The 123018-nt window shown below is 34.2% G+C and overlaps 18 protein-coding genes, 1 long non-coding RNA gene and 1 pseudogene across 35 annotated transcripts in view; 7 read left to right on the top strand and 13 right to left on the bottom strand.

The window, feature by feature from the left end:
- Window positions 1–3806: 3806 nt before the first annotated feature.
- On the bottom strand, window positions 3807–8577 carry LOC140975716 (ribulose bisphosphate carboxylase/oxygenase activase, chloroplastic). Of its 3 annotated transcripts, XM_073439590.1 has the most exons (11): window positions 8194–8576; window positions 7788–7883; window positions 7539–7601; window positions 7090–7203; window positions 6930–6991; window positions 6682–6736; window positions 6307–6508; window positions 5919–6025; window positions 5259–5314; window positions 4626–4718; window positions 3807–4049 (listed from the first exon to the last, which is right to left on the bottom strand). In XM_073439590.1, exons 1-11 carry the CDS (start codon window positions 8519–8521, stop codon window positions 3939–3941), a joined length of 1287 nt encoding a protein of 428 aa, XP_073295691.1. In that variant the 5' UTR covers window positions 8522–8576; the 3' UTR covers window positions 3807–3938. The 3 variants fall into 3 exon arrangements, 2 of the variants coding, with proteins under 2 accessions (XP_073295691.1, XP_073295692.1); XR_012175025.1 differs by lacking the exon at window positions 3807–4049 and having other exon boundaries at window positions 4626–5051; window positions 5167–5314; window positions 8194–8577; XM_073439591.1 differs by lacking the exons at window positions 3807–4049; window positions 4626–4718; window positions 5259–5314 and adding an exon at window positions 5393–5688 and having other exon boundaries at window positions 8194–8577.
- A 1394-nt stretch (window positions 8578–9971) lies between these two features.
- Window positions 9972–10346, bottom strand: LOC140975025 (E3 ubiquitin-protein ligase RSL1-like). Its single transcript, XM_073438513.1, has one exon. It carries the CDS (start codon window positions 10344–10346, stop codon window positions 9972–9974), a length of 375 nt encoding a protein of 124 aa, XP_073294614.1.
- An 806-nt stretch (window positions 10347–11152) lies between these two features.
- On the bottom strand, window positions 11153–12890 carry LOC140974810 (uncharacterized). The gene is made up of 2 exons (XR_012174874.1): window positions 11823–12890; window positions 11153–11741 (listed from the first exon to the last, which is right to left on the bottom strand). It is a non-coding gene; the product is annotated as an uncharacterized lncRNA (long non-coding RNA).
- Window positions 12891–14265: 1375 nt separating this feature from the next.
- On the bottom strand, window positions 14266–18173 carry LOC140975715 (uncharacterized). Of its 4 annotated transcripts, none has more exons than XM_073439587.1 (6): window positions 18033–18173; window positions 17581–17677; window positions 17128–17287; window positions 15535–16060; window positions 15155–15345; window positions 14266–14853 (listed from the first exon to the last, which is right to left on the bottom strand). In XM_073439587.1, the coding sequence occupies exons 2-6, from the start codon at window positions 17675–17677 to the stop codon at window positions 14742–14744; spliced, it is 1086 nt and encodes a 361-aa protein (XP_073295688.1). In that variant the 5' UTR covers window positions 18033–18173; the 3' UTR covers window positions 14266–14741. The 4 variants fall into 4 exon arrangements, with proteins under 4 accessions (XP_073295688.1, XP_073295686.1, XP_073295687.1 ...); XM_073439585.1 differs by having other exon boundaries at window positions 17581–17691; window positions 18033–18146; XM_073439586.1 differs by having other exon boundaries at window positions 17581–17682; window positions 18033–18145.
- Window positions 18174–22034: 3861 nt separating this feature from the next.
- Window positions 22035–26077, bottom strand: LOC140975714 (4-coumarate--CoA ligase 1-like). The gene is made up of 5 exons (XM_073439584.1): window positions 24961–26077; window positions 23963–24161; window positions 22886–23099; window positions 22626–22728; window positions 22035–22329 (listed from the first exon to the last, which is right to left on the bottom strand). The coding sequence occupies exons 1-5, from the start codon at window positions 25954–25956 to the stop codon at window positions 22207–22209; spliced, it is 1635 nt and encodes a 544-aa protein (XP_073295685.1). The 5' UTR covers window positions 25957–26077; the 3' UTR covers window positions 22035–22206.
- Window positions 26078–28112: 2035 nt separating this feature from the next.
- LOC140975713 (U2 small nuclear ribonucleoprotein A'-like) lies at window positions 28113–31036 on the top strand. 3 transcript variants are annotated; one of them, XM_073439581.1, is made up of 8 exons: window positions 28113–28327; window positions 28425–28465; window positions 28655–28784; window positions 28874–29079; window positions 29374–29547; window positions 30004–30054; window positions 30157–30327; window positions 30755–31036. In XM_073439581.1, the coding sequence occupies exons 1-8, from the start codon at window positions 28246–28248 to the stop codon at window positions 30842–30844; spliced, it is 945 nt and encodes a 314-aa protein (XP_073295682.1). In that variant the 5' UTR covers window positions 28113–28245; the 3' UTR covers window positions 30845–31036. The 3 variants fall into 3 exon arrangements, with proteins under 3 accessions (XP_073295682.1, XP_073295683.1, XP_073295684.1); XM_073439582.1 differs by having other exon boundaries at window positions 30637–31036; XM_073439583.1 differs by having other exon boundaries at window positions 28127–28349.
- Window positions 31037–34830: 3794 nt separating this feature from the next.
- On the bottom strand, window positions 34831–41754 carry LOC140975712 (uncharacterized). Of its 2 annotated transcripts, XM_073439579.1 has the most exons (9): window positions 41614–41754; window positions 37463–37885; window positions 36426–36506; window positions 36030–36089; window positions 35820–35863; window positions 35695–35737; window positions 35532–35603; window positions 35333–35434; window positions 34831–35204 (listed from the first exon to the last, which is right to left on the bottom strand). In XM_073439579.1, exons 2-9 carry the CDS (start codon window positions 37826–37828, stop codon window positions 35085–35087), a joined length of 888 nt encoding a protein of 295 aa, XP_073295680.1. In that variant the 5' UTR covers window positions 37829–37885; window positions 41614–41754; the 3' UTR covers window positions 34831–35084. The 2 variants fall into 2 exon arrangements, with proteins under 2 accessions (XP_073295680.1, XP_073295681.1); XM_073439580.1 differs by lacking the exon at window positions 35333–35434.
- An 8560-nt stretch (window positions 41755–50314) lies between these two features.
- Window positions 50315–55543, top strand: LOC140975711 (respiratory burst oxidase homolog protein C-like). Its single transcript, XM_073439577.1, has 12 exons — window positions 50315–51093; window positions 51247–51409; window positions 51486–51534; window positions 51703–51816; window positions 51929–52351; window positions 52519–52902; window positions 53010–53105; window positions 53201–53316; window positions 53437–53539; window positions 54228–54301; window positions 54550–55121; window positions 55206–55543. The coding sequence occupies exons 1-12, from the start codon at window positions 50544–50546 to the stop codon at window positions 55313–55315; spliced, it is 2754 nt and encodes a 917-aa protein (XP_073295678.1). The 5' UTR covers window positions 50315–50543; the 3' UTR covers window positions 55316–55543.
- A 580-nt stretch (window positions 55544–56123) lies between these two features.
- Window positions 56124–63300, bottom strand: LOC140974809 (uncharacterized; annotated as a pseudogene).
- Window positions 63301–64820: 1520 nt separating this feature from the next.
- Window positions 64821–69384, top strand: LOC140975709 (uncharacterized). Of its 4 annotated transcripts, none has more exons than XM_073439573.1 (13): window positions 64821–64967; window positions 66107–66180; window positions 66280–66388; window positions 66498–66722; window positions 66810–66892; window positions 66980–67080; window positions 67485–67608; window positions 67680–67834; window positions 67999–68135; window positions 68222–68392; window positions 68486–68710; window positions 68791–69024; window positions 69133–69384. In XM_073439573.1, the coding sequence occupies exons 1-13, from the start codon at window positions 64827–64829 to the stop codon at window positions 69268–69270; spliced, it is 1917 nt and encodes a 638-aa protein (XP_073295674.1). In that variant the 5' UTR covers window positions 64821–64826; the 3' UTR covers window positions 69271–69384. The 4 variants fall into 4 exon arrangements, with proteins under 4 accessions (XP_073295674.1, XP_073295675.1, XP_073295676.1 ...); XM_073439574.1 differs by having other exon boundaries at window positions 64827–64967; window positions 66110–66180; XM_073439575.1 differs by lacking the exon at window positions 66107–66180 and having other exon boundaries at window positions 64827–64967; window positions 66275–66388; window positions 69133–69383.
- Window positions 69385–70443: 1059 nt separating this feature from the next.
- LOC140975708 (ribonuclease TUDOR 1-like) lies at window positions 70444–78315 on the top strand. Its single transcript, XM_073439572.1, has 17 exons — window positions 70444–70698; window positions 71693–71847; window positions 72324–72404; window positions 72516–72632; window positions 72714–72818; window positions 72957–73163; window positions 73272–73487; window positions 73562–73669; window positions 74682–74852; window positions 74941–75138; window positions 75208–75552; window positions 75675–75905; window positions 75983–76168; window positions 76238–76315; window positions 76398–76592; window positions 77184–77561; window positions 77851–78315. The coding sequence occupies exons 2-17, from the start codon at window positions 71707–71709 to the stop codon at window positions 78037–78039; spliced, it is 2946 nt and encodes a 981-aa protein (XP_073295673.1). The 5' UTR covers window positions 70444–70698; window positions 71693–71706; the 3' UTR covers window positions 78040–78315.
- Window positions 78316–80493: 2178 nt separating this feature from the next.
- Window positions 80494–83801, bottom strand: LOC140975707 (calnexin homolog). The gene is made up of 6 exons (XM_073439571.1): window positions 83544–83801; window positions 83386–83455; window positions 81364–82484; window positions 81190–81261; window positions 80995–81108; window positions 80494–80894 (listed from the first exon to the last, which is right to left on the bottom strand). The coding sequence occupies exons 1-6, from the start codon at window positions 83637–83639 to the stop codon at window positions 80751–80753; spliced, it is 1617 nt and encodes a 538-aa protein (XP_073295672.1). The 5' UTR covers window positions 83640–83801; the 3' UTR covers window positions 80494–80750.
- Window positions 83802–84774: 973 nt separating this feature from the next.
- Window positions 84775–86406, bottom strand: LOC140974808 (uncharacterized). The gene is made up of 4 exons (XM_073438299.1): window positions 86252–86406; window positions 86034–86167; window positions 85669–85953; window positions 84775–84927 (listed from the first exon to the last, which is right to left on the bottom strand). Exons 1-4 carry the CDS (start codon window positions 86267–86269, stop codon window positions 84909–84911), a joined length of 456 nt encoding a protein of 151 aa, XP_073294400.1. The 5' UTR covers window positions 86270–86406; the 3' UTR covers window positions 84775–84908.
- An 813-nt stretch (window positions 86407–87219) lies between these two features.
- Window positions 87220–91152, bottom strand: LOC140975706 (calcium-dependent mitochondrial ATP-magnesium/phosphate carrier protein 2-like). Its single transcript, XM_073439570.1, has 4 exons — window positions 90428–91152; window positions 87897–88670; window positions 87702–87792; window positions 87220–87570 (listed from the first exon to the last, which is right to left on the bottom strand). Exons 1-4 carry the CDS (start codon window positions 90894–90896, stop codon window positions 87378–87380), a joined length of 1527 nt encoding a protein of 508 aa, XP_073295671.1. The 5' UTR covers window positions 90897–91152; the 3' UTR covers window positions 87220–87377.
- Window positions 91153–96313: 5161 nt separating this feature from the next.
- On the top strand, window positions 96314–99133 carry LOC140975705 (uncharacterized). The gene is made up of 4 exons (XM_073439569.1): window positions 96314–96544; window positions 97602–97860; window positions 98076–98264; window positions 98508–99133. The coding sequence occupies exons 1-4, from the start codon at window positions 96444–96446 to the stop codon at window positions 98901–98903; spliced, it is 945 nt and encodes a 314-aa protein (XP_073295670.1). The 5' UTR covers window positions 96314–96443; the 3' UTR covers window positions 98904–99133.
- Window positions 99134–100134: 1001 nt separating this feature from the next.
- On the top strand, window positions 100135–101670 carry LOC140975704 (succinate dehydrogenase assembly factor 2, mitochondrial-like). 2 transcript variants are annotated; one of them, XM_073439567.1, is made up of 4 exons: window positions 100135–100213; window positions 100896–100964; window positions 101035–101151; window positions 101261–101670. In XM_073439567.1, the coding sequence occupies exons 1-4, from the start codon at window positions 100169–100171 to the stop codon at window positions 101555–101557; spliced, it is 528 nt and encodes a 175-aa protein (XP_073295668.1). In that variant the 5' UTR covers window positions 100135–100168; the 3' UTR covers window positions 101558–101670. The 2 variants fall into 2 exon arrangements, with proteins under 2 accessions (XP_073295668.1, XP_073295669.1); XM_073439568.1 differs by having other exon boundaries at window positions 101035–101271.
- A 166-nt stretch (window positions 101671–101836) lies between these two features.
- Window positions 101837–107225, bottom strand: LOC140975703 (glycine--tRNA ligase, mitochondrial 1-like). Its single transcript, XM_073439565.1, has 9 exons — window positions 106989–107225; window positions 105768–106150; window positions 105530–105647; window positions 105132–105326; window positions 104813–105037; window positions 104647–104706; window positions 104282–104362; window positions 103173–103578; window positions 101837–102239 (listed from the first exon to the last, which is right to left on the bottom strand). Exons 1-9 carry the CDS (start codon window positions 107166–107168, stop codon window positions 102022–102024), a joined length of 1866 nt encoding a protein of 621 aa, XP_073295666.1. The 5' UTR covers window positions 107169–107225; the 3' UTR covers window positions 101837–102021.
- A 1407-nt stretch (window positions 107226–108632) lies between these two features.
- Window positions 108633–112026, top strand: LOC140975701 (mitochondrial import inner membrane translocase subunit PAM16 like 1-like). 4 transcript variants are annotated; one of them, XM_073439560.1, is made up of 5 exons: window positions 108633–108778; window positions 109907–109985; window positions 110839–110926; window positions 111598–111722; window positions 111832–112026. In XM_073439560.1, the coding sequence occupies exons 2-5, from the start codon at window positions 109983–109985 to the stop codon at window positions 111940–111942; spliced, it is 327 nt and encodes a 108-aa protein (XP_073295661.1). In that variant the 5' UTR covers window positions 108633–108778; window positions 109907–109982; the 3' UTR covers window positions 111943–112026. The 4 variants fall into 4 exon arrangements, with proteins under 4 accessions (XP_073295661.1, XP_073295663.1, XP_073295665.1 ...); XM_073439562.1 differs by having other exon boundaries at window positions 108639–108778; window positions 109913–109985; XM_073439564.1 differs by lacking the exon at window positions 108633–108778 and adding an exon at window positions 108961–108984 and having other exon boundaries at window positions 109913–109985.
- A 3155-nt stretch (window positions 112027–115181) lies between these two features.
- On the bottom strand, window positions 115182–117031 carry LOC140975024 (ethylene-responsive transcription factor ERF114-like). Its single transcript, XM_073438512.1, has 3 exons — window positions 116995–117031; window positions 116372–116740; window positions 115182–115831 (listed from the first exon to the last, which is right to left on the bottom strand). Exons 1-3 carry the CDS (start codon window positions 117029–117031, stop codon window positions 115308–115310), a joined length of 930 nt encoding a protein of 309 aa, XP_073294613.1. The 3' UTR covers window positions 115182–115307.
- A 3706-nt stretch (window positions 117032–120737) lies between these two features.
- The window catches only part of LOC140975700 (transcription initiation factor TFIID subunit 5-like), a 7092-nt gene continuing 4811 nt past the window's right edge, over window positions 120738–123018 (bottom strand). Inside the window, exons 13-19 of one of the 2 annotated variants that reach the window (XM_073439558.1) lie at window positions 122594–122758; window positions 122444–122520; window positions 122019–122135; window positions 121494–121759; window positions 121287–121382; window positions 121131–121206; window positions 120738–121045 (exon numbers count right to left, since the gene is read on the bottom strand). In XM_073439558.1, coding sequence (XP_073295659.1) covers window positions 120992–121045; window positions 121131–121206; window positions 121287–121382; window positions 121494–121759; window positions 122019–122135; window positions 122444–122520; window positions 122594–122758 — 851 coding nt within the window. In that variant the 3' untranslated portion in view covers window positions 120738–120991. The remainder of the gene's footprint in view (window positions 121046–121130; window positions 121207–121286; window positions 121383–121493; window positions 121760–122018; window positions 122136–122443; window positions 122521–122593; window positions 122759–123018) is intronic. The other variant, XM_073439559.1, reaches the window with a different exon arrangement.

Below are 123018 nucleotides of genomic sequence, written 5' to 3'. Positions count from 1 at the left end.
AAGCTATTTTTCACATTTCAAAATAACAAAATTGTTATTTAATATTACTCACTTAATAAATTAACTAAGTTATGTTTACCAATTCATTGTGCATTATTATTATGATTGCAATTTAATGAAGCATAGGTGAGGACATATAGTGGTCACCCTAATAATTAATATTTGTGTTTAAATTATTATTAGTAATTAAAACTACTTTGTGTTCGATGAAATTATTTGATTAGTGAGAATAAATTTGATTTAGAAAAATGATTTCTAGAATGTAAAATAACAACTATATCATATTTGTTAGGTGCAATAATTGTTTATGTAAGGTATAACAATCGAAATGTGACGTTTGAATTGTTTTACGATTTTAAAATATTTTAGTTAATGTTGCATCGTTACCCTGGTTAGAACCTTTGGTAAAGCGGCGAATGCATGATCCTACAATTTGTATATATAAGAGTCAAAGTCATGAGATCAATTCTCATATATTGCAATTAGTGTAATTATTGATATTGTTGAAGTGCAATAATTGTCTTTGTTGGATACATCGATCGAATCATGATGATTGAGCTACTATACAGTTTAAAATATTTGAGTTGATGTGTAATATCTATTCTAAAAAAAGAAAAAGTTAAACAAAATTCGCAAGGAGTTATAGTTAGCAAAAACACAATTGATATTTAACTTACTAACAAGTTTAGGGGTTTTATTTTAACATCATTGTGATAATTTAGTTAATTAAGAGAATTTTATTTGACAGTCACCATATGCACTCCATTTAAATACATTGTGATTTTGATTTTAGAAAAATTTACTATTCTCTTAATTTTATTTTTATTGTTTTCCATTGTGAATGATATTTGGATGAAAATTATTTTTGTTAATTTGAGAGAGCTGTCATTATGTTATAATCATGCAAATTGAAAAATGTTATATAAATAAGTGAATATATTTGATTTATCATTATGATGTATTTTTATTTATTGTGTTTTGATATATTTAGATCAATAAATAATCATAAACAAGATGTTATTTAAACGATTTTAAAAATTATTTAAATCTTCTTAGTATATTTTTCATTATTAATCACCCACACCCACGTGCGATGCACGTGATCATTCATAGTTAGAACAAAATGTTGGACGAACCAAGGATACGAATGCTTTATACAATATATGAGGCGTCCAAAAAATGAAGTAAGGTTCCGATAGAAAAAGGTGTGGTTTTTTATATATAGGCAAAAACTTGTGTGAGACGGTCTCACGTCGTATTTTGTGAGACATATCTCTTATTTGAGTCATCCATGAAAAATTATTACTTTTTATTGTGAATATCAGTAGGTTTGACTCGTCTCAAAAATAAAGATTGGTGAGATCGTCTCAATCTATTCTATAAAGTGGCAAAAGCATGGATCGAGTGTTATGTGTATTACATTATTTTCCAGTCGGTGAGGATTGAAAATTGGAAGAATAAAGTCAAATATTTCTACTTAGATAACATTTAATTTATATAGTCAAAATAAAATATTGACCATATTTTACCTCTTTCTTCCACTTGTTTGTTTTCTAAAAAAACAAATGAATTAGTCGGCAATAAAAGGAAAAAAATGATATCATGTTGTCCATGTTTGATTTTTTAACCTTATTTTTTTTCTTTCTTTTATTCAAAATCCAGATTTGATCATCTTATAATGCAACATGAGTTAATTTCATGTGACAGTCTCACATTTCAATATCCGTGAGACTGATCGATATAGTTAACATTTGGAATGAAAAAAAATACTTTTGACATAAAAAAAAATAATTTTTCATGAGTTGGATATTGGATGATATCCTTCTCATAAAATAAATCCATAGATGATCTTATAATAGTTTTTTTTAATGTGTTATACTCAAAATAATGCTTTTATTGTGTACTTATACAATTTTTTTTCAATTTTATTTAGTTTTATTTTGTTCCATTTTGGAACAAAATTTTCATATATTAATGCATCTTTATATTTAAATTTTTTTTAAGAAAGAAGTCATTGTGAGAATATTTTGGGAAATAATTAATTTTATGCAATAGATTTGGTTTTAGTCTATAGTCGGTGTTGTGTGTCGGCAGGCCCAAAGAGAAGGAAGAAATCAGGGTTAGTGTCGTCTTTCCACCACATTAATATGAATGAAAAATATATTTATCTCATTTTTTTGTGAGAAAATAATGTTTATCTATTTTAACAACTATATTAATCAAAAAAAGGATTAATATAATCGTCTTAATTGCTACCTAACATGTTTATTAATTGTGGTTGGCCATTATAATTATAATTATGTGTTTAATTAATATAATGTCTTCATTCATATGTTTGATTACAACAAGTTACCAGACAACTTGATCCACCGGCTATGGATAATATATATTACATCTAATTAACATTAATAAATCACAAGAAAGACATGTTCTTATCAGAGGATTCGATTTTGAGTATGAATGAAAAAACGACAAATACTAAAAGGTTAAAAAAATTTCAAATCAGTTGATTGATCAATTCAGAAATCATTCGAAGAATTGGTTGAATTTGGATTAAAGAGTTAAAATTCAATTATATCATGTCAGACAAAAAAATTTAACTATATTTATATAATAATAAAAAATTCCATTTGCCATATTAACGATTGTTCAAGACTATCTTATCATAATTCATAAGTAGCAACAATTGTGTAACTTTTAAGTGTACATCGACTTCAAAGTTTCTCGAGTTCGAGTTCAAGTTCAATTTTAATAGAAACACCTTTCCATTTTTTTAAAAAAAATTTGTGTGTATGTTATGATCAGGTTAGAGTTTAGAGAATGTGAATAAACGCTTTTAAATAAAATTTTCTAAAATTTGAATCGTTCTTAAGAGATATTCGTGAACGACTTGTTTTGTTGGACTACTGAAAAATAGCTACGTGCAGAAATGGTTCGCTTGACTAGTGATAAACTATATAAAGTGGTTTGATAGTTTAACAAGAAACGTCTTGAAATGTGATTTGTAATAATGTAAAGTGAGTAGTTAAATAATACAAGAATTCTTCTGAATATTCGGAGATAACACTCTCACGTCACTTCTTCTTCCACTTAGGAAGGTTCCACTAAAGACTTGGTTTTAAAACGTCCTGTAACAACTGACTTCAGCTAGGATTTATCACTGGCTAAACTGAAATTCTTAGTAATCACTTTACAATCTGGATGTTCAAGAACCCTCGGTTCACCAGAAAAACAATACAAAAACCCAACGGTCAGTCTTGATGGCTTGCGGTGTTGATGTAGCATATTATGATCTTAATGATATGGCAAACACTGATAAAAGTGTACTAAGCAAGCAACTTGAGAGTGCTCGAAATTCTTAGAGAATATGTAGGGTCGAGAAAAATTGGTTGAACCAGTTGTTTTAGGCAATTTTGTCTTTGTTTCTTTTCTTTGAAAGCTGCATATTATAGTTGAAAAACTCCAACAGTCGGATTTATTTTTCAATGATTATCTATACTATCACTCAACAGAATGGTCATATCGCTTTCAGTCATCGTACGTATCAGTAAATGCTTATTTAATGTTCTTTGTGCTTTTGCAACTTTAAGCTCTTGTTTTTCATAAAGCTGAGACACCATGTTCGAAATTGTTGACTTTCTATCATTCGAGAATTGATAGGATACTGTATAAGCATTCTAAATAGGGCGGACTTTGAATGGCTTGACTTTTAGTATCATTTTGAAATAACACATTTCTGACTAGTGGCAATGCCATTGGATTTTCAACGATTTGAACACATGTACTGTCGGTCAGTTTGATGTGCATTTATCAGGTACAAATGAATGAGAATTCAATTCGATTATATCCTTGTGATCTTTCGTTTTCGTGAAGGTTCGAAAATATACAACGAAGTATTCGAATCGGTTGCAGTAGAAATGTGGTTTCATCAAACATGTTTACTGATCATCCATGTTCTTCATGTATTCCTTTGAAAGCTTGTTTCCCAATATTAGCTTTTGTTCCCTTACAAGATCGTTCCCTGACTCGAGTAAAGCCTCGACAGTTTGCTGCACAAGAGATAACAAGTAACAAATGGAATTAGGACACTAATGGGTTGCAGAACAAAACAAGAGATACCCAAAACTTAGCAGACAAATAACATATGCTTGGGGTGACAACATTTTTTACAGTTGTGATTCTGAATTTTCTAAAACATTTCTTGCTAGTAAAAAAAAAGGTCTTTTGCTTTCCCCTGTCTACTCAGGACTAACAGCAGAATTTGAAAGCTTCCATCTATTTTCTTGATGAGAAGGTTCGAACAATAGACGCGAAACATGCTACTGCATATGGTAACAAGCCTCCACTTCTTTTCCAAATTCCTTCTAGACACTTGAATCTCATTTAACTTTTGCCAGTTTTTGTTCTACAAAAGGAACCGTTAGACCTGTCTCAGTTTAGCTTAATAATGTGCACAAGGCCTTCATTTGAGTTTTCAGTCTTTATCTGTTAATTCCAAAAGTTTTGCATCTCACTAAAAAATGTATATGGGTTTCGCCTTACACGAAGTTCATGTCCATATCTATGTAAAAACAAATCAAACAAGCAGATTATCATTGTAATAATCAGATTCAGAGTTAAGTTACCTTTGGAGCAGTGAATACTGGAAGTTCTCCTTCCTTTTTCTGCCTGAGCAGTCTCTTACCAAGATTTCCTGAACCTCCAGCCTCGTTTACCCACTGCGAAAATAGGAGGAAAAATAAACAAGACGCGAAGTTAACAGACATACAAGCAGGATGCTATTGTTTCAATTAGATGAATGTGGAATTATGCATGAACAAGACGCGAAGGACAAATTTACGGCATTTACATGTTTAAAGTTTAAATATGGAAGATACTCTTTTATGTGTTTCTATATTTTCAGTATGCATGGATAACAAGGCTCATAAAGAACAGGTGATTGGGAAATATCAGTGTAGAAATCTAAAATGGCAGCAAATAATTATTTTGTTCAAGTAAATATGTAACCCATGACGACAGGCGAATGCACAGAATATTGCTACCTTAATCAACTGTGTCACGTTATGTTTTCGATGACAAATTGCATTTGACGTATTTCCTTAAAATTTTCAGCCTTGTTGTTGAAGGTAAAATATTGGTTTTATAATCGAAACTCGTAAAACTCACCAGGAAAATCTGTTAAGTTAGGTAAATGGGAAGAAAAGTAAAAGAATTGACACACACACAAGTCCAAGGAGCTATCTGAGATCTATCGATACCTCTAGGATTGAGCGGTCATATGTTCTTGACCGTAAAGCACCATAAAAGTCCAATGCTGCACATAAGAATAAACAGAAAATGAGATAGAAAGGCGAAACTTCATGCCCATATATGCTTTGGTTTAAGTTCTTCTTTATTTTTCTCTCCTTTCAAGTTTATTTTTGTAATCATTTAGTTTCAAACAACAACGCAGTATAACACAGGTAGAGACGTAGAGTTCTATGCCTGTCCTTGTAAGTCAGGATCATTGTTTAGATCTTTTTCTTATGGTCAATCTGAGTTCCAAATATATAGAATCCAAACATACAATCAAACTATCTGAATAAGGGTAAGTTGCGATTTTCTGAACATGTTATTGGCTCCACAAAACTCACCACCAAAATCTATGTCATAGCTACAACGATCAGCATTGAGTTCATGTCAGAGTAACTGCATATGCAACCATAACAATTTAATATGAAAAAATGTCATCCTGAATTTCAAAAACACTTCATGCACATTTTAAAACAACCACATAGGGTTGATATGCTTTCGAGATGCGGATACATAAGCGGCAGTTCATGTCAAATCAATCTTACAAAATTATGGTAAAAACTAAAAACAGTAGAAAACAAGAAGCTCTTCTCTTCAACAACATATGAATACAACCATGGAGGTACCTTGATTCGGAAATTCTTCCACTATGCTGATAACCTCATCCCTTGTTATACCATCTTTCTGATACATTCTGTAAACGATATTCACAATATCTTCTTGTGTGGGCTGCCTGAATCGGAGAATGTGAGTTTTAGAGTTGACATCAAGTAAAATTGCTCTGGATTGGTCATGTCATAACAAGTACAAATTGGATGTTTTTTGCAAGATGCAACATGTGGGAAGAAAGAAATCTCTTTTCTTGATTGCAATCCAGCAAATATTATGCGTACAAAAATCATTAAAATCAGCATCTACGTACATAATAAATGGTCTCTAATCATCAGATGTGTCATCGGTAAGAATAAATTGTTAAATTCAGGCACAAACAAAATCATTAATATAAGATGGTACCAGTAGAACTTATCCATCCTTCCATCACGAATCAACGGAGCATAAATAGTTGTAAGGTCATTTCCAGTAACAATAATTGGAATCCTCTGTGTAATATCCGACTCTCTCCACTCTTGCCCTATACTTACTCTTGTAGGATTATCTGATATATTCATGAGAGTCCCAACTACAATTTGGTTATTGACGGTAGCTTGAGTGTTACCTAGGCGAGGAAACGATAAAATAACATTCAGGAACATAATTTAATGAATTTTCATGATTCATTTACAGCAGAGTGTGATATATATGAAGTAATATTGTAAGAGGTAATCAAAAGAGCTGAGCTCGAAAGCCTTCACAGCCTTTACAGGTTTCAAGTTTAAAACAACTTCTTACCAAATCTTCCAAGTCCGGCATCAATATCATTGATCAGTAAACAGCTCATTTTTCCCTGTACCATTCAAACTAAACTGGACTCACTTTCATATGACTGTAAGCATAAGCAACAAAGAGAAAGATATAATTTAAAAAAGGGAACCGGGTGGTTGGTTACTATAAAATGCCCAGAAGTCCGAAAACTTAGTTATATTAGATGTTGAGTAAGCTAGAAATTGGAAACAGTACTAAAGATCAAAGTATCTAACTTGGTTCTGAACCACTTTAGAAGCAGTTCTGTACCGTTCACGTATCAATCTTCCAGGTTCTCCTATAGAAAGACACAAGAAAGCCAAAATAAGCATCAAATATCAAAACATAGAAAGCAAGCAAGTTCAACTAATAAATCATTGTCAAATGACAGCTTACCTGCTCTTTCTGATTCTAATTCTCCAGCTGACATAATAACGGGCTCAATCCCCATCGCCCGAAAAATAAGTTCGGTTTGAAAAGTTTTACCTTGCCCTTTCCCTCCCCATACGCCTGCAAAACAGTAAGTGAACAACATTATTGTCAGATAATTACGCTTATATTTCTGCAGAAACTAATTAGTCATCCAGCTGAGAGTTAGCAATGGTGGGACAAACAATAAATTACCAAGGGGGCTGGTAGTGATCAAAGCTTAGATAATCTTTAAATCAAATGAACCCACAGAGAAATTGTGTTAAATTCCACTCAACAGCAAGAAAATGACAGTCTAGAGAAATGAATAGAACAATATCCAGCATTGTGCAAATTACTCTGATAGATCCGACTTAGTTGGTTATATACTTATATCAGATTTTCCGTAACTAATTGGGGTATGAATAAATTATTACCCAAAATTAGTGGAACTTTGGCATTGATAAGATGAGAAATGTAGTTCTTCACAATGTGGCATACTGCAATTGCAATAATATCATTAGCAACAACATTTCCTTTGAAATGAAGTCAGTATCTTTGTGTAGATTGAAAACCCTTACCAACTTTATCCTGTCAAAAATATCAAACAAGAAAATAAAAATCAGACAACCAAAATCCATGTCTATGACAGAATAACAGAGAAGAACAAAATCAGCCATCAACACAAAACCGTACCAAGAATACCGGCGCGATGTAGTAGTCCCCTTGAAGGTACTCAAAGGACCTTGTCACCTTTTGCCGGTAATCAAACACAATATCCGCTGGAGGATAAACACACAAATCAAATTCCGACACAACTTTGAAAAACTTTCATACATAAACTTTGTTCCTTAATAAATTCTACGAAAAATATATAATTACATTTGATGTCATTTCTTTGACTCTTATGGCTGGAGTCAAAAAGGGTGGACTTAGAGAAGCAAGCATGGCCACGAGGCGAAGACAGAACAATTACAAAACTTTTTAGTACCCTTTTCATAATTTCTTGTGAGCTAAAAAACTTCTATGAATCCATTCAATTCTAAACTAGACACAGTAATCAACATCTTGAAATAAACATGTAGCCATTACAGTCTTTTCCGAGGAAATTGCCGGTAAATAGATCATCAATAACGCCAACTCTAGCTCCAACTGCAATATTCATGTTATCGGCCTCTGCACCAAGCCTGAACAAGTAATCTTTGCCATCAGAATCCTTAGCTTCCCACGAAGACTGTTCAGATAGTTTGCTTTTGAGCTTGTTAGCTGCATTTGAATCTATACTTTCATTTCCATCACCTTGGCTGCAGCATATCGTGAAGGGATTCGAGTGGCTTCTGCTGGAGAATTGGAAATCAAAGGGACTGCTGAAGCAGCGGGATTTGGGGAGGGAAGGAGGAATTCGGAAGCAGATAGCCATAGAATTCACATACCAATGATCTCGTTATGTGGTGATCATGTATTTGGCGCCACATGTAATATCGAGGAAGACTATAATATTGTTTATTATTTTTTAAAATATATTAATCATAATTCAGAAATGTAACATGTCTATAATAAATTATTTTGTTTATATTTTATTATCAAATATGCCACATTCAATTGAACGGCTTAGAACTTATATGGTCAAATTTCATTCTTTATCCGTTATTTTTGGTTTTTTTATTATATATATAATTTTAGTTTTTCTTCGTCTGATTTTTTAAATGTTGATGTTATCAATAATTTAAAGAAGATTACAGCATGATATATTGCAGTAATGAACCATGCATATAAAATCTAGAAATCCATATTATACCAACAAAAAAAAAAACAGTGAGAAAATTCTTAGAGGGTTGTCATCAGCAACAAACATGATTCGGAGTCCATGTTCCTCCACATGCATACCAAAATTGAAATCCACACCTGTTTCAGAAATTAAAGATTAGTGAAATAAACCTGGTATCACCCGGTGAGATCTGGGTACGAGATCCGGGTCAGTCAGAGGGTACTCGGGTCATCTTTAGTACATGTTTTGGATAGTCAGGAAGTCAAGGGAAGGAGCCAAGCTTGCAGCTAGAACTCGGGTAGTATATTTAGTAGACAGTGTACCACATTACACTCATCTACCCGAACATCGGGGTATAGGTGTCATCTCATGGTTCACATGTATGGGGTACCATAACTTAATCATCATTAGGAGGTTTTCAGCGCGCCTTATAACGGTGATGTGACTAGGCTGAAGTAAGTATGGATTGTCAATAACGATAAGCAGAGCATGGGCGACCATCTTACTATGAGTAGATGCTCGGCACTGAAAACAAAGTCATCCTTGACTTCTCTCCTATAAATACAAGGTTTACTTGATATTAATGCATTCATATATATATTCATGTGCAAAAAAAAAAAAAACATAAATTCTCTTACTATAAATCACTTGATTGACTTGAGCATCGGAGTAGTTACGCCGAAAAACCTTTCGGCACCCCAATAACGATCTATGTTATCTTAAGTGTGCAAATATATCATAACTCAGGTAAACTCCGTCCAAAATCCAATATATCCTAGCAGAAAGCAGTCCGACCCGGTGTAATTGCCCACCACTCTCAAATCCAATTCGCCATGTCATCATCAAAACCTACAAGTCCATCCCTTTAATCATAGGATGTATATGTCTTCCGGCCTCCTTCTCACAAGTTTATTGAGTTTGTGAATGCGCACGATATATGTACATGTCTACATTCTATCACTCAAATTACACGTCGACATGATTCGATATCTCATATCAAACACTATAAATATATAATTTAGGAAAATTTAAAATAAATGGTTGTTCTACGTACCTGCATGTTGACATGCAGGCATCCCTCACTATTCTCCACAAAGATCCTTCACCTAGGGCACCTCTGCCATTTTATCTCCTTAGCAAGCTGATGCACAATCAAATCCTCCACACGTCTTTCATTCTGGTCAATCCACTCACATCCAACTCCAGAATGCCATGGCACATTACAATGCACAACACAACAATCTCCTGCAGGAAAGGCATACCGCCCCCTTATCATTTCTCCACCATCATTTACCATCAAAGATGAGCAATCTTTATACGGACAGTAGAATTTCTGAGAAGCATCGAGCATAGACTCGCAGATGGCATCATCCCACATTGAAATCAGATACATGGGCACAATTTGCCTGCATGCGTCGATTTCAAGAATCTCTCCGCAGTCTAAGCCAACCGGGCACTTTAGTACGGTGTAGAACATTTGATCGTTTCTCTCTTCTTTCGGTGCATATTTCGCAGAACGATTTGGAAGATTGTCCAGCTTCTTTTGATTTTTTTGGTGGTAAATCTATTGGGGTGTTGTTGGAGGTGATGAATGAGGCCATTTCAGTTATCCACTCCAGTGGTGTTCAGTTATATAGATTTTGATTGATTGTGGGATTTCTCAAGTATTCCTCGTACACTTCATTTTTGTTTATTTCCCACGAGTGTCTCTTTGTCTCCATATCGATTTGGATTCTTCACAAATTCATCTTTTTAGTTTCCATGTTGATTATATATTGTTTGATAAATTTAAAATGTTAATTGTCTCACGTCGGTTAGATAACATATCTGGGAGTTACATGTATAAGCTTGAACAATCTCCCTTGAGCTCAGGCCCACAGTTATGTGTTGGATTACCCATAATTGCGTCACTCGTTCTGCCAACAGATAGACCACTTAAACTTCACGCTCCATATGTTCATCGATTAAATAAAATCTCTGAAAATTGCATATGCAGACGGTACAATCCTCTCATAAGCTAGTTGTTGAAGTTGTTATATGTTCAAATCTCAATAAAATCTTCTGCTTTATTTATTGTTAAATTTCATGCTGCAAAAAAATACATGACATATTAGTGTTTAATTTTCCATGTGTGCTAGTCAATCTTTACATGATTAAAGAGTTTTTGTCATATTTAAAAAATTTACAAAAAAAATTTGTTATAGAAAGATATACATAACAAAACTAATACACGATTTAACCATACAAGGATATCAACAAAACTTTGGCTTCTCTTAGAACACCAAGAAAGAAAGGGGAGAGAATGTCATTATGTCCCGCCAAACGCATACAACTGTATCTACACAAACAATCCAACTGTATCGCCTCAAAACTATTTCTTTTTTTCTGAAGAAAAAATTCATAGCATTAACTCATAATGATTTGCATTACAATATATCTAAGCCAACTAGGAATGTTAGTAGAAATCCAATCTACATCAGCCACTCTATTCGCCGATCGTCCCATGTAATGAAGAGAAAAGAAGATGCCCGAATCCATAAGAGTTTGCATCTCCAGTGCAAGCGTGCCACTCGGTCCCAGGTATGCAGTAGGATCCAAGATTGCCAGCTTGAGTAGAGTTTGACAAGAAACAAATACCTGTGATTCCAAGGCGTAGACAAAATTCCATATCATAACGTATGACATGTAATTCTGCTACTTTTACAGATCCGGGATTTCTAATGTTGTAAGCCGACCTCCCCTAGCTCGGCCCTGAGAATCTCTAACCACCACCCCAACGTTGAACTTCTTTTTGTGCTCATCAAACCCTGCATCCACATCCAGTCTAAACTGGTTCAGTAATGGTGGCTTTCCAGCCGGTCTCCAACGGTCCCTGTACATCACTTGTAACTGAACATACCGCACTAGAAAGTTGATACACACCCAACAGTGTCACTGCCCAATCCAATTTTACCTCCGTGATGTGCCCCGAAGTATCATGAAGTCTCTTGCACGTTTCAGACCTCCAAGAAATAATTAGGAAACAATGCCTTTACGTCCCGCCAAATGCATTAGTTATACAACCATCGTAGTTAAACAAACAAGTAACATCCAACTGTGCTGCCTCAGCAGTTCTCTTGATTGACAAAGAAATAACATAACTGAAACACGATTTTAGCCATAACAAGATATCAATAGAACTTTTCGTTTACAACTCCAAGAAAGAATTGGGGAAGAAAGCCCATAGTGTCCCCCCAATGGCATTATACAAACATTGTAGCTTTACAAACAATCCAACTGTGCCGCCTCATATACTCTCTTGATTAACAAAGAAACATACAGAACCAAAACGCGATTTTTACAACCATATAAAGAAAGCACGGCACGGAAAGTCTTATCACAGATTCACAACATCCCACGTGCTTCATTCCCATTTGGAGTCACAACACAACAATAAACCCATCATACCATCTCCGTGAAGCACAACAATATATCCATTCCCAAGCCAGCATGGTATTGATAAATAAGAAACACAAAAAGGAAGAAGCTGAGAATACATATGCAGGGCAAAAAGTTCCTCCCTTCTGAAAAGTCTATTCTATATTAGTTGCCCCAACTAAATTTGTACACCCATCCCAACAAATATGGATAACAAGGGGAAAATACAGCCATAAACAACCAGAAAAACACAAGGCAGAAACCCAAGAAATCACTATCTTGGCAGAAGCAAGTACAAGAAGCTGAATGAAAAGGACATCAAAAAAGGATCTTTTGATATTCAATTCGTGCAAAATCAGAGCTAGATCAAAACCATGATTCATTTTACATAAGGTGATCTAATAATACAATTGATCAAGCAATAATTCCTCTTTATACCTCAAATACTATTACTGATAGGCAAACCCTATCAAAAAATCTGGATCACGCTTGGCACGCTCCTGGAACTTCTTGAACCATCGGTCCATGATGTCCATAGGTACCACCAGCTTCGACCCATCTACCCCACAAAACGACTACATGAAATTGAACAGATTCTCCCCAACTTTCAGGGTGTTTTTCAAAAATAATTTAATTTTAAAAATTTTTTTTCAAAAAGCGTCCGTGCTTACGAACACGGACGCTGGTCCACGTAAACGACGGAATGTTTTAGCGACGTAAAAACCGTCGCTAATTAGCGACGGCTTATTAAACCGTCGCTAAAATTGACTCTGCGACGGTTATATACCGTCGCAAATTTTAGCGACAGTTTAAAACCGTCGCTGTAATGGAATCAGCGACGGTTCATAACCTGTCGCTAATTAGCGACGGTTTTTGAACCGTTGTTAATCTTGAACTTTCAACGGACATGCAATATACGCTGCAGAAAGAGAATTTGCGCGCTGCGAAAAGCCATTTTTGTTGTAGTGAAGATAGAGAAAAAAAAACAGATAATAAGTTCATCAAATCTCTACTATTCAACTTAGTTTTTCAGTGATTCAGGGATGACTGACTTTGGTTTGTTTGGTCAGCAGGATTTTAAGACTCCGTCTTGGTCGAACATACACAGTTTTACAAATTTGCTTAATGTTGGTCCCGCAGCATCTTGTACATGACATTCGACCACAGAATGATGTTGAAGAAAATTAACAACATTCAATTGAGATATTCCAGTCTTGATTAATTTCTTGTTTGTTTTTTTCTCTGTCTTCACTACAACAACAATGACTTTTCGCAGCGTATATTGCACGCTGCAAAGTTGCAAGCCGTTGAAAGTTCAAGATTAAACGCGGCGTACATGTGCACGCTGTTGATACAATTATGGGTAGCGTGGGAAGAGGTAGGTATTTCGAATTAGCGACGGTTCAACGGTTTTTGAACCGTCGCAGTCGCTGATTCAAATATAGCGACGGTTAAAAAAACCGTCGCAAATTAGCGACGGTGTTTATATATAATCCGTCGCTAAAACATTTCGTCGCTCAAATGACCCGGGCCCGTTTTAACGAAGGGCGTACGCTTCACGTAGTTTTAAAAATGTTTTTTTTTTACGTTTTTTTTTAAAAAAAATTTTAAAATTAAATTATTTTTGAAAAAAACCCCAACTTTCAATGTATATGCGAGACAAATGTTTAGATATTCTTTTTCCCTAAAGTTTTATTTTGTTTTCAAATTTGACCATTTGTAGATGTAATGTAATGGATGATTGGTAGAAATATTTATATATTGTTATATTTTCTAAAAATAAATGCAAATGTTAATATATTTACTTAGCTCTAATCAAGGCTCGGGGGTTTATTACTCGTGGAAAATCGAGCTACTTTTTTACACAAATTGTCAAATTTAACTATCTAACCTAATTTTTGATAAGATTACATAAAATGCATCAAATCGAACCTGATGCAATACATGAGTTTGCTCTTTTTTGGTTATCGGAGTCATCCTAAAATCAATAAACGCGTGCCTTCAATTTTAAGGGATATTAAAGCATTCTCCGATTTAAATGAAAAAAATAGTGCAAAGGGACATGATATAAAGACACCTGCAAAACGTCAACATAAAAAAAACTTTGATTTCATTGCAGATGTCACGACCGTCTTTTTTAGAGTACTCAATAGCCTCAAACTGGAGGGGGGGTTTTCCCTCCTTCCCCGAACAAGTGACGAAATTCGGCTTTACATATCCTCGGCCTCGAACAATTACTAAGCTAGCTGGGGGTATTTTTTTCAGCAGTACTGAGTTTGTACTTTGTAGACGGAAGCTATGGTTAACACCATAAGAGTCGGAGTGGATCACATGTTATGATTTCAATCCTTGTAGTCTATCAATGCTAGCAAGGACTGAACCAGTTTTACTAAACATCATGATCAAGAGCCACCGCAAAACTCAGGTTTGTTTAAAACACTCTTATCACGTGAAATCAAGATCTTCTCCACATGCCTAATATACCATTTGCAAAAGATTTCAGATTTTGCCACAATGATGAATTGCTTTCCGGTTCTGCAGCTGGAGCTGGTACTTTGTGCGACTCCCTGTAGCAGAAATAAACATAAATGCTTTAGTGGACGATATACAAGACATGGAAACCAACATCAACGAATTCTCCACGAATCCATACAACATAAGCCAGTAATATTGAGTTGATTCCGCACTCCCACAAACAGAGAGATCATCACAGCGCACATACAATAGATCACAAAACATGCTCATGTGAACTTCAGGGCACGGGTCTGACAGATATTCCAATAAAATTGTTGGCAGTTCGAAATGAAATAGCAGTTCTTTAATTCTTTAAAGAGATCATATCATACAGTCGAGGCAAAAATATATTACCATTCTTGTATCTCTAGTGTTCTAGATTTTTGCTTCTTATCATCGGGATTCAGCTTATCGTATTTCCGAAAATCTTCAGAAGCCATCTCTTTCAAGTTAGTCTCCATACTCTCGAGATCACGATGCAAACTATCTTCACATTCATCCATCAGGTGGTGAGATTGAGTTTCGCTATCTTTTGATTTATCACTCTAGCAAAATAAGAACCAAAAATCAAAAACCACCACAAACAGCTTCATTGCATATCTTGAAGAAAAAAAGTTGATAAGCCTATGATCTATTCAAGATCGGAGTCGTATTTGAGTTTAAACTTGCACAAGAATCAGACTTGGATCTCTGAGCAGCACATTTAATTAACAGAACGACTAGAGTTTGTTTACCTCTACTGAAATTAAAGATTGTGACCCTTCTTCCGATCCAATGTTCAGGGAACTGGGTTCCTCAGTCGGCAGATTCAAGATTGATTCATCCACAGTTGCATAATTGCTTGAGAATTCTTCGGCTTCAGATAACGACTTCTCCTTGTCCACTTCCTTATCCATAAGAACTATATTTCTCTTAACATCATAAAAAATTGTAGAATCTGATTCTGTTTGGCTGCCTGATGTATCCACGTCCATAGTTAACAATTCGTTTTCCTTATCTAGTTTTGCTGCTGATGGGGTGTCAAAACTATCTGCTTCCAATCTAGAGTCACGGCCTGGAATCAGTACATCTAAGGAAGGTTTAACAGTGTTGATGAATTCTTCGGGTTTCCTTGCTCGAGAGACCTCTTGCAAGCCAATGGTTAAAGATGAAGTATATTCCAGCTCCTGAAGGATATGTCTTACAACGTAGTAGCAACCGCCAACATTTTTTTTCGCATTAGATGCAGTTGGGAACTTCCCCGCGTTCATTGTTCTGTACCTGTTGATCAGACCAACATAATTCAAATTCTCAAACTTTCACAAAGAAGTATAACTAGTGAATTTTACTACAATATTATGCATCGACAAAATATATTCACAAACAATTAATAATAATGTAAATCAAAATCTCATTAATAACTACTTCATGTACATAAAACAAAACTCAAATCATCTTACTCGCCAAACCCAATTTGTCTTCTCTGTGGTTGATGTAAAGGCTGAAGCACCAAAATTCATGTAAATTACATTATTTGTGAATTTAGGGAATTAAACACAGGTTTAAGGAGTTAATTGCAGCAATTGAGTTTTTTTAACATTGACAAATATGGGGATGGGGCTTAGGGTTTTAGTCAATCATAAACATTGGGGTTTTTTTTATCACTGGAAGGCCTGAAGCGCGCCTCACTATGCTTTAGATGTGGCTTGCACCCCATGAAAAGCGAGCGCATAGGCAGATCTTTCAAGAGAAATGTGCCCATGCCACATTCTCCTACGAGCAGGGGCTGCACCCACACCTAAGCAAGCCAGGAGCATGCCTTTGCCTACTTGCAACAATTAAACCTAAGTTTATCTGGTCTATCACACTAGCATACACCCAGGATCAGCCTTAATACGCATCAGTAACCCATTTGGTTGTGGTACAATGGTAACCCATCATTAAAGGCCATGCGTCAAATTTTCACTCACTTGTATCATATCATATTATCATGATACATGTAAAGAAAACAAAATAGAAATTTAATATTTAAAAACTGCGTGGAAGAAATAATCAAGTAGTTTGAGACTAATAAAAGTACACAGCCAGATCTACAAAAAAATGGAACTAACTATCCTAGAAATTAAGCTAAAAATGGAAAGAATCACCTAGAAAAGGATTAATTCAAAAAGGAAAACAAATCATAGGAGGCAAAATCAGTTAAATCACTTCTGAATGGCAAATATTCTAACAATTTTAAACCTAGAGTACACAAGCATAAAAAGTGTGAGGACCAAACCATAGAAATAACGTGGAATGTAATAATTAATATCAAAACATAAATCAGGGAAAACATAGAAATCACATACTTGTCCACATATTTTTCCACCATTGATTTGCGAACATCCTTTGAGATCCTTTTACTAGCCTTTTTGGTTTTTGATGCATCAGAAGGCACTGAAGGAGTCATTGATTTTCCCCGACACTGTACAATTGACTCGGGCCAAACATCAGACATCTCAAATGAAACTGTTATACACGACAGATATCAGCATTTTTACAAAGTTGAGAACCAACTACTTTCTAAGTTAAAGAAAGAATTTACATGCCATCTCCAAGTTAAAGAAATGAAGAGCAAAAGTAGATTGTAGTCCACAATCACAACTATCTGTAGCTTAAACAGTGTCCGAGTTTATACTTCCCATTCGAGCTCAAAAATAATGATAATATATGACAGAATATGTAGAACATATTTTCATTTCATAAAATTGAAAATCAAATCCAAATATATCAAACATCCACAATCACAGAAGAAAATACACCTTTGTCAAGCCAAGTATTTGACGTCTTGATCATCCCATGCCGTCCAAACTGGCAAGAGAACTTGGCAGGTACAACACCGCTCCGACTGAGCCTCATCTAGCCTCCAATGACTACACAATCATTAACATTATAATTTTAATAATATACCCGTTAACAAGCAAACCCTCCAGAATCATTTTGAATAAATTAAAGGGCATTGATTAAAACGATTAGGATTCCACAAAAATTTCTCCCTCAATAATTCCACCAAGCTCAAAATAATATGAATAAACAACAAGAAAACAAGTGAATCAACACCTGGCAGAAGAATCAAAGCTATCGAACAAAACCCCACCCCCACCCACCCCCCAACAAAATAACCAATCAAATAACACATCTGATCAATAAGCTGAAACGACGGTAAAAATGTAGAACATAGGAATTCGTAGTGCGTAATCTAGAGAAAACTTACCGAGACGCTGGGCGTAGAAAAAATTTAACAGGCGAGGGTTTTGCAGCTAGCCAGTAGTTGTTTTATGAGAGGAATGAAGAAACAAGGGAGAGAGTTCGGGGTTTCGAATAAATTACAGAATATAATAAAAGTAAGTTAATATTTATATGTTATTTATTTTTGAGAAATTGATTATTCTATCTTATTTTAAAGTCATAATTTTAAAAATGACGTTCTTTACTAAATATTTTACATTATTTCTCATATAATTGAAATATCTTATATTGCTATTTTTTATTCTAAATTATTTGTTTCAATTTTTTACTCCTATTTATCAGAAAAAATAAATAAATAAAGAGACAGATTCATGTCAATTGTCATGTATTTCATCCCCCTTCTCTGCTATTACTCTACATTTCTGCTCATTATTTCAAGTAAGTTACTTTACAATCATTTTTCAATCTATATTCTCAATTTTTATGCACTTTTAAACTTGCGTCATTCAATATTTGATAACTAATTGAAATCTAATATTAAGAATATTTAACTAAACATAGGATGTTCCATCGGAGACGGTTCGAGTCCATCATAACCTTGTGACATTCCATCAATTCCTAATAATTAGATCCTAGAACTTGGATTCATGTGATAAATTTGTATAGTTTCTAAGAACTCAGCAAAAGAATTATTTCAACAATCAGCAAAATATATATACACATTTTAATACATACTTCACACATATTTCAAAGAATTCACACATATCAAATTCAAAAAATTCACAAATATTTCAATTGCAATAAATAGCAAATTATCCACTTATTTCAACTTAAAAATATTCTTAATTTAAAAAACTTAAAATTATGGAAAAATAATGAAAAAAATCAAGTCAATTTTTTTAAAAAAAATTAAAATCAAAATTAGAAAATTTTATTGAAGTCAATATATTCAACAATTTGACAGAAACAAAACTGTTTTCCAATATAAACAAAAAATTAATCATTATTTGTATATAAAAATTAGGTGGACAAAAAAATGAAATTCATACATGTTTGAAGAACTAGGATGGATGTGCTTCAAAACTCCTAATGCATGTAATTGATGAGATAAGAAAAGAGATTGAGAGAGCAATTGATTGTGAGTAGGGTTTAAATGATATTTTTGTAATTTGATATAATAAAAAGATTATTTTGATAAATTAACTTAATTGAAGGCTAAAATTGATTATAGTAATTTGGTGGAGACTATTTAAGAAAATATCTCTATATATAAAGCTTTGTACACTTGTTTTTTTTTTTAAGTGAGATTATGTTTTTTATAAAATACATACTTACGTGTTTCGAAAATTCGATCGACTTGACATATTTCTTCAATTCGATAGATGATTGCTTCGCTTTGTTTCGTTTTGATATGATCATGTAATGCCGTATGTGAAAGTCCAAGATGAAGAAGGCTCTAGAGAGTCCGTTTACGTGAAAAGACCGCCAGGGAGCTTGTTTACGGGATAAGTCCCCATAGATAGCCCGTTTATGGGAGAAGGGCCCAGGATGAACCATCGTTTCGATTTTCTTTGATAAGTTTTGTTGTGGCCCCTAAACGGCGGGATTATAACCGTTTCATAGTCACGCCTCTTAGAGTATTAAAAACTAGATACTGATCAGTTGATCATGAAAAAGAATATGAATTCAGTTCCATTTTATTGTCATTTGTTCTGTTCTGTTTGATTTGTATTCGACATGCTTATCCTTTTAATCGTATCATATACATGTATATGTATTTTTTTTATTTATTATGATCGATCGACCTCCACTCGCTAAGTATTTCCTCAAACACTCACCATTTACTCTACCTCTTTATATAAGAACGGGAATTAGTTATAAAAAGAGAAACATACTATGTTTTGGTGCTAGTTTTCGAATTTAATAATTTATTTTGGTTATGTTATTTTGATTTCAAATAAGTAAGACTCTTCCTCGATTATATTTTGTTTCTTTGAGAATTTTCGTTTTAATAATGAGTTATTTATGAAATAAACTGGTTTTGATTTATATTATACTACGAGACTTGTTGTTTTATGATTCTGTTATTGTTAAACAACTTCGGATATCGACAATTCGGTCTCGGGACGTGACAACAATGAAAAGAAAGCTTCATAATGTCATTGTAGCATCAGCATTGGAGTGAGATATATGTGTATATATACTCATGATATATACACACACACACGACATAATACAATTACATCATGGTTCTTTTTTTACATTTTTTATACAATTATTATGTTTCCTTTTATACACTTTTTCAGTTAGGTGGAGAAACTTGTAAGATCAAATCGTGCAAGGAGAATGTAAAATGACTAGTTGTTTCCTCTAATATAGAAATTTCTACATAATTATTTGAAATTAAATATTTTTTCACTTATCCATGCTCTCCTATTTTTTAAAAAACATATATTAAAATTTAATTATTTAATGCACACAATGTATGTATGCTTGTGTGTATATATATTATCCATGCGATACTCACAATATTACATGCCAACATGCATCAATATCAATCCACTTTGAATTCGACTTTTTTGGCATGAAGCAAATAAAGCCTGCTCACCCTCTAAAAAAAAAGTGACTGGGGCCATGTTTTTGGAAGGATTTTTAAATTTTTGTATTGAAAATTAAAAAGTGCTAAATGTGAAGATTTTTAAAGATTTATATTGAAAATAAAAAAGTAAAGGGTTCATTATATTCATTGTTAATGTTACTAAAAAAAATACTGTTTTTAAAACTAGTTGTTCTAAAAACACATTAACAATATATGTAAAGAACATGTATGTTCGTGTAATGCAATTGTCAGATTTGCACGTTAAAGTGGGTCGAATCACAAATTTATTAGTCTCAAATATCCTAATGGTTGGAATGAAGTCTAGAACTTGAAGGATGAAAGCGAGAGTCGAGAAGTGAAAGAGAAGACGATGATGGTGGAAGAGAATAGCTAAAGGAGAGCTCGCCCGAGGTGGGTTAGTCCTAGCTTCAGCCTCGCCTCAAAGGAGAGGTCCGTAGCTTCAACCTTGCCTTAAGGGTGAGGTCACACACTGGATTGCTCTAAGAGGGTGAGCCCCGGGTGAGAAACGCGTGAGCTGCACGTGCGTGGTCCCCTACACTTCTTCTTATAAATACTGAGTTGCTCATTTGATCACTTGTAACTAATTACTTTCATTTCGAGGAGTGCTCAAACTCCTCTCTTTACTTATTCGTTCACGTCTTTAACATGAGAGTCGGAAGGGCTAAGTCAGGACACCATCATTGTCCCCTCTAACACTCTCTGCTTGATTTCAGATTTACCCTCGACTTGAAGCTTTGGGCTCAAGTTAGATTCAGATATCAGATACGTGTTGGGATATCAGAGAAATAAACGAAGTAACATCGCAGCAGAGCATCATAAGTAATATCAACAATGAATAAGATGAACACGTCCACTCTAAACCTCTCAAGAAGATCACTTCTTTATTAATAACAAAGAGGACAAGAGAATTAAGAATACAAAGTATTTCACTCAGAACACCATGATTTTAACACTGAATTTCTCTCCACTAATCCTATTTCTTCCAAGAATAAACACTCCTTAAGAAATCTCACACTGAATCTTTGTCTCACTTCTACACTTATGATTGTAGATGTGATGATTTTGTGTTTTTGGAATGAAGATGAACGAGTATTTATATGTGAAGTTTATGGAAGAAAACAAAAATTAAAACATCATTGCTTACATAATCAAACCAACCATTTTTTACTAACTCAAACCATGTGTTAATTGTGTCATTGAATTCCAAAATGGTGTGTTTTGAATTCAAATTTGACTCGTTTTGAATTCAATCTTGGCTTGATTACTTAACAATACGGGCTCTCAAATAATCTATTGAGTATCCACCAATATTATTATTTTTTGGATGCATCCATTATAAAGGGCACATATAATTAATTCGACTATTCAAGTAAATTATTTTAAGTCTAAATTTTCACATACTACGAGTGTAACAATACTTGTTTCATTCCCATTCTGGTACGTACATTACAAATTTACAGACATATGTTCTTGATTTCTAAAGAGGAGCATGAAATATTAATATTAATCAACAAATATGGCATTGTTTTTTGCATAATCAAAATCACTTTAAATCTTGATTTGATGGCCTTAATGATATTTAATAATTTGGTAATCCAGCAGCTAATCTTGCTCTTAGTTCCTTTCTCAATATCTTCCCAGATGGAGATACGGGAATCGAGTCTATGAAAAATACCCGGTTCAATCTCTTGTAAAACACCACCTGCCCAAAATAATCCAGGAAAAAACATATTTTGAGTTATCATGTAATTAAAATAAGAGTAAATACGGTTTGAAAGATCTATATCCGTGAGACAGATCGAGTCAGTCCGTATGTAGAGTTTTTTGGATAAAGATAATAATTTTTATGGTTCGAGTCAGGTCTGGTAAGATACTTGTTTCACAAAATTGACAAGTGAGACGACCTCATAGGATTTTATGTGTTAAAAATAAATACGATATTTTAAAATTTGCTAATTTTATTTTCAAAAATATTGGAAATTGACTTTATTTAATTACCTGATCGGAGATATATTTCTTGATTTTATCCTCGGTGACGGTGGATCCACTTGATCGGACAACAAATGCAACCGGAACTTCACCGGCTTCCTCATCTTGCATGCTGCAATATTATTCCCCAAAAAAAAATTATTAATAATAATAAAAACTTTATATTTGTATTTTTTAGGCACGAAAATAACTAATTCGACCTCTCGATTATTACATTTTTTTTATGACGATAGAAATTTAAAAAAAAAAACAAGTTGTAATTAGCTTACGAGACAACAGCGGCGGCAGAGACGGAGGGATGGTTGAAGAGAAGGGCTTCTAACTCCGCCGGAGCCACTTGGAACCCTTTGTATTTGATCAGCTCCTTCAATCGATCAACTATGAATATTTCGTCATTGTTGTCGATGAACCCTATATCCCCGGTGTGTAGCCAACCTTCTTTGTCTATTGTATTTTCAGTTGCCATCGGATCATTCAAATAGCCTGAAAATTAAATATACATAAAAGATCATATTTTAAATCCCATTAAATATGTTTATTTTAATTTAATCTTTTCTTTAATTAGTGTCATAATTAATGGCATAATTAATAATATAAGAAATAACTAATCGACGAATGATGGATCCTTGTTTGTGGAAGCTGGTCACCAACTCCATTTTTCTTCAAATAACATGATAAAATTACATTTTTGGAGAGGTAGGTCTTCTATATTTTTATTTTTATTTTTTTATCAGAGTAGGTGTTTTTTAATTAAGTACAAAAGTAATTGGAGGGAATGAGATACAATTTGCCTCCAAGTTTTGGCATTTTATGATGGGCAAAAACTTGTGTGAGACGGTATTTTGTGAGACAGATATCTTATTTAGGTCATCCATGAAAGGGTATTACTTTTTATGTTAAGAGTATTACTTTTTATTATTAATATCGGTAGAATTGATCCGTCTCACAGATAAAGATTCGTGAGACCGTCTCACAAAAGACCTACTCTTTATGATGTAGAAATATGAGAACATGCAAGATAGATAGGTGAAAATAGTCTTAAGCTATGTAAATAATATTTTCAATTTTCAAAATTATTGTATTCCGTCTGAGTTTGGATTTTCCGGCCAAAATCAAAATTGGACGAAAATATAAAAAAAAATAAACATAATATATTAAGAATGGAATTTGACTATATAAAAGACTAAAATCGCTGAGATAATGCATGTACTAAAAAAGAAATTTTCTCTTTGTTTAATAATATTTTATAAAATTCATGGTATATAAAATTAATATTCTTTCATCCGTCAATANTTTGTTATGTTGTTGCCAAATATGATATATAATAATTAAAAACTTATATGTACCTTTCATGATTTGATCTCCGCGGATGCAAATTTCTCCGGGCTGGTTACGCCCCAACGATGCACGAGTTTCCGTGTCGACAATTTTCATCTCGGCGTTTATAACCACAGTCCCGCACGCACCCGATTTGATGTCGAATGGCTGCTTCGCGAATGCTAGGCACATCGACAGCACCGGCCCGGCTTCCGTCATTCCATAACCCTGCTTTTTAACATTGGCTTTTCAATCCACTGTATATCTCTCCACTTTAATTTTTTTTCATTACTTTTTATATTTAAATTAAGAACATGAACCACGACATGTAATCAATCAATCTCACGTCTAAGTTCTAAGTTTGAAACAAAATCTCGAGTTCGAAACTAATTGCACCGAACTTTTCTCGACTAAAAAAATGTTAAGCTACTATCATATTACAAGAAGAATTTGTTTGATTTACAATCAAAGTCAACTAATGTAACGTGATATTCGGAATTTTTTTTAAGGATGAAATCAGATCTCAGCTCAGACATCGATTTAATATATTACATTGGGCGTATTAATGAATTATTTTCCCCAAGTTACATTTGAAAATGATAAAAACAAATATATTCTTTTAATTTAATCATTAATGCAAGCATATGGAAGTTCGTAATTGGACGATATGTTGACATTAATTACCTGCATTAACTTAATATTTAATGACTTTTTAGCTAACGAAATAATTCATTATTAAAATAATCTAAAAGTGAAAAATTATAATTTTAGTTATTTCAGTTGTTTGTTTTGGGTTTTAGTCGTGTAATTTATTAATGTTTGGTTTTCATCCATTGACTTGGATTTTTTTGTTATTTTGTCTCATGAAATTACTAAATTTATCGAATATTACTTATTTGGTGCGAAAGAAAACTATAATCTCGCCATGAAAATATCGTTTTCCAAAGTCAAATATTTTTTGGGTGTATATATTAAATGTTTTAACATAAAAAAAGCTTAAATAATAAAAAAGAAAATAAATAATTACCTGGCCAACTATTGCGTTAGGAAACTTGGCCCTGGCAGCATCTTCCAGCTCCTTCCCCAGTGGTGCCGCCCCAGACATCACCATTCTCACGGATGAAAGGTCGTATTTGTCCACGACCGGGCTCTTGGCGATAGCCAGAACAATAGGCGGAACGAAGGGCCCAATCGTCACTTTATATTTCTGTATCAGCTCCAAAACTGAGATTATATCAAACTTCTGCATGATCAGGATCGCCGCCCCGACCCGCAACCCGCAAAGCAGAACCGAATTCAACGAGTATATGTGAAACATGGGCAGGACACACAGCATCACGTCTTCGCTGTGAATGTACAGGTTAGGATTTTCGCCATCAACCTGCTGCGCCACACTGGTGACCAGCCCCTTGTGCGTGAGCATCACGCCCTTGGGCAGCCCCGTCGTCCCAGAGGAATACGGCAGCGCCACCACGTCATCCGGGTGGATCTTCACCGGCGGAATCTCCTTTTCATCCACCGACGTCAGCTCGGAGAAGCTGAGGCACCACTCAGCCGGTGGTGCGTCGATGCACATCACCTTCACGCCACTATCCAATGCGTAGCCCTCGACTTTCCCGACGTGACAAGCTTGTGTTATGATGATCTTGGCTTTGGACGCCTTGGCTTGCTTCACAACCTCGGCAGGGGTAAAGTAGGGATTCGCCATGGTCGTTATGGCGCCGATGTGTGAAGAAGCTAGGAATGCAAACACGTATTCAGTCGAGTTAGGGAGAAGGAGCATGATGGTGTCACCCTGTTTGATCCCAAGTTTACTCAGACCGCTCCCGACCTTTCTCGACATCAACTCGACTTCCTCGTACGTGTACACTTCCCCTGTCGGACCATTTATGAGACATGGCCTCGTGCTATGTTTGGATATATTTTCAAAACAATACGAATGCAAGGGAAGGTGTTTCGGGATGTAGATATCAGAGAGCTTCGATCGGAATATTATGTCTTCTTTCTTTGATATTGGATCCATTTCCAATGTGTGGTGCAAGAAAGATGATGAAAAAATTATGGGTATCAATTGTTTTTCTGTAGTACTAGAATACCCTAAAAATGAATGTTGAGTGTGCAAGCAGAATAAATATGGACAAGTTTTGGTGAGGGTTGGTGAAGGGTAGAAAGTTTACTTGATTAAGGGTTTTGTGTAATTAAGAGAAAGATCATTAGAGATTTTTAATGAGAAATTATGGAATTTTTTATTTATGATTAATGGATGATTGAAAAACGTTAAATGCATTGAATTGTCATTTTTGTTCTAAAAAATTACATGTGGGATATCTACTCACTTAGTTGTTCATTGATTATAGACAATGACTTGGGAACAATTAACATTTGTGAAATATAGATTTTAAATTTGTTCTTGTTGATTTGAAAAATATAAAAGAACTTTTATAAAAAGATTTTAAAATATGTATATATATATATATATATCCCTAGCTCATTGGTCTCACATGATTAAAGAATGTGTGGTGGGGTTGGTAGGAAAATTTTGGAGGTAGGTGATATAGAGATGTTTTCAATAGCTGAATTTAAAAAAAAAAACAAAAAAACGCCACGTTGCATTTACTTCACGAAGACCACGGCAGAAGAATTCGTGAAACGACGACGTTTATGCGAGACGCGACGTTACGATGATGTCGAGCTTACGTCAGCCTACAACGAATTCATAACGTGGCCAACGAAAGGATTTTTTTTTAATAAAGACCAATGAATGATTTGGTAAGATTGTAAAAATAAATCACCAAAATTAAATATATTTTTTTTGCATCTTTTAAATTTTTAGTTTTTAAAAACAAATGTTTTCCAATTTTCCAGAAATATAATTTAAATTAAACTATTCTCCAATAAAAAAAATCGACACTCATAATACGACCATAATTCCGAATGAGACCATAACTTGTAATTCATCTGACATCACAATCCTAAAATTAAAATGAGATATCGAGTTCTAGAACTATAAAAATTATTGTAAATGATAGCCCATGTAATCATAAAACTTTTCAATTTTAAAGTATTTTACTAACAACTGAAAACTACTCTAAGCATCACATAATTAAGATTTAATCATCTATTAGTTCAAAATTCAACATCATATTGATAGATCATAAAGAATTTTTTTTTATAGTTGAAATGTAGTTTTGAACATTTGAATCAATTACCTATATTTTATCCTATTGATGGTATATATCAAATTAAATACCATAAAATAAAGACTTGAATTTTGATAAATTTTCAAATATTTAAACATGAGTAGGTCTTTTGTGAGATGGTCTCACGAATCTTTATCTGTGAGACGGGTCAACCCTACTGATATTCACAATAAAAAGTAATACTTTTTCGTGGATGACCCAAATAAGAGATTTGTTTCACAAAATACGACCCGTGAGACCGTCTCACACAAATTCTTAACTATAAACAATTACATAATCAATAAGTTTGACAATATATCATAGAAATATTACATTGCAATAGATATGGAGAGAGATATTATATTCTTTAACCAAACCAATTGACGGACATCAACCTGTATTCCTTTCCTTCCCTTACCGGAGGAACACCTTCTTGTCCTTAGGGGTAAAAAATTCCGGTCCAGTCCTCCCAAATCCACCACAAAGCATCGCCTTTTCTGGCCACCGCTTCCGACTCCTTATTCTTCATTTCCTCTCCGTTTAAATTAAGTTTGGCTTTATGACTTTCGATATCTGGTGAACCAGTTTTCTACGATAAGTTTTTCTCAATAATATTCCATAAATTCATGCTTGCTCAAAAGTAAAATTCAGAAGAATTTATTCACTATTTTCTTTGTATATTTAAATGGCTATTGTATAAATTGCGTTGAATTCGGTATATCAATTGTTTAATCGCTAAATGATCGATAAACATTTTTATTTTATTTTAATTTTTAGAAAAGTAAAAAATTAAAAATAAACTTACATGAAATACATGGCCTGCAGATGCCATTTCCATTTGTATTTCTTCCTACGGGAAATATATGGTGACCCATGAGTGTATATATTTGGGCTGAGTTTATTTGGATCGGACAGTATCAAAATTTTAGCCCATGTCGAAGAATAAAGGCCCATTTGTGGCCGAGCCCATTCAAAAGTGCAAGGAATGTGCTAGCTCACACGAGAAACCTCTCGCCATCGAGGTTTCTGAAGCTTCTACGGGGCTCTTCGCCTTTCAAAACAACACAGCAGAAATCTAAACTCGAAAAGAGAGGGCGAGAATTAGGTGAGAAGAAGCTGGAAGGAGGTGAGAAATGGTGAGGCTAACGGCGGATTTGATATGGAAAAGCCCCCACTTTTTCAATGCCATTCGCGAGCGAGAATTAGATCTCCGAGGTGTTTCACACTCTCTGGAAATGTGTATGATTTTTTTATAAACTTGATGTATGGCTTACTCTTGCAGTTTATGTGATTCGTGTCTTGTTTTCGACAGGAAATAAAATGGCTGTTATTGAAAACATTGGTGCCACAGAGGTTAATTTTTCGTCTTACTATAGCTTTCTTTGCACAACCCTTTTGCTTTAAGCTGAATGTTCAGTTTTTTTGGTACCAAAAATTTCTTCTTTCTTTTGAAAGTTTTGATGTTTTTTTTGGTGTTTTTAGTTGTTTTGAAAATTTACTGAAGTTTGTTTTGTTATTTTTTGGGTTAATTAAAAACTGCAGGACCAATTTGACACCATTGATTTATCTGACAACGAGATTGTTAAGCTCGAGAATTTTCCCTTTTTAAGTCGTCTCGGTACTTTGTTGTTGAACAATAATAGAATCACTCGAATCAATCCCAATCTTGGAGGTGAGTTTTAAACTGAATAAGACTCAAATTTCCTGCGGAAAAATGTATCTCGTGTTTATTAACTATTTGTTGTGCCTAAAAATTTGCAGAGTTTTTACCCAAATTGCACACCTTGGTGCTGACTAACAATAGGTTAACTAACCTGGTTGAAATAGACCCACTTGTATCGCTCCCAAAGCTGCAGTTCCTTAGTCTGCTCGACAATAGTATTACGAAGAAACCAAATTATCGATTGTATGTTATCCACAAGTTGAAGTCTCTACGGGTGTTGGATTTCAGGAAAGTCAAAGAAAAGGTCAGATTTTGTATTTTCAGAGCCTTCTTTATTCTGTTTGGAGTGGTTATTAAATCTTGATCAGCAGTAGTGTGAAGAACATTTCCTATCTGAATATCTGATAAACCTCTTTTCTGAATGCCAGTTATCTACTTTCTTCTTTATGATATGTTTTTGCTTGTCAGTTACATTGTTCACTACTTCTTCAAAAGCTGCGTATATATATTCATAATATTTTACTTCATGTCAGATAACTATGAAGCAATGCCTTTCCAGTGTTGTTCTTTGCTAAAGTTTGTCTCTGCAATATTACAGGAGCGAGTTGAAGCCAATAAATTATTTGCGTCCAAAGAAGCTGAAGAAGCGGCCAAAATGGAATCGGCAAAGACAGTTGTACCTGGTGAGATTCCAAGCACCCAAGATGTTGCAAAAGAGGACCAAACTCATAAACCAGTTGCTCCTACTCCGGAACAAATTTTGGCTATTAAGGTACATTTTTCTTCTACTGTGTTCGTTTTATCCTTCTCATTTTAGGATCGATGTGAAAAGCATTATGGTGGTTCTGTGTTAATGGGAACAAAAGTGCCAATAAGAAGGTGAGATATGTTGCTATTACTATTTCCTTCAATATTTCAAATATTCTTGATGGGAAAATTGACTATTGAGGAGAGAAGGAGAAGATTCAGTTTCTGTGTGTAAAAGAAAGGGAAGACTAGGAATATGAATTTGATATCATAAGATAGAAGTAACATTCTGTCTTGGAGTTTGGTTTCTTGAGGGAAAAGGAGAAATTTTTTGAGCATTCTTCTGTTTTCCTCTCTCTTAGCCTATCATACTCCCGCTTTTCTTATTAAGTTATTCCTGGCAATAGTACATAATCTCTGGTATAGCTTTAATGCTGTGCGCCTCCAGCTGCCTTTTTAATTTTCTGATATATCAATGCAGGCTGCCATTGTGAATTCTCAAACTCTTGAGGAGGTGGCAAGGCTTGAACAGGTGTGGTAAAAATTTATGTATTGGAAAACGGTTTTCTTATTCTGCTGGACGCCAGTGGGTCCATGATTTCATTTTCTCAATGATTTTGTGATGATTCTTCAGGCGCTAAAGTCAGGCCAACTTCCAGCTGATTTGAATTTCAGTGAGAGTGAAAGTTTGCCTAAAAATGAAAGCGCCCAAGATAATATGATTACTGTTGGAAAAGAAGCAAGTGATGAGCCCAAAGACACTGAATTCGAGCAGAAAGAGGACGGGCCTGCTGAAATGGAAGAGGTAATATGAATAGCTGAATGTTGTTGTTTATTGTTTTCTATATTCCTTTCTGTATTTAGCCTGTGGTCTTGTGGCTGTTTTAGCATGACTATTATTGCGAGGAAATCGAATTTATTCTTCGACTAAAAAAGGCATTCTCGTCCGAGACTCTCTGATGGTGGATATTAAATTAAATTTTATATATCGTCAAGATGATCTAATCTTCAAATTCATTATCTTGAAATCGAATTTATATGATTTGTCTTGCTGAATTTTCCATCATCTGCACGTGGCTCTTTAACATCTTTTTATCCTTGGCCATCTTACCAGGAATGAACTCTTACTCATGGCAGTGTACAATGCATATCGTTGTCCATCATGAATTGAGACCGGAATGGTGTTATAATAGGTACTTTTTGCTTCTGAAATTTGTCTTTGTAGTGTGTAGACTTATCGGAGAGAGTTTAAAGACACGATATGCGAAGTCCGTCGTCCGTCGCCCGGTCGGAATGATGCCTTGTGCTCTATCTCACAATGATATTTCAGGAAAAACCTCGTGTATTGGTGATAGTTACAAATGGATTTCCCATGTCAAATCTTGTTGAAATTGCTGAGAGTTTTAGTTGCTCATGGGACTGTATTCCCAATCTTTCTCATCTATGCGGGGGGTTTGACAGTATCGATGGGATGTTTCTGGTTTTGCCCATTAATGAAAACGTTATTCAATAGAGTAATGTTATAATTGTCCCCATTCAACCATGCCAACCAAATGTTTGGTGCAAGCTACACCGAAATATAATAAATTATTATTATTTATTTTTGACCAAGTATTATTATTCTTATTATCATGTACAACGTGAGGTGGGGCCATATTATTATTCACATATTTGTTATATATACTTGGAGAAGTATTCTCGTGTTTTGATATAATTTCTGAATTCAAAATAAAAATATATGATAGACCGATTAGATGATCAACATGAACGTAAGGGAAGATCGATTGAACGTGTTCTGCTAAAACATAGGGAGATCAATTGAACGTGTGTTAAAATATAACGTGAGTATTATTAAATGTTTATAATATATTCAATCTATCTCAATTTTATAGGTTCTATTTCCTTTTCTAATTTTCCCAAATATATAGTTTAGTTTTTGAGTAGGTTTTTTGTGAGACGGTCTTACGAATCTTTATCCGATATTCACAATAAAAAGTAATATTCTTAGCATAAAAAAATATTTTTTCATGGATAACCCAAATAAGAGATTCGTTTTACAAAATACGACCCGTGAGATCATCTCACACAAAATATTTACTTGCATTTTTTCCTTGTATTTTTGCTAATATACCACCCTACTGACGAAATCTTAGAAGAAGTGTATGTATTAAATAAGAATAAAATAATAAGTGTTAGTATACTTTGCTTTTGCATTGATTTTCTTTTATGTGTAAAAAATAAGTAAACTTATCTTATATATTTGATACATAATATGGAGTATATTTTGAAATTTAAATCGATATAATGATGTTAATCAACGGTGACCGTAAATTATAACATCTTGCAAGCTATTATTATTATTTAGTGTTTCATGTAAGCACGTTACCGGTTCAGATTAAACCGGTTCCGAATTTCCGGGGATGAAATCGAACCAATCATGTATGATACTGTATTGGATCGGTTCTATATTTATCCGATTGAGAAAGTAATCAATCCTAAACCAAAATCGAATTAAGCTTGATCGAAATCGGATTGGACCGGATTAAATCAAATTGGAATAAACTTCGTTCAACTCCGTGTGTTTTCTTGGGTTATAGTGGTCAACATAAGTGATATAAATGTTTACCTCAATCTGTTTGAATTTTTTACTCTCGGCATATCATTTTCAATGAGTCATGTTTTTCTTTTTGCTCGAACTAGTGAAAATTCAGCTGCGTTGAGACAACCTCATAGTTGTTTTGCTAGTCATGCTTCAAACTCTCTCTCGTTTGAAACTCAAGAATGTCCAGATTCAAACAATTGTATTTCTGATTCCATATCTCCAGAGTATGACTATCTATCTCCTCAACCTAATCATCCTTCTATTATGTCCATTGATAGTCCCTCGTCGTCTACTCTAGCTGATCAATGCACCTCTCCATCTCACACATCCATATCAGAACCACCTCATATTTAACATAACACTCATCCAATGGTTACCAGATCCAAACATGAAATCTACAAGCCTAAAGTATGGCTTGCTAATCTTGATGACTTTGAACCTCATAGTTCACTCAAGCCTTGACTTGTGATGTTTGAAAACAAGCTATGAAACAAGAGTTTGATGATCTTATCAATGATCAAACTTGTTCTTTAGCTCTTGCTCCTTTGGTTGGTAAAGTTGTTGGTTGTAGTTGGGTGTATAAGATAAAGCGACTCGCTGGTGGTTCAATTGCACGACGTAAGGCATGCCTTGTTGCCAAAGTTTATCTTCAAACTTTTGGATTAGACTTTATAGAAACATTCAATTCCATGGTAAAACCAGTAACTATTCGATTAATTCTTGCTTTGGCTATTACTCGCGGCTAGAAGATTCAACAGCTCGATGTCAACGACGCCATTTTGAATGGTGATTTGAATGAAATAATGTACATGGATCAACCATCTGGTTTTGAAGTGCTTTCTTCCAGTGACAACCTTGTGTAGCTCTCCTGCTAAACATTTTTCGTTTCTGAAAATCACTCATTATTTTTGTATATATTTTTGGTTTATGTAGACGATATCTTTATTAAAGGAAGTGACTCATTTCAGATCCAGCAACTTGTTGACAATCTCAGTCAAGTCTTTTCTCTGAAGAATCTTGGTGAGCTTCATTATTTTCTCGGTGTCGAAGAAAACCCAACTTTGGATGGTGGTTTACTACTCACTCAGCAAAAATATCTTAGGGATCTCCTTGATCGTGCAATGATGGGTAATGGTAAACCATTGCCCACACCTATGATCACTACTGATTATCTCTTTGCACACAAGGATGACACCTTTTCTGACTATTCTCTATATCGAAGCATTGCTGGGGTGTTGCAGTACCTTACTATCACAAGACCTGAAATTTCATTCTGTCAACAAAGTTTGTCAATTTATGCATGCTCCTAAAGATACTCACTAGAAAGTCGTCGAGGGAAATTTTTGATACCTGCAAGGAACATATGATCATGGCTTACATCTTCACAAGTATACTTCTTTTTGATCTCATAGGATTCTTCTATGGAGAATTACTCCACCGATCCCGATGATAGAAAATCAACTCTTGGTTTTTCCATTTTCTTGGAAAGTGTTAGGTTAGTTGGAGCTCCAAGCGTGCGATTCCCGCAAAAAACAAAGGATTATTCTCTCTTTGGGGTGGGCCTTTCGTACTCCAATCCTTACTAGGAGAATTATTCAGCGCACTAGAATCTAGTGGTTCATGAAAAGAAACAGCGTACCATCTCTCGACGCAGCATTGGAGCTAAATATCGTAGCTTATCCAGTGTTGCTGCTGAAATTGCATGGATTCAGTTCCTTTACATGAGCTTAAACTACTCTTATCAAGAGCTCCAGTCATTTGATGTGACAACCTTAGTAAAGTTTTTATGAGTGCCAATCCAGTTCTTCATTCTCGCACTAATCACATTGAGCTGGACAAATACTTTGTTCGTGATAAAGTGCTTGCTGGTTCATTATCTATTTTTGACATACCAGCTCTTGATCAAGTTGCTGACATATTTACAAAACCACTCTCATTTGCCTCATTTGACAGAATGTTCCAAGCTAAATGTATAGTCTTCCACCACACATAGCTTGAGTGGGAATGATAAAGTAGTATGATGACAATAATAGTGCTCATTGTACCATTTTGAATTTAGCTTACTGCATACAATTCCTAATTTTAGAGCTTTCTAGAAAATGGACAGAATAGACTCTCTAGACTCTCTGATCGGTCCAATTATTCTATCTATTGTACAATAGCTTTGATTGTATTTTCTTCATTAATTTAGTGAAAGCAACGTTATACAGTCTTCCCAAGAATACTTGTTATTCATATTTTCTGTCTATGCCGATAAGATGATTAAAGAGCATCAGCCTTTCATTCAAGAATCAGTGTCTAAAATACACACAAGCGCACCCAAAGAAGAAAAAGAGCCATAAATTGAAAATATTGTGGGCTGCATTTGTTGTTTGAATGTTTTTTGTGAGACTATATAATGGATCTATATTTATGAGACGGATCAATCCAAATCATACCTGAAATGAAAAGTAATATTTTTTAAATCAAAAGTAATTTTTTAAACGAATCAGATCAGATACAAAGTCTGTTTTATTGATTGTGTATATTAGTCATCATCACTGAGAAAGGTCCTTAAGATTCTACATTTTCAAATCATAGAACGATGATTGAAAATCTTCTTGCAGAACACATTATCAAAAGTTAAACCAGATGGTAAAATTAAACTACATTTTCAACTTTACAATTTGCATGCTCTACCAATAGAGAGAAGTTAAATACATATCATTGAATCAGACACGATAGAATTCGAACTATGTGATATCGATTAGAAACCCAATCGTAGTGGAGTATTAAATATTTCATATATCAATGCTAACCTTATAATGCTATAAATACGCATTCAATTTACAGTAAGATGAATCAAAATCACAATCTTGATACTCCTTTCGATTGACCTGAGTGTGCAAACTACATACAAAATTAATTAAATCGACCAGCTAAAACTGTGTTTGAAAATCACATTTGATTTCAAGATTATCTTATATTGCAGCCTCCAGCCATTTCGGTAATCTGAGCGACGTCTTCATCCCGAGTCTCGTAAAAAAAACAGCGTACAAAAGGTGCAGCAAAAACACAAAGGATCCACAGTTGAGCAGAAGCTGTCAAGAAATGAAGAACAAGTGCACAGAAAATGATTAAAGAGCATCAGTCTTTCATACGAGAATCAGTGTCTAATATACACACAAGAACGTACATAGAAGAAAAAGAAGCCATAAATTAATCGTACCAGGACCCCGAATATGAAATAAATCAAATTCATTGATGGGACTGAAATAATGCCCATGGAAGAGAAAATGTACGTAAAAAGGGCGTGGACGTTTATGGTAATCTACAAGCAAAGAGAGTGCTTTTTAAGTTTAGAAGTTCGATCTTCGAATATTTATATGAAGTAAAAGTAGTACCAAGAAAGCATCTCAATGAGTTACCAGTGCGAGTATGTTTTCTCTGATTAAATACGAGGCAATTAAAACATTAACCAGGGCTCCCACAGCTCGAACCTGCACAACAAAATTACTTGTAGGTTTTCCAGTGACAAATGGATATAAACATATTCTGGGATAAGAAAAGGATTTCTTGGATGAATGATACCATCGAGCACAAGACTACCGAGGTACCCCAACTGGCCTTCAACCTGCAAGGATTAGGCGAAAAATATGTTGTCGTCAAGAAAAGAGAAGGGCCTAGGTTACAAAAGAGATTCTACTGAAATCTACCTCCAAATTGTGCCCATTGTGAAACCAAGAAAGCCATGCAATAACTAGCCAAACACAACTTAAATCAGAAATAATCAAATGACACAAAACTATCAAGGGATACTAGTGTCAAGATTTTAAACCTTGAAAGAAGCCAAAGGCACGATCAGACGGTATAAGAACACAGTAGAAAAAAGAAATCTTGTTTCTAATAAAAGCAAAAAGACTCACCAAATAGGTAATAGCTTTCACCGGACCAGATAATACAAACAATAATACGGCTGTTGCCACCTAAAAAGATCGAAATGCAATATGAGAATTATGGTATTGACATAAACACCAATAAAAAAGGGAAAATAGTGTGTAGTCGTGCTATCAGACACATCAACAATGTCTGTCACAATGTCAGGAATTTTCGGTGGCACCGCTGGCACGTCATCATTTTCCGCAGCCACATCAGCACTCCGATAAAAAGATAACTAAAATCGGAAAAAACTAGTAGACTAAGACTGTAAATTGATTGATACAAGGACCAAAATGAAGAACATGCAAGCTACAAGACCAAAAAAGTAATTTTCCCAATAAAAATTATTATAATATAACATCGACACAAGAGTAGTGGCATACCATAGTTTTCCTGCCAGCAGCAACACCCCATCTCATAGTGGACAATACAATTGGCAAAGCAAAGAAACATCCAAAGTATCTCTGTAGAAAACCAAATTTCAGACCCATATGTGAACTAAAATATGATATTTAATAATAGATCATCCAGCTGATTATTGTCTGAAGAAAAAAAGTTAAGCGACATGCAATATTCGAAAATTTAACCAATAGATACCCAACCAAGAAAATGAGGATGGTTTGATCAATTTACAGAGATTTAGAATGAATCAAATTAAGAACCTACTAATTGCATATAGATCTATGAAACAACATGATCATCTGGTCGCCTCTTCTTACACATTTGTCCAGTATAGCTATTCAAGAGCTACATCATAAAAAGAAAATTTTGGAAACACTTGGCCTCGGACTTCCACCTATAACATCTATTAAAAGATGATTGATATTAATTTCAGGAAGCGGATTCCATAGATTTCTGTAGTTTGTTTGGACGCCAAATGCAGATGAGATGTATATTTAGAGTCCGTGTTTGTGATTTTAGATCTTCGCATTATATCCAATGTTTTTCTGAATATTAGGAACCTTACCAATTACATAGTAATATCTACGAGTTGGTAGACAATATCTGGCTCAGAAATCTGGCAACATTGCAAACTCAACGAATTGTGTCTACTAAATTAAGTTCACCTCTAATAATAAACCACCAAGTAAACAAAACATAAGACCTATGCAATTCTTTCACAAATTAAGCCAAAATCCATGAAGAATAAAGTAGATTTCAATCTCAATCAGCTTTGCTTCGCAAATACGTAAAGATCAAACTGAAAACTACAAATAAACAAATTTCGTGTGACGGAAAACAATAACATCTTCTTTATTCAACCAACATACATCTAAATTTCATATTTGAAATTTTCAAAATTTGAATATTTTCTATTCAGACAAATATCTTATATTAACATTCAATCATTCAAATAAATGCATGCACTAAAGCGAAGCAAGAATTCGAAAAATTAGCAGAAAAACATAGTGTATTGTACCTCAATAGCAAGAGAGTTGCTCAAAAGAAAGGCCAATCCTGAAATAGCAGCAAACATTGCACACTCCACCAATCGTAAAGTCTTCTGGTAAACCTCCCCATCTTCCGCCAAGTATTCATCGAATTCTTCCACTTCTTCTCCGTTCTTATCAATCGAAAATGAGTTTACATCATTCACATACCTGGAACCTCCTGAGAAAAAGTCATAGGGTGCCCCAAAGGATACCAACTGTTTCAATTTTGGTTCACGAGTGGGGAAAAAGAGGTGTCGCACATCTGGGGCGAGCTTAATGAGTTGGTGGCAATGGCGGAAACAATGAAAATGGTCGTGATGACGGAATTGCAGGTTGAGTTTGAGGAGATTCATCGATTTATGACGAAAATGATTCTTGAATTAAAATCGCTCCAAAGCTAGAATATTACCCTAAAGTCACGTTTTTCATCATCAGCATAATGTTATTTTTTTAGGGAAACCATTAGCATTATATTTGCTAATGAGTTATGTATGAAATATAATTTATTGATTGTTTCTTTCGAAAGAATAGAATGAAAATGTGGAAAATAAATCAAGAATCACTTGTTTTCAAAGGTTTCAATACTTGTTTAAGAAAATATTACAATTTTCAATTTAAATCGCTAACAATGATATCAAATGGTACATAATTATTATCAAAGAATACATAATTCATAAAATGTAAAAATAAGTTAATGTGCCCAAGAACTAACTTAGAAATTTATTCTAAGTAATCTTTCGAACACCTTGATTGTAGTCAACATATCTCGAACATTCTTTTAACCCAAATATTTGTACATTCGACTATGTACAAGGAAGACAAGAACAGAAGTTACACACATTACACTCTGCAACTTATGTAAGAAAATACTACGAAATCATTCAACCAGATTCACGATATAGATATTTAGTATGCATCAAACTAAGAACATAGAGATTAAGTACGCATTAAACTAAGAACCTACTACTTGCACATAGAGCTATGAAACAACATGATTATCTCGTTCCCTCTTCTTACAAATATGTTAATATAGTTTTTCAAAAGCTATAGTATGAAAAGCAAAATTTAAAAAAGGCTCGACCTCGGACTTTCACCTAAACCGCTATTAAAAGATGATTAAGATACTGATTTCAGGAAGCTGATTCCATGAATTTCCGTATTTCGTTTGGACGCCAAATGCAGTTGAGATGTGTATTTACAGTTTGTGATTTTAGACCTTTGCATGATGTCCTCCAACGTTTTTCACAATATCAACAACCTTACAATTCACATAGTAATATAACTTCGAACCAATGCTTAATCCCCGAGTTGGTAGACAATATCTGGCTCAAAAATCTGACAACATTGTAAACTTCAACAAAGATTTGTGATTTGCATTTCATAAGATTCGGAAATGGTTAAACTGAATAAAGAAACAAATCAAAGTCCAATGTGAATCATTCATTCTTAGTGTCATTCTTAATTTGATGGATTCTAAATCTCTATACTGTAATTTTTTTGAATGGTTGCATAGTATTTGCTTGCACATGCCGTGCAATGCGAAATGTGTGTAACTTATTTACTTCTCTTACTTGCACAAAGTTGAACGTCCGAATATCTGGGTTAAAAAAATATCAAGCTATGTTTACTGCACTCAAATTGTTCGAGAGATTGCTTGGAATAAATTTCTAAGTTTCTACTACTTGGGCACATTAACATATTTTTTCATTTTCTGAATTATGTAATTTTTTTAGAATAATTATGTATCGTTTGATATCATTATATACCGATTTAAATTGAAATATTTTCTTAAAACAAGAATTGAAACCTCTTAAATAAGTGATTCTTGATTTTCCCCCACACTTGTGCGCATTTTCATTCTATTTTTTCAAAATAAAATAATCAATTTATCTTTTATACATAACTCAGTAGCAAACATTATGCTAACGAGGCTTCATTTCCGCCATAAATCGATAAATCTCCTCAAACTTAACATGCAACTCTGTCATCATGACCATTTCACTGTTTCCGTACCAAAATTGAAAGACTTAGAATCCTTCAGACATCCCATGACTCTTTCTTTAGATATTCCAGCGGAGTAAATTTTCATGATGTGAACCCATTTTTGATTGATAAGAACGGAGAAGAAGAGGAAGAATTCGAATAATACTTACCAGAAGACACTAAGATTGGTTGAGTGTGCAATGTTCGCTGCTGTTTCAAGACTGATCTTTCTTTTGAATAACTCTCTTGCTATTGAGGTACTATACACTGTGTTTATTTGTTTTTCTGGTTATTTTTTGAATTCATGGTTGGCTTTTAGAGCATGGGCTTATTTGTGATGCTCGCTGTGAAAAAGTGAATCGTAATCTAAGATTTATTGTTTGAATAAAAAATATTCAAATTCTGAAAATCCCAAGTACGAAATTGAGATGTATTTGGGTTAAATAAAGAAGAGGTTATTGTTTTCCATCGCAAGGAATTTGTTTAGTTTGTAGTTATCAGTTGGATTTTCACTTATTTGTATTATATTGATATTGATTCTCAAGTAGTTGTTTGCTTCAAATGAAGTACGAAAATCCACGAATCCGCTTCCTGAAATTAGTATCTTAATCATCTTTTCATATCGGTTATCAGTGTAAGTTTGAGGCATAGTGTTTTTCAAAATTTGCTTTTTCATGATGTTGCTTTTGAAAAGCTATAGTAGACAAATTGGTAAGAAGAAGCAACGAGATAATCATATTGTTTCATAATTCTATATGCAGGTATAGGTTCTTAGTTTGATGCATTCTAAACATAGTTGTTAAAGGAGCATTAAAGCACAAAGAGGTCAAGGAGCCTAAGACGCAAGACGAGGCGCGTGCCTTTTCATAGCAAGGCGCGCTAATAATTTTTTAGAAAAAATATAGTTATTTACTATTATTATATGACAAAACACTATTATTGAAATAATTAAACTAAGCGAAACTATATTATATCACAAAATTATATTTATCTACTACTTTTATTTTATAACAAAGTATATATTTTTGTATAGAGCAACGGAATATTTCGTTATTGGCAGATTTCTGCCTTACTTTTATTTTCTTTCTTACAATAGAAAGTGTGGAGATTTTCTCCACTAATTTTCCAGTCAATCAATTTAGATTTTAGTTCAAGGCTGATTAACAATTTAGATCCTAGTTTATAACTGCTATCTATTCATATATGTAATTTTCGAATATTTTATGAAATAAAACTTCAATTAATTTTTTTTTAAAGGTGAGCCAGATGCAGAGGGGTCGCCTGGTGGGGCCTCTCGCATTTAACAAAACAACTATGATTCTACATCCTCATTTTCTTGGTTGGGCCTCTATTGGTTAAATTTGTGTCATGCACATCGTTTAACTTAGTTTCTTCTGATAGTAATAAACTCTATGATCTATTATTAAGTGTTGTATTTTAGTTCACATATGACTCATTAAACAAGTCTGTGGCTATAGATTCACCAACAAAACAGCTTTGTTGAAACTAATAAATTCATATAAGATTGAAACTGGCTGCAAATCATCAAAAAGTTCATAGCAATGGAAGTTATTGGTCTTCCACAAATCTAGATGTCATAAAACATATATAAACATAAATTAAGAAATATAAAATGCAAAGAATAATTTTCTAGATCTGAAAATCTTGAAAATCTATAATTTCATCAAAAATATTTGTCCATCTATTATTAAAAAAAAAGGAAAAAAATCAACAAACCAACTTAAATTCATATACTTTCACAATTAAATCTAAAAGAACAATAAGTAATAACCAATAAAAACATATTTGATTAACATACATTTTCACATGCAAATTTACAAGAACAATAGCCAAGATTATCCATACGATAAACACCATTTCCAAGAACAGAATACATAACCAAAAATCCACATATTCATGTATCAACTGGAAAACAAAATCCAAAAAATAAAATTCACAAAACCAAAAACAGAGAGAAATTCGTACTTAAATCAAAATTATGATTTCGTTCTATAAACTATCACTAAAAAAAAAACACAATTCGCCTCAAATAGATATTGCTGCAAACAAACAAAAAACAACAAAAAGGAAATAATATTTTCTGTATACGATTCCGTAAGATTATATCACCATTCAATAATTCAAATATACTCACAGAGAAAAGAAATTGCTTTCGGCAGCCAGAGAACACAATGAAACCCTAGAAAAAGTTGCTATCGATTTTCCATTTTTGATGTTTTTGTTTCCACGAGCTAAAGGATGCAACGGATATATATTTGTCTTTTATTGGCTGTAATATTACAGCCTGGACAAGTGAATATTCGCTTTAATTTTCTCAAAAACTCTTGTGATATCATTTTATGATCCAATTTTTGTGAGACGATCGGAAATTTGTTCTGACTCAACAAATTCAGTAATTTTTATATAGAAAATCTAGGTATTATATTAAACACAAAAACTCTTGTGAGACGACCTCACAGATCAATTTTGTGAGTCGAATCTCTTATTTGTGTCATTCATGAAAAAATATTACTTTTTATTGTGAATATCGGTAAGATTGACCGGTCTCACAGATAAAAATTCGTGAGACCGTCTCACATGAGACTTACTCTGTATTAAAAGTAGAAAGTTTGGAAATAATTTGTGTAATATATTTTTAAAAATTATTAGAAAGATTATTTAAGCAAAATAAATTTGGTTATTTTAAAAAAATTTGTGTTTTATAATAATTTTTTAGATTAAGAGAAATATAATTGTCTAATTTGGATAAGATTGAAATAATATTTCAATTTAACTAGTAGGTTTCTTAATACAATTTTTTTTAACATAAATGTGTATTAAAATTATAAAGATGAATACTTTTATCTACTATTGTTTTTTAGTTCAAATAATTTTGTCTAGTTAAAAATAGCATTATCGTCTCAATTATATATGTTAATTTTTTTTCGTTTGTCTCAAATATATATATACATGTATCTCTATTTAGCGAATATATAGGCATGTATCCATAATTTGTAAATCAAAGTATAGATTATTTTTTGACTTATTCGACTATACAGTAATCATAATTTATACCTTATTGTATATCAAATGTGATATTTCATTCTTCTTCTTATTTTTTGTCCCATATCTTTTTAGTATTTTATTGTAAAAAAAAAAATGTAAGGTGTTAATTTTAAGAGAAAATTGAAATTTTGGTTATTTATGTTTGTCAATCTACGATTTGATCTTCAATATTATCGAATTAGTTTTAGTTCGTTATCTTTGCTTTTTTCGGTAACCTGAACGACGTCGTCATCTCGAGTCTCGTAAAAAAAAGAACGTGCAATATGTGCAATAAAAGGTAACTATATTCCCAGTCAGTCTCTGTGGGTGGATCGAAAAATAGATTTGACACTATCGATGGGCTGTTTCTGGTTTAGCCCATTAATGAAAAAGCCCAGCCCAACTCATATATTTGCCAAAATAAATAAATACCACAAAAACTAATGCACGTGTGTAACGTTGACAACTCCAACCTAATTCAAAATCATCTGCTCCCTCCTTCAACTACCAAATCAACCCTGCCAACCAAATGTTTAGTGTAAATATACTAAATTATTATTACTTTTTTTTAAAATGAAAACCGACGTCGTTATCTTTCGAATGCATATTGAGTAAATCTTGGACGTAACGTAACATTCTGTAAATCACGTTAAACGAGTAAATTATACTAGATCATATTTAAACAACAGACTAGTCAAAAAAACATACTGATAAAATAAATCGAACTCGTGGGTTTTTACTAGTATTATTATCTATACTAATTATTATTAAGTTTGAACTACTTAGAGTAACTAAATTTTTGATGTCATGTTAAAATTTCAATTTAAGTTATTGTAGTTAAGTCGATAGAATTTATTCTCTAAGCATTAAGTTGCAAGTTCTATTCTTATTATAATTATATTTTGATTCTTACTTAAATATAAACCAAATAAATTATAAAAAAACATTGTACAAGTACGCAACGTGTGCGTCGGTACACTAATTATTATTACTAGTGCACCGACGCACGCGTTGCGTTCTTGTATAATATTTTTTATAATTCATTTGATGTATATATAAATGAGGATCAAAATATAATTATAAGAAATAGTGAGTGACTACACTGTAATTTTGATATATAAATTAAAAAATAAAAGAATAAAAAAATGATCTGATTCTATAACCTAAACCCATAAAAACAATGATTCTATCCACTGAACTACATATAACTTGCATTAAAATTTTAACATTTTATTCATATATATAATTATTAAAACAGACCATGACACCAAAGTTAGTTTCTCTGAGTGTCTCAACTTTAATAGAATAGTATAGATGTAGAGACGGCAAAGTCTATGGGGCCGTATTATTATCACATATTATTACTATATCTTAAAATAAACATTTGAAAAACCCATTACTTAACATTTTTGGAATGTGAAAACTAAATGTGGAAGCTTAATCATTGGGATTACGTAATTAATTATGCTAATCAAGATCGGTGCGCCATTAGCGAACCCCAAACATTGTGCCTTACTTTTCCAGTACGCGTACCGCCCCGGATTCAACGGGGTTGACCAGTAAAACCCATTTATTTAAGAAAATGTATGCAAATTAAATAGTCAAACTCGATGGTATATAGTGTAAATACATTTATTTTATCTCTGAATTTGTCATACTTCGAGAATTGGAACACAAATTAATCGTCAATCTTGACCTTTGATTGGATGCAATTTTCTGAGTATATATCGGTTTGTTCGACCCTTCTCATATGGGTAGTGCCCCAAAATCATTGAGGAGTTCACACTTGTCAAATTTTGACACGTGTGAACTCTTCATTGTATGGAGTTGACAAGTGCCAACTTCTCAATGGTTTGGGACACCACCCATGTGGGTAGGGTCGAACAAACCATATATACATCTACCTACAATTAATACAGACTTGATCATCGGAGTCATCTCATCCTTTTTCTTTGATATACAATTATTTTTTTGATGGTTTTGTTACTTTCCATTCAAGAATTCGGTTTGTGATAATTGGCCATGTATTTTAATGAGTCTGAATTATTTTGGTCGCATCAGACATGTTTCATTTTTCGATTGTTTCGAATATATAGTGAAAATTTGAAGTTTAATAGCATTTTTACTAGTTTTTTTTAATATATATATACTCATATTAACTACATCTTTGAAAGTGTGTAACATTTTTTTTTAAAGAATTAGATAAAGAGAAAAAAAGAAGTTTATTAACTACGTTTTGGAAAATATGTAACCATTTTAACGTACTTTTAGGATGTCCGAAATTTATCTTCAATTACTTCTTATAGTTTATTTTAAAATATTATGTTGTTTCGAAACATCTATTTATAAAAGCATTATAATTTTATGTTTAAGTAACTTAAACTAATTTTGTTTGTCTAAATAGTAAGTTCAGTTAATACAAATAATTTATTACTTACTTTATATTAATAATATATATTATAGTAAATTCGTAGTGTACATAAATAAACTTTAGCATTGATAATATTATAAATAAAATTTAAATATTCTTTAAATTTGTATTACTATTTAACCAATTTAATTTGTGTAAAGCAATTAAAAATAATTTAAGCATTATATACCACAAATGTTGGTCCTAAACACATTTGGCTTATTATTGTAGGCCACTTGTTGTACAATTCAATAAGAACGAACAACTTTATGAATTTCACCTAAATGTTTTTTGGATTATCTAAATTTTTTTTATTTAATTACAGATTTTTTTTGCCTATAATTTTTGGCCTATAGAATCAATTTAAATTTTAAATTTTAAATTTTAAAAAGACAATCTCGCCTCTAGCTGTTTCGACTCGATTTTTACGTGTCCTAAGAGTAAAATTTTGGAAAGGAAGGCAAGTTGTTTTTGGCCTGTTGTTTGTAATAGACTATATTCTATATTTTATGTTATCAAATATCATATTATCAACGTTAATAAATCGTTCGGTGCGAAAGATAGGATTCAATATTAATGCAGTATTCCACATTTTTGACTCAATTTTATAGTTATTAGAGTTAAAAAATAATTATGTGGTTCTTGTTTTTCAATATATTATCTTATTAGTTGTCATGTCATAATTCAAATTAAATATGCTGTGTCATGGAAGTCATATATCTCACTTTGGATATAAATTCTTGTGACTTTTTTTTGACGTTACTCAAAATGCATCATATCAACGGAGATATCTTCTAACTTTTATTAACACATGATCTTTCTTTTGATCTTCTAATGTGAGAGTTTGGTTGCATTTTCATAACAATCTTCTCTCAAACTAAGTTCCACTATTATTTTCATGGTCCGAGCTTCCCTTCTCTCTTCACCGCGTTGGGACGCATGTCTTACATGAAATTCCGGGAGCACCACCCACCTCGAGAGCTTATCAATGATGTTTACCGAAAGCCTTCACCTCTTTCATTTAAGTATTTGAGGGTTCCACTCACGTGACTCGATCTAGAGCATGAATCTGGTATCACTTGTTGTGCCATAAGAACAATTGTGGAACTTCGTTTGAGAGTAAGATGAGAATAAAACCAAAATCTCACATTAAAAAATCAAAATAAAAATAATGAGTTACTATAAGTTGGAATATATATCTATTGCTATAAGACCTTTTGGGTAAAGTAAAAAAGCAAAGACAAGATGGTTTATATCCAAAACGAACAATATAATACGATTGTGAAGACATATAACTTCCATATCACAACAAAATTAACTCCGGAAACATTTTAAAAAAAATGACAGCAGAATACAAAAAATACAAAGAACACAAGGATTTCATTTGATTCGGCTTCTGACCCATTTCAAGTAGTGGACAAAACAATTCCACAATAAGTCAAGACCAAACTTTGTTTTTTTTTTCCATTTTCCCATTTAATTTTCATAAAATATTGAAATATGATGATATATATATATATATATATATATATATCTATCTATCTATTAAGTGAATTATAAGATAATATCTATTTATTTATTTAGTGGTGATGGAACGAGAAGGCAAGTGACAAGAAACTCCCTCAATTGGACGAGGTCTTTTTCAATGTTATTTTTATAGAAATCTTTATTTTTCAAAACGGATTCAAAATCACATAACCGTGTTTGGGGATTGACCATTGATTTGTGGCAGCCAGTAGGTGAGAAAACTCGATGCTCCAAATTTATAAAAGTGCAGTCCGATAGATTAAATTTCGAGTTCGAGATTAAATTATAACAAATTTGAACAATTGGAACTATTTATGAAATGTTGATAAACATAATGCAAACTTGATTTGCTAACAACTTATAAAATTATAAAATATAATTTAAATATTTCATAATGTTATAAAAACTTTTAATTTTTACAAATGAGAATTGACATTCTCATTTTATAATTTTAAAAAATATTGTTGGTGAGATAGACCTGTAACAGCACAAATTTTGTACCTACCACTGAAAAATACATTTGAAAATAGCCGACGGGCCCTACTTAGATGTCAAATATGGAAATCGAAATTCATAATATTGAAAAGTAAATAATTATTAACATTATTTCTTTAACAACTCTTGATTGATACTTTGATTAACGGATATCACAAAAATTTGTGTGAGACAGTCTCATGGTTCGTATTTTGTGAAACAGATCTTTTTTTTTTGTCATCCATGAAAAAGTATTATTTTTTATGCTAAGAGTATTACTTTTTATTGTGAATATCGGTAGAGTTGACCCGTCTTACAGATAAAGATTCGTGAGACCGTCTCACAAGAAACCTACTCTAACTATATTTCCGACACCAAATTATCAATATATATTTTCTAGATAAAAATAATTATTATCCATATAATTGATGAAAAGGATGCATGTCAAATAATGAAAATGAACAATGTTCAAAATCAGGGAGAAAACAAATTTTTCAGTCAACTTTCGGCAACAAACTGATGCAATTTTAATTGGACAGCGACAAAATCTAAAATAATTAACACAAAACAATTATACCTTCCATAATTAAGCTCTGTTTGGTACGTGTGATGGGATAAGTAAATGATTAGTAATAAAGTGATTAAAAAATGAGAGATATGGATTAATAATATGGTGGGATAAATAACATGGTGTTTGGTATGATTTTAAAATGATTGATTAATTTTGTAAATTTTATTACAATGACCAAAATGCCCCAAGTGTTAGTTAAATATATATTCTTAAAATAATGGGATAAATAATTAAATATTTATAATTATAATTTACATTTATTAAAATTAATTTAAATATATTTATTTAAAATAAATTTTTAAATATGCATTTACTTTAATAATTAAAATAGCAATAATATTTTGGANATTAAAAAAATAAAAATATATTAAATTAATTTATAAAAAAATATAATAAAATTTAAATATTATATTAATTATTAAATTTTCACTAATTTTAATTTTCATATTATATTGAAGAAAACAATTCAAGGGTATTATGGTCAATATACAATCTTATCATTATCACTATTCAAAAATTATACATTATCACACCTTTGAGGAGGGATATTTAATCACACAAATAACATAAATTATGAGGGCTTTCAATCATAATCAAGGGCCTCCATGTTAAATTAAAAATGAACCAAACATGAGATAAAGAGTGATTATTTAATAATCATTCCCTTATCATGGCTACCAAACATAGCTTTAAAGTTTTGTTGGTCTCAATATTTTTTTAAAAAAAATATTTTTTATATATACATGCATTTGCATCGCAAAAATGTTGAATAATTTACATTTCACAAAAACTTATATGAGACAGTTTTACATATCAATTTTGTGAGTCAAATATTCTATTTATGTCACTCATGTAAAAATATTATTTTTTAGAGTATGTCTCTTGTGAGACGGTCTCACGAATCTTTATCTATGAGACGGGCCAACCCTATCGATATTTATAATAAAAAGTAATATTCTTAGCATAAAAAGTAATACTTTTCATAGATGACCCAAATAAGATATCCGTCTCACAAAATACGACCCGTGAGACCGTCTCACACAAGTTTTTGTCTATTTTTATGTCAAAATATTAATTTTTATTGTAAATATGAGCATGACGTTAACTCGTGAATAAAGAGATCTGAGACCGTCTCATATGTGACTGACTCTTAACATGTTCATTTATCGGGAAATTGGGGATCAGTCCCCAGCCGTCTTTTTTTTTAGTGTTCAGTCCCTAGGTACTTTTTTAGTACCACATTTCCACATGAAGTGTACCACATTTCCACATGAAGTGTACAACAATTTGTATGACATAGTACCACAATTTTGTGGGTAGGGAGAACACCCAAAGAAATATTTTGATCGGGGATTTTTCACCAACTTCCCCTTCATTTATTGCAAACACTCGATTTTTTTTTTAATATTTTAACTGTTTATTCAACAATTTACGCACCATCATACATTCTGAAAGATTATTTATTTTTTAAAGTCCAAAAGATTGACTTTATATTGATGTAAATAACAAAAACAACACTCATAGCTAGCACCCACAAGTTTTTTATTTTTTGAACAAAAACAAAAATGCATCAGCACCCACTTAGATCTGCCTGCCACTCTATTTTCTTGAAGACAGAAACTTGTGTGAGACGATCTCACGAGTCGTATTTTGTGAGACATATCTCTTATTTGAGTCATCCATGAAAAATTATTACTTTTTATGCTAAGAGTATTACTTTTTATTGTGAATATCGGTTGGGTTGACCCGTCTCACAGATAAAGATTCATAAGGCTGTCTCACAAGATACATATTCATGAATTTGGGATTAACTCACCATTCCAAATCCATCAACAATTTAACAAACGTAAATTCTTGCATATGATGTGACGACGTGACATCAAAAAATAATACTGTATATCCAAAAAAATGATGGCATGATGATATATATTGTTGTCGTATCTAATATCATATCAGCATTCCGATGAAAAATAACACGATAAAAATGAAATACTTATAAGTTAAATGACCAAAAATAAAATTTCTTATTTTTGCATTTTATAATGGTCCCGAGTTATGGTAAAGGAGTGCTATCCTTTTTCCTACTAATTATATTTAGGCAAGTAAATTTGATTAATTTAAGGTTTTTGAGAATTGTCAAACAATAGGCCATGTGATGCAGCGACACATATGGCAAAGAAAAGCACAAAAATATTAATCAATAGAAGTTGGTGTGTCTATCATATTGATAGAATTTATTCTCAGTTTTTATTTTATTTTATATGATCGATCAATCATCTCATTTAAAAACAAAAAATGTGATGCTTGTTACTTAGTCAATGGTTACTGAATATTTAGTCAATGGTCAGGAGTTCGATTCTCTTTACCAACACCTTCTCGAACGAGTTTATCACACATGATTTTATGGTTTGTCTGACTAACATAGTTTGCAAGTGTTAGTCCAAGAGTTTACCAAATACATAATGAAAGGTAACGATCATAAAAAAAACCAAAATTACAAAATAACATGAATATTGCAACTTTCTCAAAAATTATGAAAAACCGAAGGAGATTTCTTAAGAGGACCCATTAAAATATATCAAAATAACATGAATATTGCAACTTTCTCAAAAATTATTAAAAACCGAAGGAGATTTCTTAAGAGGACCCATTAAAATATATCAAAATAACATGAATATTGCAACTTTCTCAAAAAATATGAAAAACCGAAGGAGATTTCTTAAGAGGACCCATTAAAATATATCAAAATAACATGAATATTGTGTGTGTGTCTATATATATATATATATATGTTGCGGCACTAATGATATTATAAAAGTCCTTAAATAACTCATTCTCTTCCCACACACAGACACACATCTCCGTTTCTCCTTTTCAAAGAAAAGAAGTTCGAGACTTGGTAAGAACGGAGAAAAAAGAAAAAAAAAAGGCCAAGAAAATTAGTCTCTCAAAATCTCCATTTATATTTGTTCAAATCCGTTGCTTCTCTTCAAGTATACACCATATACCAGGCATTACATACAGATCATTTTACTACTTTTTGTGATATAAGTTTCATATGCAGCCGGAAAACAATCACCACGACATGGATGTAGCAACCGGAGATCGGACAGCGTACAGCGGACCGCTGAACAAGCGGGGTGGCAGAAAAAGTGCTCGTTTCAACCTCCCGGAAACTTCCACAACCGCCTCTGCGTCCACCATGGAGGACTACGTGGAGATCACTCTCGACGTCCGGGAGGACTCGGTGGCCGTGCACAGCGTGAAGACGGCTGGAGGGGTCGACGTGGAGGATCCTGAATTGGCTCTACTGGCAAAAGGACTGGAGAAGAGGTCTTCTATTGGATCATCAGTTGTGAGAAATGCTTCGTCAAAATTCAGGCAGGTTTCGCAGGAGCTTAAGCGCTTGGCCTCGCTTACACGACGACCACATCCGGTGGGGAGATTCGACCGGACGAAATCCGCCGCCGCGCATGCTCTCAAGGGGCTGAAGTTTATTAGCAAGACAGATGGTGGCGCCGCCTGGGCTGGGGTGGAGAAGCGGTTTGATGAGCTTACGGATAAGACAAACGGGTTGCTGCCCCGTTCACTTTTTTGTGAATGCATTGGTAAGAAGAAAATCAAGAAAAAGACACCAATTTTCTCAGCAACCAAATTCCAAAAGCTAAATCTTTGCATGATAATTTTATGCAGCTTCGTGTTTCTTGTTTACACATCCATTCATTTTATCAAGAAACTTATGGGGTCTATATTATGTGTAGGCATGAACAAAGAGTCTAAGGAATTCGCCGGCGAACTTTTTGACGCGCTTGGTCGGAGGAGGAATATCTCCGGCAACTCCATTAATAAGGGACAACTAAGAGAGTTTTGGGACCAAATTTCTGATCAAAGTTTCGATTCTCGGCTTCAAACTTTCTTTGACATGTAAGGATATCAGAAGATAGTAATTTATTAATCTTCATTCCGAAAATATAAATGAATGACATTGATTTCAACGCAGGGTTGATAAAGATGCTGATGGAAGGATCACAGAAGAGGAAGTGAGAGAGGTATGGGGCTTTATTTTTTTTATAGAATTTTGTACTATAAATATAATTTTCTATTGTTTTTCAACGTATGTGTTTAACATTGACTTTCTGAGCTTAACATTTTCTATTATTTGTGATCGATGATAGCATGTATGCATTGAAAAAATTATAATTTTCTTGCTCTTGCAGATTATTACCTTGAGTGCTTCTGCAAATAAGCTGTCAAATATTCAGAAGCAAGCTGATGAATATGCAAGACTAATCATGGAGGAACTAGACCCCAATGAGCTCGGATATATCATGGTAATACGAATATGACACAATTCACGGATTCAATTGCATAAAACAAGCATAATTATATCCGATGAAGGAAAATAACAATATATCTATATCTATATATATACTCATCAAACAGATAGAAAACTTGGAGATGCTGTTACTACAAGGTCCTAGCCAATCGGTGCGGGCAGCTGATAGCCGGAACTTGAGCAAAATGCTCAGTGAAAAGCTTAAGCCAACTCAAGACTATCTTGTAAAGAGATGGTACCGAGATTTTAAGTACTTTTTACTAGATAATTGGCAAAGAGTTTGGGTGATGGCAATATGGATTGGAATCATGGCTGGTCTTTTTGCTTACAAGTATGTGCAATACAAAAATAAAGCGGCGTTCGGAGTAATGGGCCACTGTGTGTGCTTTGCCAAAGGGGCAGCCGAGACTCTAAAGCTAAACATGGCGCTGATTTTGCTTCCTGTGTGCCGAAACACCATCACCTGGCTTAGGAACAAAACTAAACTAGGCAAGGCTGTTCCATTCGATGATAATCTCAACTTTCACAAAGTAAGTTGGATATCTATGGTTTTGGTCACACTTAATTGCTGCATTTGCTATTCTACTTAATCATAACGAGTCATGTGGAATCATTGCTACCTAAATGAAATAGAAGATTTGTGAATTTCACATAAATTTTACAGCTTTGGCCTAAGTTAAGATTGTTTAAACTGCAGCTAATTGCCATAGCAATTGCATTGGGAACTGGGATACATGTCATTAGCCATTTAGCATGTGATTTCCCTCGTCTTCTGCACGCAACGCCAGAAGAGTACGAGCCCATGGAGCAATTCTTTGGCGAACAACCAACGAGCTACTGGTTTTTTGTTAAGGGGTGGGAAGGAGTGACCGGAATCATAATGGTGGTTCTAATGGCGATAGCCTTCACATTAGCATCACCTTGGTTCAGAAGGAACAAAATTCATTTACCAAAACCTTTGGACAAACTCACAGGATTCAATGCATTTTGGTATTCACATCACCTGTTCGTTATCGTGTATAGCCTCCTCCTTGTTCATAGTATCAAGCTTTATTTGACACACAAATGGTACATGAAAACGGTAAGTACCAAGTACGTACCCTTATCTTCCCATAAGAATTAATTAGTGACTCGTATTTTGTTTATTTTGGATGATGATCTACAACATAATATGGGATGCACATGCAGACATGGATGTATCTGGCAGTTCCTATCGTACTTTATGCCGGAGAAAGGTTGATTCGAGCATTCAGGTCAAGTATCAAGGCTGTTAAGATCCTAAAGGTGAATAAACAGAAAGGGTCATTTAAATCTCTAGTATTTTTCGGTATATTCCAAGTTTTCTTTGGTATTTATGGGCACTATTTGGCCAAATGAAGGTGGCTGTCTACCCAGGAAATGTGCTAACACTTCACATGTCAAAGCCACAAGGATTCAAATACAAAAGTGGACAATACATTTTTGTGAACTGTGCAGCAGTCTCTCCATTTGAATGGTACTTACATTCAAAATAATACCACTCTATACATTGTATTACCAATTATCTTTACATTGCTAATGTATGATCAAAGCTTGGAAATTGAGATAACGAATGTTAGTGCTCCACTTTCTACAGGCACCCATTCTCCATTACTTCAGCTCCTAGAGATGATCATGTGAGTGTCCACATTAGGACTCTTGGTGATTGGACAAGGCAACTTAAAGTCGTTTTCTCTGAGGTAAATTTCCTTCACAAAAATCATATGAAATACTAATGGGGAACACTTGGCTCAATTTTTCAAAGTGAACCTGCACCCAAAATCATAAACTAATCATTCCAAACTATTATATAGACAAAGTTTGTATTTCTAGAAAATTTATACATGAGAAGAAATTTAAATGATCGACCGATTACGCCCACTTGCACTTGCACTTGCACTAGCACTACTCCCATTCCTATGAACAGATACTTTCACGTGGTATCTCCTTTTATCAAAAGGCATAGGTCCTCCACGCGATTAGAGTGGCACTCCTAGTGAACCATGTACATCCACCCAGAAAGCCACTTTGATTTGTATGGCTGCAGGTTTTTTCTTTTTAAAGAAAATGTTGATATCCCCACTTTCATTTAATAATAATCACAATGGAATGTAATATCAATTATTGACAACAGAAATGGGTGTGTTTGCTATTTTAACTTTCTTGGATAATGTAGTATCCCGAGAAACTACTCATATTTTATAATGGAAACTTGTCCTTTTTACGTATGTGTGGTAAAATCTACCATACTTGGGTGTCATTCCTGTTCAAACACTGTAGAATTAACCCTGAGAGATGACAGAATTTCTGTTGTTTGCATCTACATAGGATTTCAGTCCTTCAAATGTTTGTTGCTAATGGTCTGAGCATTATTTGATCTTTTGTTAGGTTTGCCAGCCACCACCAACGGGGAAAAGTGGGCTCCTTAGGGCTGACTTCTTGCAAGGAGAGAATAATCCCAAGTGAGTCACTTACAATTTAATAATTGTACCAAGGCAACACCATTCAATAATAACAAAAAAACAGTATCAAGAATCTGACGAGTAAATACCACAATGTTTGGAAATATATATTGCATGGTGACATTCGACAAAAATGGAACAATGAAATGTGCATTCTGTCTAATGCTGTGTAAATTTCTCATGAACTTACTCATTACACAATCACTATGACGCTGACAATATTCCAAAATTTTGTGATTATGACACAGTTTTCCCAAAGTTCTAATTGATGGTCCATATGGAGCACCAACACAGGACTACAAGAACTATGATGTGGTGCTGCTTGTGGGGCTTGGAATCGGTGCAACACCGATGATCAGTGTCGTCAAAGACATAGTGAATAATATGAAAGCAATGGAGGAGGAAGAGAATTCTTTGGAGGAGGGAAACAGAGGCGGCAACAACACGCCTCCGAATGCTAGCCCTTTGACGAATAAACGAAAGTCGGGACCTGGGAGCGGGAGACACAACTTTAAGACAAGGAGAGCTTATTTCTACTGGGTTACTAGAGAACAAGGTTCCTTTGATTGGTTTAAAGGCGTGATGAATGAAGCAGCTGAAACAGACCATAAGGGAGTAATAGAAATGCACAACTATTGTACTAGTGTGTATGAAGAGGGTGATGCTCGTTCTGCTCTAATCACCATGCTTCAATCACTCAATCATGCCAAGAATGGAGTGGATGTCGTGTCAGGAACTCGGGTTAAGTCCCACTTCGCCAAGCCTAATTGGCGCACCGTCTACAAACGCATCGCCCTTAATCATCCCAATTCAAGAGTTGGTGAGTTTCTTTATGTTAGTTTTTCATACCTAGGAGGCTGCAATTGTTGATGTATTCAATATTAATCCTTATCACATTTTACAGGAGTATTTTACTGCGGGGCACCACCACCAGTGAAGGAGCTAAGACAGTTGGCCTCTGATTTTTCACACAAGACTACCACCAAATTCGAATTCCACAAAGAAAACTTTTGACCTGGTTTGTACATAAATTATTGCCAGATCAAATTCAAAACGCGTTAGGATGGACTACCACTAACGTTGGAGGAGGAAAGTTGATGATTAAAGCTTTTATCTATCTTTAAAAATTTCCCTTTTTTCCTTTCAGAAGTACATAGTTACAGGTGATTTCTTTCCAAGTTGTGACCTCATAAAGAACTATCTTTTGATCAGCTAAGATTTTAGTGGGGGCCTATTTGATTAGTTTTATTTATTAGTGGTGCTACAAATGATAATAGTGATGTATTGGGGGTGGAAATGGCGAACAGTTGCCCAAAACACCAACCCCATTTAGATATTGATCCCGATAAATGTATATGTACTCTTTACGTTTTTTTCCCATAAAAGTAAGAGCTTTTCGCACGTTACTTGATTTGTTCAAATCTCAGCTACTTTGAACTTGGAAAATTGCTTTGAGTTTCGTTAATGCCACCTAAAATCTTTGGTCGGACTCTGACTATATAATATCAACGCTTTAATCAGGCAGCCTTCAACTAAGGGACTCCAGGTAATACAAGATTGAAATGGGATATGTCGACTAAATAAAAGATTGGACAATAGTGGTTGACTTAGGTAAAACATCAATAACTTCTGATCTATAGTTGGGCGGCTTTCAACTAATTATTATTACAGATGCAACACAGACAGAGTTGTGAAATGGAAAATGTCTGCTCAAGAAAAGATTGAACACTGTGTTTGATTCCAATACGAGTATTATAAAAAAAAATAGTTATTTTATTACTCTTTTCAGATAAGATATCCAATGAAAAGTTTTACGTTAAATATATATGTCACCATCTGCAACAATGCATCAGTTTTTATAATTGCATCCCACGTCATAAGTTTCTTTCTTCTCCTTTTCTCTTCACTATTCCAAGCTCCCGTGATTTCATCTGTAGTTTAGTGTGTTTGGATGGATCGTCCAAGATAGAAACGAGAAGGAAAATGGAAGGACCACAACTTACACATCTTGTTAGGGGAACATAAGGGGAAGGGAAGAAATAATCGAAATTAAAGGACAAAAGCCATTCCCTATATCATACAATTTCCTTCTTGTGCACTCCTGCTCATCCAATAAAATGTTTTGAAAATTCAGACGAATGTATTTCCTTCGCGTTGCTTCAATGTTTTACTCGAACCAGTGCTCGTAGTGTACGTACTACATTTAATCATCTCTATCAAACTCATTGATGACCAAAACAATATAAGATGTTACTAGTTAGTATTATAGAGTTTTGCGAAGTATATCTGTTGTGCATGTCATACCTCGTATTATTGACAAACGACATAGAATGCATGTACAAGCTTTACTGGCAATGAAACCTGTGAGCAAGAGTTGAGTCGAAATTTATTGTAGAAGAGGGAAACCAACCTCGTTATCTCTGGGGATTACATAGAGGCTAGAGCTATGCATGAGATTGTTCTTTAGCTATCTTATCCTTTTTCTTCCTCTGGAAATTGGGTCTTATCAGTTGACCAGCTACTGGACTTGGGACTGCAGCAGTATTAGAGGGTTCGAAAGGTATAAGTGGCCCTTTTGCTGGCGGAAACACATAAGCAATAGTATTGCTTGAGGTAGTAGATGGAACTGCTTTTCTCTTAATCTCCCTGGGGATTTCCAGTCTCAAGGATGCTTGAAGTTTTTTCATCTAATTTCTTGCTATTTTGTAATGAAGTATCCAGTTGATCTCTCTCTGAGTTGGATGAACAAGGGAAGGAATCTGAGTCAGGGAGTTCTTCGACAACAATTTGTTGCCATCGATCCCCTGTTAAGCATGCCGTGGTATTTTCTTGTGGGTTCAAGTTTGCCTCCAAACTCTCTTCGCTTTCAGGGCGTTTTACCCTGCCGTGTTAATGAGATCTTCAATATATTTCACATGGTTCTTGCATACAAAACTTTAAAATGAGTAACACAAAGAAGGAGTTCAGGAAATGATCCTGCTGATTTTATTTCAATAAACACAGCCAAAAGAGAAGAGCCTAGGCTCAAGGAACTTAAATATTTTGTTCATTATTCCAAGCATTGTACATGTCAAAGCGCAAGCCATGCAACTGAATATCAGATTCTGTCAGGACTACAATGGGTCATTTTGGGAGTAAGGACCTTTATTTTTTTTAATGGTAAAAGTCTTTTTTTATTAACAACAGTGCATATTTAGAATTCAAATCTTTTACATTAGGAACACAAACGATGCGTAAAATACTCAAAATTAGTTCTGTATCGTTCAAATGATCCCAAATTAAATAAAACAAATAATAATACATTCAATATAAAGTGTTAGAATTTATATTAATAAATATCTAACCAAAAATATTTTTAAAATGAAATTTAAAAAGAATAATTGTGGAGTCACTTTATTAATTAAAATAAAAAATATAACACATCCCAAATAAAACAGTAGTACTAAAAAATTTCAAAATAGAACTGTAACAGAAAAATTATATGTGAAGAACATCACAATAAGAGTGAAGAAAATGATTTACCTAAGTAGTAGGCTGTGTTTTACAAGCAAGTTCATTTCTTGATGGAAGCCTCTCTCATGCTGGACAGGGTCGTACTCATTTATTTCTATCTGGGAATGGTAATTCACCTTTCATTATCAGCCCAAGATGATAAAACATGATTACTTTCAGGAAAAAATGAGGTCAAATGAGCATGTCACTGCAATGATTCACATGTTTGAACAGATGGCCATATTAATATGTCAACAGAATGCAAGTAAATATAAACATGCATATGCTATCAACACTAAGAACATAACTTTGGATGTCTTATTTAATTCTAAATTACAAAAACACGCCCGTCTTTATGTGTATATATGAAAAAATTAATAGTTGTGGTTTCCCTTTCATTCATCAATTACAAGTATATAGCTGTGCAATAGATATCAGATAATGAAAACGAGTGACAAAAAAACTATTGTGACAATCCATATCTAACCTTGAGCAGAGACTCTTGAACGGCGTTTTTAATCTCTTTATATCCATCACAGTAAACGAGAAGGCTGGTATCAGGGATGGGCAGAAATTCTTCTGAGGCTAAAAGCCGCTGCATGTTAAGGGGACAAGAGAAAGGAAGTCGATCATGCAAACTTTCTTAAAACAATTAAAAGTTAAGTACTCTGTGTTTATAGTTACTCTGTGTTTATCTAGGCTTTATTGAAGGAACATTGAAGAGAGCAAATTATTTGAAATTGATTTTCCTTTCTAATCCTATGAGACTTACGTTGAAACCTTTGGATGTATTCAGGTATCGTGAAGAAATAGAAAAAATAAATGCATAAATCAATTATCAACTCAAACAAATAAATTCAAATAAGTTCTTCCGTCTTCTTTTACTAAAACAAGTACTTCGTCAAAGATCTAAATGTCGATTTAAGTTCAGAAATAATGATATTATTCCAAAACAGAGTCAGACATGAAGAAAATGGAATCGAATATACATACTATTTGATGACATAAGCAATTTTTTTCTTATCCTATGAACCGTCCCCTCTGTCATTATCTCTAGTGTGTAGTTAGTCAATTCTTGATCGGGGGAGTTTCGCAAGATTTAGTATGAAAATAAATCATGAATGCAGACCAAAACTATTTTAAAAAAGGTTAAAAAGAAAAAATATCAAGACCGTGAAAGATTGAAAATGTAAGAGTATCAAAGAGCACTTTCTGGAAACAGATTTATGTGAGAAGGTTAGAGAGTAGAAATAATAAAATAGATGAAGAAAAAGGAGAATGGCAAATTAAATATCACAAAATCAAAGAAGGGTTTAAAGAGCAATTACCCTAAGAACCATCAACCCTTTCTCCGAAGGTAAAAGAATATAATAACATTTGAATGAGGTCTCCATTAAAGTTTCCAGATTACAATTAGAAGAGCAAACCAAGCCCTGATCAAGGGAAGCTAGAACACCGCAGACTGCTTGAAAGACTGCAAAAAATGAGCCAAAAGTGAAAGAAATCAACCCCAAACTCATAAAGAATACTGTAAATCTATTGATCTGCACCTTGATTGTTGAGCTTTGACCTATCCATATCATCCGTATTACGAAAGGTTGATGGAGCAACAACATAGGTAGTGCCAATTATTACCCCTATCAGGAACAGATAGATTGACGGTTTAGCATGTGTTGCAAGTGAACCATTTATTATTTGTGGATGAACCAATAAATATTTCTTTCAGATTAATGATAATTTACTGGGTCTTGAAGGTTCTAGAGAGAGCATAAAAAGGAAATGTTAAATTCTGGTGTTTAGTTTGCCCCAGTTCATGATTTTACATCTTGAACAAGCATAGCAGATATAATTTAACCATCCATCTGGATAATACGTAGCCCTTCATAACCAGCAAATAGATGGAGACAGATTGAAAACAAAGTTTGATATATCACATGCAAAATGAAATTTCTTTCAAGGGTGTTTTGAAATATACAAGAATGAGAACTGCTATTTGTCTCTAACATTAGCCGATGGAAGTCTTTCTATTTGCTTGTGAAAAATGCAATTAAACACAGATAATTAACTGCAGAACTTGCAAATAGAGATTGAATCAAATTTCAAGAAATAAGTTGGACACAACTTTTATTGGAGGACCACCTGGTTGGAAGGCTAAAATTACTGGAAATGAGGCATCAAGTTCATATTGTCTCAATCAAGCCTCAAGGATAGAAACTCAACCCGTTCTTAAAGAAAGCACAAGCGGAAGAGTTTCAACATAGAGTATATAAGATTTATGCTTGTTTCTCATCCTTGATGTTTGTGAAAACCATCACAAGTTTCAATAACATATATTCCAATAAAAAGATGCCTTATTCAAAGTATTACCTTCACGTAGAGAACGTAAATCTGTTCTCTGAATGACATTGAAGTTGATGGGTGAAGATACTTTTTGGAGTTTCTCGTTGCTATAGAAAGAAGGCATGTAGAGGGTCGTTTCTCCAATCTCAACAGAATTCTCCCATATATCTAAAGTTTCAAGATTATCGTTGGTTATTGGACAACGAGAAGACATCTGAGATAGTTTTAACTTTGAGGGGCCTATTGGAATGCCGTGACACCTGCAAGTCTATGTGAATAAAAGCTAAATGCAAGCATAATGGATGTCATATTAATGCAAAAAACAGAGCCAATGTAAACAAGGGAACATATCCAAGTTAAGATAACCACTATTAATTCAAAGAGCTCTGGAATCTTTTGATTTATAGAGCACGGAAAAAAAAGCAATCATTTACCTGTCTTCTTGAGACTCTTTGCTCAAACTATCACAAAGCTAAGAACAATATAACCTCTTTATTCTGATACGGAATATCCTTTGTAGCATTCAATGAGACGTAAGTAGTGGAATTTCTTCATACAGACATACTGCTAACAAGGCTAGCACAGTTATGACTATGACTACGTGTAGAACTTCCAAAAGGAAATTCACGTTAAAAAATTGATATCTGCATTTATATTTTCTTTTTCAATTTAAATCACATGATCATGAAATAAACTCTGGATTTAAAAGTTCATGATAACAATGTAAACATTTCGTCACAGTGAATAAAATATGAAGATACCTTGCAAAAAATGAATCCATCAATTATTGGGTGGAAAAATGTGAACAGATTGCAGGAGAACTGGTTCAGAGAGCCTAAAAAATTGATCTTGAAGACGAAACGAGCCTGTAGTTGTTCTTCCTTCTCAACTTTTAATTCTTGAAACCATCTTTTTGCAAGACCAGACAGTACATAGAGATCTGCAAATACATTTTTTATGAGCAAAAACACCGGACACATGTTTACGACTTCAGCGGAAACTTTGTGATGGACATATGATTATAGTCTCCGAACAGTTATCCTTAGTTTCTTGCATGCGACCGGAACTAGGTCCTTGTAAATTCAAATACGGTGTTTCACGGTGGTGTACATATTAATAAAAAATCCAAGACATCTTTGATTCTGACCAAGTTATGGAAGTTAAACAATAAGCCTACAAGATGCCTGCCATTAGCTCTCTCTTTTTCCATAATTATGTGGAAAAGACACATTAATGTGATTTTAAATATATTTGTGAGTTGTATTGTGCTAACATGTAATTAGCAGAATAGGGATCCAAATGAAGGTATTGCTGCCTGACAAAAATTCAGACTTGACGAAAAAAGAGATGAGAAATGGTATCTGTATAACATGGTATGTGTATTATCCACAATCACATGATATGCTGGAGAAACTTTATATCGTTAAACTAGTGAAAGTAAGATCTAGATGACATTGAGAATACGAGTTATATCATGTAATAGCAATGTATTAACCTGGAATACATGTCGAAAATTTGCAGTTCCTAAGGTCGCCAATCTCATTTACAACGTGGTTGATATTCACAGTGACATCACCAAAGAGGCTTGTTTTTCGCTCAAAGAAAACAAACTCAAGGGACACATTTTGATCCGTCGTATCCTGTTAAAATGTCTACCAACTAATGAATATAATATGGTTATTAAGAAAGACAGTAAATTGAAAACAAAAGACAGTAAATTAAAAACAATTGTGGAATCTCTGACCAGTATGGCATCTCGTGTCCCATTGTCCAGGGTTTTTATGAAACAAGAACTTATAATTATTACTTTTCTTTTAATAGCTCTCTCAGAAGATTGCCATGAGTTTAAGACTACTTCATCTAGAACCACTTCTAGCTTTAGTTCTGCGATAAAATCATCACAATTAGCAATCATTCCAACTGGGAATAAGGGTAGCTAATTTAAGCATGCATGATTATACTTTGTACTTATCATGAGAGACCTACAGGGAGTTGCAATAATAAGTACCTTCGCAGAATAGAGATTCAAAATCATTAAATTCAGCAGTGAAATTGTCAGTGGGCAAAGTATTCAAAGCATGGTGAAAGTCATGCAGATCGAAGTCTCCTTGTGGACTATAAGCAACCCTCATCTGTCACAATAGTAGTTCCACCTCCTTAGACTTGTGTAAATAAGGCAGGTTACTTTTGTGTGCGAGATCTCAAAATCATTCATCCTCATTGCAGGGGAAAATAATCAGACAAACAAAATAGTCATAGAAGATGTTAAACTTGTTAGCTCTAAAGCCACACTGATATGAACACAACGAGATCCCGTGGAGAAAAAAAGCAATAAAATGCCAATCCAAACAAAAAACCTTAGGTTGCGTTTGGATTGGTGGGAGGAATCCAAGTCAAAGAAATCTATGGATTGGAATGAATAAGTTGACAATTTGAATTTGAAATTTCAAATCTTTCATTCTAATTTTGAATCAAATGGATATAATAGATTTGAAACGTGGAAATCCACTTGAATCTATCAATTCAAACGCAACCTTAATAAAAGTTAAGGTTATGTTCTCCAACAATATCGCCAGACACAAGCAATAACTTCACTAAAGCATAGAAAAACACGCTACTAGCTTAAAGTTGAATTCATACAGTCAATCCATGCATACCCTAAACTACTATAATCGGCTTCAATTTAGCCGGATATAGCATCAAAGATAATTAATATACTAGCTCTGATAAACTAAATCGCGCATAAGAGAAAAATTTCGAGTAGAATACCTCATCGCAACACCAGTTCACATCCGTGAAGATATAGTAAAGTCCAATGCGATCTAGCAGGGGCTTCGACTCAGTGGTACGGGAGCTCTCATTGCAGTTTGACGATGAAAGTGCGCAGTAATTCCCCAGCATCATCAATGACTAGCAAAGCAGCCAGAAATTGAAAAAAATCGAATTCAACAAGTATCCGATCCACAAACTAATTTCTCAGATGTCGAGATTCAGGGAACGCGATCAAAAAATCAACCGATTTAACTAACTTCTTCGATTATTTCATTCCATCTTGGCGCAAGTATACCTGCTTCAAATCTTGCAGATGTGGAGGTGGTATGGTCCGAAGATCCAGAACAAAGCATAGCAGAACCATTTTTCAGCTGCCTTCGCTTCGCCGGAGAAATGGTGAATGGTTGCTTAAGTCCTCAGGTTTATATACGTATGTGCCTACAGTTTGGCGCGAACTAGAGCTTTGTATAAAATTGGAATCCACACCTTACCATTAAAAAAATCAATTTTTAAGTTTAATTTTTTATATATTGGTATTACAAATTTACCTTAATCACTATAACTTATCATTTTCCTCGTAGATTTTATTACGAGACGAGTTGATTTGATCTATATTTGTACTGGAAAAAATATTTTTGATATAAAAATAATATTTTTAATGAATTGGTCGGATCAAAGACGAATCTCATAAAATTGACACGTGAGACGGTCTCACATGAGTTTTTATGATTAAATAATTATGTACACATAATTTATTTTGGTAAATCCTTTATTTAGGGGTGGGTGAGGATGACAATTTAGAAAGAATTCACATCATAATTTATCAATTAAATCTATAGTAGAGAGATTTGAAAACATAAAATACAACAATAAATACTCTCTTGATATCAACAACTGAAAATTCTTAAACTAATGTAATCCTAAATATACATCAAGTTTTTTAGGCGCTCATTCTGTCTTGTTTAATTTTGTCTTGTTTTAGCTATTTCATATAGTAAATAGTATTATCTATATAGATTCTACAAACAAAATAATAGGATTGGCATTCTAGATAATTCATAAAAAAAAAAACGTGTTGTTTAGCGACGGACAAAACGGTCGCAAATGAGATTAACAACAATTTTAATTTCATATCTAAAATAGTCGTAATTGACTAATTACAACAGATTTACAAAATCATTGTTATATTAGCGACGACTTACATAAAATCGTTGCTGATATAGTGACATATTTATTGTATATTCCTCAGCAAATAATGACGGGATTCATTAAAAAAAATCGTGTACAACGTATCGTCGTAGCGTGTGATGGCCCGATGTAATGCTGTGAAATTTAAATTATTACATTTTGGGAACATTGCTGTCCACGTATATCTCCAGGGTGTGACAGAAATCAAGTGGACAAAAATCAAATTTTGTGTGTGTATATATAATAGACATATATGATAAAAAATTGCATAAAATTTTAGAAAAATAGATCATAAAAATATCGATTTTTTCCCGAGTTTTTTTTTATAAGATTAGATGAAATCGATCAAGAAAATAATTTTATTGACAATAATGCAGCTAATTTGTAATTTGAATTTTTGTAGAAACAACATCAGATTTGAAAAAGTATGTAGTAAAATAAATTTCAAAATGAAATTTGGATGAAAAGGAAAAAGATCATTGTTATAATTCAAAAAAAAAAAAAAGACATTGAATTAAAAATGTCTGGATTCGAAATGAACTGGTTGGATTTTGTAATTTAAAGTTGTTTGTCCAAAATGTACATGTATTTCATGAAATTTTGCAAAGTTTACTTTTTTCTGCCCAGAAAGAAAATAAAGGGGAAAAAAAGGAATTTCCATGCTTACTGAGCTGAATTGAGCTGATAATTACTGAATCAAAAGCTTCGAAGCGGCCACTCCCAGATTGCCAACATGTTTCCCGCAGCGAAGCCGCTCCTTTGGACACGTCGTTTCGTGTGCTCCATCATCGTACTAATGGCGGTTTTGGTCGTCTTTCTAAACGGTGCCGCGTCTTCTTCGGCCAAGTCACCATCTTCGCCGCCCCCGCCCGATGTAATCTCTTTTCCGTAACTTGTGATTTCTGTAATTTTTGGGAAACCCATTTTGATTTTAGATTTTAATCTTTTATATATTCAAGTCTTTTTAGACAAGCTAGAAGAGTTGAGCTTGTGTTCTAGGAGAAGTAGTCGTGATCTTGCTTGAAAAAGAGGAAAGGCTTGATCTTGGGTAAATGTTTTGAACTGTCGATGCTCATCCGAATCTGTTTTGAACTCCATTAAATGCTGAAACCATATCTCATCGGGCTTAGCAATTAAAAAGCCTTCTAATAATTGGAACTACCTACACTACGTCGGAATGGAAGAACATAAACCAAAGAAATCAATAAAAAGCTAGTAACCTTAAACCAATTAGCTATAATAATTAAGAGGCAGGAGCATTTGTTGCTGCTCCTTTATCAAGTGCAGACTTTGATTGCCAAGATGTCCTGAACTAGAACGGGAAATAGCATTTTTCAGAGACTCGAATTGTGAAGGCATTTGAATGGGGTTTACATGGTGATAGTTCAGTTCCTTATTGATTAACTTCTCGTCAGTTCTTGAATTGAGAATGTAGTGTCACGACCTTTGATAACATCAGAGGCTTGTACTTGTGTCATTAAGACCATAGAGTATTTCTCAATGAGATCTTCGTGATCTGTAGTTTTCCCAAAGCTGCAAGTCCGGCTCGAGTTTTAAAAAAACCGTGTACTGTCGGAAATTGTATGGTGCCTTTTGTTGCTTGTTTTCTTAGTTGCTTTATCTGCTTGATGTACCACGTTACTTGATAGCGTAAGTAATAGCAGAACATGCTAAGTATAAAAATGACTGAGATAGAAACACATTAAAATCTGAACCCTAATCTAGGTAAACTACGCAAGTAGAAAGCTACATCAATGGTATTAACTTCATGAGCAATGGAAAACTGAAGCCAAAGTGAAAACCAAGTAACAGTAAACAATTTCCTGTACATAATTACTTGAAAGCATGATGTGAGTTCAACTCTCTTGGAGTGCTATGGATTTGATATCTGTGAAAATGCATTGTTTTATAAACATTTGTAAGTTTTTTAACTGCTTTACTGCTGATAGAAAGGAAATCCATTATTGCTCTTGGTTTCTTTAAACTGAAATTCCGGGTATTATGGATGTAAAGCAGGTTAATATGTATAAAATTTTATGGAAATTGATGTTTGCGAGAATCTGGGGTCATTCCGAAATTGTCTCAAGGTGATTGATGCATGTTTAAATGATAGAATAAATTGTTTTTCGCCATTTCCATTCCTTTATTCTCTTTCTTGGCAAATTTATTGTATATGATCAGGACAGACGGAAAATGAATTCCAAGAACTCTAGTGCTTGCTTGGGGAAGATTGACCACAACTCACTAGCTGCTGGGTTCAGATTATTGGATGCAGACTTTTTCAGTGATGCTAAGGTACCTTGGCAAATTAAAGACTCGCCACTATTTATTTTCAGGAACTCACGGGATTGAAATGTGGGATGTGAACTGAGATAGTCGCCATTGACATATGTACTCCCTGCAGATGCTAGAGATCGAAAAGGGTGCCATGGAGTTAAATATTCCAATTATCAGATCCAATCGGAAATTAGTTGCTTCAGCTAACGGGGGATTAGAAAATCCATCTTATTTGGTTTTCAATTCAGGATGGCATCACAATCAGGCACTGCTTACCTCTCTACGATTCAATTATCCTTCTCTGTCTGGTGTGGAGCGGCCGAAGAATGATGATGATATTGCTTTTATGAGTGTAAGTGAATTAGTTGAGAGAATCGTCACTAAAAGATGGTAGTTTTTCCTCTTCTGGCTATTTAAAATGTGATATTTGTTGGGTCAGATTCTTGAATTGGGGCAACTCATCAAGTCTAAACAGATCACATCTGAAGAACTAGCTGCGATCTTTTTGGGTAGATTGAAGAGGTATCACAAATTCTAGAGCAGTAGTGTGCATGGCCTATGATATTTAGTTCGATTATCTGTTTAAATTAACCATCTATATTACTGCAGGTATGGTCCTGTGCTTGACGCTGTAGTAACTATTACTGAAGAATTAGCATTCAAGCAAGCGAAACATGCTGACAAATTGCTTGCACAAGGCATATATTTAGGTTAACCCTCTGTTTAATTTTTTTTTGTTTCAGGTATTTCTAGTTCATGCACACCAAAATTCGAAATGCAGTTGCATGCCTTTAAACTTTTTCTAAATCCTTGTTGCACCCCTGAGGTCGCAGAGCACATTTTGAATTGTAAACCGGAAAAGAAAACAGAGAGAGAGAGAGAGAGAGATGGGGAGCAAAAGAGGAAAATAAAGCTTTCACCCTTCTCTCTTCCTAAAAGACTGTAAAATGGAAAGCTGAAATTAATTTTATTCTTGAACTGAAATCTCAACCTTCAAGATATCAATGTCGATATCTGTGTTTCTTAATGGTTGAAAGGTGCCTTGATATGTATATTGTTCAAATATAATTTTCTAGAATTGTAATGGCAAACTGTGGTTGTGACTTGTATATAGGTCCACTCCATGGGATTCCATATGGGTTGAAGGATATAATTGCAGTACCCCATTACAGGACGACTTGGGGTTCTAAATCTTTTAAAAATCAAGTTCTTGACATTGAGGCTTGGGTTTATAAAAGGTATTTGAGTGCATGCATAGCCCACGATATCAAGTAAGGTAGTCATTCTGATATATGGACGATGAGTGCAGGCTAAAATCTGCTGGTGCTGTTCTTCTTGCAAAGCTTGTGACCGGATCACTAGCATATGATGATATCTGGTTTGGGGGTAGAACAAGAAACCCTTGGAATATAGAGGAGTATTCCACTGGTTCATCTGCTGGACCAGCTGCCTGTACCTCAGCCGGTATGTATTGACAGGAAATCTCTGTTTTGTGTGCTTGCTTGTCCCTGGTAGAATTATTCATGCATGCTTGTGTGTGTCTCGGGCCTGTCAGCACAATAAATATATATGTGAAGTTATACATGAGTGTTAGGCGAAAAAAAAAGAATTACTCCTGTTTTGTGCAGGTTTGGTTCCCTTTGCCATTGGTTCAGAAACTGCTGGATCCATTTCTTACCCTGCTGCTCGTTGTGGTGTGACAGCATTGCGCCCAACTTTTGGAACTGTAGGTCGAACTGGTGTCATGAGCATATCTGAGAGTTTGGTAGCAACTTCATCGTTGCTTCTTTTCCATTTTCTATTTTTAATTTTACTGGTGATGAATATTAAAATTCATAATTTATTTAACAGGATAAACTTGGACCTTTCTGTAGAGAGGCTGCTGATTGTGTGATTGTCCTAGACACTATCCGTGGCAAGGATCCTGATGATCTTTCATCCAGAGACATCCCTCTTGCTGATCCATTTTCAGTTGATATAACCAAGCTAACTGTTGGATACCTTGAAGATGCAGAGATGGATGTGAGTGAACCTAAGACAATCGTGTATTTTGTTTCCATCCACTTTCCATCCGCTAACAACCTGGAACTTTTAACATTTTTATAAAATCTATAGGTTGTTGAAAAGCTCCAGTCTAAAGGTGTCAGAATGGTTCCGTTCAAACTGAATTACACTATTGACTCTGCTCAAGGAATCTTAAATTTCACGATGGATGTTGATATGCTATCCCACTTCGACGAGTGGCAACGCTCTGGCCAGGATGATGATTATGAAGCTCAAGACCAATGGCCGCTTGAACTTCGCAGGGCCAGAGTTGTGCCTGCTGTAGATTATGTCCAAGTATGCCACCTGAACACTTGAAACTATTTTTCTTTCTTGTCCTAGTCCTGAATCCTGAAACAATGAGTTTCTGTTCGCAGGCTCAAAGAGCAAGAGGAAAACTAATACGTGAAGTCAGAGACAGTTTCAAAGTTGATGCATTTATTGGAAATGCGACCGACTGGGAGCGCGTGTGTGTGGGAAACCTAGTAGGCATGCCGGTGATAGTTGTGCCTACAGGATTCAAGGAAATACCCAACGCCCCTTCAAATAAAACTCGAAGGCGGACTACGATAACCACGGGTATTTATGCTCCGCCGGAGCATGATCACATTGTAACCTTTCTTCATCTCCTAATTTTATTCAGACTGTTATATTTTTATGATCTTTGCAGAATCCAATATACCCTTAGCTTGTTAATACATATTTTTGTATACATTCAGGCATTAGCACTGGCAATGGCTTATCAGTCTATAACGGACCACCATAAGCAACGGCCGCCAATCGACAACCTAGGACCAGACGACTCGATTCCGAATCCGCCTACTGTCCCGGTTCCCCCAAGACATCTAGGCCTTTAAAGATTGTCTTGTGCATGATGGTGGCTTGGTGTTCATATTCTTGTTTCTAATATGTTATTTGCACTTTATTTTGTATTATCTTAAATATTACATTTAATTTAAAAAATAAATACCAAAGTATTGGATTTGAATAATCCAGTCACTTTATTCGTGCCTTTCACTATTATATATATTATCTATAATATATAATAATTTATTATTTTATAATTACATAATTAAGATATAATAATGTTTTTATAACAGCAATTATGAGATATATTTTGTAAAGAAATGTATATTTACCGCATAAATCTTGAGAATTTTTCTGTCAGATATTTATTTCTCATTTTTAAAAAAGTAATGTCTACATATTTATAGCAATTGATTTTATTCTAATGATTAGATTTCCTTTAAAATACTAAAAAGACTGAAAGCTAGGGGAAAGTATCTCTTCCGATTTAGGCTAAAATCCAATCTCCTTTTTCACATTCAACTGTTTGCTTTTTCTAAAATCAGTATATTTCCATTAATTCACATTTCCAACTGCCACCTTAATAACCAAATAATAAAGTATTTTTATTATTATATTTAGAATTACTAATTTTTGGTATATTAGTCAAATTTTTTTTCAATTTCATTTAATCATCGAACTCCATACATCTTATTTTCTCTTCTATCATTTCAATTTTAAAAAATTGAATAGCAGCTAACTGAATTCATGTTAGCATAAGGATAATATCGTGATGTAAAAGCCAAGATCTCAAACAAAAAAATATATATCAGCATATCATATATCGGATATCGTATCGGAAAGACATACTGATCTTTCATCCGAACAAGTCGTGAATTGTTTGACAATCTATCACGGATGTTTAAACTCTTTAAAATATACTTACTTATTTCTCAGTTTTTTTATGAGATAGTACATATCATGTGTGTCACCACCTATAAGATAATTTGATTGTATATTATCTTGAGTTATTTAAATAAATCAGCTTAAATTTTTAAAAATAGAATTTCAAATACTGATATCTTATCGGAGAAATATTTGTAAAATAAATGATAAATTTGGGAGAAAAAATTGAAGCAGAACAAAATCCAATTCACCGATATGGCATTCAAGTAAATTTATACTAAAAAGAGGTTATTTTCAGTTCTGTGCAGATCTCCTCGATTTCAGCTATAAATGCCATTCGCATTGATTTCTTTGTATTTTCCGATCCGCCGTACACAATCGGAGCTCTCTCTCACGGACAAGGCATCTCAAATTTCGTTCCTCTTCTGATAAATTATTGAAAAAGATCCATTTTTTTTGGGGATTTCATTTGAAAGATTGATTGGATTTTGATGCATTCGTTGTAGTTGAACAGCATTTGGATCGGTTCGATCTTTCTGTGCATCTACCAATCTCCTTAAGCCTCGGCCGCATCGAATTTTCGGTTTTTTTGGGTAATTTTTTCAGATCTCTGTTCCTTGACCTGTTTAATGATATGCATGTGATTGGATTAAGTGAATTGCGCAAGATTTGTGATTTTTTGTGTGTTTGGTGTGTAGTTTGTGTTGATCGTTGATGTTTGAGTGACGGATCTCTCTCTTTCGATGTGAATTTGTGAGGTTATGTGGCTGCATGCGCTTTTAGATTCGTGTTTGTGTTTTTTCCTTGTTCCGTGTGTGTTTTTGTTGAATTGAATATTTTTGTGTGTGAAAACGGTAGCCTTTGAGTCTGTGTAAACTGATAGCTATATGATTTCTTTTGGTAAAATTGATCAGGTTTGGGTCGGCCTGAAGAATGTGGTGATTTTTATGTATTTATGAAGAACGGCGACTTTTTCTGTGTTTTTTCTTATGCAGATGGATAGCTTGTTCTAAAAAAGAAACCCAAAAAATTACACTATATTTTACTCATTTTTATGATCAAGGTTGATCAAAATTCTTCTTTTAGGTGTTATCATCAGCGATAACAGTCAAAGATACGATTTTTACCCGTTAGCATCAGCGATAACGGTCAAAGATATGATTTTTATCCGATAACGGCCAAAGATAAGATTTTTACCCGTTCTTGCCGCGCGATAACAGCTAAGAATACGATTTTTACGAAACTATTTCATTTGGTTTTGTTTAATAAATGAAGGTTTGATCTATTTCCGACTTTTTTTTCTTTTTTTAGCGGAACCGTGAAATGTCTGGTTGTACGCGTTTGTGGATCTTAGATTGTTTGCTTAGAGTTGGCAGGGACTAATTTAGACTGGTCACGAGGCAAGCAATTAAAGATGCTACTGTTGAAATTTTTTCTGCTTAAATTTCTGTGATGCGGAAAAGATACATTTTTTAATTGTGCTGATAGCACGGTGAATGTCGTCTTTCTTATTCATGTTGTGTTCTGGAAGGTAGGCTATATAATGATTTTGGTGCTCACCTTTGGTTAATGGTTGTGTTATTGCAGACTTCGCTGCTGAAATGACGACTCCAATTGCATGGTACAGGGGAAGAGTTAAAGCTGTTCTGTCTGGAGATAGCTTGGTGATAATGGGAAACTCCAAGGCTGAGATCCCCCCAGAGAGGAGTATCACTTTGTCATCTTTAATGGCTCCAAAGTTGGTACGTTCAGATTATGCGGAAACCTTCATAGTTACTCTTGGTTGGACAAAATCATTTTTCCTGCTATCCTGGCCGTCGATTTTTATGCTTGTGATAAAGGTTTTATATTACCATATAGGGGAATAGGAGAGCAATCTGCTGCTGGTTCTTTTGACATCCATGCATGAAATTTGAAAATAAATAATAAATTTGTGTGCCCTGTTGTCTCAACTTAGGGGATCCATTGATTGGAGATGAATTCCGCTAGCTATTTTATGAACCGGTGCAACTTTGTTATATTAGGGAGCCACTAAATTTAGACGATAAGAGCGCCTCATGGTTGTATTAACTTTCTCTTGCAGTTCTTATTAAGAGGGTTTCATATTTGTAGCTATGTTCGGATTTTGGTTTTGTGACTTTTTAATGTTGGTTGTACATTTGAATGAGCTTTTATTTTACACTTTTATTGGGCCATCAGTTCTATTTTCTGTTTATAGGGTGCACCACACAGAGGTGGTATCGATGAGCCTTTTGCATGGGACAGCAGAGAATTTCTAAGGAAGCTTTGTATTGGAAAGGTACGATATACTTTAATTATTGTTTGTTTTTAAGTACTAATAATTTGGAACTAATGTTTTAGTCTCTTGGAAAGAGATGACCCACATTTATTTGGCCTTTATGCCCGACAGGAAGTCACTTTCAAAGTGGATTACACTGTTGCATCCATAAATCGGGAGTTCGGCACTGTTTTCCTTGGAGACAACAACAATGTGGCTTTAACCGTTGTCGCTGCAGGCTGGGCGAAGGTTTTATTTTTCTTCTTGCTCAAGTTTCTAGCATTTCTATTTGGTTTAAGCCTTGCGTTATGTTATTTATTTCATTTGCAGGTTAAAGATGTAGGTCAACAGAGAGGAGAAGCCAGTCCTTATTTAGCAGAGTTGCTTCAGCTCGAAGACCAAGCCAAACAGCAAGGTGTGGGTCGCTGGAGCAGGGTATGTCTTAACTATCAGTGTGAAGTTTAGTTCATTGAATCACCTTTTTTACGTGGATGCATTTTGATGCTGCTTCTCCAGGTTGTTTCTGATTTCTGATTTTGTTATAAAATATTTTGACATCATTGCTGCATTCAGGTACCAGGTGCTGCTGAGGCTTCCGTTAGGAACCTGCCTCCATCAGCCATGAGCGATCCTGGCAGTTTTGATGCTGTGGCTCTCTTGGCCACAAATAGAGGCAGTCCTTTGGAGGCTATTGTGGACCACGTCCGTGATGGAACCACACTTCGTGTACAGTTGCTTCCAGAGTTTCAGTATGTCCAAGTGTTTGTTGCTGGGGTTCAGGTATTGAACCTGGCTGAATGACCAAATATGATCGAAGTTTATTAGTCAATCGTTTTTCCATTCTTTGATTCCCGATCTTAATTCTCCCAACTGCAATTTTTCCATCAGGCACCATCTGCGGGTAGGAGGGCTGCATCGGAAACTGCCACTGGAACTGACACAGCCTCGACTGAACAAAATGGAGATTCAGTGGCAGAATCTCCTGCCCCATTGACATCTGCAAAGAGAATTGCTGCCTCTTCAGCATCCATGGTTGAAGTTCCTCCAGATCCCTTTGGTAGAGAAGCCAAACATTTTACTGAGACTCGTGTGTTGCACAGAGATGTGAGTATCATTGAGATTTTGCAGTTTAAGCTCTTAAAAATTGTAACTATTATGTATTTGTCAAATTGTTACAGGTCCGGGTTGTATTAGAGGGTGTTGACAAATTTAGCAATTTAATTGGCTCGGTATTTTATCCTGATGGTGAATCAGCAAAAGAATTGGCATTGGAGCTTGTTGAAAATGTAAGACGAAAAACTTATTACCCTTTGTCAAAAAACAATGTGTTGGATTAGATTATGAACCTATTTGGGCTCCAACTCTCATGACATTTTATGTAGTGCTGTGCACGAAGGAGAATTTGATGCCTGAAACAATTTTCTGAACCAGTGGATCAATATAATATTCGAGCATACTCTGTAGTCTATTTTTTAAGTTACTGGGTGAAAGATATTTGTGCCCGATTGATCCCTTATTGAGATAGTAACTGGAAATAAACTATAAACAAATGGCATTGGAGCTTTTCGAAAATGTAAAATGAAAAACTTATGACCTTTTTTCAAAAAAGCTACGTGTTGGATTAGATTATGAACTTATTTGAGATCAACTCTCTCGATGTTTTCTATAGAGCATGATGGGAGAAATTGATGCCTGAAACAAGCTTCTGAACCAGTAGATCAATATAACATTCTAGCTTACTCTTTAGTCTATATTTTAAATTACTGTTTGAAAGATATTCATACCAAATCGATCCCTAATTGAGACAGTAACTGGAATAAAACTATAAAAAATTTGATTATGGTACACAGATATCATTTGTGCTTGTAATGACAATCTGGTATCGGATTGCTTTTCTCATCATAAATGTGGTGAATCAGAATGGAGCGTGTGTGGTCACTTGACACAGTTGTGCACATGCATCAATGCTTTGTCAAAACATGAGTTTTTATTTACTTTCTGAACACTCATTGTTATTATTAATCGTATTTTGATGATAACTAGTTTGATGTTGTAAAAGTCTACTGCCTATTGATGAATTAGTCGTTGGAGATGATTCAGTGTGCAGTATGACTGTTTTAAACCAAAAATAAAATAAACGAAATCCAATTGGTTTTTTGGTTTAAATTTTGTTCTCTGCAGGTTTTGGCGAATTAAATTATTTGCAACATTCTCTGACATTCTTTCGCACCAGTTAATGTATTGAACAATTTTGCTCCGAAAACTTATTCCTCAGAATTTCCTGTTATGATTTTACAGGGTTTAGCTAAATATGTGGAATGGAGCGCAAGCTTGTTGGAAGATGATGCTAGAAGGAAGTTGAAGAATGCTGAGCTTCAGGCGAAGAAGGCCCGGTTAAGAATGTGGACTAACTACGTTCCCCCTGCATCGACCTCGAAGGCAATTCATGACCAAAACTTTACAGGAAAAGTAAGTCACTACTGGTGTTGACGCCATTCTCCTCTCGATTTTTATATTTTCTGCCCTTCTCGCTGAAACTTGGTTTTAACTTTTGCAGGTTATTGAAGTTGTAAGTGGGGATTGTATCATTGTTGCTGATGACTCATTGCCGTTTGGAGATCCATCTGCAGAGCGACGAGTCAATCTCTCAAGCATAAGGGGTCCTAAAATGGGCAATCCTCGTAGAGATCAAAAACCAGATCCCTATGCTCGTGATGCTAAGGAATTTCTGAGAACACGCTTAATTGGCCGTCAAGTATGGTTCTTGACTTTTGATACACTGTTTCCTGTACCATATTTGTATTTTAATAGCTGCTCTCTTCAGGTGCATGTTGCGATGGAGTATTCTAGGAAGGTTAGTTTGGCTGATGGGACTGCTGCTTCATCAGGAGCAACTGAAATGAGAGTTATGGATTTTGGATCTGTCTTCCTTCCAACCAAAGATGGGATTGAGGCTGCATCTGGAACGGGCAGTCAGCAGGTTGGGACAAATATTGCCGAGCTATTAGTAGCTCGTGGTTTTGCCACTGTTGTCAGGCATCGTGATTTTGAGGAAAGATCTAATCATTACGACGGCCTTCTTTCTGCTGAATCTCGTGCAATTGCTGGGAAGAAGGGTATGCATTCCGCCAAAGAGCCTCCCGTGAGGCATGTAACTGACCTGCTAACGGTTAGTATTTTGCGATATTGGATTGCTGATACTACTTTATGTTAAATAAATTTTGTTGTGTTTATATTAATTAAATTACTGAAACAAGTGATTTTCTGTCCTTGTATTTGAAATTGTCTCAGGCTGCTGCCAAGAAAGCGAAAGACTTCTTGCCTTCTTTGCAACGCAGTGGGAGGATGACTGCTGTTGTTGAATATGTGCTTAGTGGCCATCGATTTAAAATCGATATTCCCAAAGCAACCTGCAGCATTGCTTTCTCATTATCTGGGGTCAGATGTCCTGGTCGTGGAGAGCCTTATTCTGAAGAAGCTATTTCGTTTATGAGAAGGAGAATAATGCAGAGGGATGTTGAGGTAGTGTTGTCCTTGTCTTATTATATTCCAGGATTTTGCTTTCATACCTTACTGTGTTTTATAATCTCTTGCACTAGATTGAAGTAGAAACTGTTGATAAAACCGGAACTTTCTTGGGAACCCTATGGGAGTCCAGAACCAATATGTCAATACCCCTTCTGGAAGCTGGCCTGGCAAAGCTTCAATCTTTTGGCATGGATAGGATCCAGGATGCTCACCTTCTGGCTCAAGCTGAGCAGTCAGCAAAACAAAAGAAGTTGAAGGTAAGTACTCTAGGGTTTAACTTACAATCCTTGTTCGCACCTTTTATTCCAAATATTTTCAATTTGCAGATATGGGAGAATCATGTGGAGGGAGAGGAAGTTTCTAATGGTTCAGCTGTTGAAAGAAGGCAGAAAGAAGAGATCAAGGTATGTGGGCCTTAAAAATGCTCACACTTTTTTGTCTTTTGTTTTTAATGGGGAATCTTTTGATCCATGTGATCTTTGTTAGGTTGTGGTTACCGAAGTCCTGGGAGGTGGTAAATTCTATGTCCAGTCTGTTTCTGATCAGAAGGTGGCTGCTATACAGAAGCAGCTTGCTTCTCTAAACCTTCATGATGCTCCTTTAATTGGGGCCTTCAATCCTAAAAGGGGGGATATTGTTTTGTCTCAATTTAGTGCGGATAATTCTTGGAACCGAGCAATGGTAAGATGCTATGCATGTATATGCTCTTTAGATTTGTTGAAGATAATTAATGAATATGATAGCAATTTCATATCATTCATCCCGTTTACTTGCTGTAAGTTTCATATTACTACTTGAATCAAAGCTTTTGAAATTGAAATATATGGGACTGGACGGTGATTCTAAAGTTGACTTGGAAATATGTTAATGGTATAATAAGATGATTATATTTTCCTTGAAATTCTTTTTGCTTGCTGGGTAACGTCATTTGTGACTATTATTGCTTGCTGGTTTTTGTTGATAATTTATAAATCTTTAGTAATTTATTTAAAAATAAACCTGGAAAATGTCTACAATAGTTTTTCAAGTGCTAAACATGTCATTAGTAAAATAGAAAGAAAATTTTATACCCGCTGAACTGATTCTCTTTGGCAGCTTATAATAACCACATGTTGACATGAAAATTTTTATTTCTTTAGTTGGTTTTGGTCCATGGTACACGGGGTATTTCAGTAGATTGAAGTTATAAATATACCCTGTGTTCACCATGAAAATTATAATTTTTTACTGTTTCTTTTCTATTTTTCTAACTCGTTATTTTAAATTTCGAAGATTGTGAACACTCCTCGAGGTGCTGTTGAATCTGCAAATGACAAGTTTGAGGTGTTCTACATTGACTATGGAAATCAAGAAACTGTCCCCTTCAGTCATTTGCGTCCTCTTGATTCGTCAGTATCCTCTGCTTCAGGCCTTGCTCAGCTTTGCAGCCTGGCATTTGTCAAGGTTCCTAGCTTGGAGGATGACTATGGCCAAGAAGCGGCTGTTCGTTTGAGCGAACACCTGTTAAGTGCTCCAAAAGAATTTAGGGCCTTGATAGAAGAAAGGGACACATCAGGCGGAAAAGTTAAAGGACAAGGAACTGGGACTATATTTATGGTCACCTTGATCGACACAGAAGCTGATATCAGTATAAACGCGATCATGCTGCAGGTTCAACTGACTCTTCTTTCTGGAAGCATTTTCTCAAGTTCTTCATATTTTTATGCTCTAATATTGTGAATGATCAATCATCTATCAATCAACAATTAGTTGCTATTTCCTTGCTCAATGACAAGTCATTGGTTTAAACTCAATTTAATGGAAAACCATGAAAAGACTAGTTATCTCTTTCAAGTTCGTGCTGCAGATCTTTTTTCATGTGCTTATCATGATTTAGAATAGGTAGAGTTTTATTAGTAGGGTTGTACTCTGATCATGATCAAATTCGTAAACTTGTCAGGAGGGACTTGCTAGGTTGGAGAAAAGGCGTAGGTGGGAACCCAAGGACAAACAAGAGGTGTTGGATGCATTGGAAAACTACCAGAAAGAAGCACGTGAGAAGAGACTCGCAATGTGGGAATACGGAGATATCGCATCTGACGATGAGGATATGGCACCACCTGCCCGCAAAGCTGCCGGAAAGCGGTGAATAATTGCTTTTCTCAGCCTGTACCGATATTATTGTGGCTCCGGTATGAATCTAAATCTTGACTCAAGCAGATGATAAGTTACATAGAGGAGAAGTTTAAAGTTACATAAATCCCGCCAGTATGACAGATTGGTTGGTTGGTAGTTGAGAAGAATTTTGCTTGATTTTTGTTTTCTTGATTCGTATTTTTAAAATTTAGACTCATAATAAGGTTTGACCTCCAACTTGTCTTGGATTTTTGTTTTGCATCACATCTGAAAAGATTTTTTTGTTTTATTTCCTGTCTTGCTTATCTACTGATCCTGCACTTGTCATCTGAAATCAATAGTGTTCACCATGAAAATGAGTATCGGCGTTGCTGCTCTGTGTCTAGGATTTAATAATATAGACAAGAAAATAATTGCACTTCCTGCGATATTTGATTATTTATCTATGTTCCCACACACACACACACACACAAATAGAGTTTTCTCATTCAAATACAATAAATAAAAGAGTATGTCTTTCATAAGACGGTCTCAGTGATCTTTATTCGTGATACGGATCGATCATGTCTATATTTACAATAAAAATTAAGATATTTGGCATAAAAAATAGTATTTTTTCGTGGATAACTCATATAGAATATATGTTTCGCGTAAAACCGTCTCACAAGGGTTTTTGTGTAAATAAATACACGTAAGGTGAAAACAAAAAAACCCCTTTTCATAGGAGAAATGAGAAGTTACTTTTAGGTCTTCCCTATTTTTAGGTCCTTATCTCAATAATCCATTTAAAGATAGACAATGATTGATAAATGTGAGGTTCATTATTTTTTCAAAAATTTCAGTAATTTAAGAACATGACTCCAACGAATAAAAAGAAAATTACAGTCTCTCCGGAGCGGTGCAAACAGCACTTATGACCGATTCTCGTTTCGGATTCGGCACAAGTAGCTTGATCACCCCATAGAGTCAAGATTGGACTTTGATGCCTTCACCATTTGTACTCGAATTCGAAACATCTAAATAATATATTAGTGTTCATAGATACTAAGAATCATTTTTGTTGATACTCAGTCAATCTCGAACTATAGTTATTCACAATTTACTCCAGTCGAGTTCAATATAAGAATTTTCAATCTTAGCTAGTCGAGTTCGACTCAAATGCGAGTAAACATCCTCCCAAGATACATCACTCAGGGGTGTACTGTGTCGGTTGTCACTGTGTGGTTTACCTTTTCTAGTTGCAAGAAGTTGATTAGCCTGCTGGGGACATTTTCGGACTAGATCCCCATTCTTTGCAAACAGCCTTTCCTAGTGTCTCATACTATAAGATCCAAACAGCCTTTCCTAGTGTCTCATACTATAAGATTACGATTAAGGATGACAGCGGGACGGGTCTATAACAGATTTGAGCAAAACTCAAAACATGTCACATAAAATAAAAAATAAAAAAAAAATTGAACCCGTAATCAAACCCACCCCAGAACCCATAGGTTAGACCCATTAATCATATTTTATTTTTATATATTCATTAAAGTTACATCTCAAACATAACATTTAATAATAAATTAACAAAAAGAATAGCTATTGCACGTAACGACCAAGAAATTTTTGTATCATTCTTTAAAAAAACTAATTCAACGCAATAATACAAAATATAAAGAAATTAGCATGTGTAAAACCGCTCACCGTCCCAAATGTTGTTTCAAAACACGCTTTTAAACCAATTGGCCGGTCTGGACCCGGTTCTTCAATTCCAGACCCACCCGGATGGGGGCAGATTTTGTACTTTTATATGTGATATTCATTGTCATCCATAGTTACGATTAAGATTTAACATATCTAAATTCCAAAAAATATATGAAACTTAACATATCTAAATTCCAAAAAATATCTGAAACAAAGAGATTATTTAAGTCGATATATACAACTCTCAATGACTAAATCCAACCAATTTGAAATATTTGACATACACTCAGCGTCCAAGAATGACAGAGAGCATGAAGACATTGTAATATATTTGAATTCTAATACCATATTAAAATTGGGTAAAAACTTGTGTGAGACGGTCTCACGGATCGTATTTTGTGAGACGGATATTTTATTTGAGTCATTCATGAAAATATTAATTTTATATACTAAAAGTATTACTTTTTATTGTGAATATCGGTAGAGTTACGCGTCTCACAGATAAAGATTCGTGAGACCGTCTTACAAGAGACCTACTCTTAAAATTGAAACTTACATCTTACTCAACCTCAAAAATTAACTAAATAAAATATCCAAATCTATATATACAACTTTCAAATAACTTAATCTGTCTCAATGACTTAATTGATTGTATTGCTCAACTTTAAAAACTAACTCAAAAAAATTATTTAAATCCATATATCATCTTCCAAATGACTTAATTTGTCTCAACGACTTAGTTGAATCAATGTAAAACATTTGACAGTAACATATATAATAATAATAAAAAATAGGTGCTGAATAAAATTAAGCATGCCCGAGTGAGGAGAAACATTAAAGCAAAATTAGAGTCTTCAAAATTTCCTCTACGTCAAATCCAATCCAAGTATGAAAAACACAACATCTCAATAAATACACTGTCATACAAATCTAATAAAGGAAAAAGCAAGTGATCTAGCAATGGCTGGCAGTGCATATTTTTTCTTCGAGTTCCCTAATTTAGGGGGACAACTGAAATCGTCAATGCCATCTGGCTTCCTAATTGTCGCGCCTCGTGCTCCTTCGCCGAGGAGCAGCATCTGCAGAGGAATCGTCGTTCTGCTCATCCTTCTCCTCTGAGGTCACTTGGTCATTTGAGGTTTCAGCAACACCTGTATTCTCAGCCTCTGTCCTTGGTTTAGCCTAAAGTCACAATCAATTCATACACACGAGAGGAACATATTAGTGATTAGTAAATGATAAAAGCAGATGAGAAGCAAAATAAATAATGAAATCAACTCACAGGTTTCTTTCCACCAAAGATGAGTTTCAACAAAACTGTGAAGATGACAACAACAATGGAGACGAGAATTCCAATCGTGAGGTTTGGTTGTTTCTCAGCCTTCTCAAGCAGGTCCTGCATAGACAAGAGCCTAGTCTTATAAATCTGAAATCTGCAAAAGAGGGAACTAAAACCCAGGTAAATAGAACAACTTACCAATACTTTGACCTTGTGCTCACCCAAGAAGGGAAGGTCTGCAGCTTTGTAAAGGTAATCGAACACGATTTTCTGAAACAATTTACCAGTAGAATGCACAGTTTAAAACCAGTATATACGTAGGAGTAAGAAAATTGTTAAAGGCAGGAAAATACGGTGAGGCTCCATAATTACCTGGACTCCTTTGAGCCCATCTGAACTTGGTTCTTCAGCCTTTTGTTTCTCTTTCTCGACGTCAAATTTTGGTTTCCATGCTGTTTCTCGGTACAATTGTGCAACTTTTTCATTGGAGGCTATCAAAATATTGTCAAACAATATACCATCTTGCATTGTCCAGATCTCAATGCCAATTGCTGCAATTGGATCGAAGTTTGGTTTGTCCACTTCGAAGTACTCTGGGTTTCCAATTAGTTGAGCCTTCCAAATACCCTTGTAGTTAGGGTTCTCAATGAGTGGAGGCTGCCATTTTCCTTTGTAAGCAGGATTCCTCTTCATCGGCTTCTTCCACTCCCCACATCCAGGAGCCTCTGCACATTTGGGATTGTCAATTTTTGGTGCCTCCCATTCACCATCCTCTTCATCATCCCAATCTTCTGGTTTTGTAGCTTCAGGATCATCAACCTCCTCAGGTTCATCATCCAACCAACGTTCAGGCTTCTCAGCTTCTTCATCTTCAATTTCCATTGGAGCATCCTCATCCCAGTCCTCGGGTTTAGTGGCTTCTGGGTCTGGGATTTTCGCCCTCTCATCCCAATCTTCAGGTTTCCTGTCATCAGGATCTGGGATAGTCTTTGGTGGGATAAGTGATGGTTCAAAGTCTTCTTCCGAAAGGAAGTTAGCTTTCTTCTTTTCTTCACCATCAATCAAGATCCTCAGCTCATTATCTGGTTTCAAGATGGCAGTGTAAACATGGGTCAATTTGTCCGATGGCACTGATGGCGGATACTTGAGATGATGTTCAATATATTTTCCAGTTTTGGGGTTTTCATGCTTCAAGATAAAGTGAACCTTATTGGTGGCTCCACATTTGTCAGGACCAAACATTATTGTGTACGGTGACTCATTATCAAAATTCTTGGGAATCCATCCAGCATCCTGAGGGCGTAGGTATTTGATATAAGCACCTCCACATTCGAGGCCTTCCTGGAGGCGGACCTCAAACTGAAGGACAACTGTTTCATCCTTGAGTTCAGCAGGTTCTTCAAGTACTTTCACTATGGCATGTTTCTTGGCCTTCTGACTCACAAGAAGCCCAAAATCATCATGTCCCTCACTCTTCGAATGTTTCCACACACCTGAGAACATATCAAAGGCGTGCAAAAAGGAACATTGAAAATCAAATTTTTTTCCTCAAAATGCCATAATTTCAGAGATTAAGAACTGCATATACATCCATTTGCCCAAAAATAACCAATTAGACAATTCAAAACATAAAGCTTGGTAGGCCAATAAGGGTATAAAGAATAACAATCAACAGAACTTCAAACCCACAATTTTACCTTAAAAGAAAAAAATGTGTCACCTGAAGACCTGATTAGGCGAAACAATTAACCAAATAATTTTGCCTAGCGTAGACAGAACAACGAATAGCATCATTTGTTTTATAAAAGGATGCTTGAATAGAGATATGAAAATACAGAAAAAGAAACCGGGTGAATGTGGTTTTAGAGTTCAAGTTTCATATTTTACTGTGATTCTTTTTAATAATAAGTTTAAAATACAATGCTTGATAAATTAAATAATTAATTTCTTAAGCTTCTGTAACCATACAAAGTAAGCGGTGGAAATATAAAAGGATGTTCAACCAACAGCACGCAACTTGCTTTCATTTCCCCACCCCTATATGAAAACTCTGAATAGTTCACAGAGCTAAAACAAGCATCCCTTATCAATCTTTTTCCTAAAGCTAGTACTTTCGCACGAAGACAACAAATTAACCCTTATCTCATACCAATAAAGCAACCACAATCACAACTATAACGCATTTACAATTTCAAAATCAGACAAGAAGGAAAAGTGTCAAAACTACACGAAGAGAGTTAAAATTCCCAAGCACAAAAGCCACCGAAAATATAATACAAGCGTCAATCTCCATATGCAAACACAAATTNAAAAAAAAAAAAAAAAAAAAAAAAAAAAAAAAAAAACCAATCATCGACTAATTTAACAATAGCAGCAGATCCGATAAACTCTTACCGTTGTAATCCTCCTTCTCAGAAACCACCCATCTCCCCTCGAATTTCTCATCAAACGACTCGTAGAATTTCTGCAAAACCACACAAATTCATAAGCTAAAACAGATCCAACAAAAACCAAAACCTCAACAAGCACTAAAAAATTACGCCCAAACCCACCACATCATCAGAAGCGCGGAGCTGCGAGACGAAGCACCCGATCGACAACAGCAACAAACATTGCATTATCCAAATCCTCCGCTTCCGATCCTCCATCGTACGAGCAAAAATCTGACACCGATCACAAGGAATGGAAATCTGCAACACGGATAGAAATTTTTCCCGGTGGATCTGCGGGGTGAGGGAGGCGAGCTGAAAAATCTTCGAAAGAGTGAAAAATTGTAGCTACGGAGAGTGTATTTATGTGTAATTATATAGATCTGGTTACCAAATGGAATCGCGTAATTTCGACCAATGATCTTTTCTTGCCACGAGAAGTGGACCAATGAAAACCGGCCACGTCTCACGTTTTACGTCGAAAAAAATCTGGTAACTCCACTACCGGATCTCGGGTACACCCGTTATTATTAATATTAGGATTAGGGATATATATTATATTATATATATAATAATATTACCGTCTTAAGTGTATATTTTATAATGATTTATATAAAAATAATTTTTTTTATAAAAATAATATTTTTTTTATAAACTGAGTAAAATATCAGTCGAATCAGTCTCAAGAGATTTTGTGAACAATCTTATATGTCAATTAAATCTACTATTAAACAAATTAAATATTATCTAATATATAAGAATCATATTTTTATTTTAATATATAAATCTCGTTTAATCTATATTAGTGTATATCTCACCATTTTTTTTAACATTTTCCTCAAATAATAGATTAAGTCTTTTGTGATACGATCTCACGAATCTTTATCTATGAGACGGATCAACTCTACTGATATTCAGCATAAAAAAATAATACTCTTAACATAAAAAATAATACTTTTTCATAGATGGTCCAAATAAAAAATCTTTCTCACAAAATACGACCCGTGAGACCGTCTCACACAAATTTTTGTCCAAATAATAACTTTTTTGTATAATTTTTTTTGGTTAATTGTTTTTATATACTATTTTTATTTTTAAGATTTATTTTCTCTCTAGTATTTCTTGTTATATATACACCATACGCGTAAAATATATTTAATGAGACAAACGATGGTATTTTTATCCATAAAACAAATCAATTTTGTCCATATTTACAATAATAAATAATAATTTTGATATAAAAAAATATTTTTTATAAATATCCTAAATAAAATATCAGTTTAATAAAAAATTAATTCTTGAAATCGTCTCTAATTTATATGATCAAGAATATTATACTAATTTAATTAGAATAAAAAGATAATAAAAATCCTGATTTAGCATTTTATTCCACGTATGTTACAGGTAAATGTACAATATTGTCGAGAAGAAAAGTGAAGAACAGCCCATATATACATAGGGCCTTTGGGCCACTCCAATATCTTTCAATTACTCCCCACGCATAGGCCTGCAAAGTTAAAAACAAACACAAAGCTTCTGATAAGCCCAATCGACTACTACATAATAGTAAATGGACAAAATTAAACTATTTCGATTAAGACAATTCAATGATTTCGGTAATAATCTAATTAAAGATAATTAGATTATTTTTATAATAATGTTATTAAATTTAAATTTTAATCTTAAACATTATCTTTGTTAGTAATTATCAGAAAACCCAAAAAAAATTTGACACAGGGTTGGATGGCAGAATATGATGACCTCATCAAAGGGTTAGAGTTCACTTATCTGATGATGAGATTTGCAGAGTATCATATTATTGTTTATATAGATAATGATCTCGTTTATTCAACACATTACGCTTATATTGTATCATATATTGTATTGAAAGATGAATGATGATCTCTTATCCATATCGATATTCGATAATAACATATGATAAAAACATGTCAGGTACTGAATGAATAAAGATATCGAACATGGATAAGTCCCTCCACGGTTTAAAGGGGGAAAAATTAGATTTGGATCTTTCGTTGCGGCAAAAAACACAACATCTGATATTGTGCACTGTATATACGAAATGATCAGTTGAAGGTACTGTGTTTTCGGCTATAGGAGAAGAACAAATCCGGATAAATTGGAGGTAACTCGAAATTCATACATCAAGAATCAAGATCGCTCTCAAATCAAATCCATTTATTGAAAATCCAAACACAACTTAAGACGTGAATAACAACATAGCGCGCACCTGGCCAAAACATCGCCACCGATGGGATTCGACATGATTTCTTGGCGATCGGAGTGCTGGATATGGGCCACCTTCCGGAAAAACGACTGCTTCACAAACTTCTCAGCATTATCCGCCACGTGCTCCGGCTCCGCCACCTCCGGGAACGTCTCCCGCCTTGACTTCCGGACGGACACGTTGGGAGCACGCCCCAGCTGATGCAGCGCCGTGTACACCCCGAAACTAGCGGATAAAGCTATCATCCCCAGGGCCACGCAGACAGGAAAGAAATCACCCTTCGGCAACCTGTTTACGCATATACCGCATAAAAAACAAATTCTTGACAGTTCACTCGTATATGTATATATATATTTGATGATTATTACTTGGATTTGATGAATCCTGGAGAAGACTGGACCAAATGGGGAGAATCAACATAATATGCTTTCAGTTTCGGGGAAGTCGACGTTGTAAAACTCGACCTCCCTCGTAACTCATTAGCCATCAATTTCCAGTAACCCTGCAAGAACAAGAAGTAAATTCATATTTCATTCATCAAGATTTTTTAATGAAAGAAAATGGAGACTCGTAAAGTACTACATACAGCAGCTCGAAATGCCATGATTTTCCGATCTTTGTAGAAAATTCGAGTCTTGTGATTGATTTATAGCTGCGAGAGATGAGATTAATGAAGTAATAATGGAGGAGAAAAGGATAGCTGTCGAAAAGCTAACGGGACAGCGTTGTTATGGAACACTCTTGAAGTAGCTACACACGTACATTCCAGATTCCAACATCTTATATTTACTTCTTTAAAAATTAAAAATAAATTATATATTAATTAAAAATTATATTATATTAATATCTATATTTTGTTGCAAATACTAGATATCATGTTCAAAATTTTAAAAAAAATTAAAACATGATTTTTCATGTTATAAATGATATGATTGTAACAAAAAAAAAATTCAAGAATACATATAAAGTTTATTGGAATACGATAGTTTTATGAATTTACTAATATAAGTTTTTATTTTTTTTAATTAAATAAAGATGAAGTATTATTTTATAATTTTAGAAGGATATTTTATATATATAATTAAAAAAATAAATGATTGACAAAAAACAGACAAAGTAATTTTTTTATCAACTATAAACAGATTAAAATCAATATAATAAAATTTCTTTTAAGTTAGCGATAAAAAAAAAATTCATACATCATTAGCGCCCACTTTTCTCTTGTGGATGTCAAGAAATAATCTTTCCTTGGTCAAACATTTACTTAAAAAAATAATTATCTAATGTGTTTTGTATACACTCAAACACACTTATTTTCCAAAAATAATGTTTGAACTTTGAACAAAGTCATTCCTCCACATTTCCCCAACTTCAGACATAATAGGAAAATTCAACAGTATATTATTAATATAGCAAAAAATGACAGTTCCGCAGAAGTTGTGCACATGTATACATTTGTGGCAAAAGCTTACAACAATCACCTAGTATCATCACTCAACACAGAGGCACATTGTGAAACATCCTTACATCTCTCAACTAGTTAGTAAGTCAATTCCTTGTAGATAACTCCATTTAATGGTAGCTATCTCAAGCAAGAATCAAAATCTAGAGTATAATCCCAAGAATAACCGATCGCCAGTTTACAAAGTTAATTTATTTATCATCGTCGTCGTCGACTCCATTTCAGCCGTCTAGTAGAGACATAGCAACGCCTAATCAAGATCCAGTCTCTTCTTCGTGGCTTCGTAAACCAGATATGTGATGCTGGCTGATGGTACGACTTTGAGAAGATTTGGAAAAAGACCTTTATAGAAGCCCCAAAAACCTTCGATCCGATATGTTCTCAAGAATACACCTGACATGCTATTGTCGGTCGAGCCTTTGGTGGCACGATGAGCTTGCATTCTGAAAAATAACTCATCAATCAATACAAACAAGGTATGTTTTCTGATGCATGGACAATACTGGTTTCTATGATTCTGTCGCTAAAATTTTTCGCCAATGGACAAAAATGGCTGATGGTTTGTGTGCATTACCTTGTTCTTACCACCTGTAATGGGTAAACGCAGGTTGCTCCAAGGGCTCCTGAAATTGTCCCACAACTGAGTTGCACAAGAGGGCCAGGTTCTGCATGATATTTAAAATTTAACTGTTTCAGTAATCGTGATGCATCTGAGGAAACGAAGACTTGGTCCAATCAAATAGAAAAGGAGAAGTAGCTAACAACATACCACCATCCTGAAGAATATATTTCCTGGACATGTCTTTCAAGGTCTCATAGGCAGCTAAGTCAATTCCTGCATAAGGAATAATTCCAAGAAGAGACGGGATCAATCCTCTATATAAGGCTCGAGGTCCCTCCTGAATCCAAATATCTTTTGATAATTTCCCAATATTTGGAACAGTCCCACTTTCACAAGCATAAGTTTGTAAACGTGTTTTGACGAGATCCATTGGGTAGATAGAGGTTTGTGCCACGGCTCCAGCCAACCCACCAGCAACAAGTCGACCCGCAGTTCCTACATCCCCGTTGGCATTTCCAATGACATTCTTCAACTTTTCGTATGTGTAAAACTTGATGGCACTTTCAGGTGCAACCTTCAACACATTTATCCCATTACCCCGAAAAAAACCTAAAAGGCCACCTTCCTTCCACATGTTTTGAACTGCAGGAACAATTGAAGCACGTGTAGTCTGAACTTGTAAAATAACCTTAAGGCGATCAAGTGGTGCCGTTGCGGTACGAGAAGTGGCTCCAGCAACCCCTCCCGCAATTAAATACTTGGTGGCATCAACATGCTTGCTGATGCCTTCAGGAATTACAGCATGTTCACCAATATCTATAAGATATACCCTTTCCCAGTATCGATATATGTTTTCAATGGTAGCTTCATGTGGATAAAGCAGAAGAAAATCTCTCCACTCTTCGAAAGTTATAATTCCATTATTGTCCTTGTCAACATGCTCAACAAAACTGGCAAGTTCGTCATCATCGAATTCTATCCCTGCAAAAACAAGCTGCCGTGGCTTATAAGATGAAAACAATCCAAAAATATCCAAGAAATCAGAACTACAAAAGGATTCACCAAAGAGCTGACACAAGACAACTTACAAGCATTAAGAAAATTCTCAGGACTTCAAATGCTAATCATGCAAAGAAATCAATAATAACTAAATAACTGAGTAAAAGGATAACTAAGAAAACTGCATTAACCAACCATCCATGAGATATAGCTATATAGACTAACTTTATCATTCAAAGACAACTAGTACAGGGACCATAACAATTAGTTTAAAAAGGTCAAAGCATCAACATATGAAGGAGATATTAGTCACTTTTTATAATTGCAGTCCAAGGTGCCTACTTAACATCTAAAAAAATGAAGAACCGTTTTATGTGATATAAAACTGAGAATAATTATTAAACCCCATAAGGCATGCACCTAGGCTCAAAGCTCGGGAATGCGCAGCCCTTGCACCTAGATACAATCCAAGGGCGGACCTCAACCATAAAGCTCAAGCCATGGTGCTCTTTAAGGCTCAAGAACGCCTTATTTGTAAGCTTAATAAATCCAAAATGGAATGCAAGATAATATCTATTCATTTCTGCTAATAAACTAAAGTTTTAAATTTAATGCTGTTTTGCTAAAGTATAAATGATAAAATTCTCTACAAATACTTATATTCTATAAAATCATTTCCTTTTAGCACTCCACTTCAATATGCCGCACGTCTTGCCTTGAACTTTGCGCCTGAACTCTATGGTAACTATGATCCTTATGCGACTCACGCTTCCAATAAATATGTAAAAAAGACCACAAGAGGAAAGATAGCATGTGAATTCTTCCAGAAAGCAAGAAAAATGGAAAGGACCAAGGCCTCCAATGGCACGTATTCCCATCAAACACAGGGGAAAGAAAAAGGTATCGAAATATATAGTGTCTTAAATGGATTCGAGAGAAAAAAATAATAATAATAGTATGAGCAAATGCATACAATTAATAATATCTTATAGTTTGTGATAAACACTTGCTTCGTTATGAACGCCACAATTCCACCACAAAAGGAGTGTTTCTACAAATCTATGGTGCCAAGCTCCCAAACCAGGACAAGAAGGTTTATGGTCAGCACAATACAAAATAAATAATGAAAAAATAAAAAAGGTAAGTCTGCGTCATCGCACCGCAACGCAACAATTTTTCCAAATGAGTAGACAGCACAACAAGATTGCATATTATAATCCAAGGTCATCTTGATTTGGCGCTGTCTATGTTTTCTACAGCACAACGAAGGCCACATCATAACTGATTTAAGCACAAATCTTAATGTGTTACTATGAATTCCGAGTAGTTGAAGTGGCAATCTACAAGTAACGGAACTTCATCATAACTACAATAGAACACACGCCTCTGCTTTTATGGCTAACATTTTTATGCAAAGATCACATTAAGGATCAACGCATGCATTCAACAAAGAGGATAGCTGGGGATGGATACACCAATCAACAATTTTAGAAAGGCATTGGCGCAAACCAGCAGAACATAATTATCAGCACAGGAAAACCATTCAGATCACTCAGTCGAGAGACCTTTCAAGAAGTGACTTCAGGAATTTCACATTTTTACATGCCATCGTAAATTAATTCCAATCTTTACTGTTCTATATCTAAATTACAAACCAGAAATAAAAATTCTCAAATGCAATCAATCATATTCTTAACAGAAAAAGGTGCAAAATACCACAGTAGGGAAAATATACTTACCGGCCTTGACTAGAGCATCCCACAGCTCCTCAGGTAGAATACATCCATTGTGCTCCACATCAATCGCCTGAAAAATCCTGTACAATTCCAGCTCCTTGTCATCCATATACTTTCTAAACTCCGGATAATCAACCCTCCCATCCTGATTCGCATCGCAGACCTCAATCAGCTCCTTGGCGAACTTGTAATCCGCGGGGATTTGCATTGCCGAAAGCCCCTTCTCGATTTGGGCATAATCCAAATACCCCACATTATTCGTGTCGAAGAAACCGAACAAAGTCCGGATTCTCGAGTCCCGCTCCTCCTTGGTCTCCCTCAAGGCGGACAGCACATGATCCAGCGACACGGGCCCGGGTTTCGCGACCGGGTTGCAGGGTCCGAGGCGGTTTTTCGAGTCCTTCTGCCCGGTATCCATTGTTGCTGCAGCTGATTCCTGGGAATTCGCATTCCTCGACACTACCCCAGACATAAATGATCTCTGCAAAAAGGAATTGGTACAAAGTAAACAAAATCGAGGGAATTTTTCTCACTGCATGCTACGAAAAAATATGGTGTTCTTCAGATCTGTGGAGCGAGCTGGGTTGCCTGCTTGTTGTGTGTATTAAAGTGAAGATTGGGATTGATAATGGAGCAGGGATGGAGAATATCTGGAGAGGATCTTCTCGAAGGAAGACCCGAGGAAATGACCCGGGTTGCTATTTGGAGCTCCGGTTTTTTGGAGAGGCGAATGGTACCAAAAGATTCAAAAATAAGCGTAGCTATTACGTGGACAGTTTGAATTCTCAAATATAAGCCTTGTTTTTTTCAAATAATATATATGTATAAATTCTATTTTTTAAATTATATTTTTATTTATGTAACTGAGATATTTTATTATTATTATTATTATTATTATTATTATTATTATTTATCAATCAATTCACGTTCCGAACTTATTAGTTTACATTTTTTTTCAATTTTTATCGGATTAATATATAACATTAGATATGAGAGTAATTTTCGACGTCACATCATATTTTTAGATGACACGCTATTTTTTTTCCGATGTCACGTCGATACTATAATAAAAAATGATTGAAATAAAAAAATGCTATTAATCGACCTCGGTTGTAAATTGATTTTTGCAAAATACACGCAAATATATCTTGTATTTAAAATATAATTTCATATCTGTTATTTATTTTACATAAATCGAATTATTAATTATTTATTTTACATCAATCAAATCGTTAATATAAAATTATAATATTATTAATCATTTTATTTTTATTTTTATTTATTAATTGGTAAAAAACTTAAAAACATAATTTATCATTTTGTCTCAAATTTAATCATTTAAACTAAACAAAATATTATTAATCAATTTCTATTCTACATCCAACTCGTTCTACAGTCTACACCCAACTCAAACATCTTAATCATCATAATCAGTGGAACTCTAGTGTGTGTAAAAAAGGAAAAATAATTTTTGGGTTTCAAGATATAATTTATTCTTTAAAATTATTTTTTTCTTATTGATAAGATTTTATTAAATAATTGATTAAGAGTTTTTTCTTTCTATACTTTTATAAAGATTGGCTTTAAATTATAAACTCTATTTTACCATGATTTTTAGGCATCTAATTAAGAATACAAGTTTAGGGAAAAACATGCCTATAAATATAAAGATCATATGCTACGCATAAACGAGAGGTAAAAGAACGAAGAGATAGAGACAAATATTTTCAGAGATGAGGATTAAGTCTCAGAGAACCGTCGTTTGAAGAATACGGTTATTTATAATTGTATTGTCGTGATTGTTGAAGACATCTGAAGACAAGTCACAAGTGTTGATTGAAGATTTTGTTTTGTTGCTATAATTTTTGACACATGATTTTCGCATTTTTTGGTTATTTTATTATTGTTTTAGAATGCAATTTGATTCCTTAACTTGTTAAAGAAAATAATTTTTCATAGCATCATTAGTGTTGGTTTTGTAAACTCAAGTTATTTTTCCAGTGATTATTTTGTCGTGAGGCATCGCGTAAGTATTTATACTTGTGCATAATTATCTCTGATTTGTTATTATTTATTTGTGTGATATGTTATTCCTATTCGAGTTTTCAAGTGTTACAACATTTGGGACAACATTGATATCTGATGCACGCAAGTTGTTTTAGTTGGTTCATGTTAAATAGAAACTCCCTTCACAAGTTGAATAAGAGTCTCCACTTGACTTTATTAAGTGATATTTTGATTATTTTTGTTTAACAGGTACAAATTAATGAACGTGCCACTGACAAACATTGTACTATGACCATCTGTCTTGTATGGATCCAACTACATTATGTGGAAGGTCGAGATCAGAATATATATTAATTCTATAGATGAGAAAGCATGACAAAGAGTTGTCAGCGGCTGGACTCCACCGAAAAGAATAAATGAAGACGATGACAGTCTGACAAAGCCATAAAATGAATGGACAGTTGATGAAGTACCAGTCTCAAACCACAATTCAAAGGCTTTAAATGTAATTTTCACCTCAGTCAATCTAAACATGTTCCGTTTGATTACCAACTGCGCATCTGCTAAGGATGCATGAGAAATCCTTAAAAATATTGTGAAGGATCTGAAAGTGTCGGAAGGACAAAGTTGAAAATGTTAACATCTAAGTTTGAAAATCTGATGATGGAAAAGACTGAAAAATCATTGACTATGATCGTCGCGTCAGAGATATTACCAACGAAGCATTTATCCTTAACGATCCAATCTCAAATGAACGTATGGTTAACAAGGTACTTGGATCTCTGTCAGAACGATTCAATATCAGGATTTATACAATTGATGAAGCAAAAGATACAACTCAAATCGCATGGAAAACTTGATAAGTGCACTTCGTACTTTCGAGATGAATATGGATATGCAGAAGGACAAAGGTAGGACAATTGCTTTCCAAGTATATATTGGTTCATACAATGAACTTCTTCAACTGTCACAAGAAGTCAATGAGTCGGATCTATGTGAAGACTATATTTCATAGATCACGAAGAAGTTTGGAGATTATTTGAAAAGAATAAGAGACAAAAAGAAGACATGACAATAATCTAAGTTTCCTAGTCTAACTACTCATGAAAAAATTCAGAAGTCTCCTAACCAAGGACAATTTCGGCAAAGGAATGAAGGTAAGAATCAATTTAATTTCAAAAAGTCTGATTCCGTGCAATACAATTGTTTTGGAGACTATGCAAATTAATGCACGAATAGATTTCGCAAAAATAAATGACTAAATGTCTTCTTAAGTGATGATGAATCTGATGAGTAGGAATAATCAAATGAAGAAGAAAATCACACTTCGTTGACTGTACTTTTGGGAAAAAAACACAAGATACAAGTTAATTCGCTAATCCACTAGGAGTTGCCTTCAGTGTTACAACACCTGGCCGGAACACCTCTCCAGAATCATTGTGCTTTAATTTTATAACTTCTAGAAATTAAGTGCTCAAAAAAATTTGGAAGCCGATAATGAAAAAATCACTCTAGAAAGTGTACAAAAGTTGTATGAAAAGTTGTATGTTGACTGGATCAAAAGAAACAAATTGAACACAACTCTCTCAAAAGACAATACTGAGCTAAAGTCTGTTGTTGTCAAATTCGAAGTGATCTTAAGCAAAAAAGATTTGGAATTGTGTAAAATCAAATATGATCTTAAAAAGGCCACTGAAAAACTTACCAAGTTCAACTCGAGTACATCCAAGATTGATTCCACACCGATGATGGGAAAAGATAGTATGACTGGATTAAACTTCAAAAACAATGTGTTTGAAGTTGGAAATTATCAAAACCAACTGTATTTGTAAAAGAAAGCATGAGTACATCAAAACCACCGTCAGTTACCCTTACGACTAAGATATCTCCATCAAAAGGGCAAGATGTTGCTCAAAATCCGAAGCGAAGAAACGTCATTTTGTTTGTCACTATTGTTTCAAACTTGGTCATATAAAGTCCTACTGTTTCAAGTTTAGGAAATACCACATGTACGACGAAGTAAATCAGATGTTTCCCATAGTGATGCACAATAACTATCGCAACACCTCCAACCAACGACCTGCAATGAAGAAAATTTGGGTACGAAAAGTAAAAATTCGCTGTCATGTTATTTATGCATCATTAAAAAAATAACATTGCAGGTCACTGTTACTTTGATAGTGGAAGCTCACGCTACATGACAGATTCGAAAGAACATCTCACAGATTATGTTGAACAAAAAAATGGTAGAGTGACCTATGGAAGAAGAGCAAAAAGAATGATTGTTTGTTTGACAAAGATGAATTTTCTTGTTTATTTCTAAAAATGTTTGCAATATTTACATGAATGAATGTTTAATTGAAACAAGTGAATTATAAAACAATCTCTATAACATAAAAATAAAAAATATTCCAACTAACGATGTCCAAGTGAATATGATTTCAATAAACAAAAGAAAAAAAGATAGTCTAAATAAGACACACTTGTAGCATGCTAGGCTATGACAAATTTCCCAAAGAAAAATGCACAAGTTAATGAGAGATGACATATTTTACATGTCAGACATAAAATCTTTTGAAACTGTGAGTCATGTTTGAAAGAAAAGATAACCAAAGTTCATTTTCTAGGGAAAGTGGAGCGTATACATGATATATTGGATTTAATTCACACAGCTGTGCGTGAACCGCTAAGTGTTTACACGACACGATATATAAGCAATCTTACTTCATTACCTTTATTAATGACTTCTCGATATATGATTATGCATATTTAACGATATACGAGTCTGAAGCTTTTGAAAAGTTTAAAGAATTTAGAGATGAAATTGACAAACAATTAAGAAAGAGTATTAAACATTTCAATATGAGTTATAATAAATTCACAATTATTTATTAGTAAATTTAGAATATATTAAGTAAATAATAAATTAATAATAGTGACTACTATGTAAAAATTATTATGAAACATTCTAAAAGAGTCAATAATAGATTAATTAATTGAGTAATTAAATAAAAGTTATTAATTCAAAATATAAATAAATACATATGTGTGTATAAGAGTGTGTGTAATATTATCAAAAGTCGATAATAATTTAATTATGCATGATATTTACAAGAGCGGAAAATAAATACATGAAAATTTTTTAATAATGAAAAACAATATCCTGATAAAAGGAGAGTTCTGACTAGATCAAAAAGAAACTTATATATGTGTAATCAATAGTTTAATTTCATTAAAAAAAAATAGTTGAATTATATACATAAATTTTACACACAAGTTTTTGTCCACAAATATTTGTTTCTCTCCCCTCACAACAGTCAACCACCTTTTCTAAGGGATTCGTCCGATCACCTCCACCACATCGTTGTCGCCCATCCGCCACTATCCTTCCAGATTCCTGAAATTAATGCGACCAACTCTCGAAAATGCGACCTAACTCTCGAAGCAAATTTCGTCTCGACCCAAATTTCTTTTAGATTTTCAGTAAATTTTATACGATGAATATAGTTTATGATTGTGAACCTAATTAGAGGATTGAAGAAGAAGAAAAATATGTTCGTAGAGATTTACGATAAATGATATACCCGTTTAAAATCCGAAATAGTTGGAGCCAACATTATATACGCAAATATAAATTGTTCTAAAACATTTTATCAATTATTTAAATCATACGACATTCAAATTTTGAACATCAAAATAATTTTTTAAATTTTCACTGCTCCTAAAATACGAGAAAATAATATTATAACGATAACATCTCATTTATAGCATAAATATTATTGTTGGTATGTTAGACCCACTTTATTATAAATTTTTAACTTTTTTGTTATTTTTTTATTACATACGTTATTTTATTTGTAAAACATTATAATTAAACCAAGAACTTGAGATCAAATGATGTGCACACAGCTGTAATCGCGGTCTTTCGATTCTGTCGGGCGTTGGCTAATTCACAGCACCGAACGAAGAGGAAAGTCACAGCTGAAGAATCCATTTTTGCCAACTGGAAATAATGGGTAAACAGGAGAAAAAGGAGAGGGCTAAAGAGAGAAGAGAGAAACGCCGCCAAGAGATCTCTCTCCTACGAACAGTTCCTTATTCGGATCACCAAAGGTAAACCAAACAGTGACAACCGACTCAGTGTTAGAAAAATCTTGTTACTTTATGGGTTTTTTATTTATAATTTCTGGATGAAATTTGTTTGAGTTGATTATTGTTGAGTTTGAGTTGATTTTTGAGTGGTGGGTGGAGCTCTATGGTGCTTCGATGGAGTTGAATTGCGTCGAACCCCTACTGTTAGTACAGAGAGGAATTAACCTTGTTGTGCCCTCTGAAAATGGTGCAGTGTCCCTTGAATCCACCTCGTTGTGTTGTTCAAAACAAGGCAGATTGTGCCATTCTGATCAATTTATGTTATAATCCTAAAATAATGCGAAAAACGGAAAAGGGTAGCTCCAGATGTATTGCTGAAGGAACTTGTGTAATGTTCATGAATTAAGTATTTGTGCACCTACACGTCAGGGTAAATGTTTGAGTAATCAAAGTATTCTGAATGTGTCGTTTGGCTAAGATTATAAGCTTCTTTATCACACTTTTATAAAATCATTGTAATTCGGAGCTTTTAAGATGTACTAGTGACCTTTTTTCGGACATAAGAGTTTATTGTCTTATATGTAAAGTTCAAAACCCGACAGTTTGACCATTTTACGTCTTGTTTTAACTTAGTTTATCCGCTCAAATTAAGAGCTCGTTTTTGATAAGGTATACTACCTTATAGTCTCCAAAAATCTCTTACAATGTTTACGAGATTATTAGATTTTTGAGATAATCTTACCAAACACCACCTATATATTGCCCTTTAACATGTTTTGATGCTAATAGAATAATAGTATAATACGAGGCTGTTCACATGGCTTTTTGGGTATCATACCGTCCGTGTGGAATAATGCTTTCTCTAAATTATGACAGCCAATAGTCCGTAGTGTATCTTAAGTTGTAGGATCAGAATGTATGTGGCATAGTTGTATTTAAGCACATGATTTGTCGAACAAAAAATGCAGCTTCTCTGTTTCTTACATGAAATTTCAAGTGTGCGGCAAAGAGTAAATTGTATGCCTTTCTTAGAATGGATATTAGAGAGAGAGATCATCACTTATGAATACAACTTCAGGTGGTGGACCTCTGACACAATTGCAGTGGTGACCGGTGCAAATAGGGGAATAGGATTTGAGATTGCACATCAACTTGCTTCTCATGGATTGACAGTTATTCTCACATCAAGGGATGCGGGTGTTGGGGAAGAGGCAGCAAAGATTCTACAAGAAAGAGGTCTGAATGTGGTGTTCCATCAACTGGACATAGTGGATTTATCGTCAATCGGAGCATTTACTGATTGGATAAAAGAAAAGTATGGTGGTATTGATATACTGGTAGAGTAGCCTCTCCCTTTCATTGATAGTTGTGAATTTTTCGGTTGGAATTAATAATTTAGTTTCTTTTGTGATGTACATTTTGCTACTAAATTGGGGGGAAAACCTATGATCTGTTGTTTGATTTTCAAATTCAAATGCTATAATGACATTAGATTTCTACCATTTTGTGTGCTACGGCGTGGAATATTACATGGACTAAACACAGATTCTAGGTGAACAATGCAGGAATAAATTCGAACCCAGACAGTTTTGCGGAGTTCGCTAAAAATGTTATTGATACCAACTACCTCGGGACCAAAAACATGATTAAGGCAACAATTCCTCTGATGAGACCTTCAGATTCAGGGGCTCGTATTGTTAATGTGAGTTCCAGATTAGGAAGATTGAATGGGAGGCGAAATGTAAGTAGCGCTCTCATTGTTGTTTTTCCGTGTGTCAGTCCCATATTATTCTTGTCTTCTACTTCGTTTTTACCAAGTAAGAAGCATTGTTTGTTTGGAATTATTCAAATAAGGACTTGTCCTTGTTTCATCATTTACTTTTGTCTCCTTGAGGATTTGAAGTTGAAGATTCACAATATTCACGAACACCACACCCGCTGACCCGCTTTCACCAAAATGATTAGATTTTGCTGTACTGTGCAGAGAATCGGGAATCTTGATTTGAGAGAACAACTTCAAAGCGATGACTCACTATCCGAGGAATTGATCAACCAGACAACCATGAAGTTTTTGGAACAGGTAAAAGAAGATAGTTGGAGAGATGGTGGATGGCCTCAGGTTCTGACAGACTATTCTTTGTCAAAGTTAGCTATCAATGCTTATACAAGACTGATGGCCAGGGTATTCTCAGATCGGCCAGAAGGCCAGAAAATATACATCAACAGCTGCTGTCCGGGTTGGGTGAGGACCGCAATGACGGGCTGGGAAGGTAATGTTAGCCCTGAGGAAGGTGCTGATACTGCTGTGTGGCTAGCCTTGCTTCCAGACCAATTCGTAACTGGCAAATTTTTCGCCGAAAGGCGTGAGATAAATTTCTAGAAGCAATGGCTGACAAATCACCCAGTCGAGCTGCGGTCTCACATGATAAACAATAAACGGACGATGGATGAATTAATGCTGCTTGTTTAATACTTCAATTTAGGTTGAATTCATGTTACCATTAGGGTAGTATCCTCGTTTAAAATCCAATGATCTAAAATTGATTTAGACATGTGGATCCATGAAAATATGTGGATTTTATATATCCAAATTAAAATTGGACCGTTGAATGTACTCCGAGGGTATTTATTTTATGCTAGCATTTTGTCAACCTCTAATTTATCTGTTTGAACTAAAGGCTTGTGGTGGGCGACTTTATTTTTAGAACTGAGATTGAATACTAGGAAAGCCATTTGGGCATGTTCAACTTGTGATTTATAAGTTTTTTGTGAGTCGGTCTCACGAATCTTTATCTGTGGACGGGTGAACTTTACTGATATTCACAATAAAAAATAATACTCTTAGCATAAAAAGTAATACTTTTTCATAGATGACTCAAATAAGAGATCCGTCTCATAAAATACGACTCGTGAGATTGTTTCATACAAGTTTTTGCCTTTGAAAAAACACATAGAAAATTTAAAATTTATTGTTTACTATTTTTGAAATGTTTAACCTTTTCTTGATCATTATTTTAATTTTGTTAGATATTTGAAAGGTATTTTTTTAAACTTATTTCATAATCATTTTAATTAGACGTCCAAAGATTGATTTGTAAAGGGAAAAAAATTTTCGAATATAATTCCTAATTTTTTTAACAAGAGTGTTTAAAAAAAAAAAAATATATTTTTGATTTATTTTTATATTATTAATTTTAATATTGTATTTTTCGATTTTTAATAATTTTATTATTTTTTATCTAAAATTTTGATATGATATTTGACATATCAATATTATCAGTGTTAAGTCATATAAAATAAAATAAAAACTGAAAATTGTCATGAAAACAAAAATAACAAATTAAAACTAAAATATTTTTGATAAATGTATCATTTACAACTAAATTTGTACAACAATTCTTATAACACAAAAAATTCAATATAAAAATTCTATTTATCAATATCTTATGATAAATTCAATACAAAATTTTATGATATAATAAAAAAATCTCATCATTTAATTTTTGTACGATATTTTAGCGGTTCTTTTTCACATTATTCAATTTTTTTTTACAGGCTGATCTTATAAAATGGCGAGTTTCAGAAGAGCTTTGCTCTGCACGTTCCTGGTATATTTGATCATGGGTGGAGGATCACATCTACTCCATGGATGAGAGTGGAATTAAGAACCTTGTTCTTTTCCTTGACCTGGTATATTTGATTTTTGTGGGGCTGTTAAATATGTTTGCACAGTAACTTTTTACTTGCGGTCCTAACAAAAAAAATATAATCAGGTGGCAATTATATAAGCTTGAATGGGCCGTCTTATGCCTTCTTGTTTCCATGCAATTTTTTGGTTACAGAGCTGTAATTGAAGCCAGTGAAGTATGAACTTTAATGTAAGTTTGAATCTTGATATATTCACTGCAAAAAATTTGCTTCCAAGGATGATGAATCCAGTGGTAATGGAAGGTGAGAGATTGGGTGTGTGATTTTGATAAATGATACGTGCCCTCTAGGACATAGGACATGACTTCTACCATTTGATTGTGCGTATGCTAACCATATTTGAATTGTTTGTTGGGTTCTTGCTGTCTGAATGCATGCTTCGTGTTCCTTACGATCACGACAATTTGAATTGTTTGTTGGGTTCTTGCTGTCTGAATGCTTGCTTCGTGTTCCTTACGATTACGACAAATGCATGCACTTAGTCTTAGTCTGAAACTTCGAATATATATCCCATGTTGCCGAGCAAATGGTTTATTGCCTTTATCTTTGCTATGAATTCCAAATGTACCTTAAATTGTCGAATGTTTAGGATTATTAAGTTAATTTTCTGTTTACATTGGTTAATATCTCGTGTTTAAACGATAGAATGTCCCTGTAACTGCAGGAAAATCCAGATCTTTGGAAATGGTTGACATATCAGGAGAAACCCCCAGAGAAAGTAAACTTAAATCCTGTAAGACATTAAACATAGAGTTCACATTTTCTTATTTTGCTCTCCCTTTCTAATTGTATTATTTCTTTAGGTTTTCGTGGCCTTGAGGGAGAAGGTAATAAACAATCTCAACAACCATGCTGCTCCTGAAACTAGGGCGGCACTCGGAGTGCCGTGGACTAGAGGTTGGGATGACTTCAATAAAGGTAGAGACGCTCCCATCACCGGAAATCAGTAACCATGCTCAAGCTGAAGGTCCCCATTCTTTGTAGCACTTGAAAAAGATTATTAATTTCGAGACCTTTGTGTATACTATGCTAGTACCAGAACAAGGCAAATATGATGATGAGCCTGTTTGCTTTTGGGTAGCCATCCTTTATACTCGGAACTTGAAATCAGTACGTGTTATACAATATCCTTCATGCATGATCGGGTTCTTTTATGGGTGTGCTAGACATTTTTCGTCCGTCTTCAAGTTTTTCCACGGATCACTGCGTCTGGCTCTCCTCACCTCGATCACGCTTGGTTGTAACTATATGTGCTCTCGTAATTGCGTCTTGTGTCTTGATTCCATGTCGATTTGCACAATGTTCAGAATTCCTTTTGATGCATAATCCAAAGATGTTAAATTCAAAATAAGAACCAACATATCAGACTCTTTCGCTTATGGGTGCCAAAAGAATATCCACTTCTTCATCAAAAACACGTCAAGAACTCACTACGTTGGCCCAGCCCGAGTCCAGAGAATATCCAGGCGACAGCAATATATCCCGACCAGAAAAACATTAACATCGAATTGGATCACTAAATCGTTCCTCAAAATTCACGATTCTTCAGAAAAAACCTGGAGCATTCATGTATTCAAAAACCTAACAAAAATACAAATAAATAGAAGTCATAAAAGCTTTCTTCGTAGTATGAATATCTGTTCTGAGATAATTTATAGTTTTCAGAAAGTTCAAAACACTTGAGAATGGAGAAATTTAGCAGATGGTGGACAAACTTGCTTCCAACAAACAACGCACAGAACCCAATTACATGTGGGAAAAACTCAGATTCAGCAATGGAGGCTAAGAGCCTAAGACGAGTGAGTCGGGTATTTCCATAGTACATCAGCCCACGTACTCACACCATCAGTCACTTCCTTAATCACAGATGCTACCTCGTCCACATTCACACGAATCTGCTGTTTGCTATCCCTTTCTCGAACCGTCACCGAGGATGTTGAGTCCACTGTAACTGCAAAGGGAACTCCAAGTTCATCTGTTCTCGCGTATCTCTTCCCAATCGAGGTACCTGCATATGTTTGCATGCATTAAAAACTCGAATTTGCACGATAACCACATTAGGTAAATTAAATTACAGATTGTCGTTCAAGATTGCCAACCCTGAGGTCCTCCAACAAAAGCAAATTATAGAAGGAACTCAGATGCACACATACATACATAAATATATTATTAAATCCTGGTTCAAGTCAAAATAAACTACGCCATACAAGCTGAGATTAAACCTAGTGAACTATGCAATGCAATTTTTCCTGACATCCAGAATAATGGGACTTGAAACCACACAGAAGAGAGAAATTGTGTTGGGACCAAGAAACCTTTGTTTATATCCTACTATATTCCCATTTACCTCATTGTGACAAGTGTTGCATGAAAAATATATTGTCCGAGACCGAAAAATAACACATCCATCAGCCATTCATGAATGTTAGTTGAAGAAATCAGGGACAAAGACCCTTTAAGAGGAAGCTCGATTTATTTAGTTACAATGCTGGCTAATTATCTGATCATCAAAACTCAAGAATCCAAAAAACAATTTTTTTCTAAAACATGAACATCAGTTTTAGCAGGTTACATATTACGGCAACCATGCTCCTTTTCCATAATTTATTATAGGACATGTGGTGGAAAATCGGATGGTAAAAAAGATCCAAAGGCACAATGAATTTAACTAGCTGAAGTACAAAATTACATTTAAGGATGAAAATCTAGGACTAAGGCATCAAAGCACTGCAAAATCTGACTAGATGTTAACCTGTTATTCTTATATTTAATAAAAGCACTATGACAGTCCAACTCCAGCCACCCTCGAGAAGGACAATACAAAAGGATGAGGAGAAAAGGTACAAAATAATTGACTTGTCCATTGGTGTGACAAGATGGGCATTTGTTGGATTACAACAATTAATCAAATATTTACTATCAGTATTTTGAAGGTGCAAACCTGTTATATCAATCTTATACGAGATCCCGGTTGCAGTTAAGGACTTGGCAATATCTTTGGCAACATCTTCATATTGTTGATTCTGAACCAATGGAAAAACCGTGCACTTGATTGGAGCTATCAATGGAGGGAAACGGAAGACATTCATTTGTTCATCCCCATCCCTGCTAGATCGTGTGTAGAATGAATGTTCGTAGAGACAATATATGATCCTTCCAATACCAAATGATGGTTCAATCACAGAGGGCGTGAACACCCTTTGATGTTCCTTTATGTTCTTTTTGGAAATCGATACCATAGTACTCTTAATTGTCACAACTTTATCAAGAGTGCAAACACGAAATTCTGCTTCTCCCTTTGACTCCAACGTCTGTTTCATCTCCATAGCTTCCTTCTCATCCATTGCCTGTTCACAGGTTAACATGAACAAATTTCACAGTCCTCGAAAAGGAAATGGTTGGATTTTACGCCAAACTCGTTTCTAAATCAAAATTTGGTTCCTCGCAACTGTTGGGATAAGCAAGCAAACCTAAATTCTGGATTGATATTGACCAAGCTCAAGTAGGCTCAACTAGATCAGGTCAAGCTTTAATATTTTTACTCAGACTCGAGTACTATTCAATATATTTGAGCTAGGATTATTACACATGTTTTTCAATATCATTTAAATTAATATTTTCAACTTAACTCTTTAATAAATCAAAATCATTTTACCACAAAATTTATAACGACCAGGCAAATTTGAATATCTGTCATACCACGACATCAAGCACGATTGTCACTGAACAAGTTAAGCTTGTAATTATTGAATAACTTGAAATACAGTTAGAATTCAAACCCACAATTCACTATTCAATCAAGCTTGAACTTGAATACAGGCATTTTTTCAACTTGAGCTCAAATCTAATTACATGCATACTCATAAGTGTAGCTTGACACAAGCCAGGAAGGTATCTCTTCTGCAAATCTTAAACCACTGTTCAATTTCCAAATATCAAACCACACAATGACTGAGTCTTAATAAGATGAAACCAACAGTTCCATGTTTCCCAAGAGGTAAAAATAAGAGAGAAATAATCAATTTTCAAGTAATGCATACAGATGGGTACCTCTAATGCTTCAACCACCATTTTTTGCCCACCCTTAAAGGCAAGACCAAGTTCTTTCTTTGCCGGAACTATTATGAGCTTCTGAAGATGTTCAAATAACAAAACCAAATTTAACTCAGCAAATCGTAAAAGCTGTCATAAATTAATCCTTGCAGTTAAAGGGAGGGAGGAGGGATGAAGCAGATGAATTTAATGCTACTTTGAGCACTGCTCCCAATTATTGACAAGCCCGGCCATGCATGTGGAACTATGGATGACTCGACACTCGAGTGGGCGTTTTCACATGAATGGTGTTGCCTATACATTCATGGTGATTTCAACAATCAGGAGTTGTATAAAAACCAAGGGAGGGAGAGAACAAACACCTCCACTTCTCTAGGTTCTGGAAATTTTTCATGTGCAACCAGATCCACACCACTTTTATCCTGCAAAAAAATAAGACCGTTCAAACAAATTTCATCGTCTCTACATCATGGATCATCAACTTATTAGCACCAAAACACCACCATATAAGTACACAATGACCATTACCGTGTGAGCACGCAAATCATACGCTGATCTATCAGCAATACCAACACACTCTATCCAGCCGTAAGAACACTCAATTTCAGCATCCCAACAGTCTGCAGCATAGTGCGCCATCTCGTTTGCAAGATGTTGTCGAAACCGCAGGCGATCTTTATCAATTCCTAGTTGTGTTAAAAACAAGTATACTCTTCCTATGAAATAACCCAGCGTTTGATTATTGACGATCCCCTACACGACAGAATCATCAGAAAGTGTTTAAGAAACAAAATCTTGTATTAGTAGGCAGGAAGAACCTAAATGATCAACGCCCGCTTAGGCAAACCTGGGAAACTGCTTCTCCAATAGGTATCCTCCGTGCTGTCCTCCCAGACACCTGGTCTTCCCTAGGGAACATTAAAAATTCCAACTTTGCAACCTCAGAAAACTTGGGATGAGATTTGTCCTCCGGGTCCACAAAATGTTCAATCTCTGCAAGGGTAAATTCTCGGACCCTTAAAAGACCTTGACGTGGAGAAATCTGCAAAGTTCACCCACCATGTCATGGATTACAGAAATAATTCTGCAACCTGAAAAAAACATCTCATGTGTACATGGACGAGAATGACAACATGCACTCCAGGAGTTCATACATGTGCATATTTCGTAGAAACGCCTATGTATGCATATTTCGTAGAAACGCATACAATACAAAATACAATTATTATGATAAAAATATAGGACCTCATTTCTAAAAGCTTGACCAATCTGTGCAGCAGCAAAGGGGAGCTTGTTGCCATTGTAATAATACAAGTCCTTAAAGTTCACAAAAATCCCTTGAGCAGTCTCAGGGCGCATGTACCTGAAGAAAATAACACTTCAAAACCAATTGAAGAAAGAAGGAACCTACATAGAGGAAATAAATGTACCAATCATGGAAGTAAAAAACCATGTTTTAAAAGATAAAAAAGCACATTCTCACCCAGGACTCACGCCAGATGGCCCAATTGATGTCTGAAACATTAGATTGAAAGGATAGGGATCAGAGACGGCGTTTTTTGTATCCGGAGCAGTAATTCCATAACCCTTAATCTTAGCACCAAGCTCCAGAGCAGAGAGGTCATCCAAAGTAGCAAGCACGTGCCTCAGTTCCTCTGTCTTTTCCGCACTAAGGTTAGGTTCTTTCTCAAGTTTTTCTTTGCAATAATCCTTGAGCAAATGATCAGCTCGGTAACAGGTACCGGTTTTTTCATCTTTAACCATAAGGTCAGTGAACTTATCAACGTGGCCCGAGGCCTTTAGCACAACCTCAGGAGTAACACAAGGGCAATCCACTTCCAACATGTTCTCTTCAAGGACAAAATGCTGCAACATGGGAATAATTTTCAACCAAAAAAATCGAGGACATAAATGTGACAGAATAAAAAAATACAGAAAAAACACACAAGAAAAAGAAGCAAAAGGCATTAAAGGAAAAGGTAAAACAGCAACACAACCTTATCCCAAACAATAGCCAACTACAAAAAGTCTAAAGGTCTGCATATATCCTAGCAAAAGAATCTAAGCAATCATAACTTTTTTTACAGAATTCCGTCACTGGATACATCTGCAACTTAAAGTGAGTTAGAGAATTGCGTAATTCAAACGTCAGCCAGCGTATCAGCTTAAACTGCACATCCAAGTAAATGAGACAATCAGACTGGAACACCAGCAGGAATCGCAACAAAATAACAGAACACAGACACAAGAATCTGAACAAAGACGGAGAACATGAGAACTCAGCTCAATTATCATTATTTCAAATAAAATGTCCACCGCTCAGAAAGATTACTGATTTCAAACTCTATCCCCGGACTACCGAAGTCTCAATTTATAAAATATAACAGAAAATATCTACCTTTAATCCTTAATCCATGGACATAACAAACCAGCAATCAAAACGCAAAGCAGAAAATGACCTTTAAAAAAAACTTATAATAATCAGAATCGAAGATTTTTCAGCTTCACAATACAATTCCAGAATCCTTGAATGCAACATATTAAACACTTCACTAAAACTCATCACCAAAGGGCACAAACTTACAACCCTGTTCAGCAAGCAATCTAGCACAACACAACTCAAATTGCCATATCTTAGTACCCAATCAGCATCAAAAGAAACAAAATCAAGGATTTAAAGTGATAGTTAAGAAAAAAAAGTCACCTGACGCCAGAAGGCGAGGACGTTGGACTTGACAGCGCACCCCGGCGGCCCATAATCGTAAAGGCCAGCAACGCCTCGGTAGATCTTGAAAGATGGGATGTAAAATAGACGCCGTTCGAGAGTATTGACGACAGCCTGCCGGAAAGCCTCCATGTTGCGGGCTTCTTGCGCGGCGTCCATTTCTTAGCTATAGGTATATATTCCCAAAACCCTTTTAGTGGTGTGGTATATTTATGCATATACGAGTAGATATATATATTTATTTGACAAAAAATGAGTACATTCATTTCGAGTTGATGAAATACGCGAGCGCCTAATCAAATAAGCACAAGTTCGATTTTTAAAATCAATATTTTTTGATCGAGTATGTTGTAGTGAACTTATCTAATTCGGTTTTTTTTTTTTTCACTGGATAGCGCAACCTCTTGAGTGAGTTTATAAGCAATATTTATTAGTTTAATATATTAATACGAGACAATTGTAATATTGTAGACTTTTTGAGAAATCGACATCTGCAATGACCCACTTTGACGACTTTCACTCACATTTTTCGACGATAACTCTTTTTTCATTCGTCATTTTTGATACGTTGACTTTCAACAACACCGATATTATGTTATAAACCTAATAAATAAACCATCTCAAAAAATTTGTCTTGGTTTTAAAAAATTTTTGTATTAAATAAAATGCATGCAATATAGTATAAGTTATTTGTTTTTTTTAAATTCGAAGATGAGTTATTTATATTATATCGATAAAAATAATTTTCTTATTGTATTCATAATTTTAGTGAAAAATCATACTAATAAACTAAATTTAAAAAAATCAGATTTTTCTTAAAATCAGTCATCAACTAAGCACTATGTATAATAGATAACCGACGTCGTGTTTGTCTAGGCACCGCACAAATTTAGGCCAGTGTTTGGGCTAGCCCAGAACATAATGAGCCCAAAATAAGATCTAATTTTGACTTCTAGGTTCCCGGCCCAACTTTGTTTCCCAGCCCATTTTCCCCAAACTTCAAAGCTCGAGTTTGGGCCAGTGTTTAATCATTTTTAAACGATAGACTTTCGTATATTTGATAAGCTTTTATTGAGTTTATAATCTTATATATTTGCAAATAGAAATTGACAAAAACTTGTGTGATACGGTCTCACGGATCGTATTTTGTGAGACAGATCTATTATTTGGGTCATTCATGAAAGAGTATTACTTTTTATGCTAAGAGTATTACTTTTTATTGTGAATATCGGTAGGGTTGACCCGTCTAACAGATAAAGATTCCTGAAACCGTCTCACAAGAGACTTACTCATAGAAATTTATACTCTTGTAGATTTTTTAAAAAATTTTCATATGTATTTATAAATTTTTTCATATATATATAAATTTGTACATTTAATTATATCTTATTATTTTTTTGAATTAATAATTATTTTATATAAATAAAATTTTTAGTTTGAAATAACAAATTTATATATATTTACACTTTAAGAGATTGAGATTGAGATTGAGATTGAGATTGAGATTGAGAGACGGCCGATAGAAAAATCCGTTCAAATTTAAATTATATTTATGTTAATAAAATTTATTGAAATTTAAATGATATTTCGAATACTCTACCAAAATCAATTTCGGGTACGTTGTACTTCCGATGCATGTGCTTTACTAGTTGACCGCTTGTAGTTGTTGCTTGATTCTCAAGGAAACTGTTTATTTAGTTGAAAGATAATTCAAAGTCCATAAACCGAAGGATTAATTCCACAGTTTTCAACCTCGAAAGCGGAATTCTGTAAGTTTGTTTTTTTTTTTTAAATTTTCTTATAATTTATCAAAATCTTCTACTTTTCTGCTTTGATTTTAGGTTTACGTGATTCATTACATAGCTTGTTCTACGAATTACGAGATATAGCATCTTTCCTTATTGTTGATGTATTTATGTTTCATATTGAGTAGGTTCTAGGTATGAATTGCATTCAATACTGTTAATATACGGAGGTAATTTGGGCATTCTTAAACATACCTTGTTTTCGGTGTTCTAAGACATTTTTTTTGTGGCCATAATTTTGGATTCAGATTATTTCAGCCATTAAATTAAGTTTGATATTTTTCCCAGCGTGTTCATCTGACATTCTTCTTGAAAGGTGCCGTTTTTCTCTCATTGCATTGGTTTGGGGGTGCAGGCGTTCAGTGATGGGAGCTTAGGTTGAATTTTACTTGATGAACTGGGATTTTCTACATTGATTCATGCTATAGTTTCAAGCCGAGGGCATAAATTTTGTGGGAGTTGGAGTTTTCGTCGAAGCTTCCAGATCTATCTTTAATTATTTGATTCTATTATCAGTGTAATTTAGATGGCTGAAATAATCTGAATCCAAAAATTATAACGTGCCCAAATATCATGGTTAATATATTTGATAGACTTGCAATAGAGCGTTAGAGGAATGTGTTTTTGTTAAGAGTGCGTGTATTTGGATCTGTGTGTTTGGATGATGAGGAGATTTCATATCCAAGTATTTAAAATATTTGAATTTTAGTTGTATGAAAGCCTTTACTTGGTTGTACATGGTTCTCAAAATGGATTTTAAATCTATTTGATCGAAATACATTGTTTGGCTAAAAAGTTGGAGGTAAAAGGCATTTATGTTCAATTGAAGTTTGTGAACAGAAAATATGTTGTGAAATTTGATGACTGAGGGAGGGACACCATTGTCTGTACTCTATAGCTTTAATATAATGGAATAAAAATATGTTGTGAAATTTGATGACCGAGGGAGAGACACCATTGTCTGTACTCTATAGCTTTAATATAATGGAATCATTGACTAAAATGATTCTTCAGTTTATAACTTCAATCTAATTTTGCATTGGTTCAATATGATTATTTTTTATGTTACCCTATTGATCGATCCTTCATCAGTTGTAGCTTATCCCAATTTGGAGTCTCTTTATTTACCTGTTCTCAAGATTGGCGGTTCAATCTATCCTCTCCAACTATGGTATGCTCTTATTTTTTCCCCTGAAGAACCATATTGGAAAATTGATGCAAATTCCAGTAAATCTTCAATCTGTAGTTTGAATTTAACTGTCTCAATTTTTCCTTTAAATGATATTAAAAGATGTAGTTCTTGAGTGATTCTTTCTCCATTTGCCACAGTACCTTGGTATTTGACTGAAAAGTACCCCAAATTTTGGGTAAAAATGAATATGGAATCGAGTCTTCTCCCATACGAAAGTTACAGTTTAAACAGATCCTTTGCAGGAAATCCTCCAAAAGAAATAAACGCTTCCATAAGCATGTCTCATCATCGCATGGAAGTAAAAACAACTTAGGTTTAGAAGGAGACTATGCTGTACTAGAGTAGCCCATAGTATATGTTCGTCATTCGATGTAGAATGTTTCTCAGGAGCAGAATATTTTTCCGTAACTCACCCCACACCAAAATCTGGAGTTCTACTAAAAAGATTCGCTTCTATACTCATCTTGCTTAGTATTTAACATGTGGTAATCGTGTTGGGGGCAATTTAAAAATTTCAATATCTGTTTTTTAAGGAGGTACTCCCCTATTTTTTTTAAAAAATTACGCCGTGTTGGTGCCCTTGTGCTTTGCCTTGGCTTGTGTGTTCGCTCGCTATTGCATCCGTTTTTAGTGACTGGAGTTCTCCTTAAGTAAGTTCTTGAAAATATGGGTAATGTGAGAGTACCTCTAAAAAAGGGAAGGGTATCAATACTGAACAATTTCAAGCACTGAATCCTGAGTTATCGGAGCATCCTCCCTGCTGACAGAAATTATAATAAAAGGAGGATCTCCCGTTTAACCCCATACTTATATTTCTAGTCTTATTTGGTAGGCTGCAAGGCTTATTGCAAACTTGATCGTGATAGGCTCCGGAATATTGGCTAGATCGTTTGTTCAAGCATACCGTCAGGCACTCACAAGTAAGTTTTCCTTCGATATCTTAATCTATTACAGCATTTTCGGATGTATGAACTGGCATGTGGTAAGGCTGAGCCTTGATCAAATAGTCTATAGTGGCTCTTGACGAGAGTACATAATAAGGAGTTACCTTCAGGGGAAAAGTCTGATAAGTGTAGTACAGACACATCATTTTAGCTCCCTTTCGATATTAAACGTGGAATGAATTTTGGAGCAAGTTTGGTTGAGAAGTCTGTGTACCATTTGATATCATATGCTGAATCGTGTTTTGAAATAATTTAATTGGAAACCATGCCCTGTGGGTTCTAAAAAGCAACTTTCACGCCCCACCTGCTTGGAATTGAGGGTAACAGATCAATTATCAAACTAGTTGAAAGTTGTCTGATCAGACGATTCCCGTAGTCTCAGATTACCTTTCTTTTGGAGATAAGTACATGCCTTTTCCTTCCATGTTGAAGACCACTGAACTGATATATTTTCAATTTATCATTACAATACAAACCTTACTCTGGCACTAGTTTGGGTCGGCTCCACAAATCTCTTATCTCTCATCATATTATGTTTGAAGCCAAATCTTGAATTAATAAACTCATCCTTAACAAGTTCATGAATTGATTAAAATTTACGTTTGCCTTGTCCATATATCCATTGATGATATCCTAACTTTCTACAGATGCTTCAAAGAATGGAGTTGCTCAAGAAGCAGTACAGAGAGGTTATAGGAAAATGATGAGTAATGCAGAGGCGAGGCAAATTCTTGGTGTGACGGAGCATTCATCATGGGAAGAGATTTTGAAGGTAGAATTCTCCCTTTCGTTTTGATCTTATAACTTGGTCAAGAAAGTTTAATGCATCCTTTTCTTTTCTTTGGACATAATTAACACGGATTTCCACATCTGGTTTCCAGAGATATGATAACTTGTTCGAGCGGAATGCCAAGAACGGTAGCTTTTATCTCCAATCACAGGTGCATAGAGCAAAAGAACTTCTGGAAACGGTTCACCAAACGAAAACATAGGGCACATTCTGGTCTTTTAATAGTCTTCCCTGTGAAACTGTGCTGCTGCCGCCTCCTTGCCCCCCCCCCCCCCCCCCCCCCACACACACACACACACACACACAGAGACAGACACAGAGAGAGAGATAACAAATGGCTATACGGATTAGATGATGGAATGCTTTCCAGAGGATACAATTTTGTTTTTTTTTTTTTTATAAACTTGTCATGTTTATCCATCGTTCTCTCTCTCACTCATTCTCTTTTTAATGAAATACACAACATAATAAATGACTTATCATTGGAAAATTTTCCCCGTACTCATTTAGGATAAGACTCTAAGAGTGGACATGAAGATGGACATTTATCTTTCACATGTGAGTTAACTAAAAAAAATAACCTCACATAGAATAATAAATATCCATTTTTAAAAATATTCTTACATCATTGTTTTAAGGATGAGATGTGATTTCATTTCCTTTCATCACGTATGTCCTAGATTCTAAGCTTCAGATGTAAAATTGTCCACAAGCAAAAGTCAATAAGAATGTTGTCAATTCAACAAAAACCTATTTTCAAATACCGAATAATTTCTCCTCTTTCTTTTGGCAAAAACTTGTGTGAGACGGTCTCACGGGTCGTATTTTGTTAGACATATATCTTATTTGGGTCATCTATAAAAAAGTATTACGTTTTATGCTAAGAATATTACTTTTTATTGTGAATATCGTTAGGATTGACCCGTATCACAGATTAAGATCCGTGAGACGGTTTCACATGAGATCCACTCCTTTCTTTTTCCCAAAATATAGGTATTTTCTTCCCAAAAAAAAAAAACTTAGACATATACCATGTAAAACAAGCTTTGGTAAAACAAAATGAGATGGGTTGACTCACCTTGAGCAATAAATACAAAATGGAGTTCATTGGTCGCCGGAATGTATGACTAGAGTGTGAAGCCGCAACTTCTGCGGGAGGAAGTCCGGTGGAGTCCGCGCCGCCGGAATTTGACTCTTAATAAATGAATGAAAAATTGACACGTTAGATGTACATGTTTTCTTTTGCTTACTTCCAGAACAATAAACCAAATGGGCAACTTGAGAATCAGTCAAAGCGGAAAATATAAATAATAATAATAATAATAATAATAACACTCAAGTGCTGATTTGCTTATATCATAACATTGGTTAAAAAATGAGATTGTATGATCGAGTTCTGACCGTTTTATCGAAAGTTATAGATAATGATATTATTAAAACGACACAAGCGCTATGCTTTGAAATTTATAGTACAAAAGCGTTATGCTTCGATTACTTTTCTAACATTTGCAATTATTGCAACTCAATAATTTCTTCCTAATAATTATTATTTATTAAATTTCAATGTGGTTTAAAGTGTTCACATTTAGATAGCTAGGTACATAGAAGTTTCACTTCAAATTGAAGACCTTTACATGCAAAAATCAAACTTATGTAATTTATAAATATTATTTATTCAACTAAAATTACAATTTTCTTGAAGTAAAATACCAATTTTATTATTTTTTTAAAAAAAAACCCAATTTGATTATTTATTTCGTAATTAATAGAATTGACAGTTTTTGTAATGGTGAATCCGTTATTGTTTTTAAATATAATATTATACACTTAGCTTTGTTTATAATATTTCCAAAATATATTATATATACATCATGAAGAAGAAGTTGGAAAATTAAAGTAATGAATTTTCTGAGCAATCATATTTCAATTAAAAATTCTTTACTGAATTATAGAAAACTCTTCTTCTTCTTTTTTCGTTTCAAATTTGGGTACCTATAAATTATGTTGGTCTCAAGTAGTAATCTATGAATTATGATTATATATATAATAAATCTTTTATAAGACGTTCGTACGAATTTATATAATATGACATGATACTTATTTACATTGACTCAACCATTGTACGTACTAACAAACATTTATTCGACTGTGTGACTTTTTTAAATTATTGCTACAACCTTGTCCTCGAGCGCATGACTTGAGGACAAGATATATAGGATAGGTTGAATTGTCGATTGTTTTAATTCGTTTACTAAGTCAAGTCAAAATTACACCAGAATTGATTAAGACATGGATGTAATCATGATTCCCACAGAATACGAATCATTTTTTATTTTCACATTTGACATTTTGTTCGAATATATACGGATTTGTCCAGTTTGATTTACATAACTAATATTATTAGCTAGAGGTTTATTCAATGTGTATCTAAAGATGACAGCTACGAGTTTTCGTGTTATCAAAAAAATATGACGATTAGTGTGACAAATCATTAAAAAAGGAGGCGATATGTTGGTACTCTACATGTATCTTTCCCCTTCTAGAGATGCAATCGAATACAAACTCAATGGAGTAAACAACTTCATGATCGAGCTTAATTATACTTGAAAAATAAAATTGAGTCATTTCATTATTTAAATTACCTAATTCTAAATATATATTCGAGTATCTCGCGAGCGAGCTATCTCGAACTAGTCTCGAGGTCGATCAAATCAAACTCGTGTCGAGTTTTTACCACTTACACCCTTAATCACATTATATAACCAACGCGATATTCAAAATAGAAAAATAGGGAACAGATAGTTTTGAAATTTTAAAATATATATACCTATATATTTATATTATTTTTCAACTGAGATAATGAAACAAACCCCGTGTCTGTCTTTAACATAATCCATATTGACTGAATTTTATTTTGTCTGCAATAAAAGATTGCTGGCCGAATTGGATGACCAAAATGGTATCAAGACTTGGTTTCTATTTTCTGGATTTTCATATTTGCAACAATATATTATAAATAGAAAATTCAAGAAAGAAGCCATTTGCAGGAAAGATCACTCTTCAAAATCTGCATATCTTTTAGATTTTTACTCCCATTTTTTTTTTTTAAACTTGGGAAATGACATATTCAAAGGACGGCATCTGCATTTTGCTTCTCAGTTAGGTAAACCATGCATTCTATTTAATATATTCATAAAAACATCTTTCTCTCGAGTCGGTCTATGCTACACCTGAAATTATAATGTTTCATTTATGTCTTTTTAATTATAAAATATGTTCATTTGATCAGCTGAATTCAAAATAAAAATATATGGAGCTCNTATATGGATGTATGTATGTATGTATATGGATTTTCATGTATATATGCCACAACATAAAATAACCATATATATTTATAAGTATCCTAGTATCTAGACTACCTAAGTGCATGAAAACAATTACATATATAAATTGTCTTTAGAATCCAATATTTTCTACTAAATATGTCTTAATATTAATATTGTCTCATAGAACCTAAAGTTAAACAATAAGTTCAAGAAATTATACATGCACACTGAAAGAAGCATTCTACTTTCTTGATTTCTTTTCTGTCAAATATTCTCCCGTGTTTCGAAGAGAACTCGAACTCGAAGAAGTTCCCAAGTTCAATCCAAACCTCATACAATCCTGTTCCTGCAGTAGCTGATGATGATGAGAAGCTACCACAGAAGATAATACCGGTACCGTAAAATTTGACGAACTTCGATTAACAAATGATCCTTCAATATTGTTATAAATTTCTGATGACGGTATATAGTTTCCTAGCGTAAATTGTGCATAGTGATGAACATTCAGATAATTGTTAGGTTGATCATCGGATGTGACGTGTCCGAATCCTGAGGCTTGAACCCTTTCTGGGAAATTGAGTATCGCTTTGTTTCCCTTGAATCTGAGTGCCGCTTTGTCGTATGCAATAGCTGCAGCCTCGGCTGTGTCGAAGGTTCCTAGCCAGACTCGGGCTGCTTTCTCGGGATCGCGTATTTCGGCCGCCCATTTTCCCCACGGCCGCTGCCGGACTCCTCTGTAGTGCCTTCTCCTTTGGCTTGGATCGTCTTGTAAAGCCAAATCATGTTATGATAGACAAAAACATATCTCCATACCATAGAACTAAAAGAGAATCTCTACGGATTTTTTCGATGGTGGAGTAGGTGAGTGCATAATCAAATAGTCACGGTTCGATTCTCACTGCAACACTTTCTTAGTCGAGCATGTAACATAAGACTTGCCTAATATGGTTTATCTTACTGCCGAAGTAGTTTGCAGGACCGCAGGTTACACAGCCAGGTTTGCAGCCTACTTCGCTAAGCCTTAGCGTTTACCCAGTGTGCACCCAACAATCACGAAAAAAAGGAGTTTTGGAAGATTCTCGAGTGACTGAAAATTTAGTCAAGTGAAGAATGATTGTATTTTTTCAGATACTTAGCTTAAATTTTTTTTAAAAAAAAAAACAAATTGAAATAGAAAGGAAATTGGAGTCAGTGAGTCAAACTAAACCTAAAAACACAAAAAAATTCTTAAATACATAACTTAGAAAGCAAGAATATATTTTATTTTTTAGGAAACACGCTAAACATATAGATATACGTACATACCTTTGCCTTTAATCATGAGTTGGGATTTATTTTGGCTCACTGGCGCTGATGCAGTTGACTGAAGATTGGCCGACACCGTTGCGAAGCTATCATTGATGGAATCCGATGAAGCTTGGTTTTCTACGGTGGAACTGATAACTTGGGAGAGAACGGAGACTATAGCAGACATGTCTTGTCGGGATCTAGCAGAATATGCTAGGAATAATGATTCATCTTGATCAATATGATCATCTTCCTCTTTAACCTTCGGTTCATCGGATGAAAAGGGCCTCTTCCCATTTCTGGAATCCACTGTTTTTCCTTTGATCTTCGCGTCTTTGAAGAGGTTGAGTTGTTTGTTTTCTTGGTGAAATATAGCAATAAATGGATCTTAGGATATGGCCAACGGAAGAGATAAAACGTTAATAAGGATGGCAAAGGAGTTAAGGTTGGAATAAATGAGTCTATTTTCAAGGGTTTGCTTCGCTATAGATAGCATGAATATTTCCTATATAATGGTTTAATTAGTTTTTAATCTACTTTCATTTGGCTAAAAGGAAAATTCATATTTTTGGTTCACAAACTTGTTATATTTTAGGTTTTAGTCAATTAACTCGTCGAATATTTGGTATAAGTCCACTAACTTTTAATTTCCAAGCTGACGTGATGTCTGGCATGCATGTCAGCTTATTCGACGCGACTTCAACATTTTTGGTAACCACGTCAACATTTTTTTGATGTCACGCGCATCTGTATTTTTTGTTGTTACAGCTCATGTAGTTCGACAAAATAGGATTAAAAACAAAAAATTAAAACTAAAATTGCTATACTTAAACCAAACTTTGAATATTTAATGGATCAAAACTCAAAATAAGTTTGTCGACCAAGAAAGTCATTTTTTTTCTTTTATTTTAAATAGCTTATGTATAATTATATCATATAAACTATTTTATAAAGGACTTATTATAAGTTGTAAGATTTTATTTTAAAAATAAATTATAAAGATGTTTCTATAAAATATGATAATAATTGTAAGGATTATTTTGTTCGACAGATATCAATAAATAATGAAAATATCAGAATAAGAGTAAAAATAGTAAATTTGTGTTTTGTCAGAATTAAATATTGTGCCAGATGTTACAACATCTCGGACAACATCTTCATGCAGCAGAAACTTTTTGTAACACAAATTTACGTTAAATAAATAGATGGACAAGTTTAAATATGCACAAGTATAAATACTTGTGCGGTGCCTTATGGCAAAAATTAATCACTAGAAAACCAAATCGTTTACACAAAAACCTATCACTAGTGATTATGAAAAAAATCAATTTTCTCAACAAGTTGAGAAAATAAAGCTTTCTAAAAACAACCAACAATATTAAAACGTGAATAAGAAATCAAAAGAAACGCCAACGAAAACTAGAGTCACAGAAACACTCTTCAGCCAACTTCGTCACGGATGTTGTCTGCAGATGTTCCCAACACTCGAGGCAACACTTGCTATCGGCAGTCTTCAAGGCAGCAGCAACGTTGACAGTGTTTTTCTCTGAGATTCAGAACGTGCAAAGTGCGTGTATTATGTTGAGTAGAAAACGGCGAAAATCTCTCCAATAAAAACTCTTCCACGAAAACTCTCCACCACGAAAAACACTCCACGTAATTCCACGAAAAATTCCTTCACAAAAAAATCTCCCACGAAAACTCCCAAGCACACGCAACAATGTCCTTCTCTCTCTTATTTATAGACTTCATCTCTCCTAAAGTTTATCTCCACAAGGAAACCTATTGCACAACGAAAGTAAGAGTTTAATTAGAAATAAACTCTTTTAAATATTGATACCAAATCACAATAATATCTCATAATCAAGAATAAAATCCTAGCATATTTATCTCATTAATTAGAAAGATAAGATCTCATTAAATATAATATTATCTAAAAATTCAAAACATATTTAATTATTCAAAATCATATCATGATATTATTTGCATAATTATCTCATTATCTAGAAAAGCAAAATATTATATGCAATCAAATCAACAAGGAAATACAATAAATTAAATTAAGAAATTATTAGGAAAATATATTTCCCTTCAATAATATATAGTTTAGAAAATAGATTTGAGACATAATTTTTTTTTGGAAATATGTTAGTTTTTATATTAACACTTTTTTAATTAAGTGAAGTAATCTGGGGTATATTTTTAATTGTTCTTAAATTAACAATTATTCATGGTTTCTACGTAATTCAATTTGGATCCTTTATACGTTTTATATGTTGATCAAATTAAAAAAGTAATCAAAATCTATATATTAATCTATTAAGTCTGAATTAACAATGATATTTTAAAAAATGTTGTGATCGCGCTTCTGGAAAACGTATTGGTACGAAAGAAAAATTATATTTTTGATTTTATTTATTTATTTTTTTGGTAGCCTTCATCCGATATCTTAGTTTTTTTTTAATTTAATCATGTTTTTTGACATAATACTGACGTGACACTAATGCGCTCTTGCCGTGCGCAGCCATCTTTGGTTAATGATTAAAACAAATAGCAAGTTTAGAAGGCTGTGTTTTTGTATTCTCTTTGAAACATCCGGCTTCATTAATTACAAAGTGGTAACAAGTGAACATAGTTCTTACATAGACAGTAGATCATTATAAACATAATGTGGCATTTTATACTTTCGACTTGAGCTTTAGTTTAATCCGAACAAGAGATTTTATCGTTAAATATCTCAAATCGGCAGAATAAATTTTTTAGAATTATATATATGAATTTCTAACAATCTTTTCTCTTTTAAGTTAATTTTTTTGGTTAAGTTAGGTCCAAGTATCAATCTTAACATGGTATCAAAGCCAAAAACCACCGTTATGTGTTAGACTGTCTTATGAACCAATCAATTATGTCTTGTAAACTCCATGCTGCAGTTGTTCTTTTTTTAGCGTTAATGGGTGCATTAAATATCTCACACGTTTGAATCAAGTCTTTCAGAGTTGTATATATGAACTTGAACAATCATCTCCGTTGAACTAGCTTTTAGGGTTGACTTGTGGACGAATATCAATATTAACATGTATCATACCTAAAAGCAGGTCTTAAGAACCATGCTGGTGGTTGGTACCAATTGCATCTCTACCTTATTTCAACTGCAATTAATATGAGAGGTTAGGCATTTTATGGTGAAAAAGACTTGTTTATTAGCAATGTGCACCTAGGTTTTAATACCAAATTAATACCTCTTGTTATGAATTTAAAACCAAGAATCCAAAACTTAATATTATATATAAAAGTTGGTAATTTTTTAATTTGAAGTTGACACATACTCACCTTTGGATTAATTGTATCTCATCTAGAAAATGGTTGCCTCCAACTTAGAATTCTTACATCTTTTACAAAGTAAGGTCATGGAAGATTATTCAAATTGATGTTAATGGCTATTTTTTAGAATTTTGTATTTTTTAGAATTTTGTATTTATCGACTGGTATCTACTTTTATCAAGTACAAAAATTATAACATATGAAAGAAATAGTTCGAATACATTAAATACAAGAAATGTGAATTGAGAAAGAACAAGATATTTTTCTATAATGGACTTTCGACTAATATTTTGGAAGTACAATAATTCTATATATATATATATATCACAAATTTAAATAATCTTATTGTATATTATTATTTGATACCTCCTTTGAGATTTATGACAATTACGATAAACTCTAAATAAATGTGAAAATAACTACCCTTATTATTACTCATACAAATAATAATTTTTAATGTTTTCATATATTGAAATGTTTCATAAGTTTTTTTAGATTAAATAGAATAGTGTCAATTAAATTATATATACAACAAAAAACCATTTCACAATTTAAAAATAAAATAAGAAATAATACTAAATAAAAGTAATTAAGATGAAAATAATTTGATAGTAATTTTAAATCGAATTTGTCAAATATTAAAAATTTATATTTAGTCGAAATAATTATGATCAAATCTTATATATGATCAAATTAAAATAATCGAAAAACCATTGATTTTTTTTGTATTTTAAATTAAAATAAAATATGATACGAATAAAAATAATTATAGCGAATTCTAAAAGCATAGTTTTGAAAATATTAAAAATTATAATTTATATAAGTAATATTAATAAAAAGGTATATATTGTATGTTTTAGAGTTTTTTGAATTACTTATATTTTCTAGTAAATCAACTTTATTAGATACTAAAACTACGAAAACCTTTTAAGAAAATAATTATGAAAACATTAAAAAATTATAAATAAAATATAAATTTGGAATGTGAGAGATTTCAGGCTTTTTTTATCCATCCATACCTCAACGCAAGCAAGCAACATCAGGATTTCCGCCAACACTGCGCATTAAATTTTGAAGTAAAAAATGATAAAACATATGCTTCAAGAAACTGAATTAGCCTACAATGCTTCAAAGATTACATATATCTTGTAACACCGGGAAGTTAGAAAAAACATGATGCAGAAACTACAATTACACATGCATTATGCATATATGGTCCGAATTGATACCAAAAGTTGGCTACATTAACAAGAATCAAAACTTTTCATCGGGTAAAAAACTCGCTAACCAACGGAGTCAGATAAACTTGGCATGAGATCATGATTGTTTTGAGAGAGCCCCGGCAGCAAATAAAAGATTCCTTCGAGAGAACTGATTTCAAGTGATAAATTAATCGACAGATTTTCAAAAACGAATATGTATTTAAAGAGATAAGATGTGGAGTAGCAAGTTTTACCTGCAAAGCATAGACAGGAGTAGATTTGGTAGGCAAGGTCTTCAGTGATCTTAGCCTGTTGGTGCTTCCACTTTTGCTGCTAGGAAGAGATCACGTGAGGATAATTGGTAATCATCTCTAAAAATTTTGCTTAAAATTAACCCGTGACAAACTTACTTTTCTTCATTTTTGGTCACTTTAGAACTGGCGGCTACGTCCCATATTTTCACTGTGCAATCGGCAGAACCAGATGCTAAAAGTGAACCTTCGCAGCTGAAATAACATTTATCGAAATCCGACCATTTAATGGCATGAAAAAAATGTGTGCCATTTATTTGTGACAAGACCAAAAAAACTAAATGGAATCACAAGATAACTTCCAACCTGAAAGAAAGTGACCATATGCAAGAGTTGTGACCAACCAAAGGGGAAATGCAGCGGCCACTGGCAAGATCCCACATCATTATTGTACCATCTTCATCACCAGATGCCATGTAACGACCGTCAGATGACATTGCTAAAGATAAAATCATACTCCTGTGACCAATAAAAACTCTAACACATTCTCCACTCTGAACGTCCCACAATCGCACTGTTTTGTCGCTAGATCCAGTTGCTATATAGTTGCAATTTGCATGCCATCGCACACACTAGAAGATGGAAAGAAGGTTTTTACAATCAAAATCTTGTGACTACACGAAAATCATATTAACGCGACAAAGAGGAGGGTAAATTACAGTCCCATGATATCTTACAAAAGATGAAATTTACTCCCACAACAATGTCAAAACACGTGAATTCGTGCATATGGTGTTTCACGCATACACCCAATCCAAACACATGGATATACATATTGGAGTGTAGCGTTTTGGGGGAGAGGGGTGTGCATGTTAGAGAATAGGAACTCACATCTACATCAGATAAATGACCTGCCATTATTCGTAAAGGCTGTATTCTGTCCACAGACCAGATCCTTGCCGTCCGATCATGTGAAGCACTAGCAAAATAGTGTCCTACTGGACTAAACTGCACAAGAGAAGCGGTGGAAGTATGACTTGGATGTGTTAACAGGAGGAATAAAATAGAACATGAAAGTATACATTGAATTTGATGAAGTCTTCCCAGACTGTGGCAGGTCAAAGTTCACACACTGTGGAAGTCATCTCCTCGTTTTTGTATATACAATATATCTGAAAATTTAATTCTCTATACGAAGGCCTACTAATGATCAATATGTGAAAGAGGCAATAAAGTCTTTTCATATGCTTCTATCAATTGAGGCTGTTGATGAACCAAGTTATGCAATAAACATATGTTCAACCTTACATTTTTACCTGAACATCCCACACAGGATAATTGTGACCTTTGTAGCAAACAAGATTTGCATTAAAATTCATGCTCCACAATCGAACTGCAATTGAAACCATACTTTTCATTACAGGTGAAGAAAAACGGGATATAAGCATTAGCAAAAGGTATCTTACTTGTTGAATCTGATGACGACGATAGAAGAAAATCTCCAAATGGACTAAACGTGGCTGAATGAACAGGTCCACAATGTCCTCGAAATAAGGTATATGGTCTTTCCCCAGTGTTATTGCTACGTATCTGCCCATTGGGAGCCAACTCATTTTCACCCTGCAAAGAAGCTGATATTACTCGAGTTAACAAGCCCTGGTTCATTAATAAGCATGTGTACCGATCATAGATGTGTTAAAACTGAATAAAAAACAATAAGGTATATTCTAAACTACATTGGTTTCATGGAAGAATGTGAAACTCTTCGCTCAATATCATGCTAAACTCATGCTGAATAAGGAATCTTGAATCATTAACCAAAAGCATGGCAAATCACAAAACATCATTTCTTAGACTGGTGAGATATCAGACTGGGTAAAGTAACCATAAA

This window comes from Primulina huaijiensis, chromosome 4 (assembly GCF_012295235.1).
Source record: "Primulina huaijiensis isolate GDHJ02 chromosome 4, ASM1229523v2, whole genome shotgun sequence".
Classification (NCBI taxonomy): domain Eukaryota; kingdom Viridiplantae; phylum Streptophyta; class Magnoliopsida; order Lamiales; family Gesneriaceae; genus Primulina; species Primulina huaijiensis.
This window is presented reverse-complemented; position numbering and strand designations above follow the sequence as displayed.

What these genes read in the sequence shown, in the direction of transcription:
- LOC140975708 (XM_073439572.1), top strand. Translation starts at nt 71,707, where the DNA reads ATGACGACTCCAATTGCATGGTACAGGGGAAGAGTTAAAGCTGTTCTG. An exon ending in CTTTAATGGCTCCAAAGTTG is followed by an intron (nt 71,848 to 72,323) that starts GTACGTTCAGAT and finishes TTCTGTTTATAG; the next exon opens with GGTGCACCACACAGAGGTGG. An exon ending in GGCAGAAAGAAGAGATCAAG is followed by an intron (nt 76,316 to 76,397) that starts GTATGTGGGCCT and finishes GATCTTTGTTAG; the next exon opens with GTTGTGGTTACCGAAGTCCT.
- LOC140975706 (XM_073439570.1), bottom strand. Translation starts at nt 90,896, where the DNA reads ATGTCTGGGGTAGTGTCGAGGAATGCGAATTCCCAGGAATCAGCTGCA. An exon ending in GGATGCTCTAGTCAAGGCCG is followed by an intron (nt 88,671 to 90,427) that starts GTAAGTATATTT and finishes TTGTTTTTGCAG; the next exon opens with GGATAGAATTCGATGATGAC. An exon ending in TTACAGGTGGTAAGAACAAG is followed by an intron (nt 87,571 to 87,701) that starts GTAATGCACACA and finishes GTTATTTTTCAG; the next exon opens with AATGCAAGCTCATCGTGCCA.
- LOC140975704 (XM_073439567.1), top strand. Translation starts at nt 100,169, where the DNA reads ATGGATGAGAGTGGAATTAAGAACCTTGTTCTTTTCCTTGACCTG. An exon ending in AGAAAGTAAACTTAAATCCT is followed by an intron (nt 100,965 to 101,034) that starts GTAAGACATTAA and finishes TTATTTCTTTAG; the next exon opens with GTTTTCGTGGCCTTGAGGGA. An exon ending in GGGATGACTTCAATAAAGGT is followed by an intron (nt 101,152 to 101,260) that starts AGAGACGCTCCC and finishes GTGTATACTATG; the next exon opens with CTAGTACCAGAACAAGGCAA.
- LOC140975024 (XM_073438512.1), bottom strand. Translation starts at nt 117,031, where the DNA reads ATGCATGCCAGACATCACGTCAGCTTGGAAATTAAAA. An exon ending in CGTCAGCTTGGAAATTAAAA is followed by an intron (nt 116,741 to 116,994) that starts GTTAGTGGACTT and finishes CCATATCCTAAG; the next exon opens with ATCCATTTATTGCTATATTT. An exon ending in ACTCATGATTAAAGGCAAAG is followed by an intron (nt 115,832 to 116,371) that starts GTATGTACGTAT and finishes TGGCTTTACAAG; the next exon opens with ACGATCCAAGCCAAAGGAGA.
- LOC140975701 (XM_073439560.1), top strand. An exon ending in ATACCGTCAGGCACTCACAA is followed by an intron (nt 110,927 to 111,597) that starts GTAAGTTTTCCT and finishes AACTTTCTACAG; the next exon opens with ATGCTTCAAAGAATGGAGTT. An exon ending in CATGGGAAGAGATTTTGAAG is followed by an intron (nt 111,723 to 111,831) that starts GTAGAATTCTCC and finishes TCTGGTTTCCAG; the next exon opens with AGATATGATAACTTGTTCGA.
- LOC140975713 (XM_073439581.1), top strand. Translation starts at nt 28,246, where the DNA reads ATGGTGAGGCTAACGGCGGATTTGATATGGAAAAGCCCCCACTTTTTC. An exon ending in AAAACATTGGTGCCACAGAG is followed by an intron (nt 28,466 to 28,654) that starts GTTAATTTTTCG and finishes TAAAAACTGCAG; the next exon opens with GACCAATTTGACACCATTGA. An exon ending in AACAAATTTTGGCTATTAAG is followed by an intron (nt 29,548 to 30,003) that starts GTACATTTTTCT and finishes ATATCAATGCAG; the next exon opens with GCTGCCATTGTGAATTCTCA.
- LOC140975709 (XM_073439573.1), top strand. Translation starts at nt 64,827, where the DNA reads ATGTTTCCCGCAGCGAAGCCGCTCCTTTGGACACGTCGTTTCGTGTGC. An exon ending in ATGATATTGCTTTTATGAGT is followed by an intron (nt 66,723 to 66,809) that starts GTAAGTGAATTA and finishes TTGTTGGGTCAG; the next exon opens with ATTCTTGAATTGGGGCAACT. An exon ending in GAGGCTTGGGTTTATAAAAG is followed by an intron (nt 67,609 to 67,679) that starts GTATTTGAGTGC and finishes CGATGAGTGCAG; the next exon opens with GCTAAAATCTGCTGGTGCTG.
- LOC140975705 (XM_073439569.1), top strand. Translation starts at nt 96,444, where the DNA reads ATGGGTAAACAGGAGAAAAAGGAGAGGGCTAAAGAGAGAAGAGAGAAA. An exon ending in CCTTATTCGGATCACCAAAG is followed by an intron (nt 96,545 to 97,601) that starts GTAAACCAAACA and finishes ATACAACTTCAG; the next exon opens with GTGGTGGACCTCTGACACAA. An exon ending in GATTGAATGGGAGGCGAAAT is followed by an intron (nt 98,265 to 98,507) that starts GTAAGTAGCGCT and finishes TGTACTGTGCAG; the next exon opens with AGAATCGGGAATCTTGATTT.
- LOC140975712 (XM_073439579.1), bottom strand. Translation starts at nt 37,828, where the DNA reads ATGAATCTCCTCAAACTCAACCTGCAATTCCGTCATCACGACCATTTT. An exon ending in TGAAAGCTATTACCTATTTG is followed by an intron (nt 35,864 to 36,029) that starts GTGAGTCTTTTT and finishes GTGTTTGGCTAG; the next exon opens with TTATTGCATGGCTTTCTTGG. An exon ending in GAGAAAACATACTCGCACTG is followed by an intron (nt 35,435 to 35,531) that starts GTAACTCATTGA and finishes CTTTGCTTGTAG; the next exon opens with ATTACCATAAACGTCCACGC.
- LOC140974808 (XM_073438299.1), bottom strand. An exon ending in CCAGGATTCATCAAATCCAA is followed by an intron (nt 85,954 to 86,033) that starts GTAATAATCATC and finishes ATGCGTAAACAG; the next exon opens with GTTGCCGAAGGGTGATTTCT.
- LOC140975025 (XM_073438513.1), bottom strand. Translation starts at nt 10,346, where the DNA reads ATGTTCTACACCGTACTAAAGTGCCCGGTTGGCTTAGACTGCGGAGAG.
- LOC140975715 (XM_073439587.1), bottom strand. Translation starts at nt 17,677, where the DNA reads ATGAGGCTCAGTCGGAGCGGTGTTGTACCTGCCAAGTTCTCTTGCCAG. An exon ending in AAATACTTGGCTTGACAAAG is followed by an intron (nt 17,288 to 17,580) that starts GTGTATTTTCTT and finishes CGTGTATAACAG; the next exon opens with TTTCATTTGAGATGTCTGAT. An exon ending in AATCTTTAATTTCAGTAGAG is followed by an intron (nt 15,346 to 15,534) that starts GTAAACAAACTC and finishes TTATTTTGCTAG; the next exon opens with AGTGATAAATCAAAAGATAG.
- LOC140975711 (XM_073439577.1), top strand. Translation starts at nt 50,544, where the DNA reads ATGCAGCCGGAAAACAATCACCACGACATGGATGTAGCAACCGGAGAT. An exon ending in ACTTTTTTGTGAATGCATTG is followed by an intron (nt 51,094 to 51,246) that starts GTAAGAAGAAAA and finishes TATTATGTGTAG; the next exon opens with GCATGAACAAAGAGTCTAAG. An exon ending in GCAGTCTCTCCATTTGAATG is followed by an intron (nt 53,317 to 53,436) that starts GTACTTACATTC and finishes CACTTTCTACAG; the next exon opens with GCACCCATTCTCCATTACTT.
- LOC140975707 (XM_073439571.1), bottom strand. Translation starts at nt 83,639, where the DNA reads ATGGAGGATCGGAAGCGGAGGATTTGGATAATGCAATGTTTGTTGCTG. An exon ending in ATGGGCTCAAAGGAGTCCAG is followed by an intron (nt 81,262 to 81,363) that starts GTAATTATGGAG and finishes AAATTGTTTCAG; the next exon opens with AAAATCGTGTTCGATTACCT. An exon ending in AGCACAAGGTCAAAGTATTG is followed by an intron (nt 81,109 to 81,189) that starts GTAAGTTGTTCT and finishes TTGTCTATGCAG; the next exon opens with GACCTGCTTGAGAAGGCTGA.
- LOC140975716 (XM_073439590.1), bottom strand. Translation starts at nt 8,521, where the DNA reads ATGGCTATCTGCTTCCGAATTCCTCCTTCCCTCCCCAAATCCCGCTGC. An exon ending in AGGATGGATAAGTTCTACTG is followed by an intron (nt 6,026 to 6,306) that starts GTACCATCTTAT and finishes TCTCCGATTCAG; the next exon opens with GCAGCCCACACAAGAAGATA. An exon ending in GGAAGAATTTCCGAATCAAG is followed by an intron (nt 5,315 to 5,918) that starts GTACCTCCATGG and finishes TCTTATGTGCAG; the next exon opens with CATTGGACTTTTATGGTGCT.
- LOC140975714 (XM_073439584.1), bottom strand. Translation starts at nt 25,956, where the DNA reads ATGGATCCAATATCAAAGAAAGAAGACATAATATTCCGATCGAAGCTC. An exon ending in TCTGCCGCCGCTGTTGTCTC is followed by an intron (nt 22,729 to 22,885) that starts GTAAGCTAATTA and finishes ATAATATTGCAG; the next exon opens with CATGCAAGATGAGGAAGCCG. An exon ending in AGAAATATATCTCCGATCAG is followed by an intron (nt 22,330 to 22,625) that starts GTAATTAAATAA and finishes TATTTTGGGCAG; the next exon opens with GTGGTGTTTTACAAGAGATT.
- LOC140975703 (XM_073439565.1), bottom strand. Translation starts at nt 107,168, where the DNA reads ATGGACGCCGCGCAAGAAGCCCGCAACATGGAGGCTTTCCGGCAGGCT. An exon ending in ATGATTTGCGTGCTCACACG is followed by an intron (nt 104,707 to 104,812) that starts GTAATGGTCATT and finishes ATTTTTTTGCAG; the next exon opens with GATAAAAGTGGTGTGGATCT. An exon ending in CAGAACCTAGAGAAGTGGAG is followed by an intron (nt 104,363 to 104,646) that starts GTGTTTGTTCTC and finishes GAACATCTTCAG; the next exon opens with AAGCTCATAATAGTTCCGGC.